The 144,179-nt window shown below is 33.0% G+C and overlaps 7 protein-coding genes and 2 long non-coding RNA genes across 14 annotated transcripts; 3 read left to right on the plus strand and 6 right to left on the minus strand.

Annotated features, from left to right (window-relative positions):
- Positions 1 to 16,637: 16,637 nt before the first annotated feature.
- On the minus strand, positions 16,638 to 20,110 carry LOC146952909 (uncharacterized). Its single transcript, XM_085707006.1, has 4 exons — positions 19,812 to 20,110; positions 19,162 to 19,278; positions 18,802 to 18,872; positions 16,638 to 17,193 (listed from the first exon to the last, which is right to left on the minus strand). The coding sequence occupies exons 1-4, from the start codon at positions 19,935 to 19,937 to the stop codon at positions 16,947 to 16,949; spliced, it is 561 nt and encodes a 186-aa protein (XP_085563132.1). The 5' UTR covers positions 19,938 to 20,110; the 3' UTR covers positions 16,638 to 16,946.
- Positions 20,111 to 24,900: 4,790 nt separating this feature from the next.
- On the minus strand, positions 24,901 to 28,922 carry LOC146952910 (putative glycosyltransferase At5g03795). 2 transcript variants are annotated; one of them, XM_085707007.1, is made up of 5 exons: positions 28,510 to 28,922; positions 27,323 to 28,069; positions 27,116 to 27,246; positions 26,459 to 26,807; positions 24,901 to 25,728 (listed from the first exon to the last, which is right to left on the minus strand). In XM_085707007.1, exons 2-5 carry the CDS (start codon positions 28,013 to 28,015, stop codon positions 25,066 to 25,068), a joined length of 1,836 nt encoding a protein of 611 aa, XP_085563133.1. In that variant the 5' UTR covers positions 28,016 to 28,069; positions 28,510 to 28,922; the 3' UTR covers positions 24,901 to 25,065. The 2 variants fall into 2 exon arrangements, with proteins under 2 accessions (XP_085563133.1, XP_085563137.1); XM_085707011.1 differs by having other exon boundaries at positions 28,312 to 28,922.
- A 699-nt stretch (positions 28,923 to 29,621) lies between these two features.
- On the minus strand, positions 29,622 to 34,139 carry LOC146952911 (aquaporin TIP4-1-like). Of its 2 annotated transcripts, XM_085707021.1 has the most exons (4): positions 33,967 to 34,139; positions 33,295 to 33,533; positions 29,884 to 30,274; positions 29,622 to 29,811 (listed from the first exon to the last, which is right to left on the minus strand). In XM_085707021.1, exons 1-3 carry the CDS (start codon positions 34,091 to 34,093, stop codon positions 29,897 to 29,899), a joined length of 744 nt encoding a protein of 247 aa, XP_085563147.1. In that variant the 5' UTR covers positions 34,094 to 34,139; the 3' UTR covers positions 29,622 to 29,811; positions 29,884 to 29,896. The 2 variants fall into 2 exon arrangements, with proteins under 2 accessions (XP_085563147.1, XP_085563142.1); XM_085707016.1 differs by having other exon boundaries at positions 29,622 to 30,274.
- Positions 34,140 to 36,607: 2,468 nt separating this feature from the next.
- On the minus strand, positions 36,608 to 37,430 carry LOC146952912 (uncharacterized). Its single transcript, XM_085740582.1, has 2 exons — positions 37,172 to 37,430; positions 36,608 to 36,996 (listed from the first exon to the last, which is right to left on the minus strand). Exons 1-2 carry the CDS (start codon positions 37,428 to 37,430, stop codon positions 36,608 to 36,610), a joined length of 648 nt encoding a protein of 215 aa, XP_085596708.1.
- Positions 37,431 to 38,550: 1,120 nt separating this feature from the next.
- Positions 38,551 to 40,219, minus strand: LOC146952913 (aquaporin TIP4-1-like). The gene is made up of 3 exons (XM_085707026.1): positions 40,044 to 40,219; positions 39,412 to 39,650; positions 38,551 to 39,048 (listed from the first exon to the last, which is right to left on the minus strand). The coding sequence occupies exons 1-3, from the start codon at positions 40,168 to 40,170 to the stop codon at positions 38,671 to 38,673; spliced, it is 744 nt and encodes a 247-aa protein (XP_085563152.1). The 5' UTR covers positions 40,171 to 40,219; the 3' UTR covers positions 38,551 to 38,670.
- A 1,893-nt stretch (positions 40,220 to 42,112) lies between these two features.
- Positions 42,113 to 46,899, minus strand: LOC146952914 (uncharacterized). Of its 4 annotated transcripts, none has more exons than XM_085707035.1 (15): positions 46,739 to 46,899; positions 46,603 to 46,643; positions 45,936 to 46,005; positions 45,679 to 45,827; positions 45,109 to 45,204; positions 44,907 to 44,977; positions 44,540 to 44,601; positions 44,384 to 44,447; positions 44,177 to 44,261; positions 43,933 to 44,059; positions 43,657 to 43,739; positions 43,402 to 43,456; positions 43,161 to 43,288; positions 42,878 to 43,045; positions 42,113 to 42,754 (listed from the first exon to the last, which is right to left on the minus strand). In XM_085707035.1, the coding sequence occupies exons 1-14, from the start codon at positions 46,812 to 46,814 to the stop codon at positions 42,881 to 42,883; spliced, it is 1,272 nt and encodes a 423-aa protein (XP_085563161.1). In that variant the 5' UTR covers positions 46,815 to 46,899; the 3' UTR covers positions 42,113 to 42,754; positions 42,878 to 42,880. The 4 variants fall into 4 exon arrangements, with proteins under 4 accessions (XP_085563161.1, XP_085563168.1, XP_085563157.1 ...); XM_085707042.1 differs by having other exon boundaries at positions 45,679 to 45,841; XM_085707031.1 differs by having other exon boundaries at positions 42,113 to 43,045.
- Positions 46,900 to 83,455: 36,556 nt separating this feature from the next.
- Positions 83,456 to 92,302, plus strand: LOC146952915 (uncharacterized). Its single transcript, XM_085743202.1, has 6 exons — positions 83,456 to 83,535; positions 84,791 to 84,893; positions 90,249 to 90,307; positions 90,392 to 90,463; positions 90,547 to 91,220; positions 91,889 to 92,302. Exons 2-6 carry the CDS (start codon positions 84,802 to 84,804, stop codon positions 92,117 to 92,119), a joined length of 1,128 nt encoding a protein of 375 aa, XP_085599328.1. The 5' UTR covers positions 83,456 to 83,535; positions 84,791 to 84,801; the 3' UTR covers positions 92,120 to 92,302.
- A 5,823-nt stretch (positions 92,303 to 98,125) lies between these two features.
- LOC146952916 (uncharacterized) lies at positions 98,126 to 107,010 on the plus strand. Its single transcript, XR_015026174.1, has 2 exons — positions 98,126 to 98,289; positions 106,624 to 107,010. It is a non-coding gene; the product is annotated as an uncharacterized LOC146952916 (long non-coding RNA).
- A 1,451-nt stretch (positions 107,011 to 108,461) lies between these two features.
- Positions 108,462 to 109,924, plus strand: LOC146952917 (uncharacterized). Its single transcript, XR_015026199.1, has 2 exons — positions 108,462 to 108,525; positions 108,986 to 109,924. It is a non-coding gene; the product is annotated as an uncharacterized LOC146952917 (long non-coding RNA).
- The last annotated feature ends 34,255 nt before the right edge of the window (positions 109,925 to 144,179 follow it).

The following is a 144,179-nucleotide window of genomic DNA, read 5'->3' on the forward strand; positions in this document are numbered from 1 at the left end:
AATGTTTTGTCTGCCTTTGTGAAACTTCCCTGTCAAGTTGCAAACCAATCATGCATTTCAAGCATTCATACATGCATAATCACGCATTTTATGTGCTCATACATCCAATAATCTTGCTGTACCATACATACAGGTTGCATATCCAACTCTCAACTGTCAATTCCCATCCAAATTTCAGCTATCAAACCCAATTTCAATCTCCAATTTCAAACCAATCACAAATTCAATTTCAATTGTCAAATTCGATGCAATCTCAACTCTCCAATCTCAATTTCAAATCATGTCAACTGTCAAATTCGAAGCAATCTCAAATTCAATTCAATGTCAATTCGAAGCAATTTCCAATCTCAATTTCAATTCAATTCAAATTCGAAGCAATCTCAATTTCAATTTCAATGTCAATCTCCAATTTCAATCCAATATCAATGTCAATGTCAATATCCAATCTCAATGTCAATGTCAATTTCAATTTCCAACTCAATTCAATTCCAATTTCCAATGTCTCTTTCAATTTCAACTCTCAATCCAATGTCTATGCCTATGTCTCTGCTCAATCTCAATTTTCAACCTCTCTTTCAATGTCAACTTTCAATTCAAATCAATGTCAATCCACTCTCAATTTACTCTTGGGCCAACAAAAATGGTCACGTCTATTTTCAAATCAAGTCAATGACAATTTACCCTCAATTGGTATCTTGTTAAACCAAACTTTCAATTTGTATCTTGTTACTGGTCAAGCGCCAGGTTCGATCCAAAAAGAACCACTTGTACCTGCTTATATACCTATGCTTCCGAACAAACGACAAGTTCGATCTGAAGAACAGTTTGTACCCAGCTTATGTTTTGTTATCGGTCAAACGGCAAGTTCGATCTAAAAGAACAGTTTGCACCTACCCACATGATGTGGTGATGATCCAACGGCAAGTTCGATCCAAAGAACAATTTGTATCTACCCTTTTGTCTATATCTCCGGCCAAACAGCCAGTTCGATCCAAAAGAACAGTTTGTGTCTGCCTATCTGTCTGTATTTTTCAATCAAGTGTCAAGTTCGATCCAAAGAACAGCTTGTATCTGCCTATATGTCTGTGTTTCCGGTCAAGTGCCCAGTTCGGTCAAAAAGAACAGCTTGTGCCTATCTTTTGTTTTGTATTCCTTGGTCAAGTGACTAGTTCGATCCAAAGAACAACTTGTACCTTATTTTCTATCCCCTGGTTTGTCCACCCTGTCAATGTCCATCTAAATCCCCAGTGACATGACATGTTCCATGGACTCCAGTTGTTTGTCTTACATTCATAATCAAGGTATTGCATGGCATTTACATTTTTGAAAATCTGAAAGCGTATTTTTATGTCCAAAAGCAGTGCAAATGTTAATATTTAAGTATCTTCGTCCCGTCAACTCAAAGACTTCGTCTTTTGACTCCCCGGACAAAGAGACTTAAATAGGGGCAGCTGTTATACCCTCATTTTGGACCTAAAAATACTAACTCATTTCTTCTTATCTTGCATTTCAAGCCATTTGAACTATCTCTGATCAATTGCATCTTTCTTTGCATTCTATTTCAATATTATTTGCAAAATTCACATAGAAGGGCATTTTAGTCATTTCTTGCATTCAATTCATTTTAATCTTTGAAAATTGTTGAGTCTTTTAAATTGGTTTGTATAAGTCCTTGTTTCAATCTCATGTCAAAATTCATTTCAAAAAATATCAGTTAAGTCTTTTTTAGCCAGTTTAGCCCCTAGGGGGCATTTTAGTCATTTCTTGTGTTAGAATTTCTCTCAGTCTTTCAAAATTTTGTTTGAGTCCTTTTAAGTAGTTTGAATAAGACTCTGTTTCATTCTATGTCAAAATCCATTTTAAAAATTGCATTTGAAGTCATTTTGAGTCAGTTTTGCCCCTAGGGGCATTTTAGTCTTTTCAAGTGTCAAAGCTCTGTTCAAATCTTAAAAATTGCCTCTGAGTCTTTCAAGTTGGTTTAAATAAACTTTTGTTTCGATTCCCTGTTAAAAATCCATTTTAAGATTGCATCTGAGTTATTTTTAGTCGTTTTAGCCCTAGGGGCATTTTGGTCATTTCACACGAAATTTCGGCAGAGAGAGGTTACTTTAAAGTACCTCATTTAGGCCGTTGGTTCGTTTTAGTCCGTTTTGTCGCTTTTAATCGTTTCACTTTACGTTTATTTCCAAATTACGTTTTTTACCCATTTTATTATTAATTACTTTTAAAGTCTTTTTTTGTCATTTTTTGCATTTCAGTCCTTTATTTTTAGTTATTTGCAGTTTGGTCCAAAGTTTCTTAAGGCCAGTGCCACGTGTCGTTCTTTCATTTGTCCAGTTTGTTAAGTCCAGTGCCACATGTCATGTTCATATTGGTCCAGGCAGTTACACATCAGCTATAAAAGCTGACTCAAAGGCCAACTCATCACAGATCCATTCACCAGATTACACATCATCAACAACACAATCACATTTCTCTCTCTCTTCCAACTCTCTCCACTGTAACAAACTCAAACCACCACCACAGAACCACCGTAACAAACTAAAACCACCACAACAGAATCAATCACCGCCACAAGAATCCTCAAATTCATACCAATTCTCTATCAAAAATTCATCATCTAGTGTACAAAACCAATTCAAAGTTCCAGAATATCAAAAAAGGCAAAATGTGTTCAATTCAGCAAGAAGCGGTTCGAATTTGCAGAAGGTTCTCAGTGATTTTCCTGGAAAATCATCATCATTGAACCTTCACCTTCGCAATTCAAGCAAGAATTCGTACGAAGACGAAGTTCCTGCGATCACGAAGGGTTTTGAGTGAAAGGAAGAAGAAGAGGGATCGAATTCGAAACAAATCAGAGAGGAAGAAGACGAACAACAACAAGTTACTCACCAGAAGCTTAGAGAGAATCTGAGCAAATTTTCTTTATCTTCTCACTTGAATTCCCATTCAAAACCAGGTAAATATACGAATCCTTCTCACCTCTGTGTTAAATTCATCATTGAAGGTTCACGTTCCAAAATAAACGGTGAAATAAAGTGGATTAACAAGTTCTAAAACTTGTTTGTTCGAAAGATTTGAAAATAGATCAAAAGGCTTGAAAACCGAAACCCTAGAGTTTGAATCCATGGAGATCCACCGTTTATTTTCACAAACGAGTTCAAATCCTGATTTAATGTAGAAAATAGAGTAGTTTAGGTCTCGTTTCAAGAAGCTTTTTTGGAAAAAGTTTGAAAACCTAGAAGCCGAAGGTTTCGAGCATAGATCTACTCAAACCAAGGCTTCGATTTAAAAAACCAGTCCCAGAATCTTAAAGAGGAAGCTCAGGTGAACACAACGGTGAAAAAATTTGCAGAAAATGTTCAAGTGTGGTGGCGCCGCCGGCGGACCACCACGCCTCCGCCGTTGTGTCCATCGGAGAAGATGAAGATCATAAGGTGAGAGAAGAGAGCTTCTCTCTCTAAGGTTTAGCTTAGAGAGAGAGACGAAGATGTAAAATGAAATGAACCGGTCACAAACCCTTTTATAAACTACTGAACCGGTCTGGTTCAGTCCTGGTTCGTTTGGTTTTACATCTTAGGCGTTGGATCTCAGGTTTGATCCAGTTGGAGCAATCCAACGGCCATGGTTGCTCCCTATGATCCAAGTCTATTAGGGTTTGGGCCTGGACGTTTGTCCTCTGCTGAATTTCGTTTTCCTGAATTTTCTTGCTATGCGCCCCCCCCCCCCATGCCTGCATGTCTGTGCTATTTTCTTGCTTTTTACACCTTCACCATGCCTAAAGTTTTTTTAGAAAATTCTATAAAAATTTGTGAGTGTTTCTTTTTATTTTTACAACATTCGTATGATATTTTTGTACTAAAAATGGATAAAAAAAAAATAATGTGTTGTGTTGCTTTATTTCTTGAGTTTTATGACAAAATTTGTGAAAGTGTGCATTAATTTTGATTCCGATCCTTGATACATGCTTGAGATTTGTGATGTGTGAATTGGTGATGGATTTGTCACTGTGTGGATGAGTTTCTTGCTGAGTGTAAATATGTGTGATTAGTTACTTGTTTTACAAGGCAAATTAGTGCTTGTTTGAGAAAAATAAAGTGTTAAAGGCATCTAGAGATGAATCATAATCTTGCAATTTGAGTATGAACTTCTAATTCCCACACTTTTGTTGCATTAAAACTCATTTTAAAATTGTCATAATGGGGAGGTTATGGTTCATATGCATCTTGAAGCATTGTGATTAATTTCTAATATGCTTTAACACTTTATCTTTGTGTTTTTGTCTTTGTTTAGTATCTTCTTGCCTTATTATTACTTCATTATATGTGGTGCTACTAACTCCTTTCATTTCATGTTTCATCATTTCATAAGCATTTCCATTTCATCCCATATTCATTTCTATTTTCCTTGCAATTTAATTTGTACCAAGGATTAGAATGTAACACTTAGGAGTTTTGTAATATTTTCCTTTATGCAATTTTAATTTCTTGCAAGACCATAGAATGTATCTAGGCCAATGATGTAAAGGACAATGGACTCTAATGATGTACACCGACACAAGCACCGACACATGCACACACACCACTTTAGGTATATAGTTAGGATATGCACGTTTAGATGTTTGTTTAGGATTGCATGTTTAGATGAATGTTTAGGCTTTATACTTAGAAAAATCAATTTTCCAAAAAAATATGAACAAAATCACTCAAACTATTTTCTAAATAAACCTTGGGATCAAAATCCCATTGAATTTTCCTTTTTCATTTTCTTAATCAAATTTCAATGAAAAATAACCATACTTAGACCACATTTTGCAAATGACTAATTCAACCTCACAATTTCATAATCTCATGCCCTTGAGGCCTCTCTCTTATTCTTCAAATTCCAATTTTCAAACTTAAAATTAACCAACAAAAACAAAAACATTTTTGGAAGAGAACTACGGTGGATTTGATCCCTTAAACGGGTACGTAGGCAAGGAACAAAAATTCCTTCAATTCAACTAAAATAAAAATCCAAAAACATTCTTCTCCCTCCAATTCTTCACTTAGAATACCTTTAAGTTTAATAAATACTTTCAAAATAGCATTTAAAAATAAAGAGCGCGCGTAGAAATCAAAGACGGTTCCTATAGGATACTATAGTCGTTATGGGTGCCTAACACCTTCCCGTAGCGAAAACAACTCCCGGACCTCGATTCTCAAGGGTTTTGCTTATTTTTTTCCCTTCCCAAGAAAAAATAAGATATCACCGGTTTGAAAGGTTCAAACGTAATCAATGTTTGACACCCGAAAACCAAGATAAAACACGGTCTAGTTTGAAGAAAAAATGTTTGGTGTAAAAACCATGGCAACAAAATTTGAGATAGAGAAGTTCAACGGGAGAAATTTTTCCCTGTGGAAATTGAAGATAAGGGCAATTGTAAGAAAAGATAATTGCCTAGACGCAATAGATGGCAGACCTGCAGATATCACTGACGAAAAGTGGAAAGAGATGGATGATAATGCCGTTGCCAATTTTTCACCTAGCAATGGCAGACTCGGTATTGTCAAGTATTGCTGAAAAGAAGACAGCAAAGGAGATTTGGGATACTCTAGTAAAATTGTACGAGGTCAAATCACTCCACAACAAAATATTCTTAAAGAGAAGGCTCTACACTCTTCGAATGGGTGAATCCACATCCGTAACGGATCACATCAACACCCTGAATACGCTATCTTCTCAACTCACGGCTTCTGATTTCAGAATAGCAGAAAATGAGCGTGCTGAACTTCTACTTCAGAGTTTACCAGATTCGTATGATCAGCTCATCATCAACATTACAAATAATAACATAGCTGACACTCTTCACTTTGATGATGTCGCCGGTGCAATCCTTGAAGAATAATCCAGGCGCAAGAACAAGGAAGAAAGGTCAGAGAGTTCAAAGCAAGCAGAGGCTTTGACGATGACGAGAGGCAGATCAACGGAACGTGGCCCCAGTGGGAGTCAAAATCATTCAGTGAGCACTGTGTGATAAGCAAGCAACATAGATTGAAGTTTGCTAGAGTAACTACTAGAAACAAACACATACTAGACTTGATACATTCTGATGTGTGGGAGTCACCAGAATTATCTCTGGGAGGAGCAAGATACTTCGTGTCATTCATTGATGACTATTCCAGAAGATTATGGGTGTACCCGATCAAGAAGAAGTCAGATGTGTTTCCAGTATTCAAGGCATTCAAAGCACAAATAGAGCTTGAAACTGGGAAGAAGATTAAGTGCTTGAGGACAGATAATGGAGGAGAATATATAGATGGCGAGTTTCTAACATTTTGTAAACAAGAGGGTATTGTAAGGCAATTCACTGTTGCACATACACCTCAGCAGAATGGTGTGGCAGAGCGGATGAATAGAACTCTCCTAGAAAGAACAAGAGCTATGCTGAAAACAGCGGGAATGGCCAAGTCGTTCTGGGCAGAAGCAGTGAAAACCGCCTGTTATGTAATAAATCGATCACCATCAATGGCGATTGATTTGAAGACACCGATGGAGATGTGGAAAGGAAAGCCAGTGGATTATTCTTCTCTACATGTGTTTGGTTGTCCTGTGTACGTAATGTACAACTCCCAAGAAAGAACGAAGTTGGACCCAAAGTCCAGGAAATGTATCTTTTTGGGTTATGCTGACAATGTTAAGGGGTATTGCCTGTGGGATCCCACTGCCCACAAGGTTGTTGTTAGTAGGGATGTAATCTTTGCAGAAAATGAACTGCAAAGTGAGTAGAAAAATGACAGCACTTTTAAAGAGACTGCTATAGTGCAGTTGGAAGAAAAATCCAAAGAAAGTGATTCTTCTGAAGCTGAACCGGTGCACGAAGAACAAGAACCAGATGAGGTCAATGATGGTGTTCGTTGATCAACGCGTTAGACGCAGAAACCAGTTTGGCAATCAGACTATGTTATGACGAGCCACGATGCATATTGTCTTCTAACTGAAGAAGGTGAACCTTCAACTTTTCAAGAGGCGTTGAAGGGTTCAGATGCTTCTCAATAGATGACATCAATGTATGAAGAAATGGAGGCCTTACATAGGAACAATACATGGGAACTTGTCGAACTTCCAAAGGATCGGAAAGCCATTGGAAACAAATGGGTATACAAGATCAAACGTGATGGCAATGATCAAGTGGAACGGTATCGTGCAAGACTGGTGGTAAAAGGATATGCTCAGAAAGAAGGTATTGACTTCAATGAGATATTTTCTCCGGTTGTCAGACTTACTACTATCAGAGTAGTGTTGGTGATGTGTGCTGCATTAGATTTACATCTTGAACAGCTAGATGTAAAGACTGCTTTTCTTCATGGAGAACTTGAAGAAGAAATTTATATGCTCCAACCGGAAGGATTTAAGGAACAAGGAAAAGAAAACTTGGTTTGCAGGTTGACCAAATCTCTGTACGGTCTAAAGCAGGCGGCCAGATGTTGGTACAAGAGATTTGATTCTTTCATAATTAGCCTCAATTACAATTGGCTGAGTTCAGACCATTGTACATACTACAAAAGGTTTTATGATAATGATTATATCATTTTGCTATTGTATGTGGATGACATGTTGGTGGTAGGCCCCAACAAAGATCAAGTCCAGGAATTGAAGGCACAGTTGGCTAGGGAGTTCGATATGAAAGACTTGGGACCAACAAACAAGATTTTAGGGATGCAAATTCACCGAGACAGAAAAGACAGGAAGGTTTGGCTTTCTCAAAAGAATTATCTAAGGAAAGTCTTGCGCCGCTTCAACATGCAAGACTGTAAGCCAATCTCTACCCCACTTCCTGTGAATTTTAAATTATCCTCAAGTATGAGTCCTAGCAATGAAGCGGAGAGGATGGAAATGTCTCGAGTACCATATGCATCGGCGGTGGGAAGCCTTATGTATGCCATGATATGTTCAAGACCAGACATTGCACAAGCAGTGGGAGTGGTTAGTCGGTTTATGGCAGATCCGGGTAAAGAGCATTGGAATGCTGTTAAGAGAATCATGAGGTACATTAAAGGAACCTCAGATGTTGCAATATGTTTCGGAGGATCAGAGTTAACTGTCAGGGGTTATGTTGATTCAGATTTTGCAGGTGATCATGATAAAAGAAAATCTACTACTGGTTATGTGTTTACGCTTGCTGGAGGAGCAGTCAGTTGGTTGTCCAAGCTACAAATTGTTGTAGCTCTGTCAACGACAGAAGCTGAGTACATGGCAGCTACCCAAGCGTGTAAGGAAGCTATTTGGATGCAAAGGTTAATGGAGGATCTCGGGCATAAGCAGGATCAAATTACTGTGTATTGTGAAAGTCAGAGTGCCTTGCACATTGCAAGGAATCCAGCTTTTCATTCAAGGACGAAACACATAGGCGTTCAATATCATTTTGTTTGAGAAGTAGTGGAGGAGGGTAGTGTGGATATGCAGAAGATTCACACCAATGATAACCTAGCAGATGTAATGACAAAACCGATCAACGCTGACAAGTTTATATGGTGTCGATCCTCATATGGCCTATTGGAAACGTAGCAACTGAAGTCGGCAAGGTAGAGAGTTTTTTGAGAGCTTACAAAAGTGACTTTAAGTGGGAGATTGTGAACATGGTAAAGCCAACATTGTTGACTATTGAATGTCATGGCAATTTGTCAAGTGGTAAAGCTAAAGCCACTTTTGTTGACTTTAGGCATGCAAGCAAACTGAAAATTTGGTTTGTCTTTGAAATTTCAAATATGGTGCCTATCATGACAAAAATTGAAGCAAATTGTCAAAAGACAATTTCAAGTTGTATTGCCTACCATTTTTGACAATTTGCATGCATTTTCTTTTGTTTTGTTCGGCACATTACCTCTATAAATAGAGGGAAGCTGAAAGCAGAACATGTATCCCAAATCATAACAACACAAGTAGCAAGCAAAGCTTGTTTAGAATAGTGAGAGAAAAAATATAGAGAGAAAAAAATAGTTTTTTCTGTGAGGTTTCTCCTAGGTTGTGTTAGTTAGTATTCTCCTATTTATAAGAGAGAGTGGTAATTGTACTCTCCTTGTATTTAGAGAGAGGTCCTGTAATTTCTTCCACATAGTGAAAGTTCTCTACTCTTGCCCCGTGGTTTTTTTCCCCTTATTTGTTGAGGGGTTTCCACGTAAAATATTGTGTGTTCAATTCCTCTTTTCTCGTCTCTTATTTGGTTGCGTGATAATATTTTTCTTACTCTGGTACCTAACACTTTCATACAAGGGTAGATGATGATAGTGAACTTGGTTGTATTATTACTGCATGTAGACAGTTGTTTCAAGATAGTTTTCAAAACTCTCATGTCGAGTTTAATAGGAGACAAGTTAATGAGGTCGTTCACGAATCAGCGAGGGCAGCTCCATCTGATCTTAACCCACTATTTATGATGTTGTACCGTCATGTATTTGACATCTTTTAGATAATGAAATGCATTGATTTGCTTCCTTAAAAAAAAACTATATACTTTACTTAGCTATTGATCAAAATTTAGTTTATAAGACCTCATGTCCCTAAGAACGAAGAGTTAAGAAACAAATTAAACTTTAGGTGATTGAACTAACTATAACCATTTTTTTTATCTGTCATGGGCTATGATGATTTATAAATTAGTACTTTGTTGTGTACTAACCAATTATATTACCTAATTTGATTAGAAATTCTACTAGTTCATTAGTTGAGGATGTGGTATTCTATATATCTAATTCATATATTCACACCTATATAATTAGCGTGTTCAATGTATATGAGCTATTATTATGTAACAAACCAATGCATGTGATTGCCTTTAAAACCCTATAGTAAGAGCCAGCAATGATTTAGGCATTTGGACCCTTCTTTGAAATTTTCCATTTTACTATATATATTTTATTTGCCATTCCTAGAAGGTGCAGTGATACCTTTGTTTGTTTAAATTCTCAATTTTAGACTTGTAAGAAACTAGAAAAAATTTAGTGTGGTAGCTACTTGTATCAAAATTTTCCATGGAGTGATTGTCCAAATTCATAATCTAGCTAGTAGTTGTAATGTAATATTGATATCAATATCATCCCCCACTTTTCAAGCACCAAAAAGGAGTCACATACTTCATAGGTGGCCCCCAGTGTTGCACGTATGGTGTTATTGGTGTACCATCCAATTGTGTTCATCTTGCCCTATTATGTCAAGAGTTGCAATTTAACTTTACTAAATGGAATAGACTAACTCTATACATCAAATTGATATTTCATTGTAAAAGTTTCCCAATCCTATTATTAAGAAATGTCCAAAAAAAAAAAATAATAGAAGAAATGTCCAAGTTTGCTTCCCCTTAAAAAAAAAAAGTTTCCTTCCTTAAAAAAAATATGAAAGAAATGTTACATTACATTTATTGATTTTTTTTTTAAGAAATGTCATATTAAGATTCAGATTCTCTATCCCGTGAGCTTAACTCAGTTAGTAGGCATATTGCATTTTATATGCAGGGGCAAGGGTTCGAACTCCGGACACTCCACTTCTCCACAATTAAAATATGTGAGCTCTAGCCACTAGACTACTTGACAATAAATCACTACCAAAAAAGGATTAATTATTTTAATAAACAATTAGGTGGATTGACATAATCTATAATTATAGTCAACTTTTATTAAACATTAATTTTCCTTCAAAAAAAATTAAACACAGATTAATTGTTGCTTCATTATGAACTAATGGGTTGTAGACTTACAGGGATCTACGGTCATGCTTACGATCGGTTGGGTCATGCCAAATTTTTTTCTTAAATAAAGAAGGTTTATGTTTCATTTTAAAGTCTATTTAACTAAAGAGAGTCAGACCACACGTCATAAAAAAACCTCTTGGGTCTATCAGACCGACTTATTTAAATAAATATGAAAAATATTTACTACGATTATTATATTATATTTATACTTTGAATTAAATTATAAATTCGTCAACCTTTTAAATAATTTAAGATTATTAATTGACATTGTTTTTTGGCATATTTAAATAATTATTATAAACTAGAATTGAAATATTATATAATAGATAATCAAATTCTCTAAATTTTTTTTTTAAATATATAAAATGAGTTTAATTTTATTGATCTATTGATTTGCTACTCTATTTAAACTTGATCACATTACTTATTTATAAATGTTCACATCAAATAGACTTTTAAATAAACTAACATGTCATATAAGACTTTTAAAAAGTTAAACTTTAACCTTATTTTGTTTGATATACTAGACTTAGGCTTAATCCGACCTTTTTTATATCCACTCATAGTTCTAGGAGTAATGTGTTAAGTTATTCTATTGTGTCTGATGGGAGGTTTCTTCCCTCCATCATTATATATATATATATATATATATATATATATATATATATATATATATATATATATATATATATATATATATATATATATATATCTTTTTTGGTAATAAAAGAGCCCAACTCGATATTTAATCATTCTTTCATTACACAAGTAACTAAATTATAATAATATAGACAATTAATAAAGTCTCTACTCTCATTCATGTTTTGTGTATCCCTTGACTTTCATGGATCCTAAACGTACATATTCTTGATTATTATTTATACAACTACTACCTCCGTCCCTAATTATAGGACCCTTTTAGAAAAATAACGGGAATTAAGAAAATTAAAAGTGGTAATAAATTTGTTTGTAATTACTATTGTTTTTACAAATTTGTCCTTTAAGAGAGAGTGTTTGTGTATGTTTTTAATGTAGTATTTAATGTTGATTGAAGAAAAAGATATAAAATAAATAGGGGTATGTTGGTAAAGAATTAATTAATGTATTTGGAAATAGCAAAGGGGTCTTATAAAAAGAGACAAAAAAAATTCTCAAAAAGGTCCTATAATTAGGGACGTAGTAATATGCTAGGATTTATTTTTATTAATTTTTTAACCAGCAATATGCTATGATTTATATTTTTAATTATTTGATATATATCAAAACCGCATCTAAATAAAACAAAAAACTCATATTTAAACTTTTCAAAATAGATCCAACACTCAATGTTAAATATGGATCATCCAATCTTAATTTAACGATACAAATTCACATAAATGTGATTGTGTGACCGCAAACATTTTATTTTCGACGCACACCATAACTTTTTTTATGACACAATTTTACAATCCTTGTAATTTATACAATGCCAATTATTGTTGAATGATGTTTCCATTAACTGATAATAAGTTAAGAAACACAATCATAGCGACTATTCATTCATTAAAACGGAAATTTAAATTTTGTCCCCATGTTTGTTTTTCTATATGTATGTTAATCAACGTTTGGCCACTACTAAGAAATTGACATTGTACCAATGAAATGAGCTGTTTTCTTTATGTTGATGGGTACCTATTTTAGATCCAAAAAGTGTACTTTCAATCTATAGTATACACGTCTTAATACGAGTAATGAATTGAACCGCACGGTGTACAAAAGAAACCTCTTGGAACTAAACCATTGCTATTCATTTTTTCGTTGAGAAAACGATTAAACAACCTTATAAGGTGACACATACGGGCCATATACTGGCATGGATGTCCTATTTAAGATATGAGTTGGTGAATCAATTGAGATTGTTTGTATGATTGTTTTTTTTGACAAGGAGATTGTTTGTATGATATAGGAGGTGAGTAGCATTAAAGGCATGAAAAGAAGCATTTCATCAAATTTTCATGAAATTTGTCGTAAGTCCTAGATCAATTGCAAAAAATATCGAAATTGTTAGGTCGGATACCAGGACTGAGGTTCAAATCTCGGTCTCTCTACTTGTGTGTGTGAATTTCAATGATTATATACAATTTTGTCTATGTACCAAATGTTTTTTTTTTCATTAAACGTTGCATATCTACTGCTTGCATGTTCACACCAAGTTTTGACTACTTGTGATTATTAATCAAGGGGTATGTTTAGTTACATTTTTTTGTACTAAACTTTGTTTTTTGGAAGATTGTTTTTTTTTTTTTTTACTAAACTTGATTTTTTATTTTTTTTTCATTAAACGTTGCATATCTACTGCTTGCATGTTCACACCAAGTTTTGACTACTTGTGATTATTAATCAAGGGGTATGTTTAGTTACATTTTTTTTGTACTAAACTTTATTTTTTGGAAGATTGTTTTTTTTTTTTACTAAACTTGATTTTTTATATATGTGATAAATGACACACCATTCAATATTGTTTGAAGATCTTCTTTATGGTAATATACTATATGGTTTATCTTGTGACATAAGTACTTATCTAAATTCTGAATATTGCTTATAGAAATAGTTAATGGCATGTTCATAAATTATTTTAAACTTATATGATTAAGATGTTTAAGAATACTTATGAAAATCATTAGAAGTTATATAAAAACAATAATTTTGCTTGACAATAAACAATAATTTTTGTTGTTTTGAAAAAGTATATGTAAAAGAATTTGAATTATATTCTCTATTTGGTCATAGAATATTTTCATACAAGTACTTATGATAAATCACACGATATTCTGCATGTCAATATTATTCATGCCTCTCTTTGTAGTTAATAAAGAAGTTTCTACCATGAAGTCAAAAGTAAAGGCATTTACATCTAACTGTGACAAAATAAATGCATTGATCATCCCATATTCCTATGTTTGTAGATCTTCTCATTTATGTTATCAAAACCTAGATGTAGTTCAATCTCGGATATGACATGGATATTATAAAGTACTACTACTAGTACTATACCACAAATTAATTAGTTACATTGTGTGTGCCCTAACCCTTTTAATTTTTTCATTGGATAAAGTGCTATCTAGATTTAATTATTTGATTGGAGAAACAAAGGTAAGGTGAGTGAGATATCACTTAAACATGCAACTTCACCGCTTACTAGCTAATAGTATAGTGTCACATGCATTGCCCATACATAGAGGATATGTAACACACTTCTACCACATTAATTACTTAGGTATACTAAAGTGGGTCCTCTCATTACCAAATTAAAGACATTGTAATAAATATTTCTCATGCATATAATATGGTCTCTCATGGTTTTTGATGTTCTTTCGTGTTCTATTCACATGGAAATTCAGGTGATATATCTGCAGGATATATATCTTATACACATGAACTTTCTATATGCAAGTTTTAATTACTTCTATGTAATAAATTGAGAAAATACTTCATCCAATGCATATTTATTGGTGGAAAATGGGTTCTTATATTAAAATATTCTCATAAATCAAATATCTTTCATAGGCAACTATAAATATTAATCTCTTTGAATCATAATACATCTAAATGGGAGATTAGATCTTTGCTACTAAGAGTAGGGTAGGCCCAAGGGTGAGGGCTCACTCAAAGGACCCTTTATTATGAAAAGTTAGTTAACTATTTGTAATATATAATAGAATCAAAACTAAATAATTACATGTAATATATATAATTGAACCAAAACTAAATAATTACTTAAATGTTTGCACATGGTTGTTGAGGCAAAAACTCCTACTTAACTGTTCAAAGTTTGGACCCTGTTGTTAGATGTTTGAAAATTAAGTTAAATTTTGATTTATTTTTAATGTGAAAAGTGCTATAGACACTCTTTCTTATGGTTTCTTAAACGTTCACTTTCTTATTAGATGAAATCTGCGTGGGTATTACACTTTGAAAATGGATCCAGATAAAATGGTGAGACCTAAGTGAATTTCATCCAATAAGAGAGTGCTAGAAAAGAGTGTTCCTAATATTTTTATGACTAATTAGTATTTTAATAGTTTTTTGCAAAATCTTTTATTTTTTATTACCTTCTCATGAAAAAAGATTTCACTTTTTTTTTAAGGAAAAAAGACTTCACTTGTAAATTCTCTTTAAGCTTAAAAGTTTGTTAGACCTACTAAGAATTTAACACATGTCAAACTTAGATTCAAACTGAAACATTCGTTAAGAGAATGATTGTATTCGAGTGGTTAATGAGTTTAATTATTTGAGACAACTCGAGTCTAATTTAGACTATAATAATCTTTAATCAGACTTTATCCCCACCCTTACTATCAAACTTGGGATCATCAGGTCCATTTCATTAGGTTAAGAACAAAATGAAACTGTGATTTTGGCGAAGTTAAAAAATACATGTTTTATACATGTTTTATCTCATTGAAAAGCTATTAGTTTCCTTAATTAAAAATGTGCTAGGGTGTTCTTCTATTTAAATGCATTAGTAGTAATTTCCTATGTAAACTTAACCTTGAACGTTATGCAGGTTCTTGTCTAAATCAGTTAATTAATTCGGTTTGCCGTGAGTCCAAAGGTGCATTCCAAATTAATCTCGTGACATTATAAAAAAACCTTTAGGTGTAGTGTCACATTACATTATAATAATACGACGGAATACAACTACACAAGTACCTTTCAAATTCTCTTTTAAATAATAGTTGTTGAATATGTCTGGCTTAATTAGGAAAAATGTTAATTTAAACACGTTGTCAAATTACTCTTTATGGTTAGAGAAGTGTCAACCACCAGAATTAATTTTGAGCCACCCGAAAGTCATAATCACTTTCACATTTTATCATGGACAAAACGTATCTGATTAGATTGTGTAGCAAACAAATTATAATTATGAGTTTTTTCACTTTCAAAGATGATGTTGATAAGATTGGAAAATTATGGAGAAAATTGGAAGAATTAAGGTTTGATGGACATGCCGATGATTAATCTCATAGTCTGCTCAAAGATTTAAAGTTATGAAAAGAACCCGAGATTTAATGTTGTGGAAAGAAATAATTTGAAATCTCAACTTAAAGTCGCATATAATTCACTTATAATCTAAAATAAGTTTTTGTTATTATATATATAATCAACTGGTGGACTCAAGTGGTTAATTAATTTTTTTTTTTGACAAAGTGGTTAATTCCGACTAGAACATATTTTTACCATATTTAACTTATCATTTGGCCGAACTTCATATTTTTAGAACCATTTTCTCTGAAAATCGAAGAGTTAAAACTAAAAAAAAATATTTAGCTATTATAACATAAAATCTATAGAAATCAAAATGGAGTACAAAAATTAAAAGCACAGTCAATTCAATCATGTGCAATTGTGAGTACTGATTTAACGTACACTTCTGTTTTTTCTGGCATCATTGAATCTTTTTTCAGAGTAATTATGTTCAAAAGTTAAAAGAGTACTTTCAAGAATGGTATTCAAAGCTTCCTTCAAAAAAAAAAAATGGTATTCATTATTCAAAGCAAGCTTACCCATATAATATCAAAAACACAAAACAAAACAAAGTATAAAGACAGTCCAAGATATCAATTTCATTGCTAAAGTATAGAAATGTAGTTTCAATAGTTATCATATAGATTGCCAAAGTAACATAACATAAACTGTATTTTCCTTGTTACCTAAGTAAAAGTTAGAAACATAAACAGTGTCTTGATCCAACAACAGTTAACTATTTGACAAGGCATGTTCATATTGACTTATTTAACGTTATAAACATGTTCATAAGTTGTTTTCATTATTTCAAAGAGCTTACGGAAATAGTTTGACACGTTCTTAACTGCTTTCAGACAATTTCATAAGCTCTCCAAAATAGCTTATAAAAATAGCTTATAGGATATACGAAAACAGATTAACTTTATATGATAAGCGCTTAATTAAGAAATTTATCGTCACAGGGGTCTCATGTTTCTTTGGATTTTTGTCTTTTAACATCTTTCTTTTTTCCCTATGATGCAATGTTAAAAAAACTGTTATAACCAACCCACTTGGGTTTGCTCAGTGGTATTGACTTAGGACCTGAGAGTGTGCTCCTCCTCAAGGTCTCATGTTCGATTTTACCCGCTGCTAGTTTGAGTGGGCTAATTATTTAGCTTCTTCAAAACAAAAACAAAAAACTGTTATAACCAATGTGAGGCTTTCCATTTTACTACCTTTTTCTTCTTTTAGAGCTTAAAAGGACATCATCATCGTCGTCGTCGTCTCCGTCATCATTCTCAACAACTATTTTCTTGGCTTTTATGTCTCCATTTTTAGATTCTTGTTTATTGGAAGTTTCAGCTATAGTGGATGGCTCCACAGAGTTTCCTGCCCTAAGCTCTTTTTGCTTCTTCTTCTGCTTCTTCTCAAATGCTTTCTTGGCTTTTTCTGGAGACAACATTCCATGTTCCATTAACCTGCACATTAAAATATATAATATGTTTTAAGTTTTTAATGTTTACTCAATACATAAGGCAGAAAATGTTAAGAGAATAGGCTCCAAATACAGATAATTTGTATGTTTATACTATATCTCTAATTGTTAGATGGTATGAAAACATCATAAAGAATCTTGATATTATTTTAAAATATCTGTTTAGATTGTCTGTTATGATTGCTTTTTATATTTTTTTAGTCATTATCATGACTAGTTATCCTATTTGATTATAATTAAAAGTCCAATACTAATATAAATAATAAGAGCATCTCCGATGGGTGTATAATAGAAGGTTTCATAAGTTGATGAACTTGCCGTATCTTAATTTTCAACTCATTGGAGAAACTTGTTATAGTAAAATGGATAGCGTAAAAATTGTTAAATATCTGAAACAAGATACGGTATCATAGAAATTAATCAATTAATTTTTGAATACGAGACAATATTGAGTAAAATTATAAATATGAAAATGTGGGTTGCTTAAGAGTTGCATGATTTTTTTACCAACAAAGCAAAATGTGTATCCGCTGCATAAGTATGATGTGACATTGTGGGAGTATCTATTAGCAGTCTATAAAATCCAAAATAAGTTATTTGAAAAATAACCATTGGAGATGCTCTAAGAATTAGTGCATTATTTTCTGGACCACCAAACCTTATAAAAACTATAATCATAATACAAAAGTGAAAAACTGGATTTTCAATGGTGTTTGGTTTGGCTTTTCAAAATTGCTTCTATCCCCCAAAAGCAATTATTCTTGAAGCTATAAATCCTAGCTTCTAGCTTTTCTAGAATCAATTCTCCAATAAATTTTATATTTTATTATTACAACCTATTATTTTCCTTTATTGCCCTTTATCAATTCTCCTTCTTTTTGTTTGTAATTTAATTTGATAAACCAAATTTAATCAAAAAACTTTTTTTTTACCAGAAAAAAAAAGTTTATGGTAATCAAAAAACTTTTTTTTTGAAAGTGGTAATCAAAAAAATTAACGAATATTTTTGTAACTTAAAAAAACTTTATTATTTTTGAAAGTTTATTTTTTTTGAAACTTAAAAAAAAGTTAACGAATATTTTTGTAACTTAAAAAAACTTTATTATTTTTGTAACTTAAAAAAAAGTTTATGGTAATCAAAAAACTTTTTTTTTGAAAGTGGTAACCAAAAAAATTAACGAATTTTTTCAAAACTTTTTTTTTGAAAGTGGTAATCAAACATGAGACCCCTGTGACGAACATGAGACCTTGAAGAAGTTTCATCCCTTTCTATTTTTCCTCAAAGTCTCATGTTCGATTTTGTTCACACACAAAGTTATTTCATCCCTTTCTATTTTTCCTTATCAGCCTTATAAAGTTAACACATTTTTAAAGTGGTAGCCAATGATTTATAATTGAATCGACAGCTCTAAGGAAACAAGAGACCACATTGCTTTCAATGTATTATGTAGAGACCACATTGCTTTCAATGCATTTGTTTTTTTGTTACACTTGAAGAAGTATGTATCCTTTCTACTTATTATGAATGTTAATTGGAGATTCAAGATTCAAAATAATGGTTAAATAATTGTAAGATTGAAAAGTAACTTACCAAAACTCTGCCATTTCACTTGTTGGTATTTGTTTTGATAATGATTCATAGAAAATCCTTAGAGGTTCTTTCTGTCAATAAAATACCATTAAAAATCACACAAATGAGTAGGAATCTATAAAGCACAGATACGGACACGACATGGATACTAACACACCGACACCGCTAATAATTTGAAAAAATTATATAATTCAGTGTAATTACAAATGTCAGTGTGGTGTCGGTCTCGGATACGACACGTGTCCGACACCGGGACACGCCTAACGTGAGGAGTGTCCGTGCTTCGGAATTAAATCTCATATAAAGACAATAAATTTGTAACATTTTGAAAAATCAATTGGTTTAGACTCAAATCAATACCTCTTCCGGAGGATCATGTTTCTGCCCAGGAAGACTATAGACTTTCTTCTCTCTCACTTTTGTAGTAGTTGTCTTTGATGTTGTATTTGAAGATGATGATGTTGTTTTAGATTTAACCTTCAAATAATTGTCCAAAATAAAACACATTTAGCTACACAACAATCCTAATTGAAATTGAATTAACATACATTAAGAAATAAAAACACAAATGCATGAAGGAATTCATGTGAAGGAATTCAAATGAAAGTTATTGGATTTAAAATGGTTATCGCAGTTGCGGTTGTTGTAGTGTCACGATTCACTAATTTTGTGATGTAGGACGCGATACATTTACATTCTTAATATGGTGAAAGATACATACAAAACATTTACGTTGTGGCCGCAATTGGAGTTGCAGACCATAATTTAAAACTAATATAATTCTATTAAATCACATGATATTCATGTAACAATCAACAAAATCATGACCCTAATTTAGCACAAAAACATGAAAGTGAAAATTCGAGCTAATAGATCCAGAATCCCATGAGAAAAAAAAAATCAAAACCCTACAAATCTAATTCATTCGGCATACAGAAATTGAATGTACAATTTAATAATTCAACACATGACACAAAATTATAATTTCAATTTTGAGGACTAATTGATACCTCAGATTTCATCTTTGAATCAGTTGGAACCTTGCTTGAGTTGGCAATTTTCTTCTTTCCATTGGAAGATTCATCTGGATCATTTGATTTGAGCTTCACAATGCTTGTTTTGGTCTCTGTAGCCATTCATGAATCTTATGCCAATTATATGATATAAATTGGATTTTATTTATTGAACATTTAATTATTTTATTGGTTATAGTATTCTGAATCTTATACCTAAGTGATCCATTTTAATCAGCTTTTTTTCTTACTTAGAGAATTTTTCTCTTCTCTCTATTAAGGAAGGACAGAAGAAACGTTCAGAGTTGTTGGTAAATGTTTGTTTAACTGACATGTTCAAAACTTGTGATTAAAGTCTCCTCTAGAAAGACACTTATGCCCTTTATGTAGCATTATAATTATTCCATTAATAAAAAAAAGTATTGTTTACTTGACCAAAAAGAGTATTGTTTCAATGATTTTGTTGTGAAAGATATTAAATCAGTTTAAAAATTTTACTCTCAAAATCTGACAAAGGAAAAAAATTCTACCATGATTTAATATCAAACCTCACTCAGAGTTAAAAAGTGTAAGAATTAAATCGAAGACAACCTAGATCATGTTGAAAATCCAATTCAAATTAGATACTATATTTCATCGGTCCAAACGATCAAGTATATAATTATTATTTTTGGTTATTATGTTTTTGAAATGAAGTTTTCACCATCATTTAATAAAATGAATGTTAATTGAGAAATTTATAAGACATATAAGATTAGTTCTCACCTTCTCGCCAACCAAATTTTCTCTATAAACAAAAGTCACCGATCAAATATATAAGGTTTACATGAAAGATATAAAAAAAAAGGTTTCAAAAAACTAAATATGAGTCTAGGGGTATTTTAGGTGTTATCGTTAAGGCAATGTTTGGTTCCAAAGAAAGAGAAAGGAAAGATAGGTGTGTGGATGGAAAGAGAGTGGAATGATTCACTTTCTATAGTTTGGCACAACTTTATAAAGCTAAGGAAAGAAACTTTTTGGAGGCTCCCACTGTAATATCCCGCCTGTTAGTATCGGAATATTACCAGTTAAGTAAGTTCATGGAAAGTAAGTGTAATGGAAAATATTTATTATGGAATGTCAGCTTAATACGAGTTAAGCATCAGAGTCATATTAAACACGCTTGAGACAAGGGCAATTTGGTAATTGCACACCAAAGAGATATATATTTGCCTGAAGAAAGTCGCTCCAGGGTCGCTAATAGCGAAATCATCTGGACCAGCCAGCATGCTTTTGGCTTGTTGGCTCTTTGTGGGGTCGGTGGTGCATTCCGAAGCCTTTCTTTCGTAGTTTTACAACTTTATAACCCCAAAACAACATCTAAGCAATGCACATAACATCACTTGATCTTTGAATCAAGAATCATGGCAATCTTAGCATGTACATCAAGGAAGAATAAGAGAGATTAAGCCGAATTACTCGGGTAGCGATAAACTAAGAGGGGAAATAAATGTAGAGCCTTGACATAGCTTGTCAAGAACTAGAATAGCTTGTCAAGAACTAGAATAGTATGTAAGAAATAGAATGTTAGACATGAGTTTTATGCTTGATTAGATGCGAGGTGATATAGATTGTTCCCTTCGTATAGAAGCTAGAGTGCCATACGAGTATGGCAAGATGTGAATTGATTAGATATCTCTTCACATAGAAAGTTAAGCAAGCATATAGTTTACCTCTAGTGGGATCGTTTAAGGATCCGAGGTAGAAGAGTTAGCAAGTTTAGATCTAATACTCATGCATGTATAGACCAAGACTATAATAATGATGTAGGTGTCGTGTCCCTTGTGATTCACAATAGGTTGGCTCAGGGGGTTTCCACTAGAGGAAACGGGGTTAGCCGTAAGGATCCCGCACGCCATTGAGGGAGTGCCGTTAGTTATACCTTAGATAGGTTTCCATCGGTTAGATAGGGATTGCGTTCGGGTTTACTCCGCCCGGGGCTTTTCGTAAAATGAACTCATATATTATTTGTTTGTTAAACGCTAACCTAATGAATTGACTATGCATATTTATTAGACATGTTTATGATATGATGTAGAGCCTTGGCGTAGATCGTCAAGAACTAGTAAGATAGCAAGATAAGGTATGTTGTTAGACACAACGTAAGTATGCATAGAGCAAATAGAGAAAGATATGCCGAAGACGATCTTAGGTTTCCCCTAATCGTCCGGTCTAAAATCGTGTCATGATTATGTTATGCTTAGGCCTCGATACGTAGAGCGTATTCTTGGCAATGCGGTTTTAGATTCCCCTTAACCGCCATGACACGTATAAGAAGTGAAGCCTATAACAAGGTAAGAAGAATCTTATGACGGCCCTAGTATGCACGACCGTCTAAGTATGCAAGTCCCCTGATAAGTGCTAGGAAGTAATACTTTCTTGTTATATTTTAAGCACTTTTTGTTACTTGCTTTGCAAGTTATTGAAGGAAAAGCCGAGAAATAAGCGTTAAATGCCTTATTAAGCTTTATATATCTTACTCTATCCTTTTATGCAGGAATTTACCACAGGGCACTAATCAAAGATGAAAAATCATGAAAAAGTGCAAAATGGCAAAAGCTGATCCAAGAGGCAGTAGCAACTCGCAACTGCGAGTATCAAATGCAAGCAACTCGCAACTGCGAGCTCATTTACTCTCAATTGCGAGTTAGGGCGGCCTAAGCACCTCAGATATGGCGTGGCAGAAGCTCATTGGTCTTGAAGAAGCAACTCGCAATTGCGAGTGATTTAGCTCGCAGCTGCGAGTTCATGCAGAGCAGAAGTCTATAAATAGCCCACTTGCTATTCATTGAAGGGATCTTCTTAGTTAGTTAGTTTCTCTCTTAGGTTTTGATAGTTCTTGACTTGTAATATCTTAGAGAGAGAAATAGGGTTAGATCATAGAGAGTAAGGGTGATTAGAAGTTGGATTCTTCCTCTTTTGTTGTGACATCACAAGTTGTAATGAATCCTTCCTCTTCAATCCATTCTTGCAAGGCTTCCATGACGATGTGTAGCTAAATCCCCTTTGTTGGGATGAGAGGTACTTGATCTTTGCTAACATGTAATCTTTGATCTATAAATATATGGTTCTAGCACTTTTATTCAATATTGTTGTTATTCTTGTTCTTAATGCTTTCAATGAGATTCAAGATGATTTGGACACGAACTCTTGAATCTAGACCTAGAGTAACAATCTATCTTAGGTTATCTTACTTGACACATTTGTTAATCTTTGATAATCACCTTTAATCAAGAACTTAATGCTTTTGGACATTTAGTCGGTTGGACACGATTGATTAAGTTATCCGATCGACTTTGTTATCTTTTAAATGGTTTGGACACGAATGTTTAAACGATACCTTAAAAATAATGATATCGCTTTGGACACGAAGGATATTGTAGAAATGATTGTGATAATATTGGTTTTAAAGCTAGAATCTGTATTGATCATTAGGTTATGTGTGATGCTTGGTTAAGGAACTCTAGTCCTAACAAGTTTCACGCCTTAATTATCTCAACTTTTACTTTTGCAATTTAGTTTAGCTAGTTACAATTAAAACAAACAAGTACTCTTAATACTTGGAATGATATTTGATGTTAAACTGTCCTTGATATCGCACTAATCCCTGTGGAGACGATACATAAATACTCATCTTGTTTGATGCAAAACTACTTCATCATCCCCACACACGTATAATCAACCGACAGGTTGTATTGTAGACACGTGGTGACCGTAGGTTTCCCCTGGGGTTACCTATAGCATAGGATTAGGTGGAACTCACTGAGACATTATGTCTCATCCCAATCCTTATTTGTTTCAGATATCAGGATGGAGTAGCAAGCTAGTAGCCGAATGGATGTTTCAGTAAGTGTTCGTTCGTACCCGCTGCAGGATGATATGGATATGCAAGGACGCGTTTGCTATGTTTTTAGAAAAGTTGAGTAGTATTATTATTATTGTACGAACGCATTTGGCTGCATAATATATTCATTCGAAGTTATATGTTGTAAATTTTTAATGTATCCAGTACTAAAGATAACGCGCGTGCTAAACTTCTTAGGTACGTTTAGTATGGGTGTTACACCCACCTAAAAAATCTTTCCGCTCTAAATTGGGTGGAGAGATGCCACTATTTTTATTGAAAGTACTAAATTGTTCTACAGTCTTGTATATTTTTACAATCCATATTTCAATGTTTTTTTTTTTATTTTTTATTTTTTATCTTTTGCATAGTAATCTCACACTATATTTTTTATTTTCAATATTTATACACATTTCTTATGAGACATGCTCATGGATAGCATTTTATCGGTGACCAATTTTAATACGGTGTTTATACCAAAATTATTTAAATGTATTTTCATTGAAAATTATTTAAACAACACTTTAACATAGGGTTTTTTTTATGTCTTTAACTAAATTTATCTCTTTCTTTCCTCTTTTACTTTCACTCTTACCAAACAACCAACAAATCATCTCACTTTCTACTCACTTTCTTCTTACTTTCTTTCCTTAAACCTTCTTTCCTCTAACTTTCTTTCCTTCCACTATCCAAACACACCCTATTATTTTTACACTCATACGGTGCTCTAGAATAAGAGAAAGATTTGTATCTGATTACTCCTTCTTCAATATTTGCTGAAAAATGCTCTTCATGTTGTAATCGTTTTAAATTTTTTGATTTTCTGATTCTGTTTTAGTATATATTTTGATTAACAATGTGTTATCGATACTATTATTCATTGTGATTAAATTTTCAATTGTTTGATACATATTAGTTGTTGTACACAACCTGTTTGATGAATTGCCTGGACGGTTTGTGTTTGCAAATACTTGTGACAAAATATTCGTAATTTTTTGCTTTACTTACTCCGAAAGTCCATGAACTATGAAACACCGATACAAATACCAGACACAACATTGACACAGATACACATACAGATACATAAACATAGAAGAAGTGATTGTATGTAATGTGTCGGCGTCAGTTTCTGTGTTGGACACTTAGACGTTTGAGTGTGAGACATCACTGACACTCGAACACACTTTTAATCTGAAGAAGATATACACAAATTCAAATTGACTTTATTAAGGCCCAAACCTCCAAAGATATACACAAATTCACAAGCAAATGACCTTATCTATATTTTTACTCGTGACAAAAATTTCTCAGCTAAGAATCTCAAAAGAAAAAAATATACAACCTGTTCCTACTTTATCTCGAAGTTATCTAGCTAGTGGCAGAGAAGACTCTATTGTACCAAATAGAGTGAAGGATCATATGAAATATATCATACTTGACAGGATTCTTGTTCCAAAGGAAATGCTTCTGTACCTTTTTTACCCTCATTAGCATGCTTAGATACCTATTTTCTGGAATAGAAAGTAGTATATTTTTCAAATTTGGAATATCCTTCTCCAGAACAATGACAGAAAAGGATTCCCAATCCAAAACCTCGAAAAAGGGTGGCACAAAATTATCAGATATAATAACCGGAACACATTCGTAGAAAATCGCTTCCACGACTCTTGGACTATTCACTTCATACCCTTTTGCACAAATACAGTACTTGCTACTCTTCATGTAATGAATGTAGTTACTATTTCCTTTAACCTTTGGCAATTTTCCAAAGATTTTCATGTCAGGATCTTTGTTCTCCCAATGTTTCAATAGTATTGGCCTTACATAACCATGCATGCTCCCTGCGAAAAAGGCTAATGTTGTCTTCTTTGAAAATGAATTGCCACCAAGATCCCTTGTTGGAATTTGAGCGTTTCGGACGTATGTTTCAGGAAGAGACGCGTCTTTGCCGAAGACAAATCCTTCTTTTACATCGGCGTTGCAGAGGGACCTTATGCAGTTTGCCAAGCGTAATTTTGTTTCCGATGGAGCCTGCATAGAGAAGTATCTTTTATCAGAAAATAAAACAAAATTTACAAGACTAGTGCTATACAAAATACCTAAGTTTTGTTTCTATACCACAAAGGCAATGTTGTCAATCACATATCGCGGAAAATTAGCGATTTTTTCAAATTCCGCTATGCTACAATGCTACGCTACAACCGTTTATTGACAACACTTTGTACTAAATAGTGTATCACAGAACATTCGCGATTTTTTCAAATTCCGCTATGCTATAGTGCTGCTATTTGAAAACAGCGCACAAAGTTGACGACACTAAATTTGAAATAACAAACTTTTGATAACCTTAATAACAATTAGGGGTTCCATTGTTTCAAATTACAGTCCACAACCACAATTGCAGTGAGAATATAAAGGTTTTGGACACCTTCACAACTACATAACTGCATTTGTGGTCGGATTGACCAAATTTGTCTGTACTTTTCGGTCCAAATATCTGAAACCGTGATCACAATTTAAAACCCGAGGCTTCCAAGTTCCAACAGTATATAGGTTTTAAATTGCGGTTCACAATCACAGTATAAAGGTTTTGGCAGCCTTCACAATCACAACTATATTGTGACTGCAATTGTAGTCGCATTGGCCACATTTGTCAGCATTTGTCTACGATACACATTAAGGATCACAACATGTCAGTATCCGCCATCGCAATTTAAAATACGAGACTTTCAATAAATTGACAAAGAGAAGAAGTCATTACCCAATCATGACAACCAACTAGAAAATGATCAGCACCTCCAGTTCTGTTCCAGAAAGAATGTCTCGCTGCAATCAGGTCTACATAATCATGTAGATATTGAATCAGGTTCTTGTGGCTATGCGAATTCTTCACATACAAGGCTTCCTCTAGCATCCTAGAACTGAATGGCAAGTAAAACAAATGAGCCTTCTTTGGGTTTTTGGTAACAAAATGTTTATTAGCTTCCATTAGCTTCATAAACCACCCTTCAGAAGCATAGATTCCGGTGAGAAACGGCGAATGCAGTATAGGTCTAGCTCCTTCTCTGTATACATACACTTTGAGTCTCTCTTCCATTAATTCATAGCTCCTGAAAATTCAAGTCAATTCAGCAACACCAATAACTATCATGTTTCATGTAATCACTACTAATTTCTTTCATTGTGAAGCAGTGTTTTTTAAACTGAACTGAACTGGACGTTAAACTGGCCTTTACTACGGTTCGGATATTTTGGCGGTTCGATCACGGATTCACGGTTCAGTCCCGGTTTAACAGTTTAAGGCAGTTGAACCATGACCGGTTTGATGTCGGTTTTTAAAACATTCAAAACACTTAGTAAGATTGCTATAACATATTCATATTTGTGAAATTTCAGGAACAAAAAATTGACTTCTTACCTCTTGAACATGGAAACATTATGATAAATTGGACCATAGAGATTTGGATCATTCTTTACAATTGGTGCATTTTCAATCTCTGATCTTGCCTGCAGTAACTCTCGATCAACATTTGAAAACCACCTCGGCTTCTAAAATACATTAAAAAACACAAGCTTAGAACATTTGAACATCATAGAAAGCTGAATTGTAAAACTTGTCACATACCATTGATCGATACGAAGCATGGCTTTCAAGCAATAACTTGTTCATTTCAGACACTGTCGTGACTTCTTTAATCGGCGCATGAATTTCTTGACGCTCCTTAGGCACAGTGCTGCCGATAGAAGAACTCTTGTCTTGTATATTGCCACCATTCTGTGACGATGGACTAAAACTCTCTTTCTTTATCGAATTTGTTATGTTATCATCCTTTGAAAACACTGCAGTTGTAATATTCGGACCGACACTTGTAGAACCAAAAGGTGGACTTAAATTTCTTGGTGCATTCTCAGGAGAAGGAGAATGAGAATCTAGTCTTTCAGATTTATGTTCATGTCTTGATATCGATACACTATTTTCTTGAGACTTATCAAATCCTTGAGATTTGTTTTGTGACAATTCTGGTTCCAAGACAAAACCAGTTATTGAAACAGTATCCATAGTTGCATTAACTTTCTCTATGGAAAGTTCATCTGTAAAGTTTGCATGATTCAAAATTGTGACATTGGTATCTGTAGCTTGAGATATTGTACTTTCTGATGATATTGGTATTTTATCAGCAGAGAATAGAGAGAATAGAACATTGCCATAATTTGGTTCAACATACTGAAAAGCAAAGATTATTGAAAAAGTAATGCCAATAAGCCATATTAATCTCTTTGTTTCTAGCTGAAACATTGACAAAAATTCTCCAACCATTTTGCTAAAATTCTTCAACTATCATCGATTAACAAGAATTTGCATGCATCACCTCTGCAAAAAACACCAAAAGAATCAAATATCAAGTTTGAAAGAAAACTATGCAAAAAAAGACTAACCAAACCAAACAATATAATATAAATTTTTTTTTACCATTTTCTCAGAAAATCAAATATGTATTTGGATTGAAACTAAAATGTAATTGGCCTAAGAAAATGCAGAGAAATTCAAGAATGAAAATCAAAACAAAAAACAAGAAAATGAAAGAAAGTTACATAAACACAACAAGAACTCACCAAAACGTGACTTGTCACTAACCAAACAACAAAGGCTCAATTCGAATGACACCAAATTTAACATGCAAAACCAAATAAAACAATCAAGAAAAAAAAGAATATTTTTCATAACAAAAAATATAGGAAAAAAAAGAAAGAAAAGAGAAAGCACATAGGAAAATATGAACTTTACCACAAAAAGAAAAAAAAATAATGTACCTTGTGTGATGCACACTTGAAGAAAAGATTCTCAAGAAGAGTTAACTTGAAGTTCAAAGAGGTTCCAAGATTTGTTCTTTATCTTTTGTCTTTATTTTGCATGCAGTTTCAGAACAAAACCCAAACTTAGGTAGCTTGTAGAATTCTTTAATATATTGTGGCACAAATATCAAAATTGGAAGTTCCTTCAACGGTGTTACTACTTACTACTATTTAGCTCTCCAACAATATAAACATGAATTAAAAGCTACGTGACAATATTAATATTGAAACTTTTTTTTAGTGTATACTATAAAGTTTTTCACAATCAAAGTGGCATAATGAAACTTTCTTGTTCTGACAAGTGATAATAATACTTTAGGCTTATGAACGCCACCGCAACATTAGAGCAGTCAGCAAATTTAATTTTGCTTGTGGAAAAGAAAAGTAAACGGATGTATTATTGCATGCAAAAATTGATTGGAAATGGACAAAAATATCGTCCTCACCCGAAAAAAATATCTATATGTATATTGGATAATTGAATATGACATTCAATTGATTGAGGTTTTTTTTTAACAAACTATGAAACAATAATACTTGATTATGTGATAAATGATTGATTCAATTTTAACAAACTATGAAACAATAATACTTGATTATCTGATAAATGATTGATTCAAGTGGTTAATGAACTTCATCAAATAATAAATATTTTTTTTAACAGAAATAATGAATAGTTGATAAAGAGAGTTTAACTTTTTCATGGTCAAACTCCACCAAATTACCATGATTATTTTTCCTTTGTAATAAGAGATTTAACAAAAAAAAGTTATAATGTCAACAATACTATATATAACATATTTCTAAAAAAATATAATACTATGTATAATATACACTTTCAAACACATTTTTTTTTATTAATTCAAATTCACGAGTTCCACTAAATTTAGATAGAACTCAACCAACAAAAAAGAGAGTTGAAAAACATTAATTTTTTGAAAAATTGAAAGATATGTATTTTTTTTAAGAGTGTGTTGTTAGCACTTCTTATAATACTTTAACACTAATTTTTTTGAGTTTTCTATTTTTTTATTACAAATTAGATCATGGAGTCTTTCTTGCTTTAATTATTTTATTTTTGAATAATTCCATTTTACTTCTATTTCATAGAGGTGTTCACAAGTGGGTACACAAGTCAAGTCTCCTAAACCAAACTCAACATCTAATCAAGTTTGGGTTCAATATAAACCCAAGCAGAGGAACATCTAATCAAGTTCACTTTTTATTTCTCTACTAAATACAAAAGTAAATCACATTCACCTAATCTTAATTCTTAGTAGCTTTCTTTCACTTTTTATTTCTCTACTAAATACAAAAGTAAATCACATTCACCTAATCTTAATTCTTAGTAGCTTTCTTCATCCACAAGGAGAGGAACATGAGTTCTATTGATAAGAAAATTCTCATAAATGAAACCAGCAAGCCCACCACCAATGAGAGGCCCAACCCAAAAAACCCATTGGTCAGTCCAATTTCCACTAACCAAAGCAGGTCCAAAAGATCTTGCTGGATTCATGGAAGCACCTGCGAAAGCCCCGCCAGCCAAGATGTTAGCCCCTACAACAAATCCAACCAAAATTGGGCCAAGTCCAGAAAGTCCTCCTTTCTTTGGATCAACCATAGTTGCATACACAGTGAACAACAAAGAGAATGTCAACACAATTTCCCAAACTACTCCTTGAGTACACCCTACTCCACTTTTAAGTGTATGAACTGGAGTTGTCTGTTGATCATGCAAGATACAATGTACAATCATATTCTTAATTAGTTCTCCAACAATAAAAGACACAAATTGATTTTATCTATTTTCTTTTTATAATCCAGAATATCTTGATCATTATTTTCTTTATCACTTGTGATAAATGGAATCATTTTAAATATAAAAAATAATATAAGTTATTCAAGAATATATGTAGTATTTTAATTTTTTGTTTTTTGCATTGTCTGGTGACTTCTAGTCAGATATGAGATTTTCAGTGTCCATTCCGGGGGTTCACTGTTGCCTAGATGCCATAGAAGGGAGTAAAGATGTTTCTCGTATAGTGCTTCATCTTAAGGCGGTACATCTCTATAATGATGAATGTAAAAGTATGTGACGAGAAGAACTCAAGACTTATTGGAGTTTGTTTATGGTGTTTGAAAAGTCTATGAGGATGGTTGAGCAATGGATGTTTGGAAGGTGTATAAGTTTTCATGCCATGAGTTGTGCATGTCACCACCTTGATGATCTGGTTTGTGTTACTAATGAGTCAGGGGAGTTTAAGACCCACATTCTACATATTTCAAAACCATCTAGAAAAGACCTCGATACTTTTTGTGTGAATGAGGGGCTGGTTTTGGATGCAAGACCGTTAGGGAATGTCCTCTAAGAATCTATGTTCATCATGAAGATTATACCTCATGGTTTTTGTCTTGTGTTATCCAAGGCATCAAAAGATGCCTCTTATCATGTGCATGCTAAGCCGGTTTATATAGGAGATTCGTTTCAGTTGCCATTGCTTCCTCGTCGAACATTACAGGTTTTAAAGCCTCGGACTAGGCAGAATTACAGGTTTAAGAATCACAAGTGCTTGCAACAATATCACATTTTTGGTTGCTTGGCTAAATATATGGAGAGTAGCGGGTGGTCTTGCCAAGTTGGTTGAATGTGTGTTCGGAGATTATGGGCAATATGGTGTGAGTAGGGCCGGCCTAAGGGCCAAGCAACCCAAGCAAGGGTTTTAGGCCTCAAGATTTCGGGTGAAAAAAAAGGCATCTAAAAATTTAATTTGGTTATAAGTATATTATATGATAGATATATTACAGACATTTGTATAGCTTAACTGATTACCAAAAAGGCCTCAATTACTCTTGGTCATGAATCTAAATTTTGGTCTCCATAAAATTTAATTTTATATAAATATTCTGTTAATTTTTTTTTTTAAAGGCCATTAAATTTTTTACTTTAAGCCTCTTAATCTGTTGGACCGACCCTGGTGAGTTATGGAGGAGATTATTTTGAGGATAAAGACAAAAGAAGGGCCATAATATCAAACAATATTTTCGTAAGGTTGCAGATGGACACTTCACAATGACTGTGAAGGTGTTGGGATCATCTAGAGTGGCCCCATATAACAAAGATACGATGGAGGTTTTGGAGGATAAACACTCGTACATGTCACCTCCCTCCAAGCCAACCACCATAATTTTTGTAGCTCCCCTTGTGATTGAAGTTGACATTGTTCTCAAGTTTATTAAATTGTTCCCCCAAAGGACATCATGTGGTAGAAATGGTTTGTGGGTCCAACACCTATTATTTGCATTATGTGGAAAAGGTTTTGTTCTGGCAAGAGATATTTTATGTGCTATCACTCTAGGGTTAACTTATGGATAGGAATAAGATGCCCATTGAGTTTGGTATAATTTGTAGCTTTTGCACCCTTGACACGGTTATTAAAATATGTTAGTGGAATGCGCCTTATTGCAGTAGGTACTAGTTGGAGGCGTCTGGTATCCAAGGTTGCTATGAAATAAATCCGTAAAGATGTGGCATAATATCTCAATGACTTTTAGTTTGGTGTTGGGGTTTCAGGTGGTGCAAAGACATTTTTTTTATGATGTTAATATGGTGTTGAGCTAGTGACATGGAGATGGTTCTTTAGCTATAGTCACGATAGATTTCTCGAATTCTTTCAACTTGGTAGATACATCGGCACTAGTGTGCGAGGTGAGATGCCCATCCATTTCTTTACGGGTTGAGTTTATTTGTAATTAGGAAGTGATATTATACCATGGGGATAACCATATTATGTCATCCAATGTAGTGCAATAAGGCAACTCTATTGGGCAATTCCTTTTGCTCTTGCGTTACACTCTCTTATTCATCAAATCAAAGGTAATTGAAAGGTTCTTCTTCATATTTGGTATCTTTATGCTTGGACTATTGTAGGGAATTTAAAGGAGGTGGCTAAAGCATATGACATCGTTCGGATGTCCGTGCCAGGATTGAGCATGAATAGAATATTCGTAACATTGGGATTTGTTTGCTTTCGTGTCATGGTAATAAGCATCATGAAAGGTTGTTCCTTTCAGACATTTTTGAGGTGAACGTTAGGGGTGAAATTGCTCGGAGGGGTTGTTAGTTGAGATGGAAGTTTTATTGAGGGGTTGGGCATGAAGAGAGCTTTTAAATATGTTAAATTAATGTTTCTTATTCTATTGTCAAGAGATCCTCAGATTGAGCTTCATCTTCCATTCTTGGGTAGTTTTCTTTGTAAAAGTCATAAACAATATTTACATAAGGAAATGCTAACAAGGTGCCCTTAAAATAAATTAAGTGAAGAATTCAAGGTGAAAAAAGTAAATTTCTAAACTTTATCTTGGAAATTGTGCATTTAACACCTCTAAACTTTAGAAATTAATTTATTTTACCTAGAATTCATCACTTAATTCTATTTTTAACTTCTTGACTCAGGGCACTTGTTAACATGATCCTTTACATAAATGTTTTTTTTTAAGGAAATTTACACAAATGTTTGTTTATTAAGAAAATATCAAATAAAATATGAACATTTCAAAATAATAATAATTAAAAAAAAAACTAAGTTTTTTCACTAACGATTTATGCATAGACATATACATCTCAATTATGTTTGAATAGAAGAAATTTAAATATCAATTGAATAAATGAAAGTATAGTAAAACAATTTCAGTTGATAAATTCTTGTCAAAATTGATAGAATGAATATAGACAATGACACTTACTAATCCACCAGTGAGGTAATGAAGAAGATAGCAAGCTCCTGCAGATGCTATATGTTGATCAATCCAATAAAAGATAGAACGGACGACGGTGATGTGGCCGCCAACAAGGAGGCCCAAGGTCACGGCGGGATTCAAATGGCCACCGGAAACGTGACCGGCGGATATCATTACGGCCACCAGAAGAGTTTGTGCCATAGCCACAAAAAATAATCCCACTAAACCATCTTCACTTAGCTTATCTAATGAAATAAATTTTGGAAATCAATCTTACAAGTCTCTGAGTTAATTTAACGGTAAAAGTTGGTATCACAATCATTAATTTTCTATATAAACAAATGTTAGAAAGTTATTAGCTAGGAAGCACGGACACAAATATGGATACTGGACACGACACGGACACGCCGACACATATAGTAATTTGAAAAAATGACATAATTTAGAGTAATCATAGATGTCGTGTCGGTGTTGGTGTCGGCACGAGAACACTCCTAATCCGAGAAGTATCCGTACTTCATAGGTTATTAGTAGTAGTCAGAGTTTGAATTCCAAACCTTTAATAAAATTATATTGAAAATTGGATCATGAAATTTCAATTCAAATATATTGATATGGGATGAAGTTAATAGTAGAGGAATAGTTTCAAATGTAACAACGTAATTGCTATATACATACCAGCAGCCATTTTTGAACCAACACCAGCAAAGACAAAGAGAAAGGTGACAATGAATTCAACAATTAGAGCTCGGATGCAATTAGGTTGAGTAGCCTCTTGGGTTGTTCCTAAAGAGATTTTGGTCATATTGTCTTCTGATTTGTGATGTTGCAATTAATTGCTTCCTACACTCAAGAAAAATGATCAAAGAAGCTGCCAATTTATTAAGACAAATTAACAAAAGAAAATTTACTATTTGTCTCTATTTTTGTTTTAATATTATGTACTATTGTGTCAAACCTTTGTTGTTTGTTAGTAGTGGAAGCTGCGTATGCGTTAGTTAGACAATTTTATATACGGAGTATCAAAAAATAATTTGATTTTAATTGAGGCGGCATCTGAAGTATTTTATATTATTTTAATAAATTTTACCTAAACAATAAACAACAAAATACACAACAATAATACAAAAGAACTACATTTTCAATGGAATACAAAATAGTACATGCAATTAAACAACAAATTCCATTATTATTATTTTTTTCTGGTCAAGAACAACAAATTACATTTTAGCCAAAATACAAAATAATACAAATATTAATGATATAAAATAAAAAATTTCATGTTTTTAATTTTTTTATCAATGATGTCAATGCTTGAGATTTTTTTGAGGTTGATTCTATAGTAGATGCATACTAAGTTTTATTTCACCCATGGCCATGTCATGCTTACTCCAATGCAAGTTTTCTATAGTTTTTTTTTTTTTTTAAAATGGTAAATATTATTAACCAACAAGCCCGTGCAAGATGCACTAATAAGCTCGGGTGGAGAAAAAAAAATACAAACAAGGGGAAATCGGTTGCCGCAAAAACACTGGCTCGAACAAAAACCCCTTAAAAAACCATCCAAAATAAAGAGTAATGACGCAGGCATATACTAATGACAAAGCACAAGCATACCCGTGCGTCAACACCAAGACAACCAAACCCACCAAAGCGCTGCACAGAAGACGTTGACCGCTGCGCAGGAAAACACAACCACCGCAAACACCAAAGAACCAAAAAAATCCAATTGCGAGCAAAAGAAACAGCCAGCATCAGCCGCAGACAGCAGCAACAGCAAACCAGCAACAACACAGGCAGCAACAGCAGTAAAAAAACAGATGCTGCAGACACTAACCAACCCAACAGAAGCCCACAAAGCAAGACCGCAGACATCATAACTCCAACCAACAGCAAGACAGCAGAAACGCACCCAAGCAAAACCAGACGGCCTAAACAACAATCCACAACAACACCAGGATGTCCAAAACAGACACACTAAAACTACCTCCTCAAGGCTTCCCTAGCAAGGCACATTTGAGGGTTCCAACACAACTCATAAAAGAGGCATGCCGACGTGATCATCCGACTCAACATCCATCTCCAAGACAACACCTTGATCTTCTCAACAATCTCATCAACCTCAAAAGTGGTGTTATTGAAGATTTTCTCATTCCGGACTTTGCACAACACCCATATAGTAGCATGCCAAATCAACCATAGACCTTTTTTTGGTCAAACATAATTTAACTACGGTTAGGAGAAATTAGAAAAGCACGGTCTAGCCACCTCATCAAATTTAACCACACCAAACTAGCCAAATCACAATGGAGGAAAAGGTGAGTAGTTGATTCCTCCACCCTGCCACACAAAGGGCACATATGCGAAACCTCCGACCCAATAGCATGTCTCAAAGCAAGATTAGATATAGTTGGAATACGGTTTGAAAGAGTCCTCCAAGCGAAAGCCACCACTTTAGACGGAGCCGGACTCTTCCACAAATTCGCGAACACCCATTTTTCCTCTTCCCTCCAAACATCTTCACGTAAAACAAGATCCTCCAACTTGGCATATGCCGATTTCACCGAAAAGGCACCCGATTCTTCCAATTTCCATCTCCACTCATCTTCTTGAGAGGACAACCTCGTATCTTCCAAATCCTCCCTAAGACTTAAAAGCACCTCCTCCTCCCACATGAAGAGATGTCTTCTCCAAGTGAAGACCCAATCAATACCTTGATCCAAAGCCACCCCTACTTCTCCCACTTTGGCCTCGTTTTGAGTTGAAATCAAGAAAAGTCTAGGATACCTTTCTCAAAAACAACTACCCCCTTTCCAAGTATCATTCCAGAAGCTAGAATTCAAACCATTCCCCACTTTCCGCTCCACTTCCAAGTTAAACCAATTCAAGCTTCCAAAATTACCAAGATTAGTCAACTCCTTCCACCAAAGAGAAGAGATATTCGACCAAGCTCTACTCCCCCCTCCAACAATCTACCCACGAAATTACCATACTTTGCTTGTAACACATCCTTCCACAACGCGGCCTTCCCATCTAGCAACCTCCACCACCATTTTGCCAACAAACTCACATTCATAACCCGTATATCTTTAACCCCCACCCCTCCGTTACATTTTTGTTGACAAACCAACTTCCATCTCACCCAACTAATCTTCGTTCCTCCACCCACCCCTCCCCAAAGAAATTCCCTTTGAATCCGGACAATCCTCCGCCAAACTTGCACCGGCATTTTCAACAAAGACATGTAAAAGATTGGAATAGAATTTAGGACCGAATTAAGAAGCACGATTCTACCTCCAAAGCTAATGTATTTATGCCCCTAATTATTCAACCTCCCACTAAGTGTTTCCACCATCGGTTCCCAAGTTGCTATACTCCTCGAATTTGCACCCACCGGAAGGCCCAAATACTTAAACAGATCACTCCCCTTACTACAATTCAAAAAGTTACATGCCATATCCATAAACTCTAAATCTACATTCACCCCTATCAAAGAGATCTTAAAGAAGTTAATCTTCAACCCCGACACCATCTCAAAACCTCTAAGGAGAGATTTCAAGGCCCAAAGATTCTCCACCGTTGGCTTGCCTATGCAAAGGGTATCGTCGGCATATTGAAGATGGGAGATCACCAAACCGTTCCGACCAACTTGGAACCCTTCGAATAAATTCCGATCCACCACGTTCCTCATCAAACCACTAAAGCCTTCTGCCACCAACAAAAGAGAAACGGAGCAAGCGGATCCCTTTGTTTAAGACCTCAGTTAATACATATTTCCTTCGTTAGGCTACCATTCACAAGCACCGACATACTCCCTCCAAAGACACACACCTTCATCCAAGCCACCCACTTAGTGCAAAGACCCACTCTACACATCATATACTCCAAAAATCCACCAAATCATACACCTTTTCGAAATCGACTTTAAAGATAAGACATTCCTTCTTAGATTTCTTGGCAAAATCCAACAACTCATTCACCACCAAAACCCCATCCACCAAGTGCCTCCCTTTAAGGAATGCCGATTGAGATGGCGAAATAATGGAATTCATGACTCCCGTAAGCCCTCTAGCCAACACCTTAGCTAGTAACTTGTAAAGGCTTCCTAGCAAAGATATTGGCCTTAAATCCTTTAGCTCCATAGGGGACGAAACCTTTGGAATAAGAGTCACAAAAAAATCCAACATACACTTAGGTAGAACTTCATTAGCATGAAATTGGTCAAACATAATTCTAACTTAATCCTTCATCAAGTACCAAAATTCCTTAACAAAAGCGAAGTTGAAACCATCCGGACCCGGACTTTTACTACCATCACTCTCTTTCACCACCACCTCAATCTCCATTATAGAGAAAGGGGCCACCAAGAAGTTATTATCCTCCCCCGCTAATGTCGAAAAGTTCACCCCATCCAACTTTGGCCGCTCCCATCTATTATCCGCAAAATGATTAGTGAAATAGTTCACCACCTTCGATCGCACTTCAAAAGGTGACACCACCCAACCATCATCCACCTTTAAAGCCTTGATGGAATTCCTACTCTTTCTTAATTTAAGACACTTATGGAAAAACTTGGAATTTGCATCTCCCTATTTAAGCCAACGTGATTTAGACCTTTGAGCGATTAGTGCATATTTAGCCTTAAGAAGCCTCCATAATTCTTCAAGTTTTCTATAGTTGTCATCTTCTATAATAAATTTGGATATAGTACATCATGTACCAAAATTGCTCTTAGTCAACTAATGTTGATTAATTTTTATCAGTATTACTACTATGCTTAACATAATTCATTATGCTACAATTCGTAGTCTTCTCTTAAGAGTATAAATATATTACCAGTGTGGTCACATTAAACACGCATTCAATATACAATTGATACATGACATCATAAGTTTCAAGTTTCACGATATGTTCCTGTTTTTGCCTCAGTAAACTTGTCGTTCATGTGTACACACATGACAACTGAGTGTCCATTTTCTCTATCACCACACCGCGTTTGTGAATATGGACGTGCAAGCTTATCTTTGGATGGAACGAGGACGCATTGGAAAACATCGTGGTCCCTCCATCTATTGAAGCCACTATGGCCATATTGAAGTTGATTGTAGTACAAATTCAAGAGAACAACAACCAATACAAGAGTTTTCATCATTGTTGGCGGAAAGATTCCATCAATAATATAAATTATTGGTGGATTAGTGCTAAAAACCTTTCAATAATATGTACTTATTAGTCGTGAAAATTTGAATAGGACAAACGTAATACTAGAAATTATATATATTTTTATTTATCTACCGGGCACAAAAATAAAGCACGTATACATTAAAGCACAATAACACAAATTTTATGCAAAGTTAACAAGGAAAAACCTAATCTTAATTTTTAGTAGCTTTCTTCATCTACAACTAGAGGAACATGATCTCTATTAATGAAGAAATTCTCATAAATGAAACCAGCTAGTCCACCACCAATAAGTGGTCCAACCCAATAAACCCAATGATCAGTCCAATTTCCACTAACCAAAGCAGGCCCAAAAGATCTTGCAGGGTTCATTGAAGCGGCTGAAAAAGCCCCACCAGCAAGGATGTTAGCCCCCACCACAAACCCAACTAAGGTTGGGCCAAGGCCAGCAAGTGCTCCTTTCTTTGGATCAACCATGGTTGCATACACAGTGAACAACAAAGAGAATGTCAACACAATCTCCCAAACTACTCCTTGAGTGTACCCTATTCCACTTGCAAGTGTATGAGCTGGAGTTGTCTGTAATTCATGCAAAATTCAATGTACAATATTTTTTTAGTTATATCTTTCCAACAATAAAAGACAAAAAAAGGTTATTATCTTTTTCCCTTTAAAAAGCAAGAATATTTGTATCAATAAGTATTTTTCAATTTCATTGTATGGATAAGGATATTTCCAACATAAATAATAATAAATTTAATTGCATTTTAATCTTCCAAAAATAGTTTCCTCCTTTTAAAATCAAATTGTTTTGGTCCTCAAATATTACGTTTATTACAGTTTTAGTCTCAACCCAAATTTTTTTACCTGAAAAATGATGATTTTTAACCTAAAAAAAGTGGTAATTTTTACCAAGTAATATATGAAGAGTTGAGAGCTTACCAATCCACCAGAGAGATAATGAAGAAGATAACAAGCAGCTGCAGATGCTATCAATTGGTCAATCCAATATAGGATCGAACGAACGATAGTTATGTGACCTCCGACAAGGAGGCCCAAAGTCACGGCGGGATTCAAATGGCCACCGGAAATATGAGCGGCGGAGATCATTACAGCCACCACAAGAGCATGTGCAATAGCCACAAAAAACAATCCCACTAAGGCATCTCCACTTAGCTTATCTATTGAAATAAATTTCATGGAGTTATTCTTAGATCCATACTTTCTCCAAAAGATTAATTTAACTGACTCTAGACCAAATACATTTGATTTATAAGACCCCATTTCTTATATTTCATTAGGAATATTCATAGTAGTCAGAGTTTGAATTATGAACATTTAGTAAAATTACATTGAAAATTGAATGACATTTCAATTCAAATAACATGGCTTAAAGAACTGAAAATAAGTCTCTGTGAGCATAACTCAGTTGACAGGGACATGCATTGTTATATGCAGGGTCGGATTCGAACCCTGGACAACCCACTTATTCACCTTGAAAAAGGTGAATTCTAGCCACTAGTTAATTGAAAAAAAAAAACTGAAAATAAGTGTTATAGTATAGATATATATACCAGCAGTCATTGCAGAACCAACACCAGCAAAGACAAAGAGAAAGGTGGCAATGAATTCAACAATTAGAGCTTGAATGCAATCAGGCTGAGTGGCCTCTCTGGTTGTTCCTAACGCAATTTTGGCCATGGTTTATGATTTGCAATGTGTGATGAATTGCTTCCTACACTCAATAGCTGAAAAATGATCAAAGAAGCTGCCAATTTATAAAGGCAAATTAAGAAAAATACCTTTTTTAAAAAATAAAATAAATTAGACCATAAGTTTGGATCGTAGAACTTTTCTTATTATACTATGCATTATTGTGTCAAACTTTTTGGTAAGTGGAAGCTGTGTTGGACAATTGATCGTGATGGACAAGTTGACTTCATAATAATTTGCACGTTGATTCGCTGGATACTAACATTTAACGTCCAATTGCCCTAAAAAAAACAATTAACGTCCAATTATTTTTTAATTAAGATATAAATATAGATAATAATTTTGATGAGTGTAAAACTTGTCACGGTTAACCAATCACGACTTTTATGTTAAATATGACAAAAGTTAAATTTTATATTGAATATGGTTTATTTTTGATTGAATGAGAAGGTATACATCTACATTATTCATGTTATTTGGATAAAATATACTCAATCGGTTCTATTTACAAGAAACATTAAACAAGACCGGAAGACATACAATATTAGCGATTTAAACGCCACCTAAATGGACCATCATTATGTATTGTATTCCACTTTTCATACGATCAAGTGCTATAATTATGATGATGGTGCCATTCCACTACTTGTGACCAATCAACTTTACAGATGAAAACAAACATATATACTATGTTACACTTTTTTTGAATTTTTTATTATAATTATTAGTGGTTTGAGAGCCATGCAAAAGTAACATCATCTTGTTCTTTATTTCATTCTCTACTTCATCATGTACTATAATGATGATGATGGTGAGATTCAACTGTTATACTTCAGCTCCGTCTCCAATCAACTTGACATATGAAGTGAAGAGGAATATATAAATGACTAGGTCTAACCTATGGGTGATTTCCCTGCAATAATCAAAGGATACTGTTTCACGCATTTGTTAATTTCGACAACTGATTTTAGATCAGATGGTTCATATTGTATATTGATTAAATCAATTTTAAACAATTTCAGCTTTTGATTTAAAAAAGTAAATGTGCACAACTTGTTCAAAAAAAGTATATGTGCACAAAAAACCAACAATAGAAGAGAACTCTGTATGTTCTCTCTAAGAAAACACAGTGGAAAATGGAATTCCAACTGCAGAAAGCAAATGATCCTGAAGAGAACCATCATTGATTCTTTTGGATACACTCTCACCTCTCAATTTCCATAAAGCAAAATCCTCCTAGGTCACTCACATGCTTCCTTCATTCCCTGCCACATTTACTATAACATAATGAAGTACCACAATCTATGAAGCACGGACACCTCTAAGATTAGGTGTGTCGCGTAGTGGCGGAGTCAGAAAAGAAAAAAAAGGTTCTGATGGACCACAAAAATAAACTACTATAATATATAGCAACATACAATGTCCTCCAACTTTGTCATGACTATATTGTTCCTCTGGTGAACTTAGGCAGCTCCTTTGGAAGTCCATGTTTGAGTGTTGTACGTTCTCCTCGAATGTTCGCAGAAACGACTGAGTTGGAACGAACAATAAAGGAATAGAACCAGGTCCTCTGATGCTACACAAGTTGTCAGATTATGATTTGAAATATTCAAGAGCAATTTCTTGCAAAATAAGATTTGCACTCAAAGGTTCTTTAAAAAAAAGAAAAGATTTTCCCTCAAAGGAGAGTACTTCAAATAAGATTCTATGCAACAAATAACAATGTTGAGAAGCATGATAGATACTGCTATTCTTGATGGAAACCTTAGATAAGAGAAAAGTATAAGAGAGTAATATACAAATTGTATTGAAAAAGGAGAATGTTCATCTCATCAAGAGAACAATAAGGCTTATACAGTCAATTAGATTAACTAACCGGTGTAACTAACTTTTACATCTAATAGTAGAGTCCAACAAAGAGAGAAATAAATTGAGAAAGATTGATTATTTTGAATTGATAGAATGAGAAAAGTTGATTACAACGAGTGTAAGATACACTATACAGTGATGTGATCCCAACCAATTTAACTAGTAGCTAACTAGCAATTGCCTATGATAAACTTCATCTAATTCTAACACACAAAGTGATTAAGAAAATTAAGTAACTATATAGCTGATACTAGAATCTAGAGGAAAATTAAGTAACTATAATGTTTAAGAGCCGAAAAGTACCCAAGCAGTGTAGTAACTATCTAGGTATATATATCTAACAAGATTTGAATTCAAACTATAATAAGAGAAAACTAATGTTCTGGCGCTTCTTTATCCCGCTGCTTTTCTAACGGTCTGTAACTGTCTTCCAATATCGAATTAGCAATCGTTCCTTCGAAAATGGCAACTTAGCAGTAAATGCAATTAGGTTAGCCAATCAAGTCAAGGTCTTCCAGCAACTCTTCTTTGACCTTCTTATACACAATCAGTAGGGCACTTAGACCCTTCAACCAAGACATCTTCGAAAATGGGTCAAAACACTCTGACATGCTTCTCCTTATACTCGAATTTTCAATCTCAATGAAGCTTCATAGCAAAGTCGTGGCAAATTTCTTCGTCGTGAGTAATTCAAATCCCAACACTGAGAAACAAACCAAGTAAGCAACACAACAAAATATTCTACCGAGATGTCAGTATGGGTTGTAGCCCGTGCATCAATCTGGCCCAATCCACAAGTTTGTTAGGTTGGAAAAAAGTCCCCTACCGTCTAATTGATGGATGAAACTCGGTGTAGTGAAGGAACCAAGTCATCAGAAGCACCACATTTACTCCCTAACACACCATCCGGGTTTGAGGTTTCCACAGTCGTTTCTGGTTTTGGAACATCTTCCGTAGGCATGACAGTGGAAACAGGTAAATCGGTATTCACATTCTGCAAAAATCATATCCAATTCAAGTGAGTTACTTTATCCAAATGTGTAAATTTAATTATAATATTGGTATAAATTACGTAGTAAGTAATAACTTTAGCATGCAGAGAGGTATACTTGTTTATCTGTTTCAATCCCATCGTCAAGATTGTCAACGTTAGCTACCCTGAGCTTCATACAAACACGTGGACGTTCGGTATAGATTTTTGGTTTTGGCACAGCATTTTGAGTACAATCATTGTATTCTGAAAAGGGAACTAAAGTCATTACAACATGCTCTGGAGTGCATTCCTTCACAATACGGAAAATATTTTGAAGGAATTCACAAACAATTCTTCAACTACAAGAATGAAGTTACCTGTATGCTCATCCACATCCCCTGGTTCAAGATTGGTAGGCACGGCAACTGGAGCCTACAAATTGTCAACGAGAAATCAAACAAAATCAGTACAAATTTAATGCATAAGCTATCAGAAAATCCATATACATTTAACCATGAAAAAAATGTTTGAGCATCTGTGATGAAAATTTAACCATGAAAAGGGTGACCAAAGTTTGAATTTAACTATATCATTCAAAATAAAAATTGAAGCTTATCAAAGGAATCACGCACTATTGATTGATTTTGTGCCTTTATCTGTTGAATCTCCTGATATTTTAAAATCGTCCAGTCATATAAATAGTCAGCATCATATCCTGCCAAACATAAATTTAGGAAGTGAATTACATTTCAGTTTAGTTTCTGAAATCGTGAGTATCAAACAATTTGGTCTCTGAAATTAATGAAAATTGTAAAGTAATTCCTGAAATTGAAAATCCTCGAAACAACATGTAAATTGCCATCTTAAACAAGCTGTTGCTAGCAATTTGATAAACAAACAGTTATTACCTTTAGAAGTGAACAATTCACGAAACAGGCGCTTCAAATATCCATAATCTGGTCGTTGATCAAATGTCAAGGAGCGGCAATAATGAAAGTAAGAAGCAAACTCCACGGGACATGACTTGCAAAGTACCTAAGAACAAGAAATTCGTTGTCAGAAAACATTTTTAGACCAAATAAGTACATGTACTTTTTACATATGTTTAATACCGGAGGGAGTACGTAGCAAGGGGAAACATGATCCGCATACCTCAATGGGAGTGTTTAACTTCGTTTCGCATATTTTTTCATATTTTTGCATTCTGGTGGCAGCTTGCAGACCTTGCCAAGGAAGGCTAAAATGCAACAACCAAATAGTCAAGTCTAACGTTTACCAAAATAACCATGCACCGTTGAGAGTCACAAGCAACATCTTTATGATGCATGGTAAAAGTAGAATCAATAGGATGAGACATACCTTCCTCTTAAAAAGTACAAAAGAACATAACCAAGAGACTCCAAATCATCTCTGCGGCTTTGCTCTGAAGAAGTTAAACCAAAATCGAGAGTGAAAATTGTAGGTTACATCATATCTTAAGACAATAAAGAAGGAAAAATTCTCTCGTGTACTAACCAATTCCTTTGTGAGTATTGCTACTTGCATAACGTGCAGTTCCAGTTAAGTTTTTGTTCTCTCTGGATGAGTTTATCAAGGTAAAACAAAATATTAAACAACGTAAACATAGATAGCAAAATTCAAAGTGGTAAGGCACAAGTCATGAATCAAGCAAAATCCTTTTAGAAAAAAAAATCGAAGTCAAAATCAATATATGACAATTGCCAAGAATTCACATGATAAAAATCGCGTATGACAGAAAAGCTGTTATTTAGGTTTAAGTAACTTGAAAACCTTATGATACAACAAATGATAAATATGATCCATATCAAGAAGAGATCAAACAAAAATTATAATTTATAAAGCTAGATAAAGAATCTTATACCTGTAAGGGATATGCTTGTAACTGATAGGATCCCTGTATCCTTTTGAAAGTCCAAAATCAATCATACAAACCTGTGAATGTAACATATTTCATATATCATCATACGTTAAAAATTGGAAATATATAGGAATTACAACATAGTAAAACTATCCATTTATGTTTGCTGATATATGAAAGAATACTCATGAAGCATTGAAGCTACCTGATTTGCTTTCTTCCCAAGACCCATAAGAAAGTTATCCGGTTTGATATCTCTGTGTAGTAATCCCTTGGAATGTAAATACTCTATCCTCGTAAGCTGTCATCAAAGAAATAAAACAGGCTTAGGGCCTGTTTGATTTACTTATTTGAGTATATCTACTAATATAAACACTAACGAAAACAGCTTATGACATGTCCATTAGTTGTGTTTAGCTTATTTCCATAAGCTCTCTCAGATAGCTTATGAAAACAACTGATAGCTTATATGAACACAATTTGAATTTATTTTTTCCTATGTTATAACAAAAGACATAGCTTATATATAATATATGCATTTATATGATAAACACTTATGCTATAAACACTTAATTAAGCTGTATATCAAAATAGACCCTCCATTTTAAACTAATGTGCTCAAAACCGTTGATGCAAGTTTGATGTAAAAAGAAGGAATACAAAGAGAGAAAACATCTCCAACAGCATACAGAAAACATGATCATATAAAGAAGACAAATTTAAAAACGGAAAGGAAAAGATGCATTCAACGGTCCATAGATGAATCAATGATTACCATTTGATCGGCCAACATCAAAACCGATTTTAGCGAAAACTTCCCACTACAGTAGTAAAGGAGGTCGTCGAGACTCGGCCCCATAAGTTCAAGAACTAGAACATTATAGTCTCCATCAGTACCAAACCATTTCATTCTTGGAATACCACCTTAAATTCCATCACTATAATGAATTAGAAAGGACTAAGAAAACAAAGGAAAAATATTGTGAGGGAAACAAGCTCAACATAAATTGAAGTTATGCTTTTATAACTTACTTCCTCCTTTAAGAATATTATATAACTTTGCCTCATATAGTAGCTGTGGTTGTTGAGTTTTCTTCTTCTCCTATAAAACAAGAATATGGCTATTATAAACCATCACATAGTTGAGGACTTTTTACACGTTCAGTGACCAAAAGATGTAAATTAACAATCAAAATTTAAACATGCATCTAATTGAGCAATTTGATTCATTACAAAAAATTTATAATATAAGATATCCTAGTCTTTAAGCTTCATCCATCCATGTACTACCCAAAAGATAAAAATGATGTAATCAAATTTAAGGTAACTCTCTCATCGATCATCACCATTATTACCGTAACTGTGACTAGAATGTGTTCGAGAGTATCCAAGGTATATAAAAGCAACGGGATTTTTTTTTTTTTTCGGAACACATGTCGAAGTTGTCAGACATGTGTTGCACGGATGTCCTACGAGTGTCATACAACTAAGATACACCTATTCTTAGGATGCCTAATCCCAGGAGTATTTGTAATTCAGAGCAATTAACACAATTATTGTCTCTTCATATTTAAAATGCAATAATTAACTCAAAATGATCACTTCCTAATCACAATTATTACAACAAATAAAGAAAAAAAATAGGAAAATTCTTAGCAATAACCAAAAATCAAAGCAACAATTTCTCCATTAGACTAACCTTCTTAATGGCCACAAGCTCAGAAGTCACAACATGTGCACCTGAAAATGATCATAAATTAACTCAAACATTAAACAAGCAAAAAAAAAATTAATTCAAACATGCAAAATGAAATAAAGTTTCTTATGATTCATACCAATATAAATTTCACCAAATGATCCACTACCAATTTTCCTACCAATTCTATACTTTCCTCCAACAACCTTTTCCATCAAAAAACCAAACAATGACAATGGAAAAACAACGATGAATTTCCAGAGAAAGCGAAAAAAAACAAACAACTAACTTTTGCTTTCTGAGTTTGTTGCTTCAGTTGGTTTCGTATATATCGAGGAACAAAACAGAAGGAGATAAAAGAGAATAGATAATATGGTTAAGGTTAATATTGGAATTTCACATTTTGTTTTTAAAAGGTTGTTGGTGACGTGGTTTGACAAAATTTTCTTCGTTGCGTACATGAGTTGGATTTCGTTGTCCTTAAAAGCAGTAAAGTTTGTCACTTTGTCCTTATAACAAATTTTCACCTCATTTTTTATTCATTTACAACTTTTCTTATTATTTTAAGTTTTTTTAAGGTTGCGTAATATTAATATTATTATTATTATTATTATTATTATTATTATTATTATTATTATTATTATTATTATTATTATTATTATTATTAAAAATTGTATTTGTTTTTGTTTTAAGGCAAAAATTATACTCCTTCCGTCCCAGAATATCTGACCCAATTTGGTTTTCACACAGATTAAGAAAAATGTATAAATAAAGGGGAAAGTGGAATATATTGTATTGGGAATGATGAAAGTAGTATTAATTAGAGTTATATTGTATTGGAAATGATGAAAGTTGTATTGAAAATTGAAATGGATCAGTTATCTTGGGACACTTTTTTTTAGAAAATGGGTCAGATATTCCGGGACGGAGGGAGTATTTGTTATTCATCAACATGGGATTGGTGAAATGTGACCTATAATACAAGATATTTGTTACATCTATTATTAAGAGGAGTTCTTATAAGCTAAAAAGATTAATGTGTGGATGGTTGGCAATGGGTTGGAGTTGGAGAAGAAATGTCTTCCAATGGGAATGTCGAATGCTTAAAGTTTTTTTGTCACATCGACTATGAATTATGGATAAAATGTTTTTTTTTTTTTGAAAGAGGATAAAATGTTGAATATAAGAGATGTGGTTTATGTATAGGCCTATTGTCTTAAATTTTTTGATGAAGATGTAACATCTCTTATAATCTTGAAGCGTTAACTTGTTGTTGCTCTCGATGCTTCTCTGATATCTCTAGCAAGTGTCACAGGAGTTAGTTCAACTTAGTGGGAATGCAGAGGTAAGGTTAGGGTTGTGATCAAATATAGTGATGTAGAATACTGTCATGCTCTTTTTTGAATAACACACGTGCGCGCGCCCACACACACACACACACACACACACACATATATATATATATATATATTAAAAGAAGAAAAAATAAATGTACAAGGAGAAAAGATACATCATAGGTGATAAAAAAAGCCCCAACGAAAAGCAAAAAGGAACACCTACAACACTACCTGAGTGTGCTAATACTACCATGCTCTTAAGGTGAGATTATTGAGTTCAAGTGTGAATGATTAGTCACATCGACCATGGTGTGTTGTTATCTATGAAGCCTTTAGTTGCTTTGCAATAGGATAATTTTTTATGGACAAGTGGTATCTTTTGATGGAATTATTGCTTAAATTAAATTAGTGTCTTGGGTTGGCTTCTGCTAAGTGTAGTAAAGGTAATGTTCAATTTTCCGATTAGTTTGCTAAACATTTACAGAAGATCGTAAGTTTATGAACATTTGTCTTTCATGATTCTTTGAAAAAAAAATATCAAGTATAACATCCCCAAAGTAATATATGTTTTTTTAAGGATTTTTCTATTTATTTTGATCAAATAGTTTTGTGTAACAAATTTATAATTAAAAAATTATTATGTATGAAATAGTTGGATTTGTTAATAACTTAAATAAAGGAGTTAAAGTAAATTTTTCTAGTCAATTCAATTTTCTGTACAGGTTTGTACTCATATTATTGTATTTTATTTTTTTCTCACGATCGATGACATCATTTGTCACACTTCGTCTTCATGTATATTTTGCCAAGTTTATATGCAGATTACTTTTTTCGGTAAAAAATATTTTATAGTTCACTGTCACCCTTCTGAAGTGGTCTTGAGCCAAGGTCCAAACAGATACGTGGAGAGTTGCATTCTTCTGATAATTAACTCTTGCATAATTAACTCAAGTGTTCATTTTTAAACGTGAATTATTTTTAATATATATATTTCCTTCTCAATTGACAAGTGACTTTTACCAGGCATTCATTTATATTATCATTATATATGTTTTTTCTTCGTAAATATTCTAAGTTAGTAATTGCATATTTTAACTTAATATACTTAAGTTTTAATACACTAAATCAAGTTCATAGAAGCAAATAGTGAATGTCTTCTTAATTCAAATGATTTATTTCAATATTTTCTTTTCGTATTTGGAATGCTTAATTATTTACATAATAATTTATATTGTATTTCTATTTTAAATATGCTTTTTAGTACTTTTTTAACTTACGAATATCTTACAATACACCAAATGCTTTTCCAATTCTTTTTTTTTTTTTGAAGGAAAATGCTTTTCCAATTCTATTCATAATCTAATGTCTATTTTCTGTCTGGGTTTGTAGATATTTTATATTACTTTCTCGTGCTATGTACCTCTTTTTGATACCCTGGCTTCGTGGAAGTTTCTACATGTGCTTTTGAATTGTTTTTTATTTTTTATATTTATTTAAAATTGAAACAACATTAATTTATTGTCCGATCTTATAATTATTTAACATCTTATCAAATATCAAATGAGTTGAGCCAAAGGTAAAAAACGAACAAATATCAAATGAGTTGAGCCAAAGGTAAAAAACGAAACCGCATTCGTGTAGTGATGTTTGTATACAATGGTACATCTAGGACCGTGAGTCGGGGTGCAATCAATCTAACTTTGATTAATAATCATTTGAAAATAATTCCTTCAAAAAAAAAAATCATTTGAAAATAGAAGTATATAAACAATAAATTTTAATATATTTAATCAAATTAATTATACACATGGACCGTCTCAACCAATATTAAGGTCTAAAACGAATTCTAAGAATTGGGTCTTTTTCAAATTAGTTTATTTTTAGAAAAATATATTATTTAAATTTTATTTTTTGAGCTTTTGAGTTGAAAAATCGTTTATTAAATCATTATAATAGATTTAATTTAAAAATTATTTTTTGGGCATATTAAAGGTTGTCAGACATATTTCAAACGATGGAGAAGATGGCTATTGTTGTCTAAGTGACTATGTTATCTAGATGGGTAGAGAGATTGGGTGTGTAGCACATGCATTAGTCTTTTATGTGACTAACTCATGAATATTATTATGAAATTAAGACCAGTCAACAACATGTCACTAGCAAAATCATGGTTAATTGAACTTTGAATTAGATTTAGTTTAGATTTTCTTTAAAATAAGATTAAATAAATTTTATTTGATTCAAATTATAAATTAAGATTAAATTAAATTATTTGATTAGACAAAGAAGGATAAAATAATAATAATTTTTTTAATCAAATTACGAGTTTAGAAGGAAAAAAATTACACTAATAGATAAAATTTATCATAACTATACTAAAACATGCTACGAGTATAAAATATTTGGCCAAGGGCGTGTGGTAGCATAACATTTTCATCAAAATAAATATATTTTTGGCTAAATGACATGTTTAGTCTTTTAAGTTTGACATAATTCACAAGCTAGTTTTTTAAGTTTTAAAAATTTCAAATAGGTCCTTTTAGTTTGACAGAATTCCCAAGTTAGTCCTTTATGTTTCAAAAGTTTCAAATAAGTCATTTTATTTGATAAACTATTTCACCGTTACCCCTGCTGTCAGTTAATAATTAACTGATGCTGTAGCTGTTAAGTTGTTGACTTGGATCAAAACGTTGCCTTTTAAAAGCTCCAAGGTGTCAAAATGTTACGTTTAATGGTCACAAATAATCATTCTCGCATTATAAATGCCGTTTAATAGTGCTAGAAAGACATTTGTTATTGTAAATAACTGTCATTCTAGCACTATAAATGATCATTTGTGACCATTAAACGTAACGTTTGGACACCCTGGAACTTTTAAAAGGCAACATTTTGATCTAACTCAACAACTTAACGGCTATATCAACATCAGTTAAACGGAGACTGACAACAGGGGTAACGGTGAAATAGTTTATCAACTAAAAGGACATATTTGAAACTTAAAGAACTAACTTGAGAATTCTATCAAACTAAAATGACCTAATTGAAACTTTCAAAACTTAAAGACTAACTTGAGAATTCTGTCAAACTAAAAGGACCAAAAGTGATATTTGACCTATATTTTTCTACTTTTAAGTTTCCCTTTGCTCCTTGCTTAAAAAAAAAACTTTCCCTTTGCTCCAAATGTCCAAAAACATGCTTAGATATTAGCAAAAAATAATATCTGTTACCATTTTGTTGAATAAGAAAAAGGGTTTTAACCTAAGGGCAATGGTTAAGGATATCAAAAATAGAAAATTTTCATTAAAAACAACAATCTTTTGACTTTCATAAAGTTAAACATTCCACTTTTCACCAATTTCCAATGCATAATTTCTATATTAATCTTCTTAACCATTGCCCTTAGGGCACTAGTTAGCATTTCCCTAAGAAAAACACAACTCTTAGTGATAGCATCTTAGAGAAAACTAACATTTACAACGTCCAAGTCCATATATATATGTACAAAATTGCTCATTTAGGCTTCTAAAATTGCACTCAGACACCCTGAAGTGATCGTTTTACGCTAACAACAGTTAAATGTTGTTCGCTTACCTACGACCGTTAACTACCATAGTTGAAACAATATTTAATTGGTGTAGACTCCTATGACAATTAACTATCAGTTCTAGAGAAAAACACAACTTCAAGCAAGAACACATGCAAAAATGTATTTAAAGACCACTCAATATCCATGTAAGACAACAACAAGAGCATATATTATTAAACGTAATTCAACAACTTAAAACACATAATTAAACACAACATAATAGTTCATGGATAAGCCAAATTAACTTCGTTATCTAGTTCCTCCATGCAATAAATGATTTCTTTGTAAGTCTTAAGCCGAATCAAACTTTTTCAAATATTTTATAAAGATTTGACCAAAAATGCATCCAACTAGATCGGCGTTTTAGTACCGAGCTGGATCAAACGTTGAGAACATGCTTTAGAGTTTACTTATATATTTCTCTTGTCCCTAACTCGACTGGAATGCATAGATGAGTTATATTCCGCTAGAAAATAATCGTATTAAATGCTATGTCCTTGATTAGATTATTACTAGTGTATTTGCCCAGCGTTGCCCGGGTTAAATATCTAAATAACGATGACTAAAATTTCATATATATAGTATTAACAATTAAAACCGGTACGTGACGAATATCTTAATGGGTACCACGAATAAAATAAAATAAACTATATTTTAAGTACTAGTAAATTAATAGATGCACACGCGGCTGAAATCAACTGGATTTAGTAAAATTATTAACATGTATAAAATAAAATAAACTTACTTTAAGTACACGAACTGGCAGAAATCCATACCCGTTGACAAATGAAAATGTCCAACACATCATCTCTTTTTTTATTATTTGCCACAAAGCATAGTAAAATAAAATCAAAACATACTAAAAAATAAATTAGTACCTTTCACTCATTATTCTCAGTAGAAAAAAAAGAAATACTCATACAAAAAAAAAATAAAGAATAATGAGATGAAAAAAACCATAAACATAAGAAAAGTTATATTGAGAGGGAAATAGTCAAAGATAAATACTATAAAGTAGGAAAAAATCCTAATAAATAAAATGATCAAAGAGTGTTAGGAAAAAAGGAAGGCAAGATAAAATAATATTATCTTTCTTATGGAAGAAATAATAAAATATATGACAACATGAATAAAACACGTAGAAAAAAGTGTGAGAATAATATACTCCATGATTAGTTTGCGTGGAAGAAAAATTATAAGTGGTTAGATATATATAGAGAAAATATAGAAAGTTGTTCCATGAAAATATAGGAATTTAACGAAATAAACTATGTTAAAGTAAAATTAGAAAGTAATAAAAACAAACATATAAAATATTTGGACGATAAAATTAAAGTAGATAAGAATTATGTGTTGATATATTTGTGCTAGATAGAAAAATGAGTTTTGCAAAAATTGAACATAAACAATTGTCGTTGTTCACTGGATTACCTAAAAAAGAGAAGTTTAAAATCGCCTTCGATTTTTTCAAAATAGATAGGATACCTCCACTATTTCCAACTGACGGTTGGGAAGCCCAATCACAATCTCCATTACCCCATAAAACATACACAACCTATCCAAAACAAGCTCCATCTTAGTTTCTTGTAACGCCAAAAAATCCACTTTTTCACTTCGAATCAACTTCATCACTTTATTTTTCTTCAATACTCCCCTCAATCCTCTCACATTAAAAAAAAGCACTATTATTGGTTAACCACTACTCTCTCCCTTACTTCCCTTTTACTCACATCCACATCTTCGAGTTCAACAAGTTTATCAATCACATTCCGGTCCGCCATAAAGAATGTAATGCCCGCTTCTTTTTCCAATGCAAAAATTCTAGCCGCACATAGCCTTTTCCTTCGTTCCTCCTCGACCTCCACTAGACATTGTGAGTCTGGCACCACCGCACCAATTACATCTATTATATACCTCACTCCCGAATATGCACAACGGCAAAACCACATTCAAGCATCAATCCTCCGTAATATTTCTACTACTCCCTCCGCCACCATTATTTTCTTACTTAATATCTTCCTTACAACATACGTCCTCCTCCCTTGAGGATGAGCTATCACTTCGCTCCATTTAAAGAAATCTCATATTCGCTAGGCGAGCAACAATTTTCCGAATGAAAATCAAATTTTGAAAATATATAAATAGAGGTGCCTTCTTTCAAAGAAGTGGATCATTCTATTATAGACCACAAAAAAGTATGTGGCAGAGAGAAGAACTCATAAAACACATACATACATACATACATACATACAATGTGTTGTGTTCTTAAAATTAAGTTCCATTTTTAAAAGTTAAAATAACCAGTATTTTGTATAAAAGACTTTAAAAATGATTATTGTGTGAAAAAAGTGTGCGAATGAGTAGCTTATAAGAAAAATAAGGAGGTGCCAAAAGTACCTTTATCTAATTTTGCTCATAGTCGGCCCAATTTAAAACTTATACATCTTCTCATGAGAGTAATGATATATATATATACGTCTTTCTATCGTGAAATATCTACTATTGAGAGTAAAACAACTTGTTATCGCGGCGTAAGAGAAAACATAAATACTCATTTAGTTCAGGCGTAATCAATTCAAACAGGCGAATCAGGTATCCAATCTTTATACAATTTAATTTTGGTTTACAATCCATGATGATTCAGTTCTATTGCAACATATATAACTTGATTTATTATTGGGATATTGCAATGTATTTATTTGCATAAAACGATAGTTTAAAGAATGAGATATGTAGAAAATTGATGTATTTGTCATTTATGCCCCAATACATAATTTTGTATTTTCCTTCTTATAGTTAAGTTATGTAATGGATTTGAATTTTATGGATAATATTACATGTATTGAAATGAGTTATCCTAAACAATAATCAGGATACAATCATAAATTCAGACCTGAGAATCAAATTTGAGAAATATACTTCATTTTCAATTCAGAGAGCTTTAAAATCAAACTCATATGAAAACATATTTGGGTTTTAGGGTTTTCTTAGGAGTTTCACATTTTAGGGTTACGAGTTATTCAGATTTGACATGGATTATTTGAACAAATTAAATGGTTTCATGACTATTAAATTGGCTATTAATGTAATTTGCTTTAATTACATAAATTATTTTATTTTATTTACTTTGTGTGGATCTATTGAAAAAAATTACTCAATGTGCAACTAGTTAGTAAAATCCCCACAATCAACTCTTAGGGCTGATTGAAGGGTAAAGCTCCTGAATCCCTAAGTTTTTGTTCACCAAAAAAAATAATTTGGGATGTATTTTTATAAATAAAAAAAGGCCCCATATGTATACAATAAGGTCTAATTTATTTAAATTTTCTTTAGGTTTCATTATCTATTGAAAGTTATTGTGTTGGCCTATCACCTGTATGGTGCATCCGGCTAGAGATAGTTAAATTAAGAGAGATAAACTTTATCTATCATAATCTAATGACCTATAATTTGAACATTGTATAATGATAATCGACTGTAGGTAATTCAAAAGAGCTTTTTCTTTAGATCTACTTAAGTGTATTTTTAGTTTACCATTTGGCATAAACATCTTACAATTAAAGTTTTATTTGCTTAAACTAATCAACTAGCTTACTGCCTAATTTTTCCTTAAAAAAACTTATGCTCGATGTTGTAAACTCTTTCTAGCATATTTCAATATTCTTATATTAGATAAATATTTTGACAAACAATTATATACATATACAATATTTTTTTGAAGGATATATATATTCAGTGTTGTGAACTCATTGATTTTAAAAATACTTATTTAATAAATTCTTTTGTGTGTGTGTAATTGCCAATTAACGGTATGAATAAAATGTATTTTCTCCTTAACGAATCCTTGAATTGTTTTTTTTTGACATTTTTTATTCTAATGGGTCATGTATGTATTTATGTATTATTTATGCATAAAATCTTAAATTGTTTTGCTCATATTTGATGTTAGACTCTTAGAAGACTTGCATGAATCCTATGCTAAAAAGTTTGCATAAGATATTATTATCATACGTTATTGGTACTTTTATTTCATTTATGCAGACTCGTAAGAATTTGATTAACAATAACTTTATATGACTATTAGAGCCTTTATTTTCTTTTAAATATTAATATTTGATTTCTTTTTATATAAAAAAATTATGTTTATATTTATATACACTATTTGTTTTTGTGCATGCAGAGAGACAAAAAGAGGTGTTGAGAATAACATTAAAGCATACTCTAATTTTTAGTCATCAAGCTAGTCATGGGATCATTTGTCAAAATCGGTTCAATCCGCATAGATTTGTCCAAATATGATCATCAAGATACACACAATTGTGAACCTTCCAGTGTGCGGTAAGAGTTATTCACTATTACCTATCCCCTTACTCAAATATGATCATCTAACATAATAGGTCCTCTCTTATGAGGCGTGAGTGTCTCTTGGCAGTCATGATCACCAATTTGTTGTTTGTCTTGGTACATTTTGGACGCTCTAACAAGTGATCTCAAAGTATCGATTCTACTTTATGGGGAGTATGAGTGGATTCTTGTGTTATGGGTCTAGTATAGTGATATGAAAGATGACTGGTTAGTCACATATGAAAAAAGAATATATTTTAGGTGAAGATGAGATCACAAGGTCGCTTAGATATTTTAATTGTTTAACATCTTTACCCCAACAAGTGGTATACAACTTGCATGGTAGAGGTTGGATCTAGGTATATGTACTTTTGTTTTGAAATTTTTCTAAGCCATGAAGTTAGACGGTGTGTTTTGTTAGTCGTTATGTAAGTATATATATAGTTATATGAGAGACTCATGCTTGAACAAAAAAATTTAGATTTAAAATGTAAGTGATTATCCACACATCGACTAAAAATGTACAAAATTAAAGATATATAAATGAGGCAACTGATATACCCAATTTTTCAAAATTTTAGTTAGAGATTTGGTGTCAATGTAATTTGATGGTCTTATAACCATTAACATTTATGGCTCTCAGTTCTCTCTGAATTCTCAAAAATAAGCACATATATTAATAAAAGTCATATACATGTTTGTAGTAATTTAGTGTTTTATATATTTAATGTTAACTATGTAAATATTGAGAAGAAATATATAGTATGGTAAATAAGATAGTAACACAAACCATGTCTTACACCACTAAGTATAAAAAGGTTGTTATTAATTGTATATATATTTAAAATATTTTTTTAAAATAAATTCTTGCTTAAGGTTATATTTATATAGAAATTAAACATCTTAACACATCTTTTATGGTTGATTCAGTGATAATGTATCTGAGCAGAAGCCATCAAGTCCAGCATTATAAGCTTCACATGATCAAACAAAGATTAATAACAATGATGTCATTGATCTGACACACGACATTGTCATTGATCCGACCAATGATATCATTGATCTGACCGGTGATGATATCATTGATCCGACCGATGACAATGTCATTGATCTAACCGACAACAATGTCATTGATCTGACTAACAATAAAGATATGAATGAAGATATTGATCCACTTGTTAGAAGAACAGGTAACTTAAAAGATCATAAGCTATTTATATTTCTTTTTATTTTATATTAAAAAATATATTTGGACACCCATACATCCACTATACATCTTGAGAGAGAGAGAGAGAGAGAGAGAGAGAGAGAGAGAGAGAGAGAGAGAGAGAGTGTGTAATGTGATATATAGTATACTTGTAATATGATTGAATTAAAATAGATAGAGAATAATATGTGTTGAATGAATGTTAGATGATTAGGGGTATCAAAATATCATTGATGTTTATATTATATATCTTTTTTTTGGGTATACTTAATATGCAAAAAGAAAAAGGCCCAACATTGATTTTTTTAATATTCTTTTATAACTTTAAGTTTTTTTTATATAAATTTATTTTTGTTAGAAGTAAAAATGCATTAACTTCTTAGAAAATAATTGAAATCGCCCTACCTAGTGTTACATAATGAGAAGATTGTGCAAGTAAGTTTAAGATACATTCTATAACTTGCATACAATTTTACTATAAGGTAATATGCTATTGATATTGTTGTTAAGATGTCATCTAGAGCTTATTTCAATCCTCCTTGAACGACTTTGCCCATATCCTGCTTTTCATTTCTCAAAAGTTGAGGAATATATTTGCTTTTGGTATTTAATGATTAGTTCTTTTGATGGTTATTTGGTTATCATCATGATTTGATCTTTTGTTGGTTATTTGGTGTTGTGACTATCCATGGGTATCAGAGGATCCTAACAAATAATTTTTTTTTCCAGCAAGTAATACCTCTAAGAAAGGGAAAAGAAAACTCAACAAAGTGTCAAGAAAATCAGCACTAACTATGATCAAAGAAGATGATGCAATCAACGAAGATGATAAACCTATAAAGATGCATTTTATGTCTAAAATAGTGAAGGAATTAGGGCGTGATGAGACCACTTGCCATCCCAATGAAGTGGTTGTTGAAAAATGCATGATCTAAAAAAAATCAAGGAGAAAAAGTAGAAAAACACAAATGCCATGGGATGAAAGGTGCAAAAATGCTGAAAATCTAGTCCTAACAACAAAAGAAGAACCAACCGTTAGTGATATTGAATCTAACTTAGTTGGAGGCGTTGTTATTTCCGAACCAAGGAAAATTGGAACAGAGTGTATGTGGAATGTTTCGAATAGCAATGATGATGCTAAATCTAATGTTCTTCATAAAAGAAAAGGGAAGATGATTCAAACTAATGTAGAGTCAGATTCTTCATCCTTTTTTAAAGATGAGGAGTTGAGATTAGCATTACACAATTCGCTGATCTTTCAATATCCACTACAATTTGGGGAAGGCACCTCAAAGTTTTTTCTAGAGGGAACTAATTCAAGGCCCCAATTCAATATTGAAGAAGGAATTAATGAAAATTCATTGGAATATTTTCACATTCCAAACAATATCCAAGTAAATACATTTAACTTATAATACTCACTTTCTAAAATTATTTTTCTTAATGCATGTTTGAATTGATGATAGAATTGACATAATTATGGTGATTTTACCAAACTAGCTCCCTATTCATTCCAACATACACTTAATAAAAAGAATAAAGTGTTAAAATTTTTAATATGCAATTTACATGAATAACAAACGATGGACTTGAATTGGTCGTTGTAGGGGTAATTTCACCAAAATGATGTCCAATTTTTTTATATTCAAATATCAATATCTTTTCTGTCAAATATATTTTACTAAATTTTGACTATCTATAATTTTATTATGTGAGTTGTAGCCCAACTTAAAATTAATAGACCTGGCATTGTTCGTAACCATTAAATAGTTTTATTTCTCTAAATTTAGTTATGTCGATGTGATTCTAGCTAGTAATCATGCAAATAATCCTCTTTTTACAAATACATTATTAATCAAGTGCGTGAAATTTTTGTTTTGGTTTTATTCTCTAATTAATCTATTTTATCTATCATATGAAAAAATAACATGTGACAATTTTCACACATCAATTTTTATTATTTAGTTTTTCTAGATTAATTTACATAAACATACAATCTTTATTGGTTATGTATTTGTTTTACATATTATCATATTTCATTCTTGTATCACCGGGTGTTGCACATAAAATAACGCAACACTGAAGTCTAATGCAAGTGGTTGTTGTGCAAACTCCATGAAGGTTGTAAATTTAAGAGTATCATATTCGATTTCTAGTGATAAAATATATATTTCATTCTTGCAGGAAAATAGTGTGCCAACTAAAGAAAATGATTGTGGGGATGTCACACACTATGATGACGATGCACTCATGCATGAGATTGCAGATATCCTTGCAAATAAATTACCTTATAGTGTTGAAAATGAAAATGGTTTGATGGGAAATTCAATATGTTTAGAAGCAAATGGAGAAAAGGCGAAGTTTGAAAAGAGGAGCAGAAGTAAAAGAAGATCAAAAAATAAGAGGAATACCAAGAGGAGGAAATATGGAAAGGATTGAAATTAATATCCTCATTAGTTGTTTAATGTGAAAATTAAAATTGAGGAAACAAGTTTGATGGTTAAAGTAATTTGGTATGCTCACTTTATTTCTATTTTAAGAGAGAAGTGGTATAAGACAACTTTCAAGATGCTGGTACAAAAATTGTTGTTGTGAGAGGTTTTACATTAATTGCAAAATACCGAAACATATTGATTCATGGTGGAGATAATGAATTGGATTCTAAGGTCTGTTTAATTTCAAAAAATATTTATTATTATTGTTTGTATGTGATGGATGAAATTATATTTATTTATGATTTTTTTTAATAATGATAAATTGAAAATCAAAGCTAGCAAGAGAGGTCACGTTTTCAGAAACAAAAAGATAATATTTTAAATTTTTTCATAAACTATATCAATATTCAATCTATTTTCAAAATTCATTTTCAAAACCATTTATAATATTTGTTTGTAATGTTTTTCTTTTTTGATAAATTTAGAGTAAAATGACATCAAATAGAATAAAAAGCATATGATGACTAAACTTGCCACGTGTACCAAACCGTTTTCAAGTAATAAAGTAGCAAGTAAAATTGTGTCCACATAGATTGTAGTTTAAACTAGGAAACTAGCTAAACTTATTAAAACAATAAATTAAAAGTAAATAAAATGGGAGGAGTTTGCAAGTTTGATGTGACTGTGGAAAGTAGTCGAGTTTATTTTAGAAAATTAAAGGGGGTTCCATTGCAGATTTTAGTCGTAGTTAGAATTTTTCGAATCCCCTCTATTTCCTTGTTGGATTAAGGATAAAAAATTATTTGTTATGATACAAAGGGCTTTATTTAGGTGGCGAGTTAATGGGATTTTAACATCCCTCCAGATGTCAAGTTGCTCCTGCTGATCACCCTGAGGTTATATGTGTGATACGTGGTAGAGGGTCATCAATCCTAACGTGTTTTGTATGCCTTCGTAGGGTTATTAATGTGGGAACTTGCTCTCTCATAGGTAATTGAATCATAAACAAAGTTGGTATTCCTAAATTGTCATCTAAAGGATCCACCTCCGCATATGAATCTTGCAATTAGAAGTTCACCACATACTATGACTTGTCCTTAGTAGATTAAACGATAGGTCCAAACCTATCTTATTAAAGGGACATAATAAATTTTATAATGCATCATTTGGTAAAGTCGACCAGAAATATCTTTTGCAGTTTCCTATTTCTATGATCAATCAGTGACTCTAGGTATTAAATCGTTGCCTATACAAATCAATTAAATCTCAGAACATAACTGAATAAAATACTTGAATTAAATTGATCCAACAAACAAATAGAGGTTCATCTTAGAACTCAAACCAATTAGAGTTTAGTTACTCATGGTAACTAAAAGCAAATTACAAAAGAAATAAAACAAACTCTAAAAACAAATTTTGAGGAGTGATTCCCCCTTTGACACTCTTAAGGCTTTCCTTCCTTTTGAACCTCCAAGTTCTGAATGAGAACATGCAAGTGAATGCTCATGTATTTATAGGCATATTCGCATATGGGTTTGGGTTGAAAAACTGGGCCTTTTCCCCAAACTCGTAGAGAAAACATAACTGAAAGAAATGTTTTTATGGAACCACACACGCCTCACGCGTGCAATATGAAAATAGTTCTTTCCAACACTGTTTCACACACCCGGGGTGCGTGGCAACACACCTGGGATGTATATCACCTCCTTCCAGTGCGTTGTTGTCTTTTTCTTCGTCTTTTTGAGGGCTTTCTCCCTCTAAATTTGGCTTGGGACTTGGGAAAAAATTTCCCTAACTTTTAATGCCTTTAGAGGCCTGTTGAATCTTCATTCCATGTCTTCCCAATTCTTCATGAGGTGTCTTGCTTTGCCGAATTACATTGTTTTTCTGAGATACATCAATAACACCTATGAATTGCTTGATTTAGAGAAGAACTAGAATTGCATGACTCAATATGAAAACATTACAAAATATCTCTTAAATCATAACAAACTTATCTAAAATTCCTCTCATTTGGGTCAAATCATTAATAAAATGACTGAAAAATATGCTGAAAATAACGTAAGATGACTTGTCATTACAACCTCAAACTTAAATCGTTGCTTGTCCTCAAGTAAACGAAATAATTTGAAATATAAATTTGCATAAACTTTTTAGAGGACATTCCACTTTGAAAAGGTTGCTCAGATAATCATCCATTCCATTGCCAAGTTTGACCAACTTACCACTTCATCGCAAATGGGACATGCTTAGAGAAGATAATTCACGCTCTCAATCACACTCTTTTTCAGGATACATGTATGTACCTACTAAAGCCACTAGAGCTGGTCACAACATTTTTCCACTCTAGTCTTCATGTGAATGCACTTTGTTATGAACTTGAAACAATTCTAAGAAAACATTCAAGATCATACCATTCACACAATTTGGAGGTTTTTCTGGGTTGTAGCGTGGTTTATGTTAAGTTGGGATATATTTGAGAAAGTAAGCTAACAAAACAACTTGGAGTTAGATTTCAACGTATAGATTCCTAAATAATGATGCATTACCAACCTTCCTTCTTTGTACGAAAATAAGATGGGTATTAGTAGAATTGTTTTTTTTTTTTTTTTTAGACTTTTTTCAAATTTTTTTAAGAGATCAATTTGAGGCTCTTGATTTTCCGTTATTCTTTTTTATGTGTAAAACCATATTTGTTATGGTTTCTTTACACTTTTTTTTTTCTTTTTATTTTCTTGATAACCAAGTTCTACTGGTATGCCACCTGAATCTTAGAATGTTGCTAATTTCAAAGAGCAACCTGAAATTTAATTTCAAATCATACAAAATAAATCAAACTCTAAGAGAAATCAAACAAATTACATTGAGGGTTCAAATTTATGACATGATTTGCCACTTGGTAACAACAAAAGAAATATTTCGAGTAGGCTCAAAGGGCTTAGCAAAGGATGATAATAATAATAATAATAATAATAATAATAATAATAATAATAATAATAATAATAATAATAATAATAATAATAATAATAATAATAATAATAAGGGTGGCATGAAAAGGCTCTAGGTGCCAAACAAGCTCCTTATGTGTAAAACAATATGATTGATAGTCCGGAGAGAACAAACACAAAACCGAGAAAAAAATGTCATTCAAACATGGAACACACATGTAGAGAGAATTTAGTAGAAGACTGGAAGATTCAAAGTCTCACCGGTTTATGCTATATAGAAAAGATGTGGTGATTATGATGAGTATCTTCTGCAACCATCCCCAATAATTATCGTGCTCTTGAACTTCGGAGGTAAGCTAACGTTCTTCCGTAATGGTTTGAAACAACTTTCTAAGTCTAAAACAATTTGATTTTTATTTTTTTTATTTTGAAATGGAAAGTTTATTTAAATTATGCAAAATTTAAAATTAAAAGGAATTACAAGGAATGACAACAATTCAAACAAGTTATTTTTTTCACATGAATCTTAAAGTACTGGAAAAGGGAATTATCAGATAAAATAAACTAATGGATTACCTCTCATTCAACGTGTGTTTTACGTCTCAAGCCTGATAGATAAGCTACGTTGTGCCCTTGAACCTCTTCAAAGCAAGGATTCTTTAGTCCATGTCAATGCAATTCGAAATTTCCACAAGATGTGCAATTCCAAATTTCCACAAGATTACTCTTGCAGACACGTGTTATTGTGAATGGTTCATACCATGCTTTTTTCAGGCTAGGTTGGTGGATAGAAAACATGAGGAGCGAGCTTTAACCATGACATTTTCTCCTCTTTTGAAATCTGGAGTCTCTTCAATGTTGACTTGAATCTCTATGATTGGGCTCTCATGTGTTACTTCCTTGAATACTTCTAGTCCAGGAGTTTCTTCCCTAGGTCGCATCCTGAACCTCAAATCCTTACTGTTTTTCTTCATTCTCTGACTATCCGATGTCTATCTAGTGTTATTTATGTTTTTTTCCTTATTCTAATTAAACTTCTTTCGATAATCGAAGTTGTGCATGTACGAAAAGAACTAAAAAAACTTTTTTAGTAGAAAACAAACTGATATTTTTGGTATTTTTTTAGCAAATAAAAAAGTAGTTAGTTATTAGTACTAATCCTAAGGGAATTTAGAGAGACCTAAATCCTAAAACAGTTTGATTTAAATAAGAAAATTATTACCTAACCTAGATCTTCCTTAAAAAGATAAAAACATTTATCCTAATTAAAAGGAACAAATTGTCCTAAATTGAAATAAATCACTCTACTAAGATTAGGATAACCGAAACTAATTTTCAAACTAAATCTTTTTGGTTGTTTTGAAACAAGATATATAAAAAATCTAAGGCTTTGTTTGCGAGTTTGGAGGGGAGGGGAAGGGAAGGATTTGAGGGATGGAAAATACGAGGGAAAATGGAGAAATCTTTCAAAAAATTTAAAAGAGTAATTTTTTAGAGAATGATAAATTAATGCATATGATTACTATATTTTTAATTTTTAAAATAAGATAACAACATAGATTAAATTTGAAGAATTCATATAAACCCTCCAAAACCCCCCAAAACCCTCATCCAATGCAATTTTTTAGTTCCCCCAAATGAGGAGGGTTTAGTATCATGAAGAAAAGTTAACCCCCCAAAGTCCTCCCCTCCCATTTTCCTCTATTTCTTCCACCTGCTCATTCCTTCTTTTCCAAGCCTTCCCCTCCCTTTCCCTCCAAACTCGCAAACAAAGCCTAAATGGAACCTAACAAAACGAATATATTCTAAGGCAATGCAAAATAAATCTATCCTAAATAAAAGGAAAATTGCCGTCATCTAAAAAAATTTAAACAGCCTATAAGAACTAATCCTCATGTTGTCCGCTGAAAACTCCTATCATATCAGACTACTGACGTGCAAGACTTCCAATGGGATAATAATACCATCCACTACTGACGGCGAACCTCAACTTCAATACTTACGCGGAGTTCGAGGTTCACGACTTACTTCTAAACATAATTCATATAATTTTTATCATACATGTTATATAACCCAAATTAGTATCCTCTGACCAATTATTCTTACTTAATCTTAATTACATATCTATAATGTTAATAGAGTGATCAGACTAATGTTCATCTTTTATTCACAAGTACATATAAACTTTCTGAAGCTACAATGAGCTCCCTGAACATAAAATAATGTCTTTTGAAAGGTTTCAGCACTGGGTACTGCCTCACCTAGCGAAGATTAACTTGCTTAGCAAGGCTGTGCAGCTCACATAGCGAGCTCGTCCCTCGCTTAGCGATGTCATCAGGTGGGCAGGCTGTTGAAATATGATGCACATTTCTAGATATTTCTAGAATACATTAGAGAAAACTAGAATAAGCTTAAAGTTATTATATGTTTCTAGATTGTTCCATTAATGTCTAGGTTAAGTTGTAGCCTAGAAACATCCATAATATTCTAATGTAGAAAAGACAAACAAAGGCCTAGATTATTCTAGTTCTAGAAACATCTATAAGCACCTATAAATAAACTTATATGGGTGCAATTGTATTCAAGCCTTTAAGCCTTTGAGATGCAATGTCAATAATATTGAAGGCTTCACCATATCACTAATGTGTCTCCTCCTACAATATGCTCATCACTAATGTGTGTCCCGACCACTAGCTCCCTCACGCTCTCTATTTTCCAACAGTGGTATCAGAGCTGTGTTCGGTCATTAACAGGGCATAGCAAAATATGACCTCGTGTCACCAACTATATGTTCTTCTATAACATGAATTCTACAAAAGTAGAAATTCTCAGTCTATGACTCAAACACAAAAGGAGTACATGTAGCCACAAGGCTCTACTCTGTTTGAGTTTAAACAAAAAAACTAAGAAGGCTATAGAGGAGTTCAGGTAGCCTAACAGCCCGATCCTCTAAAGTTCAAGTCCGACTCATGTCGAAGACCTATGGCGAATAAGACACTCAAGTTCGAATAGAGCACAAGTCCAGGCAATAAATATAAATGGAGACCTGTGACCTCTGATGCTTAACTTGAGTACAAGCATAGGTAACTACTAGAGCAAGAATGAGTCCCTGTCAAGAATCTACTACATGAGTGACAAGGAGACTCACAAGCAACTATGAACAAGAAATTCTCCTTGTCAGAAATCTTCAACAATGTCGACAAGGAGATTCACATGCAACTAAGGAGGAAGAATGGTCCATGCAGAAGTCTTCAACAAGACTAGCAAGGAGACCAATAACAAATATTATGGCAAGAGGTGGCACAAATTTTTTATCATGTCAAATTGATCAACTATGAAGAGTATCAATGCAGGAGGAGATAATAGCACAAATCTATGTCTGAGCAACTACGTACTACATTTGAAGTTTTCGAAATATGCATCAAGGAAGGAGTGTTGAAATATGATGCACATTTCTAGATATTTCTAGAATACATTAGAGAAAACTAGAATAAGCTTAAAGTTATTATATGTTTCTAGATTGTTCCATTAATGTCTAGGTTAAGTTGTAGCCTAGAAACATCCATAATATTCTAATGTAGAAAAGGCAAACAAAGGCCTAGATTATTCTAGTTCTAGAAACATCTATAAGCACCTATAAATAAACTTATATGGGTGCAATTGTATTCAAGCCTTTAAGCCTTTGAGATGCAATGTCAATAATATTGAAGGCTTCACCATATCACTAATGTGTCTCCTCCTACAATATGCTCATCACTAATGTGTGTTCCTACCACTAGCTCCCTCACGCTATATTTTCCAACACAGGCAATAGTCAGCTCGCTTAGCCACGGTGACAGAACAACAAAATCAGTGACAATCAATGTTTTTAGCCATTTGATGAATACCATTCGTCCAGAGACCATTATACAGTTCCAGAAAGTTTAAATTCATGTAAAATTAAAGTTGTAAACAAAGATTAACATAATTTGATTTGTATTAACACTTGGGGTAACTAAATTCAATGATAAACTAAAATTATCAAGTTTTCTCACACAATCACATACCCAAAGGGAATTCTAATATATAGGAACTCATCTAATGATTCTGGACATTTTCACAAGCTCCAGCTCCAATTCTACACACCTAAGCCACTGCCTTGCTTCTTTCCTCCACTTCTTGCTTCTATTCACCAAGATAAGTCATGATTAGCACTAAACCAAACATGCATATGGGCTTTGTAAACAACTGAAATATGGTGGAGGTGTTGATATGGCTCGGCCAAGGAGGAGAAGAGGAAAAAGGAACCTATTTCAGGGTTTAAATGTGATGAGGATCAAGAAAAAGACATTGCATGTTGATGAAGATAATTGGATGGGAGAGGGGTGAGAGCCGAGGGAATGAATGAGAGGGAAAGGAGAAGTTTTGAGAGAGAGTAAAGTAGTGAAAATGAAAGAAGGATGAGGTTTTTGGCCTTTATATAATCTTAAGCACCAATTACCAACCGACAAAGTTTTAAGCGGGATATCACAGAAAACACAACTAAAAGTATGTGAAAACAGTGCTTTCAAGTACTATTTCGTGTGACACCCTAAACCCCAAATGATATATTTAAAGTTGATATATAAATAAGATAGTATAGGGAGGATAAATATACTAACTTAAAAATTCTTTTCAAAATGTAAAGGATATCACGACCCATTTACATAATTCTCAATTGAATATTTGAAATTTCATTACAATAAATTTTGGCTAAATGCCAACCATCAGAGAACCACAAGGTTTTATAAATTTATTTACAAATACCCACATAAAATGCAATAAATTCATCCTAACGTGATGCCACCTATAAGAGTGGACAATGTCCCAAAGATAAAAGACGAACGAAAAATTAAAGTCTTCAATGAAGGTTTCTCTTTATTCCAAACTTAAACACAATCTAAAATAACTGCAATGTCACAAACGCAGGGCCAAGTCAGACAAACACAAAAACAGATGGGTGAGTTTAGAAAGCATGTAATAGTATAAAATAATTAATAAGAACATGCAAAACTATCAAGTAAACACCATATCAAATAATATTTATTATGACTCAATAAGCATAACACTAATAAGAACCCATAAGAGCCAACAAGTCAAGTCACAATTAAAGAATTATATGCATCAAGAATTATTTCTCTCCTAGTTACTGTTTTACTCTAAAATACTCAACTAGTACATCATGATACTATGTTACCAACAACATTGACAACGACTCTAGAACTTAACGCCACTCTACAAATGATAATGCTTCTCTCATGTGATATTGCACTATAGATTTTATAATCCGGTATGCGTGTACTTATCTCTTTATGATATTGCACTGTTTAGTACTTCTCTCTTGTGATATTGTACTAAACCCCATAACAAAATTTTAGGTGTGCTGCACGTATTAACAAACCAATATATTTTGAATAGAATACATGATGTGATGCTTCTGTGTCAATTATCCAGCTATAATTCACCATTTTAGAATGTTAAAAAGCAGAAAAAATGTTACCTCCTGCTTGTCTATAACTAACTAGTGCTTGCCACTCATTTTGTAGAATTTGCAACACATGAACACAATACATGAAAATTACACTGAGACGTGGGTCGATATTGTTCCAATTCTTCCCAAAGACGACGCAATTAAGTGAAATATTCAGTAATTGTCCGATTACCTTGCTTCAAGTTCACAATATCATGTTGAAGTCGAGCGATGTTAATTTGATTTCCTCACATACCGATCCTTGAGATCGTTCTACACATCGATCTCGTTCTCAATGAACACCATGCTTTCTGCAACTGACGGAGTCGTTGAGTTCATGATCCAAGAATGCACCAGATTGTTGCATCTCTCCCACAGAAAAATTGAGATCATCCTCTTTTGGAATTCGAATCGAACCATCCACATTTGAATTTGTTCTTAGTTGCTAATGCTCGATCCATTTTCAACGCCCAATCATGGTAATTGTCTCCGGAATTCAGCGGCGTAACACACACCGTCGTAGGGTTTTTCGACGGATGAACATAGTAGGGATCACGAGTATCTTGATTGTTATTGTTGTTTCTCACCAGTTCAATTCACTTGAGAGAAAACATAGTCAAATTTCTTGGAAAAAAGAAGGAAAAAGATGTTGTTGATATTCCCTCTTCTCAACACCAAATATAGCCAAGTTGCTTTCTCATTAGGTGATATGTTGAAAGGGTTTATAGATTTTCGACAGCAATTCTTTAGTCGTTTGAGACTCCTTAAAGGATGTCCTATATATGAGGCTTCATGTATTTTCTTCGGCCTATCCTTAATACTTTTAGTTATACCAAGATTGGTAAACACATGGTCGTCTCTTTTCATTAATCAATAATATAGTTAAGATAAGGACATATACATACTAATTAACCTACACATGTGTGTACTGTAGAGGCAACCATTATTGCACTCAATGAAAGTAAGTCTCTTTCGTAGAAGTTATCAAGTTTTTTTGTCACCATAGCTCGCTTCCATCTTCCTTGCCTATTATCTTGACGTTATTTCTTCTAGACTCAACTGCACGTGCATCTAGCTGATCCAGCAGGCCGTAGGTCAACCCGAGCTTTTATTTGGAAGTTTTTATTGGTAAGGTTGCAAGCTATTCCAGGAAGCTTCCATTTATAATCCTCTTCCATTTCTCCATTTGACAACCAGTGCTCTTTCTTCATATTGCTCAGGAACATACTTAGGACATATGTCAAGCTTCCGTTGCTCTTAACTTCTTCTGAGAAGGGACTCTTGGCAGCATCTATATATTTCTTCCTTAAGTTACAAGAAAATAAGGTTCTTCTCTGCACTATAGACCACTCTATACTCACTTCAACCTACTCGTCCTCCTTAATTGACTATCTTGCTGCACTATTCTTACAATTAATCCTTTGGTTACTGTAATATCCCGCTTAATCTGTTGCGATGTATTATCTTTTAATGATGAATTAGGCGCACCCAAGTTTAAGGGCATTTTTGACATTTGAGTTTGAGGAGTATATAAGCAAATTGGACCCAAAAGGGTAATAGTATTATTGGGGACTCCCTTGTAGGAGATGTTACCGGAATTTTTTATGTTCACCAAGCAATTAATTAGTTCTCAGTATGTTTTTGTCTAGTAATCTAATAGCTAGAATTTCATTATAAAGGTGAATAAACAGAGAATCCAGGATTCAAATCTCTACATATTCAAGTGCACTGTCCCTACTCCCTACCATCTACACTGTGAAATCTAGTAATTGTAGAATTTTTGTTTTGAGGGAATATTTAATTGTAGAAGTTAGTTTTTCTCGGTACATACACTCCAAAAATTGAATTTTGCAACACATATATACCGGTTTTTTAGAAAATAGAATTTTGAATAAAAATGATATAAAGTTATAATTTTGGAACACATATGTACGTGTAATTTTAAGAAAATAAAAAAAAAATAGTTTGTATAGAATATTTTAAAAAAAGAGTATTTTGTGCAAAAAAAGTGTGCGAAAGAGTAGCTTATAAGAAAAATAGGGAGGTGCCAAAACAAACTTCATCTAATTTGGCTCAATCATATGTTGTTTACCATGGTTTGGGTCTAGACACTCAAGATCGGCCCATTCTTCAATCTATACATTTGCTCAATACCATATAGAGTATATTAGTGTTTCTACCATTGAGACTGCAATAGGTTTTCTATAGCGGCGGAAGACAAAACCTAGATAAACACGAGTATAATGAAATTTGTCCGAACCTAATCACATCAACCAGGAGAATCAGGTATACAATCTTAGTACAATTCAATTTTGTTTTCCACGTCAATCATGATTCAATTATACCATGACATAAACATATTTATTTATTCTTAAGAAATTGCAATGTTTGCTTTGTCTAAATGGTAGATGAATGAATTAGACATGTCTAGAAATAGGTGATCTATTTGTTAATCATGCCCAAAGACAAATTTATTTATAGATCTGAGAGTCAAACCTTCAATTTGAATTCAAGGAGCTATAAATTCAAATTCATATGCCCACATATTAGGGCTTTAGGATTTTCTTAAGAGTATCAGGGTTACCAATTATTTAGATTTAAGATGGCACTGAATAACTTAAAGACGACAACATTATCATACTTAACTTAAATTTGGCTATTCGAATAACTTAAATAGTTCCATGATTATTAAATTGGATATTAATTGTTGTTCAATTTGTGTGCAACTAGTAAATTGGGATTTTCGGGGATTAATTATTGAAAATTTAAATATTTTTTTTAGAACTTCTGTGGTTTCATTTTTTATTTAAATATCTTTTGTTTAATTTTAATTATTTGACAAATTAAGGATTTACAAGTAGAGCCAATGACATTTGCTTTATCGTGTTGTTGATAAGTTGAACCCTTAATAGTCAGTAGTCAATTGAGGTATGTTATGATTATTGACTAAATTTTCAGTTTTTTAATTACCAGTCTAGTATTCATTAAATATAAAGAATGAATTGTACATTTTTGCATGGAGGAGTGGTTCTTGTTATAATAGTAAATTCTTGTACAACCTTATTTATACATGTTCAATGGTGTTCAAAGGATAGTCATTCTTATGAGTTTATTGTTAACTTTGTGTCACTTGAAAGAGAAAATGAGATTCGCTACAATTAGATTTATGGTGCATCCAAGTTTATACTGTTTGATTAAGAGAGATAAATTTTATCTATATTAATCCAATGGTCTACAATTGGTTGCTCCGTAAATTTGATTGTGCATGATCCGAACAATTAAATACAAAGTTTTCTTAACATATTATTATCCTATCTTGTTAGTATTTTCCTTTCACTTATGTTTTATTTATCTATACTAATCGTTTGTTTTGTCCATCCATGAAGAAAGACAAGGATATGTGTTGAAAATAATGTTCAAGTTACATACAATTGAAGGGTGTGCAAATATAAAAAAAAAAGTGGTTTATCAAAAATCTGTTTGACTGCTCCTATCCTAAATGGTTCTTTTGTTTGATTGCTTCTCTTTGTAGGCAGCTTGCCATATTTCAAGCAGTGATCTCTTGACAACATATGGCTCTATCAAGTCTCCTTTGTTTGTGATGCCTCCCTCTTCTTCCATTGGCCCAGGTAAAAGCAGCACCCTTAATTGGAAGATGAATATGATTATTGTTGATATTTGCCCAGTTTTGAAAATCTTGCATAGCTACTCTAGATGTCCTATGCTTCTTTGTTCATGACCACCAAGAATGGTGTTAAAATCACCTAAGAAGCACCAATGTAAAAATATGTTGCTTACTATGTATATTGCTTGATTTTTTATGTTTTTTTTTCTTGCTATGAAATTAGCTTGGAAAATCTTTATCTTAATCATGGAGCATCAAATGTTCTATCACTATTAGATTGTCTATGTCACATAAAAAAGTTAGATTTAATTCAATAAAAAATAGATTAATTTTTTTTTTTTTACAAAAAAAGAATATATATTAACTTGTAGTATGGTGGCCACTTTTAATATATTACAAATATTTTTATTAATTTTAAAGATTCCAAATTTCAACTAAAAACTAAAATTCTTTTTTATGTTTTTTTTTATAGTATAGGTTGTGAATGAAATGCAATTTTCCACGTGAAACCTAATAGAAATTATATTATTCCGTGGATGATAGTAGTCCTCTAATGCTGCTAACAGTTATAAATCTATTTCAGCAATTGAAGAAGAACATGCAATCAATGAAGATGGCAAACCAGGAAAGCCACTCTTAGCTGACATAAAGAAGAAGTTATGTCCGATATAGGGAACACGTTGTATAAAAGAGGTAACAGCTCGAATTTGCATGACAGTTGGATCAATGAAGGTACACACTCTCCAATCTGATATTTAATAATTTGATGTCAATTTATATTTTATATTTAATTATTTTTGATTGAATTTAAATTTTGAATTAATTTTATCTTAATATTCATGGATATCAAATAAAAATCTCAAAATTAATTCTTGACAAGAAGAAAATGAGGTTTCAAACATAGAGGTAGATTCAAAACATATTGAAAAAGTATAAAATAGTGGATGATCCTGTATTACAACCATCACTTTTTTAAGAATTCCACGCTAAGGAATAACTTTTATGAGAAATAATAACGGGTATCTTATTTGAGTGTATTTTAAAAAAATGTGTTATGAACCTTAGATCTTTAAGATGTGTCCAAGATATGCCCATTTATTATGTGCACCTTTTAACATTTTAAGGAGGAAAAACAAAATCCAAATCATGTCAATTAGGGAGCAAAAAGAAAGGGATTTTTTTTGTGAGGAAGAAAGCATATCTTAATTTATTGTTAAGGGACTAAAATTAAAATTCGTTATATTTCTAAAAGCAAAAAACTTATTTAACCCTTATTAATTTTTAGTATATTATGTCACATTTTGCATCAAAACTATGATTTTAGCTTATATTTATAATATTAATTTACGTTAATTAAGTAAATAGTCACTATAAATACTCTAAATTTGTTTAAAAAAAAATACTCTGAATTTCATTTTTAGTCCTTAAGAAAAAAAAAAGTTGCACTCCTTGTAAAATTTCAAGTCAGCATATTTAGTTCTTGTAAATTTTTCATCAGCATTTTTAATCCTTATAAAAACTTTCTATATACATTTATAGTCTCTAAACATGCTAAAGAAAAATGTTAGGACCAAAAAGTGTAATTTTTTTTAGAGGGATTAAAAATGAAATTATAAATATTGATAGGGACCATTAATTAGGTATTCAAACTTAATTTTTTCATAAAACAACCAACAAGGATATTAATTTTATATGACAACCATGGGTAGAAGTTATCCAACCAAATATATTTCCCTATCAACTTGTTTCTTCAAAATTACTTTTACATAAAATTACCAACAAGGATATTTCAATCCTTCCCTATCTCTTTCCCTTAGGGTTCCTCTTCTTCTCTGATCTACCTTTATCTACCTTTACACGTGCTCCTTCTCATAATATCGTTTTCATTTTCATCTTCATTTGTGAGTACATCATTTATATCATCTGTTACATCCCCACACCCATTCTCTTTTATTGGAACGCTATTTTCCTGCAAGAATGAAATATATATTTTATCACTAGAAATCAAATTCAATAGTCCGGAAAAACTTATGAAGGTATTAGTGCTATTTAACAAATACTTTATCCACCAATTTTTAAATAAAATTGACATATTCATTTCTCATAATAAAGTTATTGTACAAGACCTGATTAATCAAAGAAATCACAGTCAATGATATAAAATCAATATCACTGATGAACGACAAAAAGAATGACATCATGGATGACGATTGAATCAAAATCATCATCAAACAGATGAAGCTAAATCAAGTATTCCACGACATAGAAATTGCAGATGTAGATTCGCAAAAATTAAAAAACATAGACAAATGAAAATAATATAAACAATAAATAAACACATTCAACAAGAAATAAAATTGAAGAATATATATACCCATAGTTAATCGAAGTTCATCGCACCCGCTTAGAAAAGATAGGGAATGGAGGCTGCTAGGGTAAGGGTAGGGAGTGGCGGCTGCTGGGGTGGTAGATTGAAACCCTACGAAAGTTGAGATGCAACAAGGTGGGTTTTTATACGACTTGGAGAAAACTTAGACACAATTTCATATATCCTATTTATACTATTACCCATTCTAAATGTAACACATGGATTTTTTAACTCAAAAACTCATAAAAAGGTTAACGCTGAATATGCAAGTGGTGGAGTATCATTGATAGTTCCTGGTGTCAACAATGCATTAAGCATGTGGGTGTTTAGCGGCTTATTATCTATTTTACATTTAGATTGGGTAATAGTATATACATGACATATGAAATTTTGTCTAAATTTTCTCCAAGTTTTATAAACACCCACCTTGTTGCATATCAACTTTCATAGGATTTCAAAGTACAACTCTAGCAGCTGCCACTCTTTACCCTTTCCTTAGAACCCGCCATTCCCTACATTTTCCCGACGGGTGCTGTGAGCTTGGATTAACTATAGGTATATGTAGATTCTGCACTTTTATTTCTTTGTTGGATCTTATTATCTGTTGCATTTATTCATTTTATTTGTCTTTGTTCTTTTAGTTTTTGCTAATCTAGATCTACAATCTCTACACCAAGGTGACAACTTGATTCAACTGTTGATGATTGATGATGATTTTTATTTCATCATCATCCTCAATATCATTCTTTTGGTCACTTATCAATGATAATGATTTTTTTTTACAAAGCCAGTGATAAAATTGGTAAATTCATTCTTCGTAATATAATTGTTGTACCTCACTTGACTAATAAAAAGAAATCACACTTGATGAAATAAAATCATCAGTGATAATGATTTTATTTCATCACTTGTGATTTCTTTTTATTAATCAAAAGTGAGCTATAATTATTATGTTACAAGGAATGAATTTCAAAATTTTATTTAGAAAATATTGTGTAAAATATTTGTTTAATAGCATTGATACCTTCATACATTTTTTTTCGAGCTATTGAATTTGATTTTTAGCTAGTGATAAAATATGTATTCTTGCAGGGAAATAGTGGGCCAATAAAAAAAGAATGGGTGTGGGGATTTAACACATTATGTAGATGATGCACTCATGATGTGTGAAGATGAAAATGGTTTGATGGTAAGGAGGAAATAGGGAAGGGATAGAATCATAATATTCGGAACTGTTATCAGATCTGACACCATTGCTATAGCAAAAACCCATAACAAAATTGATGATTTTTCAGTTTTAGCTTTGTCTGATTTTGTTTGTTGAGATTACGGCGGCTACGAGGGAGATTCTTCATGAGAAATAGGAGGATGCGGTGGAGGAGGATAGGATGAAGGAAACAGAGATGAGGGAGAGGTTGGATGAGAAAGAGAGGGAGTTTGTTGCGCATGTGCATTGTGCCATTGCCGAGTGAGAAGGAGATTGAGAAGATGGTATTGCAGAAGAAGAAGACTGATTTGTTGAATCTGTATGTTAGTGATGTGCTTATGGAGGAGCAGAGTGAAGCTAAGGATTTGCTTAACATTCATCGCTAGATATGGTGGTGTTTATGTTTGGCTTTGAATTGGTACTTTTTGGTTACATTACATGTTTCAGTTGATTTAGACTAGATTCAAGGAATCTGTTGGTATTATGTTTGAAGTTTTTTTGTAAGATCTTAGTATTTTTCTTCTTCAAAAAAGATCTTAGTATTATTGTAAATTGCATTGAATGATGTCTTTAGACATAGTTCAATCAACAAATTTTATCCAGCAAAAATTGTGAGGATTCTGTTTTTAGATGAGGTTAATGTCGTTGGTATGCTGCAAATTTTATCCAGCAATTGTTTTATTTTTAATTTTTTACGTGTGATTGATAAATAAAAAATATTAAGATTTTAATTTTTAATTTATATTATTTGTCAAATTTTTTTTTAATTTATATTAGGATTTTAACATGTGGCATGACATATCATTAATGAAGCCATGTGGCATCCTAGTGGCATATTCCGTTAGCCCAATCATCAAAAATAGACAGCAAGGACCAATTGTACTAACGGAGTAAAAATGTAGGGATTTTAAAAACATTTATTAAAATGTAAGGACTATTCTTTAAAGTCGCGCTAAATGTAGGGACCAAAAACATATTTAACCCTTAGATATATGTTATAGAATTATACAACAGATAATCTGTGTCCTCGCATGCTCTAGATTAGACTTGATGGGTTTTACCCCAGTTGGTAAACAACACGTAGTTAGAGGAGTTGGGTGTTGCTGGGGTTACTCCACCCGGTGCATTCCGTAAAATGAACTCAGATAACTTGTTTGTTACACACAAACATAATGATTATATATGCTATGAAATATGATATGACTATGATAGATTAAATGGAAATATGATTAGAGATGTAGATGGTGGTCCTAGGTTTCCCCATTACCACTAATAACTTAGGTTAGGTGGAGCTCACTAAGATATTATGTCTCATCCCAATCCTTTTATTTTTCTTCAGGTACTCTCGCAGCAAGGGTAAGGAGCTACCAACTGATCGTGCATTTCGGTTATGCATTAGCTTGTGTGTCTTATGCTATGTTGTGTACTCACACTATGTATTTGATATTATGTACTCAACTTTTTTTTTTTTTATCTACTTTTACTCGTGCTCCTGTTTTTAAACTTCAACTCTGCTCCGTCAATGTCACAAGCTACTTTCAAATGAATGACTTTGATCTATGCCAATTAAGATGGATAACCTCTACCCACCTTTAGTTGATGGGTATATAAGAATTTGCCATAATTTTATTTTTAGAGAGAAGTAGTATAATACAATGTTCAAGTAATTGGAACAAAAATTCTTGTTGTGAGAGAGTTGCATTGATTGTAAAATACTGAAACCTATTGATGGTGGCAAAGATGGTGAATTATATTGGACCGTTTTGAGATTCTAAAGTCTGTTTACTATAATTACATTTAAATTTTCATTTTCCCGTGATGGATGAGAGTGTGGTTTTAATTTCTTAATTTTCTAAAATCGTAAGTAGCAATGAAGAGGAAGAAACACCACACACAAGTTTAAAGTCATGTACTATTGGATTGATTTTCTCTGTAATTGCTCATAATTAATCATAAATGTTAACTTGCTATCAATTGAATATCTTGCTCCCAGTTCTTAAGTTAATTAATAACATAAGTTCTGGCTTTTTATTTTTTTGAAAACGGATAATAATATTGAACACGCTACACTCTGATCAAGACGAACAGAGAAGCCCAAAGAACATTACAACAAACACGCCCCACCAAAATCCCAAACCCCACACACAACTATCGAAACTCTCGTTCTGGTTTTTAATATTCTCCGCTATGAATTATTACAGGACAGAGGATGAAAGGAAAACTCCATAGTGGTATAAAGTGGAAGGGAAGGAGGTACTCTACTTTATGATGTTCGAATCATTTGGGTCAAACTCGTTGTGAAGCTGATTTTGCTGTTTGGTTTTTGTAACAGATTTGTGCGCTTTGTAAGCACATTTGCAGTTCCTAACAGGTATATAAATTTAATTGATTCATCCTCTTCTCTCTCTAATATAGTCTATAAATATATACATCTGTAAATTTGTACTGTGCACGTATGGATTCAACTAAAGGGTAGAAATGGTGTTTAGTTCTTTAATTTGTGCATGTGGTGTTGTTATTGGTGTTATATTTGCTCTGTTGTGCAGTGCTTATGCATATTTTTTAGTTTTATTTTGGACGTTGTAGCTTCTGTATAATCCCTCTTTTTTGCGAGGAGTCTGTTTTCTTGGTTTCCGCTGTTTGTTGTGGTAAAGTATGTCTTGTGAGTTCGAGTGAAATTACTATCGGTGGCAGGGGTCTTTTCATTGTTGAGTGATTAAATTTGCCTTGTTGTGTAAAGATAGTTTGCAGGTTTGTTGCATTTGATGGATGGCTGGTTCCAGGTCTAGTAACTGATATGGCATCAGTTATTGTGGTTTGTAGGGTGGCTGCTAGTGAGGATGTTACATACGTGTTTCTTGTCTTCATTGTTATTCTCATTGGTATTTCCTTTATCATATGTAACATATCCTCTCAATAATTTGTTGACATGAACAAGAGCATAGTTGTCATGACTTTTTACTTGTGTTTACGTTAATATATTTCCATTTCCTAGTCAATATTGGACGATGATTCAGTTAGTCATTCTATATACCATGACTCAGTTTGTCATTCTATTGGAGTTTACTTTGCAATTTATTTACACTAACATGAATTATTTGTTAGTTAAGTTTCTTTTTCCTCTTTGCACATATTTGGAGTTGCTGCATTTTCAAAAATGTGTTGAATCAAGATGAACAATATAAAAATGGTTCTTTGATTGTATGTGGCAGCATGTACTGAAGCAAAAATGCAGCAATTCTATGGTACTCTACAATAGAACTGGTTCTATAGAAATGAGCAATATTGATTGTGTTCATTCTTTTTCTCCATCATAGCAACAAGTCTATGTCTACAGGGATTCTTATAGATTTGCATTAAGGCCTCAATACGAACAAAGTTACAAAGAGTATTCTTTAATCTACAGGGGAGTACATCATACCAGGAAGAAGTACGTAGATGAAAGATCGGATAAATGAAAGAGTTTCAATGAAGTAGACAAATCATCTCAAGCAAGTTCTTTTGAGGATAAACATAAAAAAACATTGAAAGTTGAAAGAGTCACGGGTAGCAAACTAGCTTTTCTTCCTATCATAGGATTCTGGCTATTGTTGGAGTTTATATTAGATTTAGACTCTAATTGAAAATAAGTTATACCCTTAGGTTGTAATTTTTAACTATTTTATAGTTTGACATCTTTGTAAGACTTGGTGTAAATTTTTAATATAGTTGTAGTTTTACTTCATTCTTACATAAATTCTTTTACTTATTTTTATTGAAGTTTGTCTTTCATTAAACTTTAGTTGTCAGAAAAATATGGTAAAGAAAAAAAAAAAAAACTGTCGCTTGCATCTATACCTACGGTCAGAGACCATAGGTAAAAATCAAATGGTTTCTCTGACAGTATAATTCCTAGCTATAACCTATACTGACGGAAGTATTCCGTAGGTATAAGCACAGTATTGACAACGGAAAAAAGGGCTATAGTTATAGGTATTTTTGTCTATATCTACGGTTTTTTCGCTGTCACTAAATGTCAAGTTTCTTGCAGTGAATGGTTATTTTCCGTTATCATCCTTTGGCTTGCGCACAATTTCACAATAGGGGTGCAATTTTGAATCGAGTGCCCAATCGTTTGTGACTGCAATATGAAGGTAAATTTAACCATCTCTATTAGAAAGACAAGTAGGGGCAGAAACATTGAAACACATCAGACCATGCCAAATAAAAGAAATTCTGTAATCAGATATCTAACAGTCCCATCCCATTCCCACACCAAGCAATTTAATACTTCCTAGAACTCAATAACAAAGTAATATGCAGCCATTTAGTTTCAACAACAATGATTGTAAAAATAACAAGCATTATAAGCTGTAGAAGGATAATCATTTATAAACTGCCATATAGTGAATTCATTACCTCAAGTTCGTCTAATTCCCAATCAAATTCACAGAAGACCTGCAACAAGCAATGCAAAAGTTACATATAGAAAACCAGATATGGAACTAACCTGTGCAGCTCGCTTGGCGACCTCCTCCCTCGCTTAGTGATGTCATCAGGTGGCCAGGCAATAGTCAGCTCGCTTAGCCACGGTGACAGAACAACAAAATCAGTGCCATTTGATGAATACCCATTCGTCCAGAAACAATTATACAGTTCCATAAAGTTTAACTCATGTAAAATTAAAGTTGTAAACAAAGATTAACATAATTTGATTTGTATTAACACTTGGGGTAACTAAATTCAATGATAACCTAAAATTATCAAGTTTTCTTACAAATCACATCCCAAAAGGGAATTTAATACATAGGAAATCATCTAATGATTCTGGACACTTTAACAAGCTGCAGCTCCAATTGCTTTGCTTCTTTCCTCCACTTCTTGCTTCTATTCACCAAGATAAGTCATGATTAGCACTAAACCAAACGTGCATGGAGTCTTTGTAGCTTGATAAAACACAACTGAAATATGGTGGAGGTGTTGATAAGGCTCGGCCAAGAAGGAGAAGAGGAAAAAGGAACCTGTTCCAGGGTTTAAATGTGATAAGGATCAAGACCCATTTACATAATTCTCAAGTGAATATTTGAAATTTCATTACAATAAATTTTGGCTTAATGCCAAACATTAGAGAACCACAAAGTTTTATAAATTTATTTACAAATACCCACATACAATGCAATAAATTCATCCTAACGTGATGTCATCTATCAGCAGACAATGTCATATCATAAAGATAAAAGACGAACATAAAATTAAACTCTTCAAAGAAGGTTTCACTTTATTCCAAGACCCTTAAACACAACCCAAAATAACTGCAATGTCACAAACGCAGGGCCAAACCAGACAAACACAAACAATGAAGGGGGTGAGTTTAAAAAACATGTAATAGTATAATAAAATTTATTATGACTCAATAAGCATAAGTAACAAGTAACATTAATAAGAACTCACAAGAGCCAACAAGTCAAGTCAAAATAAAAGAATTATATGCATGCTTCAAGAATATAAACTTATTTCTCTACTAGTTACTGTTTTACTCTAAAGTACTCAATTAGAACATCATGATACTATGTCACCAACAACACTCACAACGACTCTAGAACTTGACGCCACTCTACAAATGATAATGCTTCTCTCATGTGCTATTGCACTCAGGGGCGGTTCTAAGGCCCGGCGAGCCCGGGCACTCGCCCGGGCTCCGGCCCAAATTTTTTGCAATTTCTTATGTAAATCCCCTTGAATTTATTATATAAACCCCTATAAATTGGGCAATTTCTTTAAATTTTATATTGTTTGCTTACAATTTCTTATGTAAACCCCTATAAATGTATTGCAAATTTTTTTTCGCCCGGGCTTTATAAAAATCCTGGCTCCGCCACTAATTGCACTACAGATTTTATGATCCAGTATGGGTATACTTATCTCTTTATTATATTGCAATGTGCAATATGTTTTTCTCTCTAGTGATATTATATTTTTTTTGAACAAGAGTGATATTATATTAAACCACAACATAATTTTAATTAGGTGTGCTTCACATATTAACAAACCAATATTTTGAATAGAATACATGATGTGACGCCTCTCTGTCAATTATCCAGCTATAATTCACCATTTTAGAATGTTAAAAAGCAGAAAAATGTTACCTCCTGCATGTCTATAATTGGTGCTTACCACTCCTTTTGTAGAATTTGCAACACATGAACACAGTACATGAAAATTACATTGAGGCGTAGGTCGATATTGTTCCAATTCTTCTCAAAGATGACGCAATTCAGTGAAATATTCAGTAATTGTCCGATTACCTTGCTTCAGGAGTGCAATATCCGACTACCTTGCTTCAGGTGTGCAATATCACGTTGAAGTCGAGCAATGTGAGTTTGATTTCCTTGCATATACCGATCCTTGAGATCGTTTCCACACATCAATCCCATTCTAAATGAACACTATGCTTTCTGCAACTGATGGAGTGGTTGAGTTCACGATCCAAGAATGCACCAAATTGTTGCATTTCTCCAACGCAGAAAAATTGAGATCATCCTCTTCAGAATTTGAATCGATCCATCGACGAAATTGAATATTCAATTTCGTTTGTTCTTAGTTAATAATGTCCGAGGCATCTTCAACGCCAAATCATGGTAATTGTCACCGGATAACAGCGGCGTAACACACACCGTCGTAGGGTTTTTCAACGGATGAACGTAGTAGGACATAGGGGAGGCAAGCTTCAATTGCTCTTAACTTCTTCTGAGAAGAAACTCTTGGCAGCCTCTGTATATTTTTTCCTCTCAAGAAAATAAGGTTCTTCTCCGCACTAAAGACCACTCTATACTCACTTCCACCAACTAGTGCTCCTTAATTGACTATCTTGTTGAACTATTCTAACAATTAATCCTTTGGTTACTACAAACAATGATAAAATACTCTATGTAGTTAATATTTTTATTATTAATTATTTAAATTTCTCATAATTTATATCAAACATTTTTTAACTTTTTTGACATACAAAGACTTACCATATAAAATTTAGAGCGTTGCATCTTTTATCATTTCAAGCCCTTATTGTTAGCTTGAAATAAGATTTACAAAGTTTCAACTCTCAAGACTCTCTACAAAAGGATGAAGGTACTTTTGGGGACTCCCTTATAGGAGAAGTCACCGAAATTTTTCATTTTCACCAAATAAATAATTAGTTCTCTATAGTAATCTAGTGGATAGAATTTCACCCTAATTAACGGTGAATAAATGAGACATTCAGGATTCAAACCTCGAACTCAACATATTCCAGTGCACTTTCCCTACTAACTGCATTGTTGACTCTATTAATTGTTGAATTTTTGTTTTGAGGGAGTATTTAATTGTAGAAGTTAGGTTTTGTCAGTATATGCACTCCAAAAATTGAACTTTGCAACACATATATACATGTATTTTAGAAAATATTTTTTGAATAAAAATGATATAAAGTTGTAATTTTAGAACACATATGTACATGTAATTTTAAGAAAATTAAATAAATAGTTTGTATAAAATATTTTAAGAATGAGTATTTTGTGTCAAAAAAAAAGTGTGCGAAAGAGTAGCATATAAGAAAAATAGGGAGGTGCCAAAACAAACTCCATCTGATTTGGCTCAATTATACGTTGTTCAACATGGTTTGGGTCTATACACTCAAGATCGGCCCATTTTTGAATATATAGATTTGCTCAATACCATATAGAGTATACTAGTGTTTCTACCATTGAGACTGCAATAGGTTTTCTATAGCGGCGGAAGAGAAAACCTAAATGAAAATTAAATAAATAGTTTGTATAAAATATTTTAAAAATGAGTATTTTGTGTAAAAGAAAAGTGTGCGAAAGAGTAGCGTATAAGAAAAATAGGGAGGTGCCAAAACAAACTCCATCTGATTTGGCTCAATTATACGTTGTTCAACATGGTTTGGGTCTATACACTCAAGATCGGCCCATTTTTGAATCTATAGATTTGCTCAATACCACATAGAGTATACTAGCGTTTCTACCATTGAGACTGCAATAGGTTTTCTATAGCGGCGGAAGAGAAAGCCTAAATGAAAATTAAATAAATAGTTTGTATAAAATATTTTAAAAATGAGTATTTTGTGTAAAAGAAAAGTGTGCGAAAGAGTAGCATATAGGAAAAATAGGGAGGTGCCAAAACAAACTCCATCTGATTTGGCTCAATTATACGTTGTTCAACATGGTTTGGGTCTATACACTCAAGATCGGCCCATTTTTGAATCTATAGATTCGCTCAATACTATATAGAGTATACTAATGTTTCTACCATTGAGACTGCAATAGGTTTTCTATAGCGGCGGAAGAGATAACCTAAATAAAAATTGAGTACAATTAAATTTTGTTCAAACCTAATCACATCAAGCAGGAGAATCAGGTATACAATATTAATACAATTCAATTTTGTTTTCCATGTAAATCATGATTCAACTATATCTTGACATAAACACATTTATTTATTCTTGAGAAATTGCAATGTTTTCTCTGTTTAATTGGTAGATGAAAGAATCAGACATGTCTAGAAATAGGTGATGTATTTGTTAATCATGCCCGAAGATGAAAGTTGTCTATTTTCTCTATTTTTAAGCTTTGCCATGACTTTGTGTTATATGGGTATGCATTATGGACTTTGAAATGAGTTTTTCTAAATAGAGGGATAATCACAAATTGATTTATAGATCTGAGAATTAAACCTTCAATTTGAATTCAGTGAGCTTTAAATTTAAACTCATATGCCCATACATTAGGGCTTTAGGCTTTTGTTAGGAGTTTTAGGGTTTCCAGTTAATCAGATTTAAGATTGCACTGACTAACTTTAAGATGACAACATTATCATACTTAACTAAAATTTGGCTATTCGAACAAATTAAATGGTACCATGATTATTAAATTGGCTATTAATGCAGTGTATTTCATTTGTATAATTTATATTGTGTTGTTCAATTTGTGTGCAACTAGTAAATTGAGCTTTTCAGGGATTAATTGTTTAAATATTTTTTAGAACTTTTGTGGTTTCATTTTTTATTTTAAATATCTTTTGTTTAATTTTAATTTTGTGACCAATTAAGAAAGGATTTACAAGTAGAGCAAATGACATTTGTTTTATCGTGTTGTTGATACGTCGAACCCTTAATAGTTTGTCTGATTAGATTTTAAATTTTTAAATTACCACTCAAGTATTCATTAGATATAAAGAAGAACGGATTGTTCGTTTTTACATGGAGGAGTGGTTCTTGTTATAATAATTTCTTGACAACAGTATTTTTACATGTTCATTGATGTTCAAACAATAGTTGCTCTGTTGAGTTTATTGTTAACTTCATATCACTTGAGAGAGAAAACTATATTTTCTACCACTAGATTTATGGTGCATCCAAGTTTAGACTATTAAATTAAGAGATAATATTTATCTATATTAATGTAATAGTCTACAATCTGGTGCACTGTAAATTTTACTGTGGATGATCCGAACAATCTGATACGAAGTTTTCTGAAGATATTATTATCGTATCTTATTGGTATTTTCCTTTCATTTATGCTTTGTATTTATATATACTAATCGTTTGTTTTGCCCATGAAGAAAGACAAGGATATGTGCTGAAAATAATGTTTATGTTTACTCTAATTTGTAGTCATCAAGCTTATGGCATCATTTATCAAAATTGATTCAATCTGGATAGATTTTTCCCAATACGATTTCAAGGATCAACAGCAATGTGAACCTTCAGCTATCACGTAAGTTTTGTTCCCAATCATCTCCTTACTTTAATCTAATTATCTAACATAAAATGTAGTTTATTAGTTTGGATTGCTTTATTCGAGTAGTGTCATTCAAGAAATGGTAGTTTTTTTTGTTATTGTTTCAGATAAGATTAGATCAATATTGTTTCGGGTGAGAAGGGACAAGTTGTCGAACTTGACTTGGATGAGACCCTTCTTTGTGTGGGAACAAGAACTGGATAAGGAATAGACGGGGTTGCTTATTGGGGTTGTGTTGTCTCATGGAGATTATTCTTAGGTTTAGAAGCATAGTGGGGATGGAGTTTATTCTGCTCGTTCCACGTATATGGCTCTCTCGAGTCCTTGGTTAGTGGTGGGACCAGGGTTGCAGGATTTGTCAAGTGCTCTCCACTTAGTTTGGAAGAGCTGGTCTCCCTCCAAAGTCCAAGTTTTCTCTTGGAAACTTCTCCTGGATAAGATTCCTTCTAGGAAAAATCATACTAAGCGAAGGGTTCTGGTTGATCTAGAATCAAGCAACCAAACAAAGTGTATGGAAGTTATAAACACAAACAAAAGTAGAAAACAACGAGAGAAAAGAAAGAGAAAACACACGAAATTTGTTTACCCAGTTCAGTCCAATACTGACCTAATCTATGGGAGAGAGCAGTCATCCGTTCCACTATAATGATGAGTAACTTTACAAAAGAGATATCAATGGGTTACAAGAATAAGTCTCCCGCCTAATTCTACCTAAAGCCCCAATCTCTTCCAGTGACAAAGAGACTCAATCCAAATAGTGTTTCCCAAGGTGAATCAACCCAACCCTAGTGTTTGTTGCCAAGAGCAAACTCTATACAAACCCTAGTTTGATTTCTAAACCCTTGTTTCAACCCCCTCTATCTCAAGGTTTACATATGATATAAGGTCTATATTTATAGTAAAAGTACCCCTCATAAAATTGGAACAAATCTGGTCCATAAAAATAAGTTTTATTTTTATACTGTTACGACAATTCGGGCTCAGATTTTGACCATTCGGGCCCCGAAAAATGTCGAATCAAATGTCTTCCAAAACAGGCAAAATTCGGGCCCCGGACAGAACCATTCGGGCCCTGATTTTGACAGATTCAGCAAACTTCAATTTCTCCAATTTTGAGTCACTTTCACAACACGTTCTTCGCTCAGAGGCTTTCTTGATGTTGAGTTTGGGTATTGTGGCTTGATTTTTGTTTTGTTTTCTTTTATTTTTTGTGTGAGTGCCCTTGTTGGTCTGTGGTTTATTGTGTTTTTTCCTAGGTTTATTGTTGTTTCTTCGCACAAACTTTTGTTGATTATTCATTATGTGTTAGATTAATTTCTGTCATGTTTCTTCCTATGTGAAACTTGAAAATTACTAAATATGGAATCAAATTCATCTGGTTGAAAGGAAATTTTAATGAAAGGAGCATGAATTTCTCCAAAATTTAGAAGAAACAAGATCCCATAAAAAAACACAATATGGTGGCCAAAAAAGTTGTTTTTTAAGATTTGAACAGTGAACTAATGCCCATAAAGTTGTGGCCATGCAATTGGAATTCAATTCCATTTTAATAAAAAACTTTTAGTTCTGTATTGGTCATTTTCTGCTGCTCCAGATGTTTGTAAATAGAAGTTCAAGAAGATGGAATATGGTGGTTTCATATTTCATTTAGACTAAGATTTGAATTAAAAGGGTGGGGGTGGCAGGGAACCACCATGATAAAAGGGAGGGAAGGGGCGATAAGGGGGGTAGAGAAGAAATAATTTGTTGGGTCCAATCTAGTGTGGCTAACACATGATACAATTTCATAAGTTCCTTCTGTTGCGGATTCGATAAGAAAACACACCAATAACAAACTTGATGTGTGGAGCAAGGGATAATTAAGCAACCAAAATCAAAGTGTATGGAACAATTAACACAAGCCAAAAGTAGAAAACAACAGCGAGAAAAAAAAAAGGAAGAGAGAACACAAAGAATCTGTTTACCCAATTCGGTCCAAATTGACCTAGTCTGGGGGAGAGAGCAGCCCTCCGTTCCACTATATGATGAGTAACGTTACAAAAGAGATTTCAATGGGTTACAAGAATAAGTCTCCCGCCTAATTCTACCCAAATCCCAGCCTCTTCCCGTAACCAAGAGACTCAATCCTAATAGTGTTTCCCAAGGTGAATCAACCTTCAAACCCTAGTTTGTTGCCAAGAGACAAACTCTATACAAACCCTAGTTTGATTTCTAAACCCTTGTTTCAGCCCCCTCTATCTCTCTCAAAATAGTCTGATACAAGGCCTATATTTATAGTAAAAGAAACTCCCATAAAATTGTAACAAATCTGGCCCAAAAATACGTTTCTGAAAAATAACAGCACGCGAAATCGGCCACCGATTTTTCCCAATCGGCCACCGATTTTTCCCGAACAGAAAGCCTCCCAAAAGGCAGCCAAAATCGGCCACCGATTTTCCAAATCGGCCACTGATTTGTACTTTCAGCAAACATCAATTTTGGCCTCCAAACTCCAATTTTGAGTCACTTTCACAACAATCTCCACCTTGACTCCAAATTAGTGATGATGCCCATTTAACATCAACACCTTGCTGCTCTTTCCCTTGCTTCCCACTACACCAAGTAGCTCCACAAGTTTGCACCCTAATCTCTTCAATCATCGGAATGCCTTCCGCCCCTTTGAAGATCCTTGTGTCCAAACTACTCAAGGAATTTTAGGTAGTTCTACAAGTACACACCTTAACCTCTTCAGCCATCGGAATGTCTTCCGCCTTCTCGAAGATCCTTGTATCCAAACTACACTAGGAATTTCAGGTAGTTCTACAAGACTACACCATACCTCTTCAATACGAGACATCTCCCGCTTCCTTGAAGATCACCTTGCATCCAATCACCCTTGGACTTTTAGGGTAATTCCACAAGCCGTGCTATACATTCTTCAACCTCCGGAATGCCTTCCATCTTCATGAAGAAAACCCTTGCTCACCACTAGAGCATAGCACCCAAGGTCCTCCATAGTCGTACCACTCCCGGTGTGTTCAACTCCACCTAAAGCTGAGCTTCCAACCTCTCAACTAGCAAATGAGTACATCCCACTATGTCTTCCTTGAACCTCCACCTCAACCGGTAGATCATGAGTATTCTTACCACCGCCTCTCCAGGCTGATCATGAGTATTCTTACCACCGCCTCTCCAGGCTGATGTTGAGTGTTTAACGTCTCTCCAGACGATCACCGCTCTACCAGGCATCACCCCCAAGGTGAGAAACATCACCTTCATCCTCTAAACAGCACACCATCAAAGCACCTGCATCCTCATAACCCTCAGAGACAATTTGTACGGAATTACCAATCTCCGGACAATCCTTCTTGAAGTGACCCATCTTGTTACACTTAAAGCATTTAAACTTTGTCTTGTTACTACTCTTTCCCCGGTTACCTCTACCTCCACCATTCCCTCTTGAAACACTTAGGCCTTCCCCGTTTTCATCAACTCTCAAGTCCTTCGACTTAGTCAACTCCTTGGTTCTCAAAGCCGCTTGAACTTCTTCCAAGGTAACAGTGCCTTCTTTTCCATAGAGCATGGTATCTTTAAACGATTCAAAAGATCTAGGTAGAGCACACAACAAGAGTATAGCTTTATCTTCATCCTCAAGATTCACCTCAATATTCTCCAAGTCATCAAGGATTTTGTTGAACTCCGTAAGTTGCTCCATGATGGCCTTTGACTCCACCATCTTGAATGAGTAGAGTTGTTGCTTTAGGAATTGCCGATGAGCCAAAGACTTTGTCATATACAAAGATTCCAACTTTGCCCACATCGATGCCGCGGTTGGTTCCTTTGCTACTTCTCTCAAAACTTTATCTCCGAGGCACAAGACAATGGCACTCCTGGCCTTGTCCACCATCTCGGTCTTCTCCGCTCGTGTCATGGTGACCGGTAACGAACCTTCACCCTTCAAAGCTTTCTCACACTTTTGCTGTATCAACACCGCTTCCATCTTTACCTTCCATAACCCAAAATAGTTATCTCCGGTAAACTTCTCAATATCCCACTTCGAACCCATGGTACTTGATTATCCTTTGACCTTTGCCCCACGGTGGGCGCCAATTGTTGCGGATTCGATAAGAAAACACACCAATAACAAACTTGATGTGTGGAGCAAGGGATAATTAAGCAACCAAAATCAAAGTGTATGGAACAATTAACACAAGCCAAAAGTAGAAAACAACAGCGAGAAAAAAAAAGGAAGAGAGAACACAAAGAATCTGTTTACCCAGTTCGGTCCAAATTGACCTAGTCTGGGGGAGAGAGCAGCCCTCCGTTCCACTATATGATGAGTAACGTTACAAAAGAGATTTCAATGGGTTACAAGAATAAGTCTCCCGCCTAATTCTACCCAAATCCCAGCCTCTTCCCGTAACCAAGAGACTCAATCCTAATAGTGTTTCCCAAGGTGAATCAACCTTCAAACCCTAGTTTGTTGCCAAGAGACAAACTCTATACAAACCCTAGTTTGATTTCTAAACCCTTGTTTCAGCCCCCTCTATCTCTCTCAAAATAGTCTGATACAAGGCCTATATTTATAGTAAAAGAAACTCCCATAAAATTGTAACAATCTGGCCCAAAAATACGTTTCTGAAAAATAACAGCACGCGAAATCGGCCACCGATTTTTCCCAATCGGCCACCGATTTTTCCCGAACAGAAAGCCTCCCAAAAGGCAGCCAAAATCGGCCACCGATTTTCCAAATCGGCCACCGATTTGTACTTTCAGCAAACATCAATTTTGGCCTCCAAACTCCAATTTTGAGTCACTTTCACAACACCTTCATCTAATGGCTTTTAATGATGGTCCACCAATATTTTAGGTGAGGGACTTAAGTGCACCCTCACCCTAATATCCACCATAGTGGTAGTATGTTTAGAAAGTGACTAAAAAACCTTTAAGTGGTAGTGTGTTTAGAAAGTGACTAAATTTTTCAGTAGTTATTTACACCTATAAAAATAACTATAATTAGTTAGTGTTTATTATAGGTTAGTTCAGTTGTATATATATGATTACCAGAGCATGACATGATTCATTCAATAAATTATTCATTATTCACATCCAAATATTATTCTCAAATCCCTAAATTCAATTTAACATTCCATTCAATCTTGCATAATCAATTATATGTGAAATATGTAGTCTAGTAATTAAGCGGCTAACACAATTCATGGCGTATACAACATAGTAAAAGGCAACTTTTATTTAGTGATATATTGGAAATAAATTTCTGAAACAAATTCTCGCTTAGTCATATCTTATGTGTAATTTAACATCTTAACACATCTTTCGTGGCTGGTTCAGTGATAATGTGTCAGAGAAGCAACTTCAACAAGATTGCCCATCACAAGAAGACTGTCCAAGTATCTTCAATATCCATTCTATGCAATGTGTTTACTATTTTACAATATCTGTATGTGGTTTTTAATTTTAATATTTTTTTGCAGACAATGAAATTGTCTTGGAAACTGTCTGCAAAAATCAAATATCAAGTGTGCCATCACAAAAAATTTCTCCAGGTAATAACTTCAAGATCACATGTATATATTCTTTACTATATATCTTTTAGTACATTGATTTTTTATGTTTTCAACCAATGAAGAAGATGAACCTAAAAAGACCCGCTTGCTAGCTGACATTATTAAGGACTTGGGTCCTGATGAGACGACATGTCATCTGAATGAAGAGGTAGTTCAAATAAGCACGACAATGAGAAAAACAAGGAGCAGAGGTAGACAATCTAAGTCGCGTGTGGATGAATCGTGCAAACGTGCTGAAAAGGTAGTTCAAAATATAAGCACGACAACGAAAAAAATAAGGAGCATAGGTAGAAAATCTAAGTCATGTGTGGATGAATCGTGCAAACATGTTGAAAAGGTAGTTCCAAAAATAAAGGAGGACCCAAAAGCAAATGTGGAAAGCATAAAAAAGGCTAAATCAGTGGGCGGCATTGTTATTCGTGAACCAAATCAAAGTGAAGCTGATGGTATGAAGAATTTTTTAATAAATAACAATGATGAAGAATCTAACATTGATCATAAAGGAAAAGGGAATATGATTCAAACAAATGAGTTAGATTCTTCATCCACTTCGGAAGAAGAAGACCTAGCATTTGCATCACATTCTAAACTCTTTCCATATGATGCACTACGATTTGGGGAAGGTGCCTCAAAGTTTTTTCAAGATGGAACCGATTTTAGGCGCCAACTCAATATTGGGGAAGGCGTCAAAGAAAATGCTTTGGAAGATATCCACATCCCTCAAAAACATGTCCAAGTAAGTACTCCTAAATTATAACACTGGCATTTAAAATTACTTTCTTAATGAAAAGAATAAGCGAGTCCTCATGGTAAAATTGAAATTTACATTGATAACCAACGTACATTATTCATTGTGGGGGAAATTGCTTCACCATGATGACCGTATTTCAATGTTCGAATATCAATATTCTATTTTAAATAGATATAAATTTATATATGTTAGTTTTCCCACACTGTAAATCTTTGGATCCGTCATAGTTCATAACCATTATATTGTAAGTTATTTCTCTGTATGTGATTCTAGCTAGTAACCATGGCTATTTTGTTCAGGCAACTGGTAACCATGCCTATAATTTTCACTTTACATATGTCAAGATATATATAAACATATCTGTGATTTTTTTTTTTTTATGTCTCCGGACAATCTATTTTAATAACATGCGACAAAATTTCACACTTCAATTTAAACTATTTTAATTTGTTTTATAAACTCCTTAGCAATAGTATGAAATCTATATTAGTTAGATATACAACATAATATATATTTTAAATTTTATCTAATTACTTAGAAAAATTTCCATCGGGGATCTAACATAAGTGGTTGATGCGCTATATGTGTGTGTTGAAAAATATCAGATATTGAGTTTGATTTGCCCTTATAAAGAATATGTTTCTTTCTTGCAGGAAAATAATGTTCCCTCAAATGAGGAGCGTGGGGGTGACGTAGATAATATAGCCATGCTTGAGGTTGCAAATATCCTTAAAGACAAACTACCTAATGCAAATGGCTTGATTGGTCACTCTATACTTTTTAAGGCAACTCATGGAGATGGGGAAGAAGAGGTGAAATTCGAAAAGCGGATAAGTAGAAAGAGTAAACCCCAAAAGAAGAGGCATCCCAAGAAAAGGAAATAGGGAATGATTTGAAATTTATATCCTTGTTTGTGTTTTATGCGAAAATTAAATTGTGGAAACATGGCTGATGGTTGAAAATACTTGGTTTTTGAAACTTCAATTTTATTTGAAGAGAAATAAGATAAGACAATGTATGTATAAGTACATGGTAAAAGAATTCTTGTCGTGAGAGGTTTACATTAATTTTGTTTTTTTGAAATATGGTTACAAAGATGGGGAATAGGATTGTTTTTAAATTTTAAGGTTCGATTATTTTTTAACAATGTTCATTATTATATTTTGTTTTGGATAGATTTTTATTCGAGAAAACTACACCAACCTCTCATTTTCACAAGACACTCGCACTCACACCGGCTCTAGTTTTTTCACAAGACACTCACACTCACTCACTTTGACACTCTTAAAATTCTAGTCAACTTGTGTTTGGTGACAAAGAAATCTACATACCACCGAATTGCTACACCAAAAGACAAAATTTGTCTTTGCTAGCATTAATCCAAGCCAATTAAAATGACACCAAACCATTTTTTGTTCCCTCAATGCACCAGAGAGGCTGGTTAGACTCCTCTCAAATCTTCGCAAACTCAATAATTTTACAAGTCCTTAGATGAAAACTTTAGACCCGCACCAAGCTTAATTGATAATTCCGGCACCTCTAATAGGATTATATTTTGTACCTTTTTAACTTCTAGCCTAGTTAGAAAGTCTCTATATGATTATATTTTGTTCATAAATTACACCAAAATTAAAAGATATGTATTGAGTTATCAAGAACCTTTTCTTTTACTACCTTGTTTTCAAAGTCACTTATCTCCTTTCTTTTTCGTCCTTTATGAATTAAGAGTGTTCATAAGATCATAATCCCTTTTGAGATATAATTTCCCTTTAGAATTAAGAACTGTCTTAAGAGCATAGTCCTTTTGATAATTTACATGATCCCTTCATGATAAAGATTAATTTACGACCATAGTCCCTTTCGTGATATAATGTCCCTTCAGAATTAAGAATGATATTAAGAGTATAGTCCATTTTGATATTTTCTTTCGTTGGAGAAGTTAGAGAGTAGAATGGTGGTATCATCTTATTTGAGTGGTCGTTTTACCATAGTAGAGTGTTCATAGTATCACATTCGAGTCGTTTTAAGGTTAACTTTACGTGGTCTTAAGTAGTATCATATTAAAGGCATTGTTTTAAAAACCATATTAGATCAGACGATCAAACCGATACACTTGGGAAATGGATGGCTATCTGATTCAAGTTGCTTCATGGACCAGACATGCATGTTATCAAACCAGTGTGAACCCTTGTGAACAATCCAAAACTGATAAAAATAGATAATAATCTAGATAAGAAAAGAAATTACATAATTCAAAAGAAATAAATTAAAAAGAAAGTAGAGATCGAAAGAGAAATTTTGGTTTAATCATATGGTTTTATGATGTTTCTTGTTAACAAACACTCTATCTCGCGATTCTTTCCTCTAAAACAATTGTTTGGGTTGCCTATCTCAGCTTTGCAAAGTGGAATTAAGGAGAATAATGATAGTGAAAATGGTGTTGTTGTGAACTTATGTTGGAGGAAGGCTAATGATAAGAGAAAAGGATACATGGTTGTTTGTCTATTACCCAAGAGTTGGGTATCAGGTAATAGGTCTTCACTTGATGTTGATCGCTTGACGAAAAGGGAATCACTATTGAAAATATCAGGCAAACCTCGGCTAAAGTGTTTGGGTCTGTTTGGATTAGGCATATTTTGAGCTTATGCAAAACAATTTATACAAATAAATAAAATTTTATGTATTATTCATAAATTTGTAAATGATGTTTATGAAAAAAACAGTTTATTAAGATACAATTTTGGTTAGCGAGAACATATGAATGAACATAAAAATTTATTAATTTCCTTGCATAAAATCAAATTAAGTTTAACCCAAATGGGCCCTTTCTTCATCACCAAAGTCTAATAAAAAAGACTCAAACTCTTGCTAAGAGACTGTAACAACACTAAATAACTTTTATGACCGCACATCATCACTTAGGATAGAAAAATTAGCATGTTGCACTTTTATCACAACAAGCCCCTATTGCTAGATCGAAATAATATTTAAAAGGTTTCAACTCATAATGCTATACAATATGGTGAATTTCTTCTTTGCTTTGGTGAAAACACTGGTTTTGGTAATGCTATCCATGCAGAGATCTCTGGTGCACTGAGGGCTATAGAGCTTGCAGATTCTCATGATTGGAGGAACCTTTGGTTAGAGGTGGATTCTCAGTTTGTTATTAAGGCTTTCAAAAATCCTTCATTGGTTCCTTGGAAACTAAGAACCAGATGGATGAACTGTATTTTGTTGACTTCCAAGATGAACTTCCTTGCTACTCATATTTATAAGGAAGATAACCAATGTGCAGATACCCTTGCAAGTGCTGGCTTTAATGTATCTAACATAAATGTTTGGTTACATATACCTGACTGTATTATACCTTCTTATGTTAAGGATAGGTTAGGGTTACCTAGTTTTTGATTTGTAACCTTTTAAGGGTGTGTTTTTGATTTGTAAGTTTTATTTTATATTTAAGAATTCAGGAAAAATATTTTGTATGAAAGATTAAAAAAAAAACGGTAATTTGTGTTCAAAAGACAAAGCAAAAGAGTAGATTAAAAAAAAGGAGGTGTAAAAAAAAAAATCTAATTTAGATCATTTATATGTTGTTCAACATGGTTTGAGCTTATGCAAAACAATTTATACAAATAAATAAAATTTTATGTATTATTCATAAATTTGTAAATGATGTTTATGAAAAAACAGTTTATTAAGATACAATTTTGGTTAGCGAGAACATATGAATGAACATAAAAATTTATTAATTTCCTTGCATAAAATCAAATTAAGTTTAACCCAAATGGGCCCTTTCTTCATCACCAAAGTCTAATAAAAAAGACTCAAACTCTTGCTAAGAGACTGTAACAACACTAAATAACTTTTATGACCGCACGTCATCACTTAGGATAGAAAAATTAGCATGTTGCACTTTTATCACAACAAGCCCCTATTGCTAGATCGAAATAATATTTAAAAGGTTTCAACTCATAATGCTATACAATATGGTGAATTTCTTCTTTGCTTTGGTGAAAACACTGGTTTTGGTAATGCTATCCATGCAGAGATCTCTGGTGCACTGAGGGCTATAGAGCTTGCAGATTCTCATGATTGGAGGAACCTTTGGTTAGAGGTGGATTCTCAGTTTGTTATTAAGGCTTTCAAAAATCCTTCATTGGTTCCTTGGAAACTAAGAACCAGATGGATGAACTGTATTTTGTTGACTTCCAAGATGAACTTCCTTGCTACTCATATATATAAGGAAGATAACCAATGTGCAGATACCCTTGCAAGTGCTGGCTTTAATGTATCTAACATAAATGTTTGGTTACATATACCTGACTGTATTATACCTTCTTATGTTAAGGATAGGTTAGGGTTACCTAGTTTTTGATTTGTAACCTTTTAAGGGTGTGTTTTTGATTTGTAAGTTTTATTTTATATTTAAGAATTCAGAAAAAATATTTTGTATGAAAGATTAAAAAAAAGAAGGTAATTTGTGTTCAAAAGACAAAGCAAAAGAGTAGATTAAAAAAAAGGAGGTGTAAAAAAAAAAAATCTAATTTAGATCATTTATATGTTGTTCAACATGGTTTGGGCCTGAACACTTAAGCTCGGCTCATTTTCAGCCTATACATTTTATCATTACCATGTAAAGTAATGATTTCTAAGTCTTTCTTCCAACGAGAGTGCAACAATTTTTATTACCGCCGCGAAAGAAAAAACCTAGATACACATCGAGTTCACGTCTATTCAATTCAAGCAGGCAAATCAGATATACAATTTTATTTTGTTTTCAAATTATGATTTGATTCAATTATATTGTAACATAAGCGACTTACTCATAGGATATAGCGACCTTTTTTATTTGTGTAAAAGGGTAGTTTGAAGAAGGAGATGGATATAAATTGATGTATCTGTCAGTTATGACGACCCCCCCCCCCCCCCCCCCCCCCCCCCCCCCCCCCCCCCCCCCCCCCCCCACCCACGACAAACAAAATTGTGTCTATTTACCCATTATTTTTAAGATTTGCCATGACTTTGTTCTTTATGAATAGCATTACAGGTTTCAAAATGAATTATCCCAAAAAGTAATATAGGTATAGTCAAAAATTCAAATCTGAGAATCAGATAGATCAGAGAATAAATTTTGATTATTAAATCTTCAATTTGACTTCAGAGAGATTTAAATCAAACCAACATGAAAACATATTTGGGTTCTAGGGTTTTCTATGGAATTTTGAATTTTACAATTACGAGTTGTTTATTGGAGGCTTAATAGTAGTTTTAGCCCCCTAACTTTCCCAAAGTTGCGATTTTGGCCCTAAGAAAAAAAACTACAAAACCAATTAATGTAGTTAGATAAATGAATTATGTTATTTATATTAATTGTATATGCGATAAAAAATGAATAAAGATTGATAGACATATACTTAATGTGTACACCCTTTTGTACCACTCTAGAAATTTTCAGTTAACTAAATATATGGTCTATGCGACCATATTTTTTAAGTTGCGTGACCACTATTTTGAAGCTAAAAAAATGTGGTCACGTAACTAAAATGCATGTGACCACTACTTTTCCACTCAGTTAACCAAATAAAGTCTGAAAAACTAGTGATCAGGCAACTAAAAAAATGTGCTCACACATACCATAGATTTGGTTAACTGAAAATTTTCAAAGTGGTACAAAGGGGTGTACACATTAAAGGTGTCTACCAATCACATTGCTCTTAAAAAATTTGTAAAAAAAAAAAAAAAAACTTTTGATATATCATGTTTGATGATATCCCAAAAGGTTTGATCAAAAGGTGCTCCAAATCCATCCGAACTTGGGCACTTTATTTATTTTAAAGAAAAAATAGCTTGAAAATTTTCCATATTATAGGGAAAAACAGTAAGATTTGAATGAGGTATCACTCCTTCAACCATACTATTATTTTGAGTATTTGTATTTGAAATGAACAGGGATGTGCAATGATTGACAATATGCTCTGAGACTTCATCTAGATTTGTTAATATTTTGTCACCATTTCACATAGAGGTTATAAGACTGGAAGCATTATTTATTTTAGCCACTTTATGAAAGTAATCTATATTTCCATCTTCATCACTATGCCATTTGACCTTTGTTTTTTGTTGACAATAGATTTCTTCCATGTTCAAGGCCTGCTCCAAATGCAATTGAGCATTTTTTCTTGAATCATAAGATATCAGAGTGGCCCATTTTATCAATTTCATCTTGAATTTCATTCACTTTATCTGTTGCTACTTTCACTTGAACATGAATATCACCAAAAATTTCATATTCAACACCTTAAAAGCATTCTTCAAATGTTTCAGCTTTCTTCAAGTACCATATTGCAAGCAGTGAACCAATCTTACTACATATGACTCTATCAAGTCTCCTTTGAGTGTGATGTTTCCCTCTTCGGCCATTGGCCTAAAAGCAGCACCCCTAGTTGGAAGATGAATAAAATTATTGCTATTTGTCCAGTTTTGAAAATCTTGCATAGCTACTCTACATGGCTTACACATGCATTATTCATGAGCACAAATAATAGTGTGTTGAAATCACCTAAGAAGCGCCAATGTAAAATATAATGCTTACAATGTATATTGCTTGATTTTTTATGTATTTTTTCTAGATATAAAATTAGCTTGGATAATCTTTATCTTAATCATCGAGCATCAAGTGTTCTATCGTATTATGAATGTCACATACAAGAAAGGCATGCAAACAACAGAAATATATGTGAATTTTATTCAACCAAATAAAAGATTGACTTGTATTATGGAAGCCACTTTTAATAAATTGTAAAATTACAAATATTTTTATTAATTTCAATGATTCCAAAATCCAACTAAAAACAAAATTTCTTTTTTATGTTTTGTTTTATAGGATCGACGGTGAAGGAAATCCAATTTTCGGCATGAAACCTAATTGAAGTTATATTATTATATTCCATGGATAAGAGTATTCCTCCTAAAGAAGTTATATCCGACTAAGGGAACACATCCTTCCAATGTGTTGGCAGCTCGAATTTGCATGACATTTCGATGAATGAAGGTGAACACTCTCTTATCATTGAGATTTATTCGACAATATTTCATCTGATATTTAATCATTTGTCCTCAATTCTTCTTTTATATTTAATTATTTAGAATTAAACTTAAATATTAAATTAAATTTATCTTAATATTCGAGGATATCAAATAATGATCTCAAAATAAATTCTTGACAATAGGAGATCATAAGGTTTCAAACATAGCGGTAGATTCAAAACATATTGAAAAAGTATAAGATCAATGAAGTGGTTGATTGAATATGATGAAAATAAAAAAAATTAGACTTAAATCCTAGAGGGAGATTTCTTCTTAATGGGTTTGCCTCTTGATCTGTTGACTACTTGAAAATCATCTTGATGATCCTCTTCCAGTTGTTTCAACAGTCTTTACTCAGATTCCTCATCCTCCACAATATTAGTCCAAGACATCTCAATGAACTCTTTATTCTTCTTTTCCATCTCCAACAATGTTTCCTTCTCCAACAATGTAACATTTAGATTAGCCTCAGATTGAACATCCGTTTCATGCCTTTCCACATTAGAGCAATACTGAGTATCTTCAACAAACTCGGTGTGTTGAGAACTTAAGACTTCTTCTTCAACTCTTTCACATTCCTTTTCTAAAGCAGCATTAACTTCAACTTCAAGCTCAATATCTTTCTCTTTAGAGGCTTCCATTTCATTTTGAACCGAAATCTCAAATCTATTTTTTTGTACCAGCACCTTAGAATATGGGATTTATTGTGATTGGCTTCTTTCACACAAGTATCAGTTGTTGGTCCCTTCATGGATGTACCAGCAACATCTTCAACAACAATAGGGTCGTTAGCAAGGCTTCCCTGTTTCTTCCTCCCATCATTAATGATGTTATACTCCCTTTTAACCTCCTTAGTCAGCTTCTTAGCAACATTCTTCTATTTAAAAGCTTGCAAGCAGGAAGATTTTTATACTCTAAATCAACAAAGAAAGCAAAATCCTTCCTTTCTACAAGAACTTTATAGCGCAATTGCTGAGATATATCCACGTCAACCAAAACCCTAACAAAATGCCCAAAAGTTCTATCCACCATAGGATTTTTGGATGCAGAGTCCGTACATATATGTGTTCGCACACTATTTGCAATAGAAAACAAGATCTTGGGGTGCCAGTACTCTTGATAAAGCCCTAGATTCTTACCCCAAACCTGTGCTGAAATGGTACTTTGTATTTTAGGGTTAAAATCCCTTGTCCAAGCAAAAAGCTTACGAACACCAGGGTTTAGATTCCACGAAGCAATGGTTCTAACCCTATTAAAATCTTCTAAACACGAAAAAGAGAATTCAAAGAAACCTTTTCCAAGAAAGATTACACCCACTTACTTAAATCCTTCCAAATCTGAGAAAGCGTGGTTCGCAATGCAAGTACAATGAATAGGGTGATTCCTTTTGGCCAGATCACCCTTCCATGCAAGTTGTATTTGCATGACTCAATTCCAGCAAGGTACTTATCCTCATGAATGGCAATAGGTTGGATAAAGCCTGAGCAAAGGGTAGGTTACCTAGCAAGAAAGAAATGGAAAGTTGACAAGTGAACAGTGAAAAATCACAAGTTTTTTGCGAGAGACATGTTTTTTTGTCAAAAAAAAAAAAAGTTACAACATAACAAAACCACACACACACATATAATTCAAAACAAAAACTATTAAACTACTTTTTTTGATATTATAAAATAGATTAATAATTGTAAAAGCATGAGAACTTTTAGAATACAAATAACATTAATATAAGACATTTTTTTCACTGGTTGATATTTAATTGAGTCCAATATGTTTTAAACCACTGACGGAGGGAGGCCTCCGCCATTCTTCTTAAGTATGTCAAAAAATTTATAATGTATTATGATACATTATAAATAATCGAGTCAAATAAAACTTAATCAGTCAAATAATCGAGAAATTGCCAGCATGATATATATATATATATATAGGAAATGTTAACGAGTGCCCCCGGGGCACTCTTTAAGAGCCTAGAATAGTAACTTTTTATGAAAACTTGTGTATTTAATACATTGGAAATTGAACAATTTGACTTTTTTAAAGAATAACTTTCTAACTTAGCATGCTTAAAGAGTGCCCCGGGGGCCTTCGTTAACAAGACCCTTGTATATATATATATATATATATATATATATATATATATATATATATATATATATATATATATATATATATATTCTTGTATGATAAAATATTTTTGTTCTTTTTAACTTCAATTTTAGGTTTGGTTATTTAAATCTATTTTCTTCTTGTTTTTAGGTACCGTTTGGCCCAGCTTTTTTTCAGCTTCTCTACATTTTTAAGGAGAAGCTAGGCCAAACACAATATCAATAAAGTACTTTTTAAAAAAAGTACTTTTTTTAGAATGCATAAAATTGAATGGAATGAGCTTTGACCAAAAGTTGTTGAATGCTACTTCAAAAAACTATTTCTCGACAATTTATTTCACAAGCACCTTTCTTCAACTCACGCCGGCAACCTTTTCTTTTATTTTTTTTCAATATGCTTTTTTCTTTCATTTTATTTTTTTGAACCGGTCCATTTAATTTTTTTAAAGAGGGTCTATTTAATTTTATTATCTATTTTTGAAAGAATTTTATTATCTTTTTATCACTTATATATTTATTTCAATATCTTTTAATTATCACAACCTCGCAAATATTTTTATTCACGCTGTCATTGAATGATACCGAATATTTTTACTCCCTTTCTTCAACATCGGAAATATATACATACACGCATTAGCATTTAGAGTCATACTTTATGTCCGTCTGCCTTTTTTTTTACGCTAATACGTATAATTTTTTTAGTGTTGCGTAAAGCGTATAATTATTTTTATAAAATTTTGATTTTAATTAAAAGTACAAGTGTAGTTGCCTAAAAAAATTATACTTATATATATTTTACACATTTGTATTGTAACAAACTATGCATATCTTTTTCTTATTAAAAAAACTAAACATATTTTGTCAATGACACCAACAATGTAACAAATATAATATTATATAATATAAATTCTTATCTTTTTGACTGACACTAAAAATATGGTATTCTTATAACAAAATTTGTTATAACAAAATTTGTTATAGAGTATAATTGGAAAAGAAAAAACCAATTATTCCCTTTATATGATGATACGAATTTGTATTAATGTTACATAAAATATACGTCATTGAGTAAATATAGTATTTGTAAAAATATATCTTTTATATTTTAAACATTTTTTCCCTTCAAAAAATATTTTAAACATTTTTTTATTTAGTATGTTAATTCATAAGAAATTCAAACTTTTGTCCTTGAGTGCTTATCTCAGTTGATAAAGATAACGCATAAATATATGCAAGGTCCGGGGTTCGAACCCCGGGCACCACCAACAAAGTAATAAATTCAAAGTTTTGTACAACATTTTGCCAAACAACTTTTAACTTAAAAATAACTTTAAAACTAAAAAATAATAAAGAAACCAAACAGCTTTAGCTTCTTCGTCAAAGAGCTTTATTTTAACTTTGTTTTAAAGTAGCTTTTAGACTGAAAAAAAGCCTGGCCAAACGGTACCTTAGTTAGTCAATGTATGCTTTATTTTTTACGGATGAATTTGTTTTCAACAATTTTTATAACAATTTTGCTATAAATTTTAGCATTTACGTTCATATTTTAAGTCAAAATGATATCTATGAAAATATTAATAATACCTTTTTCAGAGAATCAGTAATAAAATATAGTGTTGAAATTTGGGGTCTAACTCATCCTTACAAAGCCGGTTTTGTGGGGTTGTGTTAGGCCCAACCACGATTTCTAAGATGGTATCAGAGCTTGTCGAATTCAAGGGCCACCTACCGATTCACGCACCAAGCCCAAAAAGTGCTGGGCGTGAGGGGGGTGTATTTGGAAATGCCCAAGTCCCACATCGGATAGATAAGAGTCTTGATAAGAGTTTATATAGAGGAGGCAATCCCCACCTTACAAGCCGGTTTTGTAAGGATGAGTTAGGCCCCAAATTTAAACATATAGTTCATTCACCAAATTTTTTGTGGTCAAGGTTCATGTACAGTTTTAATTTAGATAATATCATTTTTTTATCATTTGAAATAAATTTAGAGAGTATCGTTAAAAATATTGTATATAGAAACTAATTTTATGAGTAATTTATATTATGATTTTTTTACTAAAGAATATGTAATATTTTACCATTTGTTATGCTTAGTTTCTACGCGAACAAACATACATTAAGAACCGTCAATTCATTTACATAAAAAATAATCTAAATCGTTAATTCAAATCTCAAAAAGTGTGGCAATCCAAATCCTTGTAATAAAAATATAAACCACATAGAGAGAAAACAACAATGGGAGAGATACTTTCACACAGAGAGAGATAGAGATAGAGCATTTTCATTTTCAAGAAAACGGCACAAAAACGCAAGGTTTAGCAAGTTGTTAATGTGACTCATACTACAGAGGTACCGGGAAGAGTGATTCTCTGTGTGCAAAGAATGACATGTTCGAACGCCAAGAGTTCAAATTCTAATTTTACCGAGTTACTATACAATCGAAAATCACCAGCAAAGAATCAGAGGAGAAAATAACTAAACCAAATGGTAAAGGAAAAGGAATGAAAACCAATGGTGAAAATTTTGCATCTGAAGGAGAAACCATTGAATTCAATATCCTTAATTTTGATCCTTCAATAATATAAAACATTGGCCTGATGGAGAGGAAGAAAGTTCTTACTAATGGCATTCCTGCTGCGATTCGCGTCATCATTAGAATGGCGCAAACTATGAGAGATTTTGAATGCCACTATTTTTTTGAGTTAGAGAGTTTTAGGAGGGAGGAGGAGGCATGGGAAGCTCAAGAGCTTGAATTGCAAAATAATTTTGACATTTACAATTAGATGCATAAGATCAATGAAGTGGTTGATTGAATATGACGACAATCAAAAATTAGACTTAAATCCTAGAGGGAGATTTCTTTTTAATGGTTTTGCCTCTTGATCTGTTGACGACTTGAAAATCATCTTGATGATCCTCTTTCACTTGTTTCAACAGTTTATGCTCAGCTTCCTCATCCTCAACAATATTAGTCCAAACCTTGTAATAAAAAGATAAACCCTTATGTATAACAATAGTCTCCTTCGCTAGACCGACCTGGATCTTATGCATCTCCTTGTAATTGTCAAAATTGTTTTGCAATTCAAGATCTCGAGCTTCCCATGCCTCCTTCTCCCTCCGAAAACACTCCAACTCAGAAAAATAGCTGCATTCAACATCACTCATAGTTAGCGCCATTCTAATGACGCGAATCGCACCAGGAATGCTATTAGTAAGAGTTTTCTTCCTCTCCGTTTGGCTAATATTTTATATTGTCGAAAGATCACAATTAGGGATATTGAATTGAATTGTTTCTCGTTCAGATGCAAAATTTTCACCATTAGTTTTCATTCATTTACCCTTACCATTTGGTTTAGCTATTATCTCCCTCTGATTCTTTGCTGGTGATTTTCGATTGTCTAGTAACTCAGTAAAATTAGAACTTGAACTCTTGGTGTTCGAACAGACCATTCTTTGGACACAGAGAGTCACTCTTCCCGATGCCTCTGTCATATGAGTCACATTAACAACTTGCTCAACCATGCGTTTTTGTGCCGTTTTCTTGAAAATGAAAATGCTCTATCTCTATCTCTCTCTATGTGAAAGTATCTCTCCGTTTGTTGTTTTCTCTATGTGGTTTATATTTTTATTACAAGGTTTTGGATTGCCACACTTTTCGAGATTTGAATTAACAATTTAGATTTTTTTATGTAAATGAATCGACGGTTCTTTGTGTATGTTTGTTCGCGTAGAAACTAAGCATAATAAATGGTAAAATATTATTACATATTCTTTAGTAAAAAATATAATATAAATTACTCATAAAATATGTTGCTATATACAATATTTTCAACGATGCTCTCTAACTTTGTTTCAAAAGAAAAACACAATATTCTCCAAATTAAAACTATACATGAACCTTGACAAGAAAATTTTTGGTGCATAAACTATATTTATCATTGATTCTCTGGAAAAAGGGATTATTAATATTTTCATAGATATCACTTTGACTTAAAATACGAACGTAAATACTAAAATTTATAGCAAAATTGTTAAAAAAAATTGAAAAAAATTCATCCTTAAAAAATAGTGCATAAATTGACTAACTAAAAACAAGAAGAAAATATTTTTTGAATAACCAAACCTAAAATTGAAGTTAAAAAGAACAAAATATTTAACCATAAAAGTATATGTATGTGTGTGTGTGTGTGTGTGTGTGTGTGTGTGTGTATTGAAATTGAGATCCAAAAATCCATTACAAAAGTAGATGAAAGGTAACACTAATTTCAGCAATGTGAATTGCAAGTGTGGAACACACAGAGAAGGAACAAGTTGATGATGGTGGGTTGGAGAAGATGGAGGGTGTAATGAGTTTATGAGAATTGATAGAATATGGTAATGTTTTAATTGAGCATTTAAATCTCAACCATTGACTTTTAATCAAATGGTTGATAATTATTCTCACCATTCTCATATAAGATACTCATTCTCATATTAATTATATGTTTATAATGCTTGCAATTTCTCAATTGTTTGACTCGATTAAGTTTTATTTGACACTTTAAATAAGTTAAATAACACATTTTTATATATTGTAAATTTTTGGACATACTTAAGAAGAATGGGGGAGGCTTCCTCAGTTAGTGTTTTAAAATATATTATAAATATATATAATAATAAATAAAAAGGAGAAATCTTATGAAAGAGTACAAACATATAATTAATGAGTACAATAAGTATTTTACCAAGAAATAACAAAACAAAAGGATATTTTCCATAAAAACGCGTGAAAGCTAAAACAACACCAAACAACTATCTAGATGGCTGGGTGGTCCAGCAGCTGTGGCATGTCTTTGTTGGTGTTTTCCATCTTTGAGTTGTCAATCCTTTGGTCGGGTATTGTTTTATTGCCAATATAGGCCTTTTTTTGGGTGGTTTGGGCATGACAATAAGTTGTGTGTTGTTATTGCAGTTTCTGTTTCGGGCTTTTTGTTGTGTTGCCTCCCCGTTTAGCACGTCTTGTGCCGGGTTTGTGTTAACAAATTATGCTGATTCAAAAAAAAAAATATCTAATCTATCCTCCTTTAAAAAAGAATATCTAACCTGTTCACTTGATGATTCAACCTAAGTCAAACAAGAAGAAACGTAATCTCAAAATCAACTAACCCTTAGTCAAAATATGTCACATGACACTATCGCGGTGCCAACATAAAATGAGTTCATAATCTCACTCATAGAAGGGACATGTGTACCAATTACCAAAATAGTTTTCAAAAAACTACTTCAAAGATATTAATTTAACCATATCCATCAACAGAAACACAAATGCCTCCTGTCCCAAAAATATGTGAGCATTGTGGAATCTCCATAATTAACACACAACAATTTACCAGATAATATGAAATCTAACTTCCTATCCATCCCCGTTGTGAACCAATTCACACCACCTCTCCTTTCCACTTTCTTTAAATCTTTCCACCAAGTAGAAGCAAAACTTAGACACCCCTCACCAATAATCTATTTTGTTTTGACATTAAAATTTCTGATATGGTGTTTTTTTTATGCATTTTAGTGCTAGAAAAATGGCACTCCAATTTTCACCAATGTTTCCAACTTGTTGAGAATGTTGGAAAGGTAAAGCTTATGATTTCAGAGAAACTTATTCCAATAAAGAAAAATAGCAATCCAATTTTCACCAATGTTTCCAATTTGTTGAGGATGTTGGAAAGGTAAAGCTTATGATTTCAGAGAAACTTATTCCAATAACATTGAATGATAATTTCCAAAACCTTTCATGCTTAAAAGTATACATATCTGATTCACTTGAAGCATTTGGTTATAATTTCTGCTCTTTTGCAAAACCATTATAATATCAAAAATATTTTGTTTTTTAGTCAAATGTAGTGTCTTGGATTGTAATTTCGAAAACTTTAAGGCATTCTTTTTATAAGCCTTTTTAAATTTGAACAGTTCTGAGATAGTATGCTAAATGTTCCACTTCATCCTTACAGCAAGACATTTTGAGTATGTGCATCTCCATACCTTTCTTCTGAAAACAAATCATTTAAAATAAATTTGTTCCTTGAAGTATTTCCCAAAGAGAAGAGCTAAGCGTTATAAATGATCCATTATTGTGTTTGTTTCCCACATGCCTTAGTAACCTTAATCATTGTCTACACCCCATGATGAATGCTATTTTTTTTTTTTTGTCAGGTAGCTTAGTGGCTAGAATTCACCTTATAAGGTGAATAAGTGGGGTGTCCGGAGTTCGAACCCCAGCCCTTGCATATAATAATGCATTGTCCTACCAACTGAGCTATGCTCACTGGACAATGATGAATGCTATTTATTACGAACAAATGATGCACACAATCGAAGAATAAGAAGAGTTGTAGTGGGTGTAATAATTGGTCATTGATGGAAATCAAGAGGTATAGTGGGTGTAACACCTTTCAATAACAACAGATTCTTCGGTTTTGTTTAGCTGTTATTTGTAAAAATTAGCATTTTCTTGTAATATAACGACAGTTCAAAAGTTAACTATCAACTAACTAAATATATTGTTATTCATCGTAACAAAACTCTATTTAAGTTCAAATATATATACAGCGTCATTATAGGAAATTTAAAAAAATAACTCCTTACATGAACATTTGTTTGTTACGAATTTGCTTTAATATTTTATTTTCAAAAAAAGTTATACTACACTCACACACACTCACCTAATTAGCCCGAGCAGATGTTGACAGTAAATGACGGAAACGAACGCACTGCCCTCAAAATTAGTCATGCAGATGCTTAACATTGTAGACCACGTTGTTTGACTAGTATAGATGATCTTTGCATGAAATAGTCAATTTACCCAAAGTTTTGAGACATCCAATCAAACATAAAGCTTATTTTTGCTATTTTTCTCTATATTAGTGTGCATTTATCTATCTATAATTTTTAAGCAATTGTAGTCCATAAGATTAAAACCTAAAATTAATTATCCCTAATTCTAGGGATGTTTTGATGTTCATAGCGCTACTAATCCCAAAGAAGGATGATAAATTAAGTACGTTCGTAGAAGATTTGTACACCAAGGACTTTGTCGACATATCATCCCAATTAGGTTGAGACTAGGAGCCAAATGTGGGGCGCCAAGATTCAATGACAGTTTTATTATACTTAAATAAAATTTGGCTATGGGAACGAACAAAGTAAATGGTTCCAATACCATTAAATTTACTATTAGTGTAGTCTATTTGTCGACATATCAATAAAATCAATAAATTGTAGGTTGTTCGCAATGTAAGATTTGGAATGGTTATGAAGTAAAAAAAATCATTCGATTAAAAAAATTTAAATACTTGTGGTTCAATTTAGATGACTTATAAAAACTATGACCTGGTCTGATCTTATTTTATACTCCCTCCGTTTCAAAATACATGTCCATTTTAGAGAAATTACACATACCAAGGAATCAAATAAATGTTGTCATTTTTGATGCAATTCTTTGTGTTTTTTCTATAATACCCTTACTCATTTATTATTTCATTCTATTATTTCTCTCTCTACAATAAATATATAAGGGTATTATTGATAAACCAATAATTAATGTTGCATTGAAACTTGAAAGGGACAAGTAAAGTGAAACAAAATTATTCTCCAAAATGGACAAGTATTGTGAAACGGAGGGAGTACCGTTTAGTTTGGATTTTACGAAGAAAAAAAAAACTATTGAAACTTAATGCAAACTTAATACACCGAATCAAATACAAACTCCCAATATCCACAACAAATCAAAACATACCTCCTTTAAATCAGGAAAATTAGAAATAAAGGAAACAAAATTAAAACTGAATAGAAACAAATTTAAAATTGCAAATGAAGGAAAGTAATAAGGATAAAGCTTCAGCTTTATCTTAGTCAGATTTTGAATTAAAAAATCCACGTGTTACATTTAGATTGGATACCAGTGTAAACAGGACATATGAAATTGTGTCTAACTTTTCTTCAAGTCTTATATAAACCCACCTTTGGTGCATCTCACTTTCATAGGGTTTCAAACCCCCCCCCCCCCCCCCCCGCTATGCTTTCCCAGCGGGTGCCGTGATCTTGGATTTACTATCGGTATATATATTCTTCACTTTTATTTCTTGTTGGATGTTATTGTTTTATTCTTTATATTTGTCTATGTTCTTTTAATTTTTGGAAATCTAGATCTGGAATAACTTGATTTAGCTTCAACTGTTGATGACTGCTTTTTATTTCGTCATCATCTACAATGTCATTTTTGGTCGTTCATCAGTGAATTCTTTGATTAATCATGATTAGTCGATGGGTGTTAATTTATCAATTTTATCCACTAAATTTATCATTTTAGTTTCTGTGATTTCTCTGATTTCATGCGGAGGTTATTTATCTGATCAGATGATAAAGATGGTAATAACTATATCATGAGGAATGAATTTATCAATTTTATTTAAAAATTAGTGGATAAAGTATTTGTAATATCATTCATACCTTCATACAATTTTTCTGAGTATTGAATTTGCAATTGGTAGTGATAATATATATTTCATTCTTGCAGAAAGACAGTGTGCCAATAAAAGAGGATGGGTGTGGGGATCTAACACATGATAAAGATGATGTACTCATGCATTAGATGAAAATGAAAACGGTTTGATGGGAAGGAGCACAAGTAAAGGTAGATCAAAGAAGAAGAGGAATCCCAAGGGAAGGTAATAGGGAAGGATTGAAATTAGTATCCTTGTTGGTTGTTTTACGTGAAAAAGTTAATTTTGAAGAAACAAGGTTGATTGTTGAAGATATTTGGTTTGGTAACCTTTACCTGTGGTTGTCATATAAAATTAATGTTTCCAAACCAAATGTCTCCAACAATCAACCTCGTTTCATCAAATTTAATTTTCACCTGAAACAATCAACAAGGATATTAATTTCAATACTTTCCCTATTTCCTTCTCATTCCTCTTCTTTTTTGATTTACTTCTTCTTGCGTTCCTATTTTCAAACTTCAACTCTTCTACATCAAATTCAAGAGCTACTTCAAATGAATGATTTTGATTGGTGTCAATTCAGATAGATAACTTCTACCCACCTTTTGTTGATGGGTAAATAGGAATTTGCCTTAATTTTATTTTAGACAGAAGTGGTACAAGACAATGTTCAAGTACTTGGTACAAAAATGCTTGTTGTGAGAGGTTTACATTGATTGTAAAATACTAAAACCTATTGATAGGTGGCAAAGATGGTGAATTAGACGGTTTTGGAATGTTCGTTTACTTTATAATTATATTTGAATTTTAATTTTTCTGTGATGGATGGAGTGACATTTTAACTTCTTGTTTTTGTGACTTATTGTTAAGTGTGAAATGAAGAGGGAGAAGCACAACACACAAGTTAAAATTAGTTGTTATTGGTGCCATGGAACAAGTGTGCTTATAGTCCACTTCTACTGAAGTAACTTTAGCTGTTATTCTATGGAAACTGTTAACCATTTATTTCTTCATTGTTCTTTGTTTGGGACGATTTGGAACTGTATTATCTGTTGGATTGGTCTTTCCACCGCCGTCCCGCTAAATGTATCAGATCATTTTACTCAGTTCTGTTTTGGTGGTGGCGGATCTCAGGTGCAACACACAATTTTAAACATCATTTGGTTTGCTACCATGTGGGAAATCTGGAAAGAAAGAAATAACAGAATTTTCAATGATAAAGAAAGCTCGATTATGCGGATTGTGGACAAAATAAAGTCACTTTCTTATTCGTGGTTGAAGGAGAAATTTCAGATCTCTCTCAATTACCATGGTTGGTGGCTTGGTCCCCTCGCAATGTTGGGCTACAGATAGTGTTATTTCTTTTGTTATTTCATTTTGTTGTTTTTTCTTTTCCCACTTTGTAAATATTGTACAGATTCTTTTGTTTTTCCTTGACACACCTTGTGCTAGGAAGGACTTTTTGTGTTGGTAATATATTTCATTTTTGTCTCTTCAAAAAAAAACTTTAGCTGTTATTTGCCCATAGACAATTGATGCAGATATTTATTCATATATAAATGTAAAAATCGTCTGAGTGCAATCTGGTTCATTATCAATCATCTCAAAAAGTTTCTTAACCACTTTTCAATAGAAGGAAGATACTCTCTATAGTTTTCAGTACTTTTTGCAAGTTCAATAGGCAAGGGAGGTCCAAAGGAAGCAATAAATATTTTGCTCCCAGTTCAGAAGTTGCTCATAAACAACATATGTTCATGTAAATATTTTTTTTTCTCGGTTAAGGCTCCGTATCATTTTTCTATGGTGACATTTAACATGGGAAAGTCTAAAACTTTCCCACCATGGGCAAGTAACTTTTGGCCATAAGATCAAAAGAGGAACACATTCTTATCATACTTTCTCAACACCAGATTTTTTTCTTACACCATCTTCCACCACCTTTCTCTCTCTTTTATGCTCACCCCCACCAACATTACCAGCAGCAAGCAGATTTTGGTGGTTTAAACTTGCTAATAGCGTTTGCTCAAAATAATAAAAAAAAAAAAAAAAACTTATTGATGGTGGTTCAGTTCAGAGAGGAGATGGCCCATTTCAATGTTGTTGTTCAAATCAAGAAATTTCACTTAAAATGCTTAACTAATATTGATATATGGTGGAGGGATGTTCAATGATTTAATTTCCACATTTCTTTGCAAATATTAGTTTTTTAGATTGACAAATTTTTGTAGGTGTGGAAATCAAAACCCTTACGTGTTTTTTTCTCAATAAAACCCTTATGTGTTGTTCATATCATAGTGCTCAATTTCATATTTTATTAAGCTAAAGATGAATGGATCTTAAAAAATACGATGATGTGAAGCTTTTCATTGATGAACGGATTTGTAGGAGCGCCATTTTACCTTCCTGGATTTGATGGTGATGGTGGTGGGTGAGTGGGAGAATAAAAGAAAGAGAATGGTGGTGGAAGATGGTGTTGAAAAAAATCTAGTGATGAGAGAGTATGATAAGAATGTGTTGCTCTTTTGATCTTATGGTCAAAAACCTACTTGCCCATGATGGGAAAGTTTTAGACTTTCCCATGTTAAATGCCACCTTTTTCTATTACTTAAGTACTTAGTATTTTAACTTTTATACACATCATTCCTTATTTTTAATGTTACTAACTAGGAATATCTTTGTTTAGATCATTGTTTTAAGACTTTTGTTTTGACTCACTGAGATCTTTGAGGGTATATTCTGTGGACTTTTAAGTACCTATTATGCTTGTCATTACAATCTTATCAACTTATTCATCCCGTTACGGCTTTTAATACTCTTCGCTATGAATTTCTAATACGATGTTTTCTTTTATCCATTTTAGTGATTGAAAAATGGCAATCCAAATAGGATAGCAATTTTCCGAATATAGTGTGTAAGGTACCACTTTTGATGGTACCTACAAGAAAGGGGAAATTATCTAAAAAGGACTAAAAATAACAACTACACTATTCTAACAAACTAATTCTTCATTCATTCATTTAATGGTCAATACATTCACCAATTCCCTATTTATACAAACTAGAAATTGGCATATTCCTTAACAACTAAACAATGACTCATCACAATGAATTTCTCTAGATCCTTCTAGAGAGCATGACTCGTCACCTAATATAACTTAGACTTATACTATTCTAATGGGCCTATCATGGATCATTACATTCCATTGGTCTTGCACAAACACCTTGTCCTCAAGGTGGTAATTAAAAGTTCACATAATAATCATTCTTCACAATTTCAATTCCACTCCATTTAGACTTCGATGTTTAGCGTATTTGATCCATGACATAGTGTCTTGAATTGATGTTTACAAAATGTTATGAAATAGTATGCTAAATGTTCCCTTGTTCAAAAGAAGTATGCTAAATGTTCCACTTCACCCTAACAGCATGACCGACATTCTTGCATTTCTTACCACATGCCTTCGTAACATTAATCATTATTTATACTATAAGAGGAATGCTATTTTTTTTTTGTCAAGTAGCCTAACAGGAATGCTATTTATTACGAACAAATGACACAATATCGAAGAATAACATGTTCTTTCTTTTTATAAAAATTTAAAACCTTCAACTTATATATATATAAGAAAGGAAATGTCCATTGAATTTACCAATTTGCCCCTATGAGGGGCATTTTGGTAATTCAATTATTGGAGGGTTTTTTTTTTTTTAAAGGTTTGACCTATGAATTTCCATTTTTGCCCCTAACCAATTTTTTTAATTATTTTCTTATTTTTATATTTTTAATAACATTTAATTATTTTCCAATTTTTATATTTTTAACTATTTTTTCAATTTTTCCTCCCAAATTCAATTGCTTCTACATTGCCGTTGTGGGAGATTAAGGTATCGTTTGACCCGACTTTTTTTCAAATTTCTCTACATTTTTAAGGAGAAGTTAGGCCGAATACAATATCAATTAAGTACTTACTAAAAAAAGTACTTTTTTTGAACGGATAAAATTGAATGGAATGAGCTTTGACCAAAAGCTGTTGAATGTTACTTTAAAAAACTACTTCTCGACAATTTATTTCACAAGCACCTCTTTTCAACTCACGCCGGAAACTTTTTCTTTATTTTTTAATATTATATTTCAATATGTTTTTTTCTTCCATTTAACTTTATTTTTTTTTAACCGTTCCATTAATTTTTTAAGGAGATTCCATTTAATTTTATTACCTTTTTTCGAAGGAATTTTATTATCTTTTTATCACTTATATATTTAATTTCAATATCGTTTAATCATCACAATGTCACAAATATTTTTATTCACGCTGTCATTTAATGATCCCAAATATTTTTATCTCCTTTCTTCAACCTCGCGAATATATACACACATTAACGTTTAGAGTAATATTTTATGTCCGTCTGTCTGTTTTTTTGTTACGCTAATGCATATAATTTTTTTAGTGTTGCTTGGTTGAGTGCTACCTCACCAATTTTTTTAAATATTTTCCAATTTTTATATTTTTAAAAACTTTTAACTATTTTACAATTTTTTATTTTTAACTATTTAAAACTAAGTTGATGGTTCATGGTTTTTAAGGTTTATATTTGACATATTACAATGATTCACAATTATCCGTCATTTTACCATCTATCCTTTCAATGTAATCTTCCAGACTGAATATTACTAAGCATATGTGAAGAGACTGAATATTGCTCTGTTGATATTACTTTTTTGACGTCAAAGAGATTTTTTATTTTTTAACGGTCAAAATATTAATAACAAGTTCCTACACAAGACGCTAAAGAGTTTAATGTGTTTCTTTCGTTCATTTTGTGTCATATAAATATTGGTGTTAATCCCTTTTTGGTAACTTTATGACAGTAGCGCTCACTTTTATAATTTTAACTATTATGTAATTTATGATGTTTTCCTGCTCTTGATAAAGCTTTCATAAATATTTTGATAAAGTTTCTTAATTTTTGTGCAATATTCATTAATTTGTTCATTTTTCCTTCGGAACAATTTTTTTACAAAATACGTTACTGAACCCCATGCCTTAAACCATGCATCACAAATATTTGGATTATGTGAACTTCATTCTCAAATTTACTAAGAATGGTAATATTCCGTAATTTGAACATCTCTCCTTTAAAACAAGTTTTTAAAAGTGCGTATAATTCACATGAAAGGACTCGATACTAAATTGCAGTTAATATCTGCCTTTGCTGTAGATCATGTGAAATGATTTATATACGTTGAAACTGAAAGGCAAAATGATATAAATCAAGTAGAGAGGCATTCAACTATCTGTCTGATTCAGAAGTTTGTTCACCTGAAAGGAATGGATACTAAATTACAGTTACTATCTACCTTTGTTGTAGATCATGTGAAAGGATTTATATATGTGGTACTAAATTGCATTTAATATCTGCCTTTGCTAGGGGTGGCAAAAATACCCATGCCCACGGGTACCCGTGGGTAAAATCCGTCACGGATATGGAGCGGGTAGCTAAACTGGTATCCACGGGTATAATAAACGGGTATTTGACTACCCATTATTATCTGGACACAGACACGGATTGGATTGTATCCATACCTATGGGTACCCATACCCGATAATAAATTAAGTAAATTACTAATATATCTTTATATATCATATCTTATTACTTAAAGTTGGTACCTTATTGAAGAAAATTTTACCCCCACCTAAAAATCCTCAATAATAACCTATTTTTATTTTAAATTTTTTTAATTCATCTTATTAAGTTCACCGTTTCCACTTCATTCACATCATAAAACATATAGATTATATAAGAATCATGAATTTTCTATGAATTATGTATGATTTATGAAATTTTGAGTGGATTATGTATGGATGTTTAAAAGTTGAAGTTTTTTGGTAATTAAAAAAAGTTATTATTTGTACCAAAAAATAAATAAATTCAAAACTCCATGGGTACCCATGGATACCTCAATACCCACGGGTACCCGTATAGTGAGTACCCACGAGGATACGGGGCGGGCACGGGTATCATACTTATCCAACGGGGCGGGGACGGGTATCATATTATCCGTACCCATGGGTATCCATTGACATCCCTAGCCTTTGCTGTAGATAATGTGAAAAGATTTATATACGTTGAAGCTAAAAACACAAAATGATATAAATTAGGTAGAGAGGCTTTCAGCTATCTATCTGATGCAGAAGTTTGTTCGCCTGAAAGAACTAGATACTAAATTGCAGTTAATATCTGTCTTTGCTGTAGATCATGTGAAATGATTTATATATGTTGAAGCTGAAAGTCAAAATGATATAAATCAGGCAGCTTTGGTAATAGGGTTTTCATTGGTTTATAGATAGATATCAATTATTACTGGAAAAGTGTTTCTACAGCTGACAAAATATGTTTTCATTTGTTACTTGTGATCAAACCATTTTAAAGATTTAATTTTGTAATCTGTAATGTAAGAGTACTCTAAATATTGTATTATGGTTTATAATTATCTGTCATTTCACAATCTATCCTTCCAATATAATATTTTGTCAAATACGTTACTGAACCCACGTGCGAAGAACGGGTTTGTAACTAGTTTGCTCAAAAATAATAATTTAAAACCTCTAATATTGTTCTTTGATGGAAATCAAGAGGTGTAGTGGGTGTAATAATTCTCACTAATAACAGGTTATTCGGTTGCATATAGCTGTTATTCATAGAAATCAGCATTTTCCCATGATATAATGACAACTCAAAAGTTAACTACCAACTAACTAAAATATATTGTTAGACCTTTTTTTGGAGAAATTTATCCTTCCTAACAAAATTTTATTTAAATTCATAAAATATATACAACGTTGTTATAGGAAATTTTAAATTAAACATTTTTTGTTACAAATTTGCTTTAATACTCTATCAGACAACAGTCAGACCGGCAATGTTGTATGGTACAGAATGTTGAGCGGTTAAGAACCAACATGAGAAGCAAGTAAGCGTAGCGGAGATAAGGATGTTGTGTTGGATGAGTGGTAAGACTAGAATGGATAGGATTAGGAATGACACCATTAGAGAAAGAAAGTTGGGGTAGCATCTATAGTTTAAGATATAGTAGACAATAGGCATAGATGGTTTGGGCATTGATGATATGTCATCTTACGTTATTCTTATCATGTGTTTCTGTCATTATCAATAGGCTTTACCAGCAGCATAGGAGTATTATAACAATTGCCTATGATTTCGGAAAATTTGTTATGTTTTCTATATTTGAGTCTGTAATTCTATTCTTTCTGAAAACAAGCAATTCTAGGGTGTTTTTGATGTAATTCAAGAAGAAATCATGCAAATCGAGACATTTGAAGATTAGTGAAGAATTTGGGAAGATCAATAATGAAGATTCAAGAGGCATCAGAAGACTTTAAAGAGGGAGAAATTTTATTCTCAGGTCCCAAGACATCTTATATGGAAGCAAACACCCAAAAGGATTGAAAAACGAAGATTAATTCAGGCATTGGAACACACTCACATGTGGCCTGAGCATGGGCCATGCGCCTAGAGCATGTCCATACGCCTAGAGCATGACCTAGGCACCTAGAACATGAAAATTTTCCCTCACATGCGCCTAAAGCATGTGTTGTGGGCCCCGAGCATTGCTTAACGCGGTCCAGAACTGCTTTTAGCTACATTTTAGTGGGAACAAAGCCCGATATTTTGGGCCAAACTTTAGGTAGAAACTCTCCCTATAAGTATCACATTTCTCCTTCACTATTTCTCATTCAGAGTGTAGCGTTTCAAGAGGAAGACAAACACTTGAAGCTTCCAGGGAGGAGTTTCTCTCTCCTCACTCCAAGTTTCTCTAGGGTATGTTTTATATCTTTTGTAATTTGTCTTTAGTTACCATGAGTAACTAAATCTTTTTAGGCTAGGGTTCTAAGATGAACCTTTATTTTATTTTTTTGATATTTAATTTAAAGTATGTATTCAGTTATTTTATGTTCGCTATTTTGTTTTACTGCCGTGCGTAAGATTTGACTCCTCTATAACTCTGGTTTAGGCACTTAGGTGATGAAAGAGCCTAATATTGATATTTATATCTTGATATTTATATCTGTTTAACCAGGAAGTAGTTAATTAGTAATTAGTGAAACAAACGGAAAACGAGCGTACCTTGATAGTAAGTACTTAGGGAAGTGACATACCTAATATTGATGAACATCTGCTAAAATCAGATAGTAAGTAGTTAGTAATTAAGGAAACTATGACTTCATGACTTAAATCAGCCCAGTAAGTTCATTCTCTTTCCTTGGTAAGGTAGACGCTGATAGGGCTACCCGTTTTTAGAAATTATACCCTTAAACTACAATTTTTTCTACAATAAAGATTGTTGTTGGTGTCATTAAAAAAGTAAGAATTTAGATTATATTTTTTGTTATATTGTTGATTTCATTGAAATAGATAGTCATTGTTAATTTGATTTGTTATAATTTGAAAGAAAAAAAACATTTATATTTTTACCTTTAATCAAAATTAAAATTTCAAAAAAAAGCACCGTTCATAATTTTCAAACGTTAGCGTAATAAAAAAAATCCCTTTCAGCTTTTTTGGGCTGACTTTTTCTCTTTCCAAAAATGCCCTCTATTTTCAATACAAATAATTAAGGTGAGAAAAACACAAGAAGAATTGTGTTTGTTTTTTCTTCTTTTTAAACTAAGTCAAAAGTCCAGAGTCTGATAGAGTTTAGTGTAACACCCCGTTTTCCCAACATAAAAATTTCATAATAATTCAGAGTATTTAAATCATAAATGGAATGTCAAACACTTCTTAAAAGTCATAAAATGCATAAATAACAATTATCCTTCCAAAATTCAATATCATAAAATCTCATACTTCGTAGTGGAAATTAGTTCAACATATTAATGTCTTTGGCACGCAGGCCTCATCAGAAAAATCTCATAAGTCTTGGTCCAATATTTATTCATAAAAAGTCCCATCCCGTTACGTATCAGAGCACCTAGACATAATGTGAGGAGTCCACTCACGACCGTCTCTATCTTTGTTACCTGCAAGTTACCCATACGAAGGGCAACATTTTCAAGCAGAAGGGGTGAGATTTCTCCAACAATAATATTAAGTATATAAATCATAAATTACATTTAACAACTTAAACACTAACAATACATCTTAATAACAATTATGTAGAAATCATAACATCATAATCATTCATCAACATAACATAAAGCATCATAACGTCATCAACTTAAACAACTTCTTAATCGACTTCAACATCAACTTCATGAGACAATTTAACACTCGACTTGACAAATACACTCGACTCGACTATTCAACTCTTATCATCTTAAATCATCTTGAATATGCAAATGCATGTGGTACCAATCAGGGCATCAAGCCCCCAACATATATGAGCGTAAATAGGCTCCAGGGCATCAAGCCCCCAACTTAATTGAGCAAAAGCTCCAGGGCATCAAGCCCCCAACGTGGGTTGAGCAATGGCTCCAGGGCATCAAGCCCCCAACTTTAATGAGTATGCAAATGGACCCAACATCTTACAACTTAGAAACATCGTGAACACCTCTTTTGACTCCATAAACATGGACGACTTCATACAACTTTCAACTTAGACCAACTCATACAACCTCATGACATTAGTAGCCAACATTTTGGACAACATCTTAGATAGACTCATACAACTTAATTCAGTAAGTAACACCAACATGGCAGTACAAAAACAACATCATAATATAACATCATAAGAGGAATATCATCAACATCTTAAACATCTCATCTAATTCACATGAAATTCATATAACACTATCTCATTAGTTATCAACCTTAGTCATCTTAAATTAGGCTCTGTGGACAGTTTACAACCTCCTAACAACTTACATTTCCTGCCCAAGGGTCATCTCAAGGCTACATGTGCGAAAGATCGCAAGAAAACAATTTAGGCAAAATGCATCAGTTGCTCGTAGTGGCGAGTGGGTCTGCTTGCAGCGGCGAGCAACACTGGCTCTCTGGACCTCTCTAAATTACTTGCTCGCAATGGCGAGTAACCTGCTCGCAGTGGCGAGTTCACTCTACTCGCAGTGGCGAGTTCACTCTACTCGCACTGGCGAGCTCACTTGCTCGCGGGGGCGAGCAAAACCTTGCTTCTGGACCTCCTGACACTACTTGCTCGCGGTGGCGAGCGATGTTGCTCGTGAGGCGAGCTGTGGTTTATCAGACTCGGCAGATTCTGAAATTCGCAGTTTTTCACCTAACTCATGGATGTAACCTCAAAAACAGCTTCTAATAATCATCTTATGAATCATCTAAGGTCCGTTCATCAAGTTTTGTATCAATCTAACAATATTTCATGGTTCAATCATCAAAATCGGTCATAAACCCTAATTCTTAACTCTCACAAAACTCAACCTAAATCATGCTAAATCCATTTTTCAGAATTAGAGGCTTAATAGTATTGAGAGTTAGTCTCACCCTTACCTTATAACAGATGAAATCGCAGCTCTCAAGGTCTCCTCTTCTTCTCTTGACTTCTTATCTCTTTTCTCCAAAACTGAATGTACGTTGTAAAACTATTCTCTCAACCTAACTTCTCTATTTATAACACTCTTCTATTCTTTTCTCACCACTAAAATTACTCATCTCACACCACAGCCCCACTTCTTAGTATTTTTATTTTATTTTCATATCTTATTTTATTAAATAATAAAATAAGTCACACCATAATTATAACTTCACAAAAATCATATACTTCACATAAATCTTAAAATCACATAATTCATATATAAATCATGTAAATCTCTTAAATTCATAAATCATATAAACATATATATTTAAATATATTCTAAACCTCATTAAAATAATTAAATAATTAAGACGGGCGTTACAACTCTCCCCAACTTATAGAATTTTCGTCCTCGAAAATTTACCTCAAGCAAACAACTCTGGGTAAGACTCCAGCATCTTACTCTCTAGCTCCCACGTCAAGCTTTCACCAGTCGCTCCGTCCCAAACGACCTTCACAAGAGGTATATCTTTGCCTCTCAACTTCTTCACTTCACGACCTTCGATCCTCACTGGTAAGGTCTCAACCGTAAGGTTGTCTCTAACTTGCACATCATCTCTCTGGATCACATGAGATGGATCCGGAACATACTTCCTAAGTTGCTACACATGAAACACATCATGCAAATTCGATAAATGCGGTGGTAAACCCAACCGGTAAGCCACCGTTCCAACTCTTTCCGATATCTGATACGGGCCAATAAACTTCGGAGTCAGCTTCTTTGACTTCAATGCACGACCAACACCGGTCTTCGGCGTAACTCTCAAGAACACGTGATCTCCTTCTTGAAACTCAAGGTCTTTCCTACGCTTATCATGGTAACTCTTTTGTCGACTCTGCGACACTTTCATCTTTTCTTGAATCATCTTCACCTTCTCAGTAGTCTGTTGAACAATTTCTGGTCCTAAAATCACACTCTCACCTGTTTCAAACCAACACAACGGAGTCCTACACCTCCGTCCGTACAACGCCTCAAAAGGTGCCATCCTAATACTAGAATGATAACTGTTATTATAGGTGAACTCTATCAACGGAAGGTGACTATCCCAACTTCCTCCTTGCTCAAGTACACAAACCCTTCCAACGACTGAATCGTTCTTTCCGACTGACCATCTGTCTGAGGATGATAAGCCGAACTCAACCTCAACTTGGAACCTAAAGCCTCTTGCAAACTCTTCCAAAATCTAGAAGTAAATCTTGGATCTCTATCTGACACAATGCTCGAAGGAACATCATGCAGTTTCACAATATCTCGAATATAAATTTCTGCCAACTGAGCTACAGGAAAACTAATATTAATCGGAATAAAGTGTGCCGACTTCGTCAATCTATCAACAATCACCCAAATAGCATCATTCCCTTTAGGAGTATTCGGCAAACTCGTCACAAAGTCCATGGATATACTATCCCATTTCCATTCTAGTACATCTAACGGTGTCATCAACCCAGCAGGTTTCTGATGCTCCACCTTCGACTTCTGACAAATCAAACAAGAGTACACAAATTGTGCCACGTCACGTTTCAATCCAGGCCACTAAAACAACTTCTTCAAATCATGATATATCTCCGTAGCTCCCGGATGAATACTCAAGCTACTTCTGTGACTCTCTTCAAGAATCATCTTTTTCATGTCATCATTGTCTGGAATACAAATTCTATCTCGAAACCTCAACACACCCTGATCATCGACCTTAAAGTCACTATCCTCATTCTGATTATCAGCAACTAACAAGTTCACAAATTTAACATCAACTTTCTGTGCCTCTTTAATACTTTTCAAGAAATCACTATCAATCTTTAGCATTCCCAGCTTTACACTCTGAGGTGACAATTCACAGACCAATGTAGCAGACATATGTAAAGTCTTCCTACTTAAGGCATCTGCAACAACATTAGCTTTACCCGGATGATAATTCAAACTAAAGTCATAATTTTTTAACAATTCAAGCCACCTTTGCTGTCTCATATTCAATTCCTTCTGATCAAACAGATATTCCAAGCTCTTGTGATCGCTAAACACCTCAAATCTCGAACCATACAATTAATGTCTCCAAATCTTAAGTACAAATACAACTGCCGCCAATTCAAGGTCATGAGTAGGATAATTTCGTTCATGAATTCTCAACTGTCTTGATTCATAAGCAACCACTTTACCATCTTGCATAAGCATACCGCCTAAGCCCAACTTGGACGCATCACAATACACTACAAAAGGTTCGTCGGGTTTCGGCAAAATCAAAACTGGAGCTGTCTTCAAACGCTTCTTCAATTCATTAAAACTATTCTCACAATGAACATCCCACACAAAGGTTTTACCTTTACACGTACACTGCGTTAACGGAAGTGCTAACTTAGAAAATCCTTTTATAAATCTTCGGTAGTAACCTGCCAGTCCTAAAAAGCTTCTAATCTCGGTAACCGACTTAGGAGTCTCCCATTGTGATACTGCATCAACTTTAGACGGATCAACTGCAATACCACTACCAGAAAAACATGGCCTAGAAAACTTACTTCCTTCAACCAGAATTCGCACTTAGACAATTTAGCATATAGCTTCTTCTCTTTCAGCACTTGCAAGACAAACTTCAAATGCTCAGAATGTTCTTCTTCTGTCTTGGAATAAATCAAAATATCATCGATGAACACAACCACGAAGCGATCCAAAAATGCATGAAAGATGCGATTCATATACTCTATAAACACACCAGACGCATTACTAACACCAAAAGGCATCACCTTATATTCATAATGTCCATATCGCGTCCTAAAAGCCGTCTTCTGCATATCTTCATCTTTTACTTTAATCTGATGATAACCCGACCTCAAGTCAATCTTGCTGAACACACGTGCACCCACTAACTGATCCATCAAGTCATCAATTCTTGGAAGGGGGTACCTATTCTTTATGGTTACTTTATTCAACTGTCGATAGTCAATACATAACCTCATGCTACCATCCTTTCTTTTTAACCAACAATACCGGCGCTCCCCAAGGTGAAACACTCGGTCTTATAAACTTCTTATCAATTAAATCCTCCAACTGTTTCTTTAACTCAGCCAACTCAGAAGCTGACATACGATAAGGTCTCATAGACACAGGCTTCGTTCCCGGAATAAGATCAATAGAAAATTCAACCTCTCTCTCCGGCGGCACATCAGGAATCTCATCAGGAAAATCTTCAGGAAATCGCGCACCACTTGCAACTTATCAATCACTGCTTGATTCTCCAAAGATAAGGATGCCATCAAAGAAAACATTAAAATTCCATCACGTTCTAACCGCTTCAGCTACTTAGTAGACAAAAACACTGCTCCACTTTCTTCTTCGGCGGAAGAAAAGTACACCGACTTACTAAAACAATTAATACGAACATGGTTGTACTCCAACCAGTTCATACCAGGTATTGGTTCTCTACATAACAATCAACAATAAAGTTCAACATATTAAAGTCTTTGGCACGCAGGCCTCATCAAAAAAATCTCATAAGTCTTGGTCCAATATTTATTCATAAAAAGTTCATAAATAATACGTAAGGAATAGAAGTAAAAGCAAGTCCCATCCTATTACGTATCAGAGCACCTAGACAGAATGTGAGGAGTCCACTCACGACTGTCTCTAATCTTTATTACCTGCAAGTTACCCATACGAAGGGCAACATTTTCAAGCAGAAGGGGTGAGATTTCTCCAACAATAATATTAAGTATATAAATCATAAATTACATTTAACAACTTAAACAATAACAATACATCATAATAACAATTATGTAGAAATCATAACATCATAATCATTCATCAACATAACATAAAGCATCATAACGTCATCAACTTAAACAACTTCTTAATCGACTTCAACATCAACTTCATGAGACGACTCGACAAATACACTCGACTCGACTATGCAACTCTTATCATCTTAAATCATCTTGAATATGCAAATGCATGTGGTAACAATCAGGGCATCAAGCCCCCAACATATATGAGCGTAAATAGGCTCCAGGGCATCAAGCCCCCAACCTAATTGAGCAAAAGCTCCAGGGCATCAAGCCCCCAACGTGGGTTGAGCAATGGCTCCAAGGCATCAAGCCCCCAACTTTAATGAGTATGCAAATGGACCCAACATCTTACAACTTAGAAACATCGTGAACACCTCTTTTGACTCCATAAACATGGACGACTTCATACAACTTTCAACTTAGACCAACTCATACAACCTCATGACATTAGTAACCAACATTTTGGACAACATCTTAGATAGACTCATACAACTTAATTTAGTAAGTAACAGCAACATGGCAGTACAGAAGCAACATCATAATATAACATCATCAGAGGAATATCATCAACATCTTAAACATCTCATCTAATTCACATGAAATTCATATAACACTATCTCATTAGTTATCAACCTTAGTCATCTTAAATTAGGCTCTGTGGACAGTTTACAACCTCCTAACAACTTACATTTCCTACCCAAGGGTCATCTCAAGGCTACATGTGCGAAAGATCGCAAGAAAATAATTTAGGCAGAATGCATCAGTTGCTCGCAGTGGCGAGTGGGTCTGCTCGCAGCGGCGAGCAACACTGGCTCTCTGGACCTCTCTAAATCACTTGCTCACAATGGCGAGTAACCTGCTCGCAGTGGCGAGTTCACTCTACTTGCAGTGGCGAGCTCACTTGCTCGCAGGGGCGAGCAAAACCTTGCTTCTGGACCTCCTGACACTACTTGCTCGCGGTGGCGAGCGATGTTGCTCGTGAGGCGAGCTGCGGTTTAACAGACTCGACAGATTCTGAAATTCTCAGTTTTTCACCTAACTCATGGATCTAACCTCAAAAACAGCTTCTAATAATCATCTTATGAATCATCTAAGGTCTGTTCATCAAGTTTTGCATCAATCTAACAATTTTTCATGGTTCAATCATCAAAATCGGTCATAAATCCTAATTCTTAACTCTCACAAACTCAACCTAAATCATGCTAAATCCATTTTTCAGAATTAGAGGCTTAATAGTATTGAGAGTTAGTCTCACCCTTACCTTATAACAGATGAAATCGCAGCTCTCCAGGTCTCCTCTTCTTCTCTTGACTTCTTCTCTCTTTTCTCCAAAACTGAACGTACGTTGTAAAATTATTCTCTCAACCTAACTTCTCTATTTATAACACTCTTCTATTCTTTTCTCACCACTAAAATTACTCATCTCACACCACAGCCCCACTTCTTAGTATTTTTATTTTATTTTCATATTTTATTTTATTAAATAATAAAATAAGTCACACCATAATTATAACTTCACAAAAATCATATACTTCACATAAATCTTAAAATCACATAATTCACATATAAATCATGTAAATCTCTTAAATTCATAAATCATATAAACATATATATATATATTCTAAACCTCATTAAAATAATTAAATAATTAAGACAGGCGTTACATTTAGAGTCTGAAACAATGTTCAGAGTCTAATGCAGCAGATAAAGTAGAGATGGAGATAGAGAGAGAGAGAGAGAGAGAGAGAGAGAGAGAGAGAGAGAGAGAAGTGAAAGACACAAAACAATTATCCTGGTTCCTTCCACAATACGGAAGTAGTTCAATCCCCCTTGCACTTCCAATGAGATTTTCACTATAATCTAGTCTGATTACAAATGCTCAAGAACACAAGTGTTTTATCTTGGTTTTCGGGTGTCAAACATTGATTACGTTTGAACCTTTTAACCGGTGATATCTTATTTTTTCTTGGGAAGGGAAAAAATAAGCAAAACCCTTGAGAATCGAGGTCCGGGAGTTGTTTTCGCTACGGGAAGGTGTTAGGCACCCATAACGACTATAGTAACCTATAGGAACCGTCTTTACTTTCTACGCGCGCGCTTTATTTTTAAATGCTATTTGAAAAGTGATATTTGCACCTAAGAGTTTACTAAGTCAAGAATTGGAGGGAGAAGAATGTGTTTGAATTTTTATTTTATTTGAATTGAAGGAATATTGGTTCCCTGCCTACGTACCCGTTTAAGGGATCAAATCCACCGTAGTTCTCTTCCAAAAATATTTTTGTTTTTGTTGGTTGATTTTAAGTTTGAAAATTGGAATTTTTAAGAATGAGTAAAAGAGGCCTCACGGGCATAAGATTGAAAAAAAAGTGAGGTGGAATTAGTTATTTTGCAAAATGAAAGTCAAAGTATGATTAAAATCTATTAAAATTTGATTAAGAAAATAAAAGAGAATACAATGGGATTTTGGATCCCAAGGTTTATTACGAAAAGAGATTTGAGTGATGTTGTTCATATTTTTTGGAAAAGGATTTTTTCTAGGTGTAAACCCTAGGCATTCATCTAATCATACAATCCTAAACATACATCTAAACATGCATATCCTAGCCATACGTCTAAAGTGAGGTGTGTGCATGTATCGGTGCTTGTGTCGGTGTACATCATTAGAGTCCATTGTCCTTTACATCATTGGCCTAGATACATTCTATGGTCTTGCAAGAATTAAAAAGCATAAGAAAAGTAGTACAAAATTCCTAAGTGTTACATTCTAACTTTGGTGTGGGAATTAAAGTGCAAAAAATGAAACTAAAATGGAAGAATGAAGTATGCTTATGGAGTGTATGAGACATGAAATGAAAAGGGGGTTAGTAGCATATGATAACATCAAGAAATAAAAGCAAGGAAACACCACTATAGCAAAAGTAAGAAAAATACTACAAAACATGGCAAAATAGTGCAAAATAGGCCTAAAGATTCATCAACAATGCAAGGCTTGAACAAGGCCTATAATCCTCATATCTTAACAAGTTCCCAAAGAGTGTCAAATCAGTTTTCACAAGGAGGATTAAAGGAGTGTAACATGTCAAGCATTTAGGACAAAAGTTAGGCTTATTTCACATTATTTATTCACACACAAAACTTGTAAAACAAGTAATAAAGCACGAAAATATTCACATGCAGTAGCATACACATTTAAACAGTAAAAAAAATATCACAAAGTCACACATCATGGATCACAAACACATATCAAGCATGGGAATCGAAATTAAACAACTTTCACAATTTTTTAACATAAAATCTTCAAAGCTAACACAAGAAATTAACACATTATTTTTCCAAGTTTTTTAGTACAAGATTATCATAAAAACACCACAAAATTATCAAGAAAGAACTATGAATTTTTATGGAATTTTTAAAGAGCTTTTTAAGTGCACAGGGGTGTAAAAATCAGTTTGCGGTGTGGAAATAGCACAAAATTCACCAAAAACGAAAATTGCAAGCAGTCAAGGCCCAAGCCCAGTCCAAGGTGGAAAAACGGGTCATCAGGTGGCACAGGGATCGTTAGATCGATCCAATTGGATCAGATCCAAGATCCAACTATCAAGAAGACCTAGGGAGCATGGTAATACAATAGGCTAGCACACATAGGATTAAAAGGCATGGCAAGTAGCATTAGAAAAGGGATTCACGTGAACTGTTAAAACAATCAAAGAAAATTTCTTCTCTCTTAAAACCAAAGCCACGTGAATCCTCTCTTCTCTCTCAAATTTTCTGAAAAAGACATCAAGAACCTATCATGATCTTCATCTTCCTCACCTACTTCACCGGAAAACACATGAACCTTGCCGAAAAATTCATCAACTCGCCGGAAACTTCATCTTCTCCGGCGAGAAGTGCAGATTCCGGCGAGTCTCAAAATACTCCGATCTAACCGAATCTGACAGTTTTGTAATCGATTTTCACTCCCCTATTCGAATTCGAGCATGCTTTTCAAGATTAAACCAAGAACAACTTAACTATAACACAAACAGATTCCCAAACAAATCAAAAGGAAAGGAAAAGATGCAGCGATTACCTCTTGCTTGAATCGATTCTGTGATCATTCAATGTTGAAAATCCGGTTCGACTTCGCTTTTCTTTCTCTCTGTTCACAATTTCGATTTCAGACTTCATCTCCCTCGTCTCTTGTTTCTGTTGGCGTTGTTGTTCTTGTTCGTACTCGGTTGCTCCTCCTTTCACGAATCCAACGCTGTTTTCGTGACAATTTGTCGTGATTTTCACGGATCGGGATGCTTGAAGTGTTGTTGTGTTTGAATCTGATTTGGATTGATTGTGGTTTGTGAGGACTTGATGATGAAGATGATGGCGGCTTGTGGTGGTTATGGAATTTGAATGATGAAGATGATGATGGTTTGTGGTGGTTATGGAACTTGAATGATGGAGATGATGGTGGTTTGTGGAGGTTATGGAATTTGAATGATGAAGATTGAGTGGTGGTTTAGGTTGGTTAGGGTGGTTGAGTGGTGGAGAAAAAGTTGTTATGGTGGTGGAGATGATTTGTTATGGTGGTGGAGATGGTTTGTTACGGCTGTTGAAGAAAAGAGAAGAAAAAGAAATTGATTTTTTTTATTTTTGTGTGTTTTGTAAAAAAAAGTGATTGAAAATAATTGGTGTAAAAAAATGATTAGTTAATTGACCTTGACCATGACTCATCTATTTATAGGTGATGTGGGAATGCTTGGACCAATGATGTGATGCCATGTGGCACTTGACTTGTAACAAACCTTGACTTTGACTTTAACAAACTTAAAAAGGGATTAAAATGCAAATAACAAAAATACAAGGACGAAAATGAAAATTAAAACTAAAATTGAAATGAAAACGTAAATTGAAAATTAACGTAAAGCGAGACGATTAAAAGCCACAAAGCAGATTAAAATGAATCAGAAATTTTATGTGAAATGACCAAAATGCCCCTGGGGACTAAAACGACTCAAAATGACTCAGATGCAATTTTAAAATGATTTTTTAACAAGGAATTAAAGCAAGAGCTTTATACAAGCAAATTAAAAGACTCAGAGACAAATTTTAGAATTTAAACAGAATTTTAACTCATGAAAAGACTAAAATGCCCCTAGGGGCTAAACTGACTTAAAAATGACTTCAAATGCAATTCTTAAAATGGATTTTGACATAGAATTGAAATAAAGACTTATTCAAAACAATTGGAAAGACTCAAACAATTTTTCAAAGATTGAAAGAAATTTTAACATAGGAAATGACTAATATGCCCCTAAGGCTAATCTGACTCAGAATGACTTCAAATGTAATTTTTTGAAATGGATTTTAACATGAGAGTGAAACAAGGACTTATACAAATCAAACGAAAAGACTCACACAATTTTCAAGGATTAAAATGAGTTTGAATATAGGAAATGACTAAAATACCCTTTTACATGAATTTTGCAAATAACATTGAAATAAAATGCAGAGAAAGATGCAATTGATCAGAGACAAATTCAAATGACTTGAAATGCAAGAAAAGAAGAATTGAGCTAGTATTTTTAGGTCCAAAATTAGGGTATAACAACAAGCAATGGACTTCAAATACTCAAGCACACAAGCAAGAGATTTCCTATGCTCAAACACAAAAGCAACAAACTTCTATGTTGGAACAAAATGTGTTTAACAATGAACCTTAAAGAGTTTTGATGATAACAAGGTATTAAAAATTGTAGATTGGATTAGCTAATATTTGTTCAAGTGTACATGACCATAGTCAAAAATTTATATCATACAAAGGTTCTGAATGAGCAAATAAAGAGCAAAAGAAATCAACGAAATTGAAGCTTAGATGCTCTTGAAGGCAAAGTGCTCCTGAAGACTAAAGCGCTCCTGAAGGAAAAGTGCTCCTGAAGACTAGCGCTCCTGAAGACTAAAGGTCCTGAAGCACCACGTCATCAGAAGCTACATCATCAGAAGCTGCCTCATTAGAAGCCATTTCACCAAAAGCTGAAGATCAGCTGGATTTGCAAAATTCAAGGATTCAAAAGTTGTTTCATGGATCGAAATTCATCTAAAGACAGCAGAAGACTAGTGGAACTTTGCAACGGTCATTTCAAAAGTTTTTGAAGGCATTTTGCCTGCAAAAAGGAACGAAAGCGTTGACATTGTACTTTGTACGAACTGTACAACCACCTTCTCCACTACTCTGCAGTTGTCCACACTACAAGACAAGAAAACAGCTCCAGAATACGGCTACGCCTGCAAAGATATTCCTTCACAATGGAAATGGATTTCAAATTGGTTCTTCATAGGACAACAACCAAATCAGGCAAAAGATCATTGGTGAAAGATCAAGCTTCAACAACGACTCTTTGATGTGCTGACAATTTCACAACGTCTCTTTCACATCTCTATATAAAGGAGTGAAGTCTGAGAGATTTGGTAATGCTGAACGAACGACTCAACTACATTTTTACAAGTGCCAAACCTCTGCTGAAATTGTTCTGCATTCACTTAGAATTTCTGTTTCTCAAAGTCTTATCGTAGAAATTCTTAAGTCTTAGAGTCTGTATATGATTTGTATTGTGAGCACCTCTGATTGTATATCAAGTGTTCAACCTCAAACATAGAAGTCTCTTGCAGTTATGCTTGAGCATAGAAGTCTCTTGATTGTGTTCTTGAGCATAGGAAGACTCTTGCAAAGTGTGCTTGAGCAAAAGAAGTCTCTTGCTGTGTGCTTGAGCAATTGTAATCAGATATTACATTCTAGTGAACTCTTCTTGGAAGTGCAAGGGGGACAGGACTACTTCCGGTTTGTGGAAGAAACCTGTATAATTGCTTTGTGTCTTTCTTCTTCTCTCTCTCTGTTTTTATCCGCTGCATTTAGATTCTGTTTATCACTTCAAAAGCTGTCTCACTTAGCTTCTGACCAGTGTGTTCAGTTTTTAAGAGAAACGAAGAATTTTTCAAAAACACAATTCAACCCCCCTTCTTGTGTTTTTCTCACCTTCATTCTAAACAAACAAATTACAAAGGATTAAGTTTGGTTTGAACACTTGATATACAATCAGTGGTGTTCACAATACAAAACAAATAAGACTCTTAAGACTCCAGAATTTCTAACATATGAAAATTGTTAGGAAATTCTAAGTGTTTGATGCAGAACAATTTCAGCAGAATTTTGACACAGTTTTAAATGTTGTAGAGTCTCTACTAATCTTCAAGTTCTCATTCCTTTATATAGATGTATGAAAGAAGCGTTGTAGAAGTTTTAGCGCATCAAAGAGTCGGTGTTTGCGGATAAATACTCAATTTTTACATTGTATTAGAGACATCCACTCAAATAAAGTCTTTTTCTCTATTTTCATTTCTTTATCACTATGCTTATATCTATATCTTTTATGCGTTATGTAGTCAATTAGATATAAGTCCAAAAATTATTGTACGTAATGCTCTATTGGACTGGTTATGTAAGCCACAACTGAGGGACAAACATCCTGACGTCTTTAATCGCTTGAAGAAAGGAGAATTACAATTTTGGACAGCATTCGAACCTCCGCTAAAGTGTTGCTCAATTAACAAAGTCTAATAAAAATGAATCAAACTTTGGCTAAAGTATTTTGTGACAACACTAATTAACTAACTATTATGATTGGGCATCATACTGCGTAGAAAAATTTGGATGTTACACCTTTGATCACGACAATTCTCTCTTTTTAGATTGGAGAAGTCAAGTAAAATAAAAGCTCCCAAAAAGTAAAATAAAAGCTCCCTTACCTACTAAATTCTTTTATTTACAAGAATATACAATTAATTTATTTTCTATCTATTGTGGACTCCATCTGAATACAAATAGAATATTGATGACACATGTCCACACATTCAATTGTAGAAGTTATGTTATTTATTATAAGTATATGCTCTCCAAAAGTTCAATTTTGGAATGCATATTTCAAATATGCATTCCAATTTTTATTTGTATTTTAGAAATTAAATTTTTGAATAACCGATATATGCAGGTGTATCATGTTATGAAAATTATGTACCAATTTTTATTTAAATTTTTTTCAAATATTAGTATTTTGCATAAAATATTTCAATAAAAGAGTATTTTATGCTTAAAAAAGCATGCAAAAGAATATCTTATAAGATAAAAAAGTAGGTGCCAATAGTAAATGCATCCAATTTGTTTCGTTTTTATGTTCTTCAACATGATTTGGGTCTAAACACTCAAGGTCGGCCCATTTTTCGCCCTATACATTCTATCAATACCAAGAAGTGTAACGATATATAAGTTTCGCTACCACTGAAGCATGCGTATCATGCCTAAAAACGGCGCAACAAATTTTTACCAGGGCAAAAGAGAAATCATGGATACAGATTGAGCTCTTGCCTAATCCATTCAAGCAGACGAATCAGGTATATACATCTTCCTACAATTTAGTTTTGTTTTCAAATTCTAATATGATTCAATTATATTCTAATATAAACCAATAGATTTACCATTCGGTTATTTCAATCTGTTTTCTTTTCGTAAAATGGTAGTTTGAAGGATGAGAGTTCTAGAAATTGAAGTATTTGTGAATTATACCCCAAATCAAAATTTCAGCTCTATTTACCCCTTATTTTTAAGATTTTCCACAACTTAGCAATTTATGGATAGCGTTACATGATTCAAAATGAGTTATCCCAAAAAATAATATAGGGATAGTCATAAACTCAGATATGAGGATCAAATAAATCTGAGAATCAAATTTGAGAATTAAACCTTCAATTCGAATTCATAGAGCTTTAAAATCAAGCTTATATGCAAACATATTTTGGTTTTAGGGTTTTACTCGAAATTTTGAATATTTTGGCTATAAATTATTTGAGATGGACACTAACAAAACATCATATGACAATTTTATCATACTTAAATCAAATTTGGTTATCCAAAAAAATTAAATGGTTCCAGGACCATTCATTTGGATATCAATGTAGTCTATTTGAATTTTATAATTTACTTTGTGTTCTTCAATTTGTGTGCATAATGAGAACATCATAGTATAGAGGCCGCTTTTATTATATTGTCCAATAACAATTTTTTTGATTAATTTTAAAGATTCTAAATTCCAGCTAAGATTAAAATATTAATTCCATTTTATGTTTTGTGATGTGGGATAGGTTGTGAAGGAAATGAAGTTTTCAACAAGGTGTCAAGAAAGGGCAAAGGAAATTCAATGGTGTCAAGGAAATCGAAATCATATATAATTATATAAGATGATGCAATCAATCAAGATGACAAACCTAGAAAGATGCGCTTAACTGACATAATGAAGAAGTTATGCCTAACTAATGAAACATATATTTCCAATGAGGTGGCTCCACAAATTTGCATGAATCCGAATCAATTAAGGTAACACTCTCATACTGAAGAATTGTATTCCAAACTATATTATGTGACATTCAATCATTTGACGTCAATTAATATTGCATATTTAATTATTTTCAATTAAATTTATATTTTTAATTAATTTGTTTTAATCTTCATGGATACCAAAGAATGCACTCAAAATAAATCTGCGACAAGAAGAAAATGAGGTATCAAATATAGCATTAGATTCAAAACATGTTGGAAAAGTAGAAATCCAATGAAGTGGTGGTTTGTATATGCACGATAATGAAAAAAAATACACTAAATTATATTTTCTGCACTAAATTATACTTTCAGATCGGTCCCTCCTAATCTAAGTTCTTCTCTTTCCCTGCTTACCAACATAAAATAAAAATACATAGTTGAACCAATTAAGAGAAATGAGGCCAACAATACCAATTATAAATACACCCGTTCCCCAAAGAAAAAGCAAGATAGCTAGTAAACCCCAACACTTCAACCAACTTAATACATTTATTTACACCTGATCAAAGAAAAATTCCCAACTCATAGCAAAACCAAACACACCTCCTATAAATACAACTAATGGGTGAAACAATCCTTAAAAAAAACTAAAGAGAAACAAATTTAAAACGCCGAAAACCTTGGGAACCATCGTTTCACCGTTAACATCTATTCAAGATTTTGTATTGAAATATCCATGTGTTTTCTTGAAAAAAATGTGTTACATTTACATACAAGAGCTGTCAAAATAGGTCAAACCCATCGGCCCTCTCTTTTAGTGTGGGTTGGACCGTTAAAAAAAGTACGAAAAAACGATTCTATCTTTTTGCGCCAGTCCGTTGGGCTTGTATTTTATATGAACTGGCTTGGGACTGGATACTAGGCTTGTGGGCAGGCTCTTTAAAAATTCTAAATAAGTATTTTATATAATAGTTTTATTATGTAAGATTAAATTATTTTATTATGTAAGACTAAATTTTATTGTCTCGAAGATTGAAATTTATGAGTTTTGATAAATACTCTCTACTTTTGCATTTATAATTTTGTGTTATTTATCACTCATGTATGTTTTTTTTGGTTACAAAAAGTTTAGGTGGATTCGGCTCCGATGTTTACTCAGGAATTTTTTTTTTTGAGAGAACTCAGGAAAATTATTTATCACTCATGTATGTTGATTTAATAGATGTTTTATATTTTTTCAAAAAAAAAAGATGGTTTATATATCATTTAACTAAGTTTATGAATACATGTGATTTATTTGAATGATAATAATTTATGTGGTATAATTCTATTAAAAAAAATCATGTGATACTAGCATTTAGACGGGCACTTCATGCCCATCTATCTCGTCTTCTTATTCCGCTAATGCGTATAAATTATAAACAGTAATTTTTATGAAATTTTGCTTAAAATTATATTGATTTTGATTAAAATTATTAGATAATGAATGTTTTTCACTTTCATATTGTCACAAAGTATACTTATATTTTTCAATGATACCAACAATATAAAATTATAATATCTTTCGAAAAAATATAACATATATAATGTAAATTCTTATGCATATAAATTACAAACAGTAGTTTTTATGAAATTTTGATTAAAATTATTAGATAATGAATATTTTGCACTTTTATATTGTCACAATGTATACTTAACTTTTTCAACGATACCAACAATATAACAATTATAATATGTTTCAAAGAAAATAACATATATAATGTAAATTCTTATTTTTTTTTTTAATGACATGAAAAAATTGCATTCTTATTGTCAAATTTGTTTAAGGGTATAATTGAAAGGAGAAAAAGTCAGCCGACTTTTTTTTTATGTAAAGTAGTTGATGCAAGGAGCATCAACTATATATTAAAGAAAATAGCAAAACAAAAGAAAGGGGAACATAACGCGAAACCTTTCAACCATTTACAAATCTGAAACTAGCTATAAGTCTAATCTATTCCTTATGTAATAAGCTCTAACTTGTATATGAATCTCATTCATCCATAAAAGAGAGTTAAAAGACAGACCAATATTTGCTAATTTATCAGCAGAACAATTTCCTTCCCTAAAGATATGAGTAACAATGAAATTCATGTTGTCAAAGCAAGACAGTTGTCCCATCTATTTCTTATTCTCCAAGGAACTAAAGAGACTGACTTAAAGGCTAAAGGGACCAACATTGGGTCATTTTCTAACCAAAGATTCAACCAGCTTTTTCTATGAGCAATCTCTATAGCTTGCATGGCTCCTGATAATTCTGAAAATAAAGATGAACCTTGTCCCAAGTTCTGAGGAAAACAACCTAAGCGCTCAGCTTCTTTGTTTCTAAAGATACCAACACATGCTGCCATGGAATGAGTACATACAGTTGCACCATCAGTAATGCACTTGTTTCAATCAAAAATAGGAGGTTGCCATAACACTTCAATGATTTTGGAGCCTTTAGAGGATGTATAGCTATGTTCAAAATCTCAAAATATTGAATTCGGTCACTGAATTACAAGAAGGTTTGGAAGTTTTGTTCCCAGATAAGGAAACATTGGCAATGCTCAAATTTATAGCAGCTTTCCAATGGACTTTCTATGTAGAGAATCTCTGTTGATTCCTAACAAACGATTTGGTATGAATAATGTTCACATTGAGGATATGACACATTGAGGTGCCCAACCTCTTTCTGTCAGAGACCAAACTTCCTCTATAGAGCTGAACTGAATACTCCTATTTAAGATAGAAGCGAACCAGTTAAAGTGATTCCCCTGAATATTAACTTATATTTTCTATAGAATAGTATAGATGTAGCTTTATTGTTCATTCCTTTTTTTTAAAATAAAGTAATGCATTTTGAAATATGAGTTGGACTAGTTCATCGGGTCGTGTTAGTAGTTCAACCCATATTTCAAAGTACTAAAAACACTTACAAAGATAAAATCCTAAAATAGGCACTGATTAGATTTTTAAGACATTGCAATCACTCAATTACTTGTCCATTATGGGGGCTAAGTGCAACGCGATAACCAACTTATCGGTTATCATTGGTCTTTTTTGTACTTTTCATATCACTAAATTTAGGATTTTCTTTTATTTTTAGGAGGAATAGATGTTGAATATTTTTGCACTTTTCATCCCATGGCACATGTGGTTTTCTACACATTTTCAATATACCTGCACTTAAAACAATCAAGTTGTTACACCGATACAACCATCCAATAAAAAATTCACAAAGAACATTAATAAAATAACAACTATAGAACCATCCAATGAAGCACACAAAAATTTCATACACAAATATCAACCCCAAGTAATAGCTCATTAATACTCTGAATCAATGTCAGTTTCCTACTAAAATTAAAACCCAAGACTAATTCAAGACATAATGATGCAACCCCTTTATCAATCCTGCACCAAGATTGAAACTAATACACCCACTAAAATTGATACCCATTACTAATCCTCCATCTCACAGTTGGTGACACACCCAGAAGAATTTTACAAAAATCAAATATTTCCAAACTTTTTTTTTAAAGGAACTAGTATAGTCCAGAGAAAAGTTTTGCACACAACAACTATGGAATCCAACCACACACAGCAACGACAATTTTATCTAATGACACGCACGACGAAGACAACAGTAACGACAACTACTGGTTATATATATAGAAGTTAAAATAAAGAAAAAATAGAGGAAACTTAACCATATTGACTATGTGGTAAAATCGGGTAATAGAGGCATACGAGTGAAAGTTGCCCTCCAATATGTCCTTGAACCTCCACAATTACGTGCTTATTAACCTTGAAAAAAATGTATGAAGTTACTAATGCTATTAAAAAAATACTTTACCCCACTAACTTTTAGATAATATTGACAAATTCATTCCGTAAAATATAGTATGGTACCTTACCTGGTTAATCTAAGAAATCACAGTAGGTTAAAGTAAATCAATATTACTGTTGAATGGCCAAACGAATGACATCATAGATGATGAAATAAAAATCATCATCAATATCTGCATCAAGTTGTTCCCTGGCATAGAGATGGCAGATCTAGGTTAGCCAAAAATTAAAAGAAAACATACAAATAAAATAAATAAACGAAACAAATGAATGTTGAATCAGGTCCAATAAAGAAATTTCTATTTATAATTTTTGAAGATGCAAAAGAGAAATCTATTGAAATATTGAAACAACACCAAGTACAAGGAGTACTTAGAGGGTGAAAAGCTACACGTATTCAAATTACAGTCTAAGAGTTGCAACAACGCCACAACAATCCTATAAAACCAAACAACTATTATAATCAAAGGCTCGCTTTGTGAGAGCATAGCGGAAGAAAAAAGAAAACCAGCCACACCCCTTGAACATATGGACATCCCAATCCAGACTACGAAAAGAACCAACACTTCATACTTAAAACCGAAACACGAAAAACCAAATTATACCCGAAGAAGACAACAACACTAAAATTCCAATACAAAAAAATAAATAAAAGTGCAGAATATACATATACACATATTTAATCCAAACAGGCATCTGCTGCAAAATGGTATGGACTGGCGACAATTGGGAAAAGGGTAGGAAGTGGCTGCTGCTAGGGTTATAGGTTTGAAACCCTATGTAAGTTGGGTTCTTTTATAAGGCTAGGATAAAACACACACTTCCATATAGAGTTGTGAAATAGGTTGGTCCAGTCATGCCTTCTTTGACCCAATTGGCCAACTCATATAAATGGGCCAGAGTGGGTCGGTCCACTTGAATGGCTACCAAAATTGAGCACATCCCGATTAGAAGGAACATTTCTTTTGAGGTCCCAATTAGACGTACATTTTTTAGAAAAGTAGATAACTATCTGATGTGTACGTATTTTGGGGCCTTAGAGATATTGTATGGCCTCAATAGAAATGTTCCTTCTAATTGGATGTTCTTAATTTTGGTATATATCCATGAATCAAGTGGATCGACCACTCAGGCCCATTTATATGAGCTGGCCAACAGGGCAGAAGCACTGGACCAGCCTATTTTACAACTCTACATGGAACCATGTGTTTTTTCCTAGCCTTATAAAAGAACCCAACTTACATAGGGTTTCAAACCTATAACCCTAGCAGAAACCACTTCCTACCCTTTCCCCAACTGTCGCCACTCCATACCATTTCCCAACGGATGTCTGTTTGGATTCAATATAGGTATATGTATATTTTGCACTTTTATTTCTTTGTTGTATTGGAGCTTTAGTGTTGTGGTATTGTTCAAGTATAATCTGGTTTTTTGTGTTTCGGTATTAAGTATGAAGTGTTGGTTCTTTTCCTAAGTTGGATTGGGATGTTCATTTGTTCAATACGTGTGGCTGGTTTGTTTTTCCCCTATGCTCTCACAAAGTTAGCCTTTGATTATAATATTTAGAGGATTGTTGTGGTGTTGTTTCAACTCATAGACTATAATTTGAATACTTTTAGCTTTTCCACCCTCTAAGTACTCTGTACTTGGTGTTGTTTTAATATTTCAATATATTTCTTTTTTGTATTTTCAAAAGTAATAAGTAAAAAATTTCTTTGTTGGATCTGATTCAACAACCATTATTTCTGTTCGTTTATTTGATTTATTTGTCTGCGTTCAATTAATTTTTGGCTAATGAAGATCTGCAAAATCTAAGCAACGGAACAAATTGATGCATCTGTTGATGATGATTTTTATTTCATCATCATCTACAATGTCATTCATTTGGCCATTCATTAGTAATTTTGATTTTCTTTCATCGACTGTGATTTCTTTGATTAATCAGGTGAGGTACCATACTATATCTTGATGAATGAATTTGTCAATATTATTTGAAAGTTAGTAGGGTAAAGTATTTGTTTAACAACATTAGTAACCTCGTACACTTTTTTCCATATCAATAAGCACCTAATTGCGGAGGTTTTTGGGTACCAAATTTCAACATAGTCAATGTGGTAAAGTTTCCTTTATTTTTTCTTTTTTTAACTTCTATATATATATATATATATATGGGATTTGCTAGAACACACCCACTAGTTTTTATGTGGGAGTGTTTTAGCAAAGCTACACCTTAGGGTGTATTTAACCACTTTTTAGTTATTCACTTGCTAAAATACTCCTTCTAAAAAGTAAGTGGGTGTATCCTAGCAAACCCCTATAGGATTTGCTAGAACACACCCACTTGTTTTTGTTAGAAGGTGTGTTATAGCAACATACACCTTAAGGTGTATTTATTAACTTTTTAGTTATAACTTGCTAAAACACTCCCACATAAAAACTAGTGGGTGTGTTCTAGCAAACCCCTATATATATATATATATATATATATATATATATATATATATATATATATATATATATATATATATATATATAATCAGTAGTTGTTGTTATTGTTGTCTTGTTGACTTCGTCGTTTGTCATTAGATTAAATTGTCGTTGCTGTGTGTGGTTTGATTCAATAGTTGTTGTGTGCAAAACTTTGCTATGTTTTATACTTTTTTGATTAAAAAAATGTTTGGAAATATTTGATTTTTTTGTAAAATTCTTGTTGGGATGTGTCACTATCTGTGAGATGGAGGATTAGTAGTGTCAATTTTAGAGGGTGTATTAGTTTCAATTTTGGTGCAGGATTGATAAAGTGGTTGCATCACTATGTCTAGAATTAGTCTTGGGTTTTAATTTTAGTAGGAAATTGACATTGATTCAAGTACTAATGGAATGTATTTGCTTTTGGTATTTAATGATTAATTCTTTTGATTATTCTGTTCTTATGCAGACTTTTATCCATATGTTAAAATGTTTGGTAGAGTAGTTCATTATCAATTGTCTCAAAGTGGTTTCAATAGAAGGCACTCTCTATAGTTTGTATTACTTCGTGCAAGTTCAATAGGTGTGATCCAACAAAACCTCTAATAAAATGTTAATTTGCTATCAATTAAATATCTATCCAATCCATGAACCGATTAATCTGAGGGGACCAATCTCATCCCCACTTACGGGGGCTTCCATTTAAAGTCAGAGCAAAGCTATGTATAGACTTGTCTACTGAAACTGTGGCAATAATGGGTGTGGTTCGCAAGTTAATCGGAAAAAATATAGGTTCATGTAAATACACTTTTTCTTGGTTAAGGGACATTGTTAGTTTTTGGAGCCAGTTTTTCTATTACTTAAGTACATAGTATTTGCACTTTTTTACACACCATTAATCCGTTTTGATGTTACTAGGGGATTTGGATCCTCGTGAGTAAAGTGAGAAAATCAAGAGTTGTTATTTTAACAAACTCATGATTTGTTATGATGTACCTACAATATTTGTCTTTGATTTGTTAATTGGTATTTGATATTATTCACTTTACACTCTAAAAGTGAATTGCTCACTTTTGTTTATTAGATCATAGTTTTAATACTTTTGTTTTGACTCGGTGATATCTTTGGGAGTATATTCTGTGGATTTAAGTACCTATTTGTACTTATCATTACAATTTATTGAACTTATTCATCCCATTCTGGCTTTTAATATTCTCTACTATTTTATCCATTTTAGTGCTTGAAAAACGGCAATCCAATTTTCACCGATTTTCCCTATTTGTAGACGATGTTGGAAAAGTAAAGCTTATGATTTCAGAGAAACCTATTCCAGTAACATTGCTTGATAATTTCCAAAACCTTTCATGCTAAATTTGTAGACAATTTACGTTAGTATACATATTTGATTCACTTGAAGCATTCTGTTAAAATTTCTGCTCTTTTCAGAAACCATTATAATGTCAAAAAAATTCTGATTTTTAGTCTAATGTAGTATCTTGCATTGCTATTTGCAAAATGTTATTTCGCATTCTTTTTCTAAGTCTTCTTAAATTTGGACAGTTCTTAGATGATATGCTAAATCTTCGACTTCATCCATACAGCATGACATTAGTGTAGTACAAGCATTTCTCATGTACAACTTAGTATGATAGTACAAACACAAATGTATATATATCTCATGTACTATATGATTTATCTAATGAGAAATTTCACCATTTCATTCACTTCATAATACCAATTACCCTGCACTATCCCATACATGCATCACATGTCAGCCCTTTATCTATTTGCTATAGGGAAAAAAATTAATGCAGAAAACATTTCCTACTGAGGTTAACCTATGAATTCACCAATATCTTGAAATAATCTATGCTTGTGGTATAGAACCCGTATGGTATAAGGCCGGACAAAAATGTAACAACATTCGACAAGGCATAATAAAAAAACTATGTATTTCCCTTGTCAACTAAATGTTCCATCGGCAGCTCTAGGGATATTTACTTACTCAGATACCTGTTGTGTAGCAGAAACAACCTTTTTCTCATCGGCTATTTCTTGTATATTCGTCATTCTTTAAATAACTGGTGAAACCTTTGGTTTTCCCTAAGAGGTTGTAGATGAAGTTGGAGATGGTATCTTGGGATGTGGACAACAAGAAGACTCCATATCTAGAAATAAAGTCAAATAAGTTTTTCAATCACCTTGGAGCCCAGGTAGTAGATAAAAGCAAGCACAGAATTCTTGTTAAATATACAAGTTTCAATGCTACAATTTACAATTCATACAATCGACATTAAGAAAATGTAAGCACAAAAGCATATTATATATAACTTAGAGAGAAAAAGTAAGCCAAAACAGTTTACTTTCTTTATATATAGTATAGATATAGCTTTATTGTTCATTCCATTTTTTTGAAAATAAATAATGGATTTTGAAATACGGGTTGGACTGGCCCATCGTCCCGTGTAACCCACTTCTATTTGCGTGTTTCTCTTTAGGCCCCCAATATCTAATGGACCCTAAATACATGCACATCCAGTTGTTATATACCGGATGGACATTTTTTTTTCAAAAACGTATATCAAATAGATATCTACCGGATGTGTATATAGGGGGCCTTAGAGATATTTTGGGGCCTAAAGAGAAACTTTCGTTCTAATTGGATGTGCTCAATTTTGGTAGTCATGAATCAAGTGAGATTATTACTTTTCCCACCTACACATTACTCGCGCGCCCTGTAAATTTTACAAAAATGTCAATCAGTAATTCGGATTTTAAAATCTGAAATGATTTTTCACTAATTCGGATTAAAAATCATAAATATGCTTAATTAGCAATTAGAATCTCTCCTATTTCAGCAGTTTTGAATTTTGCTTTTAAAAACAACCAAAAAACAAAGTAAAAAATGCTAAAAATCTATCAAATAAAATCATAAAAATATATATAAATAAATAAATAACACCAAAAAATTCTAAAAATCAAATAAAACTAATGCAAATTTTTCGGATTTTTCTGATAATATGAAAAATAATAATAAAAGTAAAAATAAAAAATGGGATTTTGAGGGGTGGAGTCCCATAAGAAGTCCCTTCTAGGGAGTCTTGATCCTTGATTTTTTTTTCTTTTGGTTTTCTGTGGAAGTTTCAGAACAACTGGATCAACTAGCCCGAATATCATTTTTCGACTAGGAATAACTAACAATGACCTAAAATAGGAGGCTGATAGTTACGAAGATTAATATGGTCCTTAAAATGACTATCCATGTTATAAGCATGTTCAGAATTGGTTCTGATACAATTTGGATTATATAATCCGAACTGTTTTTCCCTTGAAATATGGTGTTTAGGGGATGTTCGGATTCTATCATCCGAAAAATAAGGTATATTTTAAGTTTTCGGATTATAAAATCCGAATTGGTGAAAAACTCATTTTTCCATCCTATAACAAAGGAAAAACTCAGTTCAGGATTTAAAATCCGAAAATCATAGAGGTATTTTTAGAAAATTTACAAGGTGCGTTAGAATAAAATTGGGTGCGAAAAGTAATAGTCATCAAGTGAACCGTCCCACTCTAACCCATTTATATGATCTGACCCACTGGGTCGAGACGGACTGGACCGGGCGAGTCCATAATGGAACAGTGTGTTTTTTCCTAGCCTTATTAAAAAACCCAACTTACATAGGGTTTCAAACCTCCAACCCTTAGCAGCAGCACTTCCTAACCTTTCCCCAACTGCCGGCACACTCTACCATTTCCCAGCGGATGCCTGTTTGGATTAACTATAGGTAAATGTATAATCTGGTTTTATGTATGAAATGTTTGTTCTTTTCATGATCTGGATTGAGATCTATGTCCATATGTTCAAAGCTTCTGGTTGTTTTGTTTATTTCCCACATGATCTCACAATGCGAGCCTTTGATTATAGGGTTAATTAAGTAAATGGTCCCTATAAATATTCAGAATTTTGTTTTTAGTCCCTACAAAATAAAATCACACTTTTTAGTCCCTATAAAATTTTTCATCAGCATTTTTAGTCCCTATAAAATTTTCAATCAGCATTTTTAGTCCCTATAAAATTTTTCCATCAACATTTTTAGTCCCTTAAATGCTTACGAAAAATGTCATAGGGACTAAAAAGTGTGATTTTATTTTGTAGGGACTAAAAACAAAACTGTGAATATTTATAGGGACTAAAAACTTAATTAACCCTTGATTATATTAGTTGTTTAATTTATAGGATTGTTGTCGTGTTGTTGCAACTCTTATATGTAATTTGAATAATTGTAGCTTTTTCACCCTCTAAGTACTCCTTCTCAATAGCGGAGCCAGAAATTTTAGATTGTGGGGGCAATATCGACATACTTTAATACTAAAAATAATATTTTACCAACAAAAAAAAAACAACGTGCATGGTATTTGAGATTTGTTAAGCTGAAAGTAAAATAAACACCTTACCATAATATACAAATGAAAGAGAAATAACAATACTTTTATAAAAATTACTCTTATAAGTATTGATGTATTAAAATTTTCGTAATAAATACAAAGTGGAAGTTATTGACTTAAGAACAATGCAAGCATTAGTGTACTATCATAAAAAGTACTCTTCGGTCCTAAAATGACCGGTCTTGTTTGATATATATACAATATTCACATAACATATTTTGACTCTATTTTTCTACTAATATATGTAAAGACAAATGTTTGCATATAAGAGGTTATATTTGTTCCGATGAGTATTTTTAAAATATTAACTTTTTCTATAATTTTTGCTAATAGATAATTATAATTATTAAAGATCAAAATTGTGTATTGACTGACATATTTGAAACCTTCAACTAGACTAGACATTTTAAGACAGACGAAGTAATTAAGATTGCATTGAAAAGATTATTCAATTTGTAACAAAATTTTTATTACAAATAATCACTCATTATAAGATGGAAGAAATATATATTATGATTAATTGATCTATTAGATATTAAGTAATTGGAATAGATTACTCTAGAAAAAGAATTTGGACTAGTTTTGATACGATGGGTATTTTTTTTATACTCAAGTAATGGCGGCAGTTAGTTGGCATAACACAATACCATATATACTAGAACTAGAATGAAAATTTTAGTGCAGGCATGTGCCCACAGAATGCTTGCTGTAGCTCCGCCCCTGCTCCTTCTACTTGGCGTTCTTTCAATATTTTCAATATATTTCTCTTCAGTGTCTTCAAAAATTATAAATAAAAATTT

This window comes from Medicago sativa, chromosome 1 (genome assembly GCF_051527215.1).
Source record: "Medicago sativa cultivar Bolivia chromosome 1, Bolivia_mono, whole genome shotgun sequence".
Lineage (NCBI taxonomy): Eukaryota > Viridiplantae > Streptophyta > Magnoliopsida > Fabales > Fabaceae > Medicago > Medicago sativa.

Excerpts from the sequence above, each read along its gene's own strand:
- LOC146952909 (XM_085707006.1), bottom strand. The coding sequence starts at position 19,937 with ATGGCTACAGAGACCAAAACAAGCATTGTGAAGCTCAAATCAAATGAT. Across the intron at positions 18,873-19,161 it reads AACATGATCCTCCGGAAGAG|AAAGAACCTCTAAGGATTTT; the intron begins GTATTGATTTGA and ends TTTTATTGACAG. Across the intron at positions 17,194-18,801 it reads AGTGAAATGGCAGAGTTTTG|GTTAATGGAACATGGAATGT; the intron begins GTAAGTTACTTT and ends TTTAATGTGCAG.
- LOC146952910 (XM_085707007.1), bottom strand. The coding sequence starts at position 28,015 with ATGGTTGGAGAATTTTTGTCAATGTTTCAGCTAGAAACAAAGAGATTA. Across the intron at positions 27,247-27,322 it reads ATGCTTCGTATCGATCAATG|AAGCCGAGGTGGTTTTCAAA; the intron begins GTATGTGACAAG and ends AATGTATTTTAG. Across the intron at positions 25,729-26,458 it reads TAGTTGGTTGTCATGATTGG|GCTCCATCGGAAACAAAATT; the intron begins GTAATGACTTCT and ends TTCTCTATGCAG.
- LOC146952911 (XM_085707021.1), bottom strand. The coding sequence starts at position 34,093 with ATGACCAAAATCTCTTTAGGAACAACCCAAGAGGCTACTCAACCTAAT. Across the intron at positions 33,534-33,966 it reads TGGTTCAAAAATGGCTGCTG|ATAAGCTAAGTGAAGATGGT; the intron begins GTATGTATATAG and ends TTATTTCATTAG. Across the intron at positions 30,275-33,294 it reads ATTACCTCACTGGTGGATTA|ACAACTCCAGTTCATACACT; the intron begins GTAAGTGTCATT and ends CATGATCAACAG.
- LOC146952912 (XM_085740582.1), bottom strand. The coding sequence starts at position 37,430 with ATGGAGCTAAAGGATTTAAGGCCAATATCTTTGCTAGGAAGCCTTTAC. Across the intron at positions 36,997-37,171 it reads TGATTTGGTGGATTTTTGGA|AAGGCTTTAGTGGTTTGATG; the intron begins GTATATGATGTG and ends TGTTGGTGGCAG.
- LOC146952913 (XM_085707026.1), bottom strand. The coding sequence starts at position 40,170 with ATGGCCAAAATTGCGTTAGGAACAACCAGAGAGGCCACTCAGCCTGAT. Across the intron at positions 39,651-40,043 it reads TGGTTCTGCAATGACTGCTG|ATAAGCTAAGTGGAGATGCC; the intron begins GTATATATATCT and ends TTATTTCAATAG. Across the intron at positions 39,049-39,411 it reads ATTATCTCTCTGGTGGATTG|ACAACTCCAGCTCATACACT; the intron begins GTAAGCTCTCAA and ends CATGAATTACAG.
- LOC146952914 (XM_085707035.1), bottom strand. The coding sequence starts at position 46,814 with ATGGAAAAGGTTGTTGGAGGAAAGTATAGAATTGGTAGGAAAATTGGT. Across the intron at positions 44,978-45,108 it reads TTGGGAAGAAAGCAAATCAG|GTTTGTATGATTGATTTTGG; the intron begins GTAGCTTCAATG and ends TTACATTCACAG. Across the intron at positions 43,046-43,160 it reads GGATTGAAACAGATAAACAA|AATGTGAATACCGATTTACC; the intron begins GTATACCTCTCT and ends TGATTTTTGCAG.
- LOC146952915 (XM_085743202.1), top strand. The coding sequence starts at position 84,802 with ATGGCATCATTTATCAAAATTGATTCAATCTGGATAGATTTTTCCCAA. Across the intron at positions 90,464-90,546 it reads ATCACAAAAAATTTCTCCAG|AAGATGAACCTAAAAAGACC; the intron begins GTAATAACTTCA and ends CAACCAATGAAG. Across the intron at positions 91,221-91,888 it reads TCCCTCAAAAACATGTCCAA|GAAAATAATGTTCCCTCAAA; the intron begins GTAAGTACTCCT and ends TCTTTCTTGCAG.